Source organism: Hypomesus nipponensis, chromosome 22 (genome assembly GCF_054491055.1).
Source record: "Hypomesus nipponensis isolate SF chromosome 22, ASM5449105v1, whole genome shotgun sequence".
Taxonomy (NCBI): domain Eukaryota; kingdom Metazoa; phylum Chordata; class Actinopteri; order Osmeriformes; family Osmeridae; genus Hypomesus; species Hypomesus nipponensis.
In genome coordinates, this window is record NC_140382.1 from 9,562,501 (window position 1) to 9,668,820 (window position 106,320).

Genomic DNA, 106,320 nt, shown 5'->3' on the forward strand with positions numbered 1-106,320 from the left:
CAAACTCTGCAAACCGTAAGGTCATACATGCACATAGGTACAGCCACAAGTTTTAGCATCACTAACATTACGCTGGCAAGTACTTTCTGATTGGTGTAAGATCACTACATACGATTTCTCACATATTGAACAGCGCTCAGCCACAAACCAAAAACAATTGCATTTAGCTAAATACATTTATATAGAGAAAATTCCTCGTCATGGTGTTAGTACACAGGTAGAAGGCTAGCTACCTTAGCTAGCTAGTCAGCTACGTTGCCTGGCAGTTTTACTTCAGACATGAATCAAAATGATGAAGCGTGAAATATTGCAGAAGAAAATGCGATAACTGCACAGAACAACAACATCTTATTAATGCAGTTTCATTTGTTTGTCACTGTTATATGGAGATCATGCTTGCAATTCTTCAAAAGCTCTGCCTCTGACCTGGGTCCACGTGTTTATCAACTCTGTAGCCGGTGGCATGTAAACAAAGAAGTTTTGATAATTAAAACTGCCATCCAAACACTAAACCTAGCTCTTCATCCGTGATGATTGGTGAACTGAGGTTAACCATGCTAATAGTGTCAATGGACCAAAGACTCACCAAAATTACCCGAAATTGAGCAAATTTACAGATGCATGTTCTCTCTTCTCTCCCCTTGCTGCTCTCAGACCTCTTCCGGGGTTGTCAACGAGAAAAACGTTGGCCAACCATGTACTCAAAATAACTCCCTGGGATTTTGCTACCGGCTTCATGAAACTCATACTGTAAAAATGTTTCTAAAAATCGAAACAGTAATAACAATATTTAAGCATAATGCCTTTAAAGATATTGCAGCAATTGTTTATATTTAGACTGTTATGTAGATAGGGAGAACCTTTACTTTGTGTTTGCATAGATCACATCATATGACAGGCCACTGTATGACATGTAGAAATAAACTTTTGTGTGCTCTATGGTTTTTGATTGAGAATTTTACCGTTGTGGCATGGGCATATCTCACATACATTTCGTTGTTTTGTGAGAAAGGCCCAGACGTTTCCTTTTCAACCCTCTTGATCCGTCAATGAAGAGGATAATGAAAAAAAATTTATTGAAAAATACAAATTCAATGAAAAAAAAATTGAAAGGAAGATGCACAAAACCTGTCAAGAATATGTTAGAGGGCATGTTTAGGGTTATGTTAAATGCTATTTTATAGGTTTTTATACACTATGTTATAGTACTGTCATCCAATAGTACTGTCATCCATGGATAAAAATGAGAATATGATAGTAACATCTATCAACTCCTCTCCATTTGTGTTGATCCCTATAAATAGCTATAGTAGCACACACATTTACATCTTCTTGATTCGCCTGTTTCCTAACATCAGACTTTCTATCATGATAATTGTGAAAAAAAGTGTCAAATAGGTCCCTATGTCTGATGATACAAAATGGTGTGGTTGAATGCCATCTGATCCTGGCGGTGTCTCCATGCATGTCACACCCAGAAAAGGCCATCACAAACCTCTGATGGCTTCTTCTAAAGGTTACACTCTATACACAATCTATAACACCACAATTCCCTTCCCCAAATCCTCACATCCCACACAAAACCCAACCCTCTCCTACATCTGACTGTTACAGGAGAAGAAAAGAAGTCTATCTCTTCGTGTCTCTCTCTCCCGATTTCTCGACCGCTCTCTCTCTTTCCCTCCTTCCCTATCTAAACTAGATGCAAGTCAGATATGCCTGGCTGCTCCAGTGATGCTGCAGTCTGATGCCTGGCCCATCTATGTAAGCCTCCATTCCTCTTACTGTTTTAAAGAGCCAGGGCAGGGCATGGTGATGCTGAATGGGAACGTCTGGCCTCGTCGCATCTCTCGCCCCCGAGTCCAAACCATTGGTGTGTTGCAGATGGACTCACCACAACAACGAGGGTTCTAGACTTCCTTATTACTTTACCAATCACACAATCCCCAGCTGTCTGTTCTGCCTGACAACAGATCCTTATTGGGAAGAGGGAAGCATAAGAAGCATATTATTGTCATCACTTACTGTAATGGAGCCCAGACAAAGCCTGCTTACTTATTTATCCTGGCTCTATTCTGAGTGATAGGAATACTTCTGATAGGGATTTTGAACAGAGATCCTTAGGTCTCTAGGTAATGTGGGATGAATGATAGTCATCTTTGCAGATTGATACCCTCATCTTGAGTTTAAACATCCCTAACTGTTTCTCCAGAAGTGTTATGGCTCTGGCTCTGAATGTAATGCCTAGATAATGGCAGGCTAGTTGAACATAATGTCTAGATAATGGCAGGCTGGTGCAGATTGTTCTGCTAGGACTTTAGGGTAGGCTGGGTGTCACTAGTTCATACTAGGGTCTCCTGTTACAATACCAAAGTACATACTAGGGTGTCCTGTTACAATACCAAAGTACATACTAGGGTCTCCTGCTACCATACTATTGTATATACTCCCGCAGAGTGTCCTGCTACCATACAAAATAAACGAAGTTGTCCTGTGAGAGGAAGATCCATTTTATATCAACTGATTTCGGACATGAACTGATATCGGAAATCGAGAGCTGCGAAGTGTGCCGGAATTTAGTCTCAGATTCTTGAGTGGGAAAGAAAAGAGGAGTGTCGTGGCATTGTAACGGTGACTGAGAACTGATGTATGTGTGTAGAAAAAATCCTTGCATCTTTTCAGTCCAGGTTAGTGTCTATAGGGATTACATTTGGGAACAAGAGAAAGGACCCTAAACACACACACAGCAGCAGTTCCCAGTCACCTCACATAATGCCAAAGCACTTCTCTCCCTGTCGCGGGTATAAAACCCACATTGACGTGAGTCGTGTTCGCCCTTGTCCCATCGTCACGCTGAAATGTTTACCTTGACACACAAATGGCCCTGTGTCATGTTGTGTCACAAAACGTTTCATGGACAAATAACGTGACACACTTCTCAATTCGCTCCTATGTACCCCAGGACCCCACCACCCCATCCCCACTTTTCTTGCCTAAGGCAAGGTCCTGTGTACACAAGGCTTAAAAAACAGAATACCTTCCTGTCAAACACTACCTCCCAGATATAGAGTACAGGGTCACATTATGCTCTTTTTTTCTCATTCTTAAATGAAGTCCCATTTACAGTGCCACCATAATGCACAGCTAGTAAATGTGCAGTTCCAGTATATGCTTCAGATAACAGCAACGGAGGCTGTTCAATATGGTACACCATAATGCTCAAGCTAACCAAGTCAGAATGGAAGCAGCTAACACTAGTGTTGATGCCCCCCTGTGTGATGTGTGAAGTCACTGTAGCCTACACTCAAACACAAAACAGTGGTATTAAACTATAGAACAATGGAAGTACCTTTGAGAACACAAAGGCTCCATATTCACCTAGCCTACATTTAACTTACAATGTCTAAGCTCATGTCCAAATGTGCTTTGTGTTTCATGTGTGTAAAATGATACATATAGAAAAATAAAAACACGTGCATTTGGGTTTTTTCCACTAAAAAAATTGAGTTTTCCCTTTTTTATGTCTTTGCTATAAACGGCAATAGTTGGTTCAAAATAGGCTAATCCATAATAAGAGTCTCGTGCCTAATATTTCTACATAGTTTTACATTTTCCAACCTATTTATTATTGATTGCTATTGTTGGTATTGTTTTAACACATATATCCGATAACGACACGGAAAATGTAACCTTAATGACCTTAAGGTTTGTAACCATTCATGGCCGACAGTCAACTTTAACCTACACCTGTTTATCCCTGCAAGGCCTGCAGTCCAAAAGCTTTACATCAAAACTTGACGTTTGGGTGAAAGCCAAAAGGCTTTATACAAACAAAAGTGTATCTTCTCATTTTATTTGTTTACTCATTGTTCAATCGTCCCTTAGTTCTTGTGTCTCGCGCTCTTAATGCGATTTTTCCAGTTCCGCTCGGTCAGAGCGTGGGTCACGAAACCAATATCCCAACTCTCTTCGACTCCGCCTCATATTAATTACATTAATTAGCAGATAAATAGAAAGAAAACAAACAAATTATTATTATTGTCAACCAAGCTATGGCGAATTTACAAAGTGGGTTTTTAAGGAAACAGAAACACGTGAACTTTACTCAAAGACAGATCTGCAGATATGGGCCATCCTTTAACATTAACGTCAAGAAAAGCATTTAAATTTTATCAGACAAATATTTGATAATGTATCATTTGGCCTATAGCCTATTCTAGTAATCAACTGAGTTTAAATATTTTTTTTGCTCCTGATGTAAGTGAAGGATTTTTAAAGAACCATTTTATTTAACCTATAGCCTAATTGATTGACAGCATTGAACTGGATGAGAACAAATGCATAATACTAACTAGCCTATACATCAACGACAAGAAGAATACAACAGTAATCATTATCCTTCGTGACTCCTGCTAATAACAACAATAACAAACAAATAATAGCCTACAATAGTGTCAATAAATTAGGCTATAGCCTACGCAAAATTTGCTTCTTAGAAATGTACCATTTACAATAGGCCTAGGCCTACTAGAGATTTACTTTTTTAACCCTGTTTATAGAAGACAAAGCTCTAGGTTAATAGACTAATGCAATTAAATAGGCTAAATAACCGAATAAGTGCATGAATATGCAAATATAATGAGCTTAATTTATTTATGATGTTTCTCGAAGATCTGACTTTTAAGATTATTTTTATGTTTTGAACAAACCCTGCTGCTGAAATGTGGGTGCATTTACGATAGTTTTGCCCCAATTTAAAGGCTATCCCTCGAAATATTAGCAACAACAAAAAAACTGAAAATAAACCATGTCTCATTCATATTTATCAGTATGTATTTTTGCAAGATTTGGTCCCCACGTTCAATTATACAGCTATAGTTTCCATATGCAGAAGCAACTTATGTTCAAAAGCAGCTCCACGATGTGGCAAACTGCTAACATGTCAAAACTTCATATATTTAGTTCCATTATGACTTAACAATGTCCATGTTGAATGAATGACGAAAAACTGACATTATTTGTGTTATTATGTGTTTTTTGTTTTCAACGACCTCTGGTCGTGAGCGAAGGTCAGGGTCGTTGGGGAACAGCGCGAGACTACAAGCCGAGGAAAATGGGGTCTCTGTCTCGCGCTTTGTTCCGCACTCAATTGTCTAGATGTCGCGCGTGAACCCTGGGACCCGCCAGTCTTATGTTTTCCATTTCACCTCTCCCGCGCCATTCAGAGGCTGAGGTCTCTCCATAGCGCAAACTTTGGAGCCATATTGCGTCCTGGACAGTTTCTCTAGATATACCGATACATGGGGTCAATAGCATTAATTGCATTCGAATACATATTATATGAAAATCGATGCAATGTATGGCACTGAGCACTCAAGCGTCTCAAAACACAGCCATGCGTAAAGGGTGTCCGCGCGCGCAACAGGTGGATGAAGAAGTTGGAAAGCAGCCCTCGCAATGCAAACTTTGGGAGAAGTGTCTATGCAACCTCCTCGCTTCGCACACATACAGTTGGATATCTCTGTCCACATGAATCGTATGGTTTGTTGGAGGACGTTTGGATCTTAACAGCTTCAAACCATTAACCTACATGTTTCCATTGCTGTTCCATGTTCTGAATAGCACATGATGTTGCATGGATTGAGCTGATTGAAAATATTGCAGAGAGAGGGTGGAAAGAAAGAAAGTACGTGCGTGTGTGAAGAGAGGGGCAAAAGTTTGGTTAAGTGGAACTCTGCGACAGATGCGCGAGCAAGGACCGCGCCCCTGCAGGGGGTGGGTGGGGAGTCAAGTCTGTGTGTGTGTTTGTGTGTGTGTGTGCGTGTGCGTGCGTGAAGAAAAAAACAGCGGACATGAGCGCACATTGAGAGCGCGGCTCTTTTACCCGGCGTGATCATTTCACGCTTCCCCCGAAGCCCTTTTTCCACCTAAAGCGTTTAGTCGCAGCTCACTGAACACTTACAGTCACGCAATAGGGAGCGGAAGGGTCGAATTATTTCAACCTACAACTCTCCAAAAAGTACTGTAGGGAAAAGAAAAAGAGGGAGAAGAAGAAAAAAAAGTGTGTGTGGGAGTGAGGGTGAGGGGGGTTGAAAAAAGTTTTTGTTCTTTCCTTTTTTTTCTCTTCCATCCATCCCGTTCGCCAGCTCCTCCCAGGGCAGTATGGAGCAGGATAGTCCTTCACACACGCTGGGGAGAGCAGGTAGGGCCGCTGGCTCTCTTATTACATTTGCGGTTGAGGGGAGTTCTTTTAATATTAAAACACATGGCCGTCTTTGTGGTATCTGTTTTATTAGAGGTGGGGTTGTCTTCGTTTCTTCTAATCCTGGTGTTAATGTTTGGAAGTTATTTTAGGCTATTTAAGTTGGTTTGATATGTGGGTAGGCCTATGTGGGTATATAGTCAAGGTTTTGAAGGTCTTACTGCCTTTTCATGCATTTAGGCAATGACCTTTCTAAAGTCTGTCTTTCTGCTGTCTTGAACTAGCATCATTAGGAGACGTTATCGTAACGTTTATTATTCTTGTTTATTTGTAAAGGGACATGTTGGAATGGGAAGTAGATCCTGTGTTTGTATGTGAGTCTACAGTAGGCCTCAACATGACACACTAGGCCGCGCTATCGATCCCATCTGGACCGAGCTCAGGTAGCTTTTACAGTATAGCCATATTACGTATGGGACATGTGTCATACTCTATATATATCATATACGTCCACGGATATATAAAGTGTGTAGTTCATGGACAATGTTCTAAGGGGACTGTTTGATTATGGCCGTTAGCTTTTTGCTTCAGCTGTGCAATTGGTCACTAATTTGTGATCACTTAACTCAAGCTTGAAAACGCAGACGCACGTAGGTTTAGTACATGCACACAGACACACGAATACAAATGTATTTCATTCAATGGAACAGATGAGGATCTGAACTGTCTGATCTGTTCATCTGAAAAAGACCATGTCTCCTGTTTTGTTAAATTATTAGAATTAGAATTATCAATAGAATGAAAAACAGTTAGCCCACATGCAATATTTCTAATATTCTGTTTCAAAGATGTGATGTGCAGGCATGAAGCCTGTAGGCCTACTGTAGGCCTACTGTACAAGCGGCAGTGATCACGACTGTTAGTTTTCTTCTGTCCTTCACTTTTCTTTCCCTGTTGTGTACCCATGTGTTTGACTAAAGGATTAAAGACGCATAGCTGAGTGTCAGTGCTGCAGTCTCCATGTTTCTATGCAACAGGTCATCCCTTCTCTTTATGCTCGTATATTCATAAAAGCAGCGGGGTGTTTGTACAGAACTAGAGCAGCACATCGACCCTCCTATGGCACCCAACGGGCATCCAATCATTTCATACCGGTGCCCGCTGCGGCGCCATTGATAAAACGTCGTTTGTCATTTATAACCTGTGGGCATCCAAATTATTTCCCCAGCATTTTGACAAGTGTTGGATGTATTTGATTGGGCTGGATTATACTGTAGAAAAATGACAAATAGGATTATATGAGCAATGGCGTACCGAGTTCCTTAGGCTAGTTAACCTTCCATGTTCATATGTTGATAGACTACGTCATTCTGCAGGTTTACTATTGTTTAACACAGACTTGCTGCCTAAATTTAACATCGTACCCCATCAAGTTAGAAAGCAAAATCTAAAAACTAAACATTTGAATGGCTACACATGGCCTATTTCAACTTCCACAATATATGTGATTGGATGGAGGATGCTATAGACTACTTGTCGTGTCCTATCTTCTCCTGTCTAGCCCTGCGTTTCGGGAGTGCTGTTCAGCAGAGAGAACTAGGAAATAGCCAATTAAGGATTTGTCTCCGTGAGTGTTGAATGGTAGGCTATAACCTTTTGACCGGGCTGGACTGGAGATCAATAAACAACCTCCCTTGTTGTCGTTTCTATCTCATGGTTTTCCTTCAGACGATTTCCTCCTACTTTTAAATACGGACGTGTTCGGGATGCAAAGGAATACACTGCTCGAGAAAAAAGAGAAGAAACAGCTAGATCTAAATGGGACTTGTTTTTGTGTATAATTCCATAGTCATTGGCACTTCCGTTCACCACCAGCGTCCTCCGGGTGCGCTTTACGTCTCCTGAAGGTTGCAAGTTCCGGTTACATTTACAAGTTCAGAGGCCAAGTTGCGTACAGAAGCCACTGTCAGGCAAGGACTCCCCTGACCGCTCCAGTTCATTGATAGACAGGACCCCCTGGTAGTCGGTGCGCGCGTGTGCGTGATTATGCAGCTTGACAGGCCAGTTTCTGACCAGTGACTTTTTCATATAATTGTGTACTGCCCGTGCACGTTCATTCCTGATCGTTTTACGACGCCATCTCACTGATTTGAAGGGGACCCAGGTAGTCTCTCCGTTGGGGGCGGTGACCCGGATACACATCGTCAGATCGAGAGAAGTGTCGAGGATGCAGATTGTGAACCTCTTTTGCCGATATAAGCAAGAGTATAACCTATTGGCAAAGGGGGTCATGTCTGACGGTTGGGTATGGTCATGAGTAAGATAGCCCCACGTTTGGGGAGTCCCAAAGTGGATCCTTTTGGCCTAGTCGGGTGTTTTGGCCCTGCCTTTTGGTCCTAAAATGTCGCAGCTTGACGTTACTGATCAGCTTGAATTTAGCAAACCGACCAATTAAAATAAAGTAAGAAATTAGTTTGAATCTTGACCAGTTCTTTTTGTTTTATGTTACACTGTTCAGAGACTCGCTCTCCAGTCAATAGCTCACTTTATTTATTAGCTATGACTTTTTATTTCACAAACGAATGCCAACTTAAGAAGAGATGGGCCTTTCTCATTATGTGTACAGTCAACGGGCGTGTAATCAACGAGCTCGTGGAGTTATGTCGTGCGCTATTAATTTTTCATTGCTTTTTCGTTCGAGGCTCACGCACGCAAAAGCCTGCATATAAGAGAGGTAAAGGGAGGCAAGACCCAAACAACAACGTTGCCTCCAAATTTGCCTCCAAATGATTATCACGTCTCAACCAAATTCTGAGAAAATGCTTTTTATGCACTCCCCCCCCCCCACCACCACCACCCTTTCCGACACGCGGGAAACATTGCAGAGGTAATGAAATATGGTAATGGGTTAGAACCCCGGATTAAACTCGTCGCGCGCCCTGATGGAAGTTTTCTCCAAATTTCCAAGCCTAAAGCAACAACAATTTGTATACATGATTGATTGTGTTTGGCGTTTTTAATTGCTTATGCATTTAATTTGCTAATCGGCAAGAGCGGGATAAGGACGGTATTTTTTCTGGCAGAAGGAAGGCTATATCTTTAAAGCAACTTGGCAAAGCAGTGAAACCAACGATGAAAAAAAACGAACATTGATAGAATCCAATAAAAAGAAATTTATTTTGACTTCGAATTCATCCTGAACTATTTGGCCCTGTAATTTAAGTTATTATCAAAGCTGCTTAAATCTGAACATGCGAACCACAGTAGCCTAATAATGTTTTGAAATATAGGCCAAATTAAAATCATGACAGGATTAATCATGGGTTTTCCTTTGTTTATCATGATTTGCTATTTTTTTTTTTTTTTTCGTGTTCCTCTGTGGCCTATATCGTCAAACAAATAACCATATAAATCTCAATTTATAGCATCCAACTAAAACATTTCAAAAGAGGATTTCAGCCTACGTCCAGCCTATTGGACTGTAAAACTCTAGTTGCGTTAGTTCTATTTTCACTTTCGTCTACCTGTGGTTTCTCCCTATGTTCTCCTTTTGGCCTAGTTGTTTATTTGCAAAGCAATTCATGTCAATAAAACGTTTGAAATATGAATGAGGATTAGGGTGAATGCTTGAAATCTAGTGTTTGATCTCTGACAATCAGTGGATTATAAAGAAGTGTTGAATGTTGCAGAATGCAGCCGATTAACGTCATTAGCCTACTGATGTGTTTGCTACGTTATGTACAGTCGTTAAAAGGCCCACAACAAAAATATAATGTTTCTAAAATATGTTAAATAGGCTTATCCTATCAACAACTGACATGGTGTTGGTTCCTAGCCTTTGGCTTTTTAAAATATTGAAATCTATCAGAGAAAGACGCATCTTCAGTCGAATGCCGACTAATGTGGTCTGAGTATTGGACAAGTGTTTGTGTGCGTATCTATAGGTGTGCGTGCGTGAGTTGGACTTTCAAGGACCCCAAATGTGCTCGCCCTCTCGTGGTCCCCGCAGGAAACAGTCTTCAGAGCAGAGCCGATCCCAACACCAGTCAGCTTGGAGCCTGTAGACTTGTCCTGCATATAGTTAGATACTTTTGCGTGTTTTAAGCAGAATATTGAATATTCTCAGATCATGTTTGGTGACAACAAAAAATTGTGAACTAGGCTATTGTCATCTACATCAGTAAACCCTGTCAAAATAATAAATCCAGTGTTTTTTTGTATACAGGATGACAACATGTAACAAATGAAATTAATGTTATAGTCTTTAATTTAGGTTTATATATAGGCCTACTCGAAGATTATTTTAGATGTTTCTCCCCTAGTGTTTAGCGCTATAGCCAAACCTTTTTGTACAATCTTCGTCCGTTTCAGTTTGTAATAACCTAGCCTTGTTTAAAAACTGTTAACATAAATAACAGTTTTTGTTGGTCTGATGCATTGTATGTCTTAGTAACATATCGTCTGTTGATTGTACCAGTTTACAAAAACAGTTTTACAAGCCTAGTTGAATTTTCATCGGTGTCAAGATGGCATATTCGATTGTAGGGAGATTATTTTATGCATTAAACCTAAAACGTGTTGAAGGAAAAGCCTGTGCAGTCTGACGGATTCACATCACAGACAAAATGATTAAACGTCGAGAAGAGGAAGAGGGAAAAATAACACTATTTAATTTGGTTGACGCTGTAGGCTATTTGTGTAGTTAATATTTCAGAGGTGAAGCCGAGTTATGCCCTCCTAACTCACGTGGGACGAGTAAGTATTGAATCTCTCTCATTTTGGTGTGTTGAATATGATGCTGGCCAGTTGCATTTGATTAAAAACGGCACCGTTTGGGATACACAATCAATTAAGTAATGAGTGCAGATGCATGTTTCATAGCTATCTACCTCCGAGTTATAGGAATGATAATCCAGGATTGGATAAGATTTGCGCTCTCAAAAACACTGTTCTGGCTCCATGTCTGCGTGCTGTTGGTAGAATCCGTCCCAATCGAATGTTTCCCTTTTCAGTAGAAATAAATAAAACGTATACAAATCATTTATTGGGACGTTTAACTTATTGAAATGCAGTGACTTGATGTTTTTCGTTTTCATGTTCATTAGTCGTTAAGTGGAGTGGTCAGAGAGGGGACAGCTTTCAATTCTAGGACAAGGTTCAATTTTAAGGCCTAACTGCAACTAAGCCTCTTTTCAATAATTCTCAATTAATTAGCCGTTTAATATTGACATGAATAAATTGTGTGTAAATGGATATAAATGCAATAGGTGTTTTACCTTGGTAATTGAAATTAAACATACAATCATTGAGTCCCAAATCCAGTGTCGCCACACAAGCCATCCTATTTGTCAACTAGCAATTCGGACGGCGCGTCATTCGCCCGCAGGATTTGGACCAACCAATCACTTTCCTCCTCACCAGATGCGATCAGGGCTTGGTGGTGACGAATAGCAATGCTTGGGCCGTGATTGGCAGGCTTGGGTGTGAGTGACACCAGCGCGCGGGCGTGTGTAGTAGGTCCAAGGGGCTTGCGCGCGGGCGCTGTCCACACGAGAGCTGGTCCTGAAACGCGGCGTGCGCAACTGTGATCGCTCGCGCTGTGACTGGACCCACAGGGAGGCAGCGTCTTGCTGTAACTAAAGCTCTCACAGAGGGAGCGGTAACCTGAAGATACCGGTGCATGTAACGGGATTGTTTTTCTGTTTGTTACAAGGCATTCCTGTACTAACACGCATCTCTGGGATTCTATGTGGGTGTGTGCGTAAAGGGCAACCAACCTCTAACACACAAACCCAGATCTGCTCTTTTTCACAACGGGACAACAACTCTCAAGTTCCTCTGAAAACCTTAACATCAGGTTCCGTTTATCATTTATTTTTATTTTCTGTTGTTTGATAAACTTTCCGGTTTGAGCCCCTCAGATGTGCGCTCTCGTTTTGCTCCGATGCGCTCCTATGGAAGCCATGGCAACGTTGACGGAGTCTACCAGCAAGAGAGAGGACTGAGGACGCGTCTTTTTCTCCAGTGCCTGGAGTACCGAGAGAAATGTTCAACGCTGAATAAACTGGAAAACCGGACATCTTGGATTTGGAGCGAATATTTTACCCAAACAGACATATGGGGGATTTCAACGGCGCTTAGTTCATACCGGTCACGGTGTTAGAGTTTAAAGTCTACCAGTTAGGTGGATCAGGGGCAGGCACAGCTCCTGCCTTACCGGTTCAGTCACAGTTCAGGGGTCACACGGCCAACAGACCGAGAAGCAAGAGATTCCGTCACCAAGAGATTTAGGCTGCCCACGTTCCTAATTGATTCCGTTTTTGACCTCTTATTTTTTACATTTATTCTTAATTTTATTTTAGCTTTTTTTTTTTGAGAGAGAGATGAGTTCTCTTGATCCACTAAGTCAAGCCCGTTGATATTTATGCAAATTTCATATTTCTCCCCATCTTCCCAAGCTCGGTGACCTTAAAGTCTCAATGAAGAAATCGATTTAACGTTTGGTTGTTGTCTGTTCCACGTCCTTTCATTATCAGTCAAATGTGTTACCATTATTATTATTATTATTATTATTATTGTGTGTGCCTAGGGTTAACCCTAACCCGAGCTTTGTGACTAGTTAAATTTCCTGATTTTTTTACCCTTTCAAAGTTTTTACACTTTCATCAACTGAACAAAAATATTTCACAAAAGACAAAACTTCTTGGAAGGACCTTTTTAGTATTTTTGTAACTCTATTGCGTGCAAAATACGAGGACCCGGTAACCTCGTGAAGACGTACGTACCGTAGGGGCCTCCATCCCCCCACGCGAGACCTTACAGATGGAGATTCACTGTAAGCACGACCCGTTCGCGGCAATGCACAGTAAGTAACGTTTTCGGCAACCTACATGTCATCTCCAGACCTTTTTGTCAAGTTGCCTTAAGACTCTTAATACTTAAATACTTTCACACAAACTCTCAAAACATAACAGACTATGGTCTACATCGGCAATTCCAGAAACGTAAATCTTTTACGTTGCTTGGTTGAAGGAAATACAATTGCATGGTCATGTATCAGTGCTGCATAGGCCTAGTGGATTTGGTTTGGTGATAATATCTGGATATTAGTCTGCCGGGGCAAGCGATATCCCTGTTGTTTCTTTAGGGGAAATGAGGGGTGGGGGTGGAGGGATGGTGGGGATGGAAAGGTGAGGGAGCGAGCAAGCAGCCAGCGAGGTAACAAAGCATGACTAAAAGCTGAACTTGACCCATTGTTATGAAGCCTCAAACCCCTACCAATAAGGTTAACCTGGTTACACGGACACACAGGAACATTAGCGCTAGACCGGGGAAATGTGAAGGTGCTCATACGCGCTCATAAGGCATGTTTTGTCATGCACTGAAAAAAGAAGAAAATGAGAGAGAGAAAAGGACTGTAAAACACGGTCACTCAATCGTGACATGGCGGGCAACAGCGCATCAGGTCACGTTTTTTTCTCAAATCCCCGCCGCCCCCCCTCACTTGTCTCTCTCTCTGTCTCTCGCCCTTTCTGACCCTCATATTGCATGCCCTCTTGATAACTGAAAACCGATCTTCTTTTGAATTAATTTGCCTCATCTGCCCAAATATATAGCCTACCTATAGGTCCACCAGAGATACACAATTAAGATGAAAAATTGCTACATGTTCAGATTTGCCTTTTCAGTTCCAGTGTTAACGATGGTCATATTATTGATGATAGGCCTACTGACAACACGAATACGTTAATAATGTGCTGGATGACCATCAATATTTTGTAACTTCAGTAGTGAAATAGCCTAACTTATGCTAAATAAATAAATAAATAAAACAAATCGAATCCTTCCATGAAATCAGAATATGTAGACCATTAGTCATCTGTTAGCTTATTATTATTATTATTTAACAATAAAGCCTGGCTGCATAGCCTATCATGTCTAGCTATTGCCGTTACGCTAATACCAAATAATACCCGCGGGTATTGCAGCGTGATTACCAGGTTTACCGAGGGATCCCGGAGAAGACTTGTCCCCTCACACTCCGTTATGTGGAATGACAGTCATTCTCACGCCACGTTAAACGCTAGATTAAATGGACACATTTCAAAAGCTAGAACGAATCACGTTTCCTATCCATTCCGGCTTTTGAACCACCAGACCGTTTCTTTCCAGCCGCTAAATTATCTGGAGCTCGACAGTGGCGAGGCTAAAGATACTTCAGGGCCCGGGGATGCTTTGAAATGATTTCACACAAATGTCAAAGGTGGCGAGGGAGCGAGCGAATTTACTGTGAAGCTTAAACTTTATGGCTGTTAGTGTTGCCTACGTTTAAGGTCTATGCTTGTCTGAAAACTGATCTGTTTATCTGTGTGAGAGAAAATGTTTGTGTGTACGTTTTTCAAAGAATGCAAGATGTTGTTTGCAGGCTAGATTTAGACAATGTTCAAAGCACGTAGGCTAATACAATCAAATAAATGAGATCAGGCTATTGGATTTAATCGTTTATTTAGCCAATGATGGAATTTAATGAATTAACATCTATATCATGATGGTTGACTTTCACTCAAAATCATATAAATTGGATATGTTGGTCATTTTTGGAGCAGTAGGGCTATTTTAGTAGGCTATAAAAAGCCCACTTCCTAGATTTCAGAAATCGTAAAATGTGGTTGTAGCCTAATAACCCTGCCGGATTAAAAAAGTAAAACTGAAAAATCCAACGAGGAAGACATTGCTATTTATGTGAAAAACCTGTATGTATATTATCAAAAACACATTTAACACGTCTCATACACACCATTTTATTTGAATCACCTTAAACTTTTTTTAAGGCTGTTATTATTTCAGTAAAAAATAAGAGCAGGATCAAGTCTTCACACGTAGCCTCTGCTCTAGGCAAACCCAAGTATTTTCTACGACACAAAAGCTACATCAGAAATGGGACATTTAGAATAAAATATGAACTAGGCCTAATCAGAACGCAGCTGTTTTTTTGGTGGACAATCGCCTACTGGGTAGCCTACCATCGGCACATAACCCATTTCCTAACAAACACTGGGCACATCTTAGTGTGATTTTTTTTACGGTAATCAACATTCCAACCCTCTCACCAAGAGAATGCACAAGAGAGAGACACGTTTTTTATTTCTGTCGAATGAATCCAACTTTCAAAATGCCTGACAAGCGCATCTCAAAGATCTGTACATTGTTTACTCAAGCCGACCTGCCTCATCGGTATTCTCTCCGATAACTTTCCAAACGTTTTCCCCAAAAGGTAATTTCTGTATCCCGTAACTGCGCTCAAAGAGAGGGGTCGGGTAACGGTTGCTGCTAGTTTTCATTTGCCTTATTTTTGAATCGTTAGGCCGTGACGCGGCAGTAGATGTGCGATGGAGAGAGAGAGAGAGAGAGAGAGAGAGAGAGAGAGAGAGAGAGAGAGAGAGAGAGAGAGAGAGAGAGAGAGCTAATGGACCCTATTTTCTGGATGGTGGAGCATGAATACATTTCTCTTTATCTATTTTTCTCCCGGAGAGAACCACTGAATCAATCAAAGTTAAAGGAGAAGCTAGTCTTTTTAGTCATATCTAATAAATGAATAGCCTAAATAAAACCGAACAGAGGCAAACAGCACAGAGACAAATAATAGCCTCACTCCAGACAAATCTGACCCCTAGGATATAGTAGCTTCGCATACATTTGTAATACATTTTGTTTTCAGTTTTGAAAAGGAAGACAAGAAAGTGTTTTGATTACCCTAAAAAATGAATTACCTAGTTAAAGTTTGTAGTGAAAGCTTGATATGTCCTAAGCCAGCGTTTAATGTAGGCCCAAGCCTTCGATCAGCCTTCTTTAATAAATTGAGAAATTCTAAACGAATAATCCTTAGTCAACAATGACTGGGCTGTAGCGTTAAACAACTAATGCCAAAAGTAAATACACAGATAAGTGTATAAATAGTTATCTGCTGTTTTTTTTGTAGGTCACAAGTAAATTCTCTTCGTCTCTTTACAAAGCAAGGCGTATTTCAGGCGCTGGCCTAGATTGCAAGGGGTGAAAAGAACCATTCGATTTACTCTTATCTGTAAAGAGCGAGAGAGCGCCGTCCGCCTTTTCTCTATACTCGTATGGCGAGCACCACTCCGGTTGTATAAACGGTTCGACAACAAACAGTTTTTTATTCCACGGAGCAGGCAGGAAACGAAGTGAAGTAATAGTATAGGGGCAAGCATGCGCCGCTATATCTACAACTACAGAGAGATTGAGTAGAGAGAGAGAGAGAGAGAGAGAGGGAGGGAGGGAGGGAGAGAGAGAAAAGAGTTTAGGTTGCTCCAAGACAAACCTGTGGATGAAGGCTGTCTTCCTTTACAAGTGGGCATTGCAGTGGGAAATAATCAGTGTGTATGTGTGCATGTTGTGTGTGTGCATGTTCACACTTCAATTCAATATTTTATAAAGTAGAGAGAGTGAGACTTTTATCACAGATTATCTGTTGGTGAATATGTGTCTGTGTTGGGAACTGGTGATCTCACTGCCAAGTCCAACAGCCAGACCATCAGATGGGGGGACAGTTATGTTCTATCCCAGCATAGTCAGTACAGTCCTGGGTCTGTCAGCTAGAAGTCAACGGGTTGACAGTAATATGCCACATGGTTCATGTTTAGTGTTTTAATACACGGCATCCTTAGCAGTAAGGACATCCCTAGCATTGGTTAGGGTTAATCTTGCGTTATTCTTAAAGTTCCCCAACTCAGTTTAGCACTGTAACATCTTAATTTCCACAGCAATGTATTGATGTCCATTTTTGTTTTTGCTTGTGTGTGTACTTATGTGAGAGGATGTTTGTGTGCGTGTGTACATGTGTGAGAGTTTTTATTCACTTGTGTACTTGTGAGTGTGTGCTTGTGTGCATGTGTGAGAGTATGTGTTTGAACTGGAGGACAGGACATGGGGACAGGTTCAGGGGAGGATGTTGTGTTGTTAGATATATGTGTTTAAAATATATTACCCCCAGAGCTAGGATTAATCTCTCTCTCTCTTTTTGTGTTTGTGTTGCGCGTCATGCCCCTACAGACACAATCACCATGTTAATAAAAAAGCCTGTGGGTAAAGAGAATATTGTGGCTGATTCACCCTTCTGTCAGGGAGAGGGTAAGGAGATACACACACAGAGAGAGAGACAGAGAGAGAATAGAGAGAAAGAGAAACAGACAAATTAGAAATAGAGAGGTGTGAATGCTTAATTGAATATGGTGTGACAGGGTAAAGACAAGCCAGTCTTGACGTACAGTGTATGGGTGTGTGCCTGAGTGTGTAGTAACCACTAGAGGCAAAGCTTCCTCTAGGAGTGTGGTGAGGAAATATTCATTAACTCAGGTCAAATACCATGGTCAGACTTAAATAAATGTGTGTGTGTGTTTGAGAGAGAGAGAGAGAATCAGAGGCAGGCGTATGGATGCATAACCAAACCAGCATCTGTGAGAGGTCCCAGTCTCTCTAAAGCCATGTATGAAGAGATGTTCCAAGAAGAGACGTTCTAAGAGGGATAGGGTTGGGTGGGATTGTTCAAGGAGGAGTTGGGCTAGGAGGTGGTGTTCAAGGAGGGTTAAGGTGAAGAGGAGGCGTTGAAGGAAGGGTGGAGTCAGGAGGAGGTGTTCAAGGAAGGGTAGGGTGTAGAGGAGGTGTTGAAGGAGGGGTAGAGTTAGGAGCAAGGTTCTGAGAGGCAACGGGAGTCTTCAGCTTTGCTTTGGTGGAACTCTGACGTACAATCCATTTCAACTGTCCAAAATCCCCCTCTCATAACATCTCTTTTTTCTAATCCCTCTCATTTAGGACATGGAGGTGTGAACCAGTTAGGGGGTGTGTTTGTGAATGGCAGGCCCCTCCCAGACGTGGTTCGCCAGCGAATTGTAGAGCTTGCTCACCAAGGGGTCCGCCCCTGCGACATTTCCCGCCAGCTACGAGTGAGTCACGGCTGTGTCAGCAAGATCTTGGGACGGTGAGACATGCACAGATGCATACACACTGACACAATCCTCGCACACAAGCAGAAAGCTCATTCTCGTAAGTGGATAGAGTTTTCGCTTTTCATTTCTACACACAGACTACAGTGTACAGCATCATTAGAGTTCAAAGCAGGTGTAACTGTATCACTGTGACACACACACTTACACACACACACACGCACACACACAATTCATCCATTTCCTCAGGAAGCACAAGATGTGCCCTCACATACCCCAAGATGTACCACTCTCTGTTTCACCATTCTCTCTCTCTCTTGCTCACTCTCTTACTTATGTTTTCTTTCTCTCCAACTCTCATTTTGTCTCTCTCTATGTTGGGAGTAAATCCCTGTTTGTTCCCTCCAAGGAGGAAAAGACACAAAGGGAAAAGATTCATCACCTCTAGAATTTGCATCAAAATGACAGTGGCACCATATTTTTGCACAAAAAAGACAGAAAGACAGAGAATTGTAGAAGAGAGAACCGGGACAGAATGTGGAAGGAGGAGGGAGAGAAGAGGAAGATAGAAAAGGAGAGAAAAAGCCATTTGAATGGGTTAGGGGAAAGGATTAACTGGTACGACCGTCAGCTATATAAAAAAATGTGTTGCTCATTGTTCTCTCTCTCTCGCTCTCTCTCCCCCCCTCCCCTCTCTCTCTCTCTCTCGCTCTCTCCCCCCCTCCCCTCTCTCTCTCTCTCTCTCTCTCTCTCTCTCTCTCTCTCTCTCTCTCTCTCTCTCTCTCTCTTTCCTCTCTCTCTCTCTCTCTCTCTCTTACTCCCTCCCTCTCTCTTCCTGGTCGTTCAACTCACTCAAGCGTTACCTTGAGGGGGCTGGGGGCATTGGGGGTGGGGGTGGAGGAGAGTAGAAGAGATGGTGGGATGGGGGGTGGTTTTATCCTCTCCTCTCTCTCTCTGGTGCCAGCAGAACAAAAACACCAACTCTACCACCCTGTTTGTGCCTGTATGAGTTTGTGTGTGTGTATGTATGTGTGTGCAGGATATCAATACCCATGCTCGTTTACTCACCAATGATTCTGCTGTGAATAATTTAAATAGTTTTTCATTTGAAAATAGATTGTTTTCCTTTTACTATGTTTGTACTCCAGCTGTGTATGGTGTGTCACACACACATGCACATTTGTGAGTGTGCGCGTGCCCGACTTTAGCAATGGTAAGATTGACTGACAGCCTGCACCCTCCTCAACCACCTCCCTCTGCCACAAGCTGTATACTGTCCTGTATGTCTCCCCTCTGCCCTTCTACATGCAAATGCATTCATAGAATAGCCATCGGCCTCAGTGTGTGTAGGTGTGTGTGTGTTAGAATGCGTGAGTGTGCACGTATGTATGTGTGTATGTGTAAGGCTGTCATCCTCTCTCTAACATAGTGGTGTTTGCCCTAAAGCGGGCTTGCACCATCACAAGGTTCAGGATTCTTCAACTTCAGCTGTGACCAGTCAGTGTGTCCCTTCAACTTGACTGAAGGACACGCCAGCACTGTTTTAACCCATAAACGTGCCACAGGTCTTTGAAGACTCAGTCCTGGCTCTCTCTTCAACCAACGGTGTATCCCCATGGCTTGATTGACAGGTACTACGAGACAGGCAGTATCCGCCCGGGGGTGATTGGGGGATCCAAACCAAAGGTTGCTACACCCAAAGTGGTCGACAAGATCGCCGATTACAAACGCCAAAACCCCACCATGTTTGCCTGGGAGATTCGGGACCGGCTGCTGGCCGACCGCGTGTGTGACAACGACAGCGTGCCCAGTGTCAGCTCCATCAACAGGTGAGAAGAGAGAGAGAGTGTGTGTGTGTGTGTGGGGGGGGGGAAGCATATGTGTGAGAGACAGTAACTCTGAGTGGGTGTGTCTGTTTGTGTGCGCGTGCGAGGATGTGTGTCTCCGAGATGTTGTGTCAGTATGTGTGTGCGTGTCTAGGAGAGAGAGTGTGTGTGTGTGTGAGAGAGAAAAAGGACGTAGTGGAGGCTAGTGAGGAGTAGAGAATAGCAACGAGGCCCCAGCCTCCATATTTATAAGAGGCTGCAGCTCAGTGGTTCAACACGATGGTACAATGACAACCCCTTCCCCTGAGCACAGGGAGGGGGAGGGAGCGAGGGAGGGGGAGGAAAAGGGAAGAGAGGGTGTGCTTGAGCAGCCAAGCAGGAAGTGTGGGGCCCCTCTGCCATGTCAACCTGCCTAGCCACTTCACACACACAGACACACACACACACACGTTCTGACGATGGTCATGTTTTCTCTGTCACTTGTTCGTCTCTCTCTCTCTTTCTCTTGCTATCTCTCTCTGTCACATACAAGCACACACACACACACTCATATACTTTGTTCTTCTCTCCTCCAGGATCATTCGGACTAAAGTCCAGCAGCCACCAGGCCAGACAGGTCCAATCTCTGCTCACAACCTAGGTAAGCCACTCTGTTACACTGTCACTGTTACATTGTCAGTAACATACCCTGGTAATGTTATATTGTCAGTAACATAGCCTGGGAATGTTACATTGTCAGTAACATAGCCTGGGAATGTTACATTGTCAGTAACAGCCTGGGAATGATACATTGTCAGTAACATAGCCTGGTAATGTTACATTGTCAGTAACATAGCCTGGGAATGTTACATTATCAGTAACAGCCTGGGAATGATACATTGTCAGTAACATAGCCTGGTAATGTTACATTGTCAGTAACATACCCTGGTATTGTGTAAAACTGCTCAAGGAGTACACTCGTCCTCCCTCTCTCCCCCCTCCCTCCCTCCCTCCCTCCCTCCCTCCCTCCCTCCCTCCCTCCCTCCCTCCCTCCCTCCCTCCCTCCCTCCCTCCCTCCCTCCCTCCCTCCCTCCCTCCCTCCCTCCCTCCCTCCCTCCCTCCCTCCCTCCCTCCCTCTCCCTCTCTCTCTTCCCCTCCCTCCCTCCCTCCCTCCCTCCCTCCCTCCCTCCCTCCCTCCCTCCCTCCCTCCCTCCCTCCCTCCCTCCCTCCCTCCCTCCCTCCCTCCCTCCCTCCCTCCCTCTTCCTCTCCATCTCTCTCCAGTCGATTGTGTTTCGGTGTCTGTCAGATCTTCATAATCACATTTCTTCACTTAATCTAAATTAATTTCACACACACTGCTCCCCAACACCCCCCCCCCCCCCCCACACACACACACACGCACTTCACTAAGATTACACAGATAAAAGGATCCAACTCTCAGGCGGAAAATTGAACATTCGGATTTAGAGAGCAAAAGAGAGAAAGAGAAAGAAAATCTGATAATTGAGGTTCAAAATGAAGGGGTCGAAAAAGGAGGTATATGCATCCATTACATCCTCCATGTCGTTAGCGAATGAGAGAAGGCAGCGCAGGACTTTTATCTGACGCTCAGTGGTTTGTCAGTCTTTTTTCTCCACTCTTTCTTTCCTTTCCCGTCTTGTCGTGTTTGGTGTCTGCGGGGATAGGGGATTAGGACGTCTCCACACCTTTCTGGCCCTCCAGGGACACCATCCTGTCACTCACACCCAGCTCCACTGACAGGAGGACTGATAGGAGATCGGGAGGGTTACAGTGTGTGTGTGTGTGTGTGTGTGTGTGAGAGAGTGTGTGTGTGTGTGTGAGAGAGTGTGTGTGTGGGTGAGAGAGTGTGTGTGTGTGTGTGTGTGAGAGAGTGTGTGTGTGTGTGTGTGTGTGAGAGAGAGAGTGTGTGTGTGTGAGAGTAGGTGTGTGTGAGACAGGTATGTGGCTTGCTCCCTCGAGGGGCAGATCAGACAGATAGATGAGAAGAGAGAGCAGAGTGCCACGAGTGTTTCTAAAGTCATAGATCTACACACTCTGTGTACTGTAGAGATGACTAATCCCACAAACTCTCCGTGTGATACCTAACCCTAATCCGGCAGCCTTAACAAGTCCTTCCTAATCACATTAAAAGACTAATCTGACCTTTGACCTCTGTTACCAGCCTCCTCCGTCGCGGCAACACAGGTCTCCGCAGTAACCAGCGACTCAGCTGGCTCCTCCTACTCCATCAGCGGCATTCTGGGAATAAGCTCAGCTGCCGACGCTGGCAAGAGGAAAAGAGATGATGGTAAGGGTGTGTGTGTGTGTGTGTGTGGGGGGGGGGGGTTGTTACGCTCCCCTTACACTCCCCGTCGGGTGGACGGTTTTCATTCTCTCTCTCTCTCTCTCTGTCTCTCTCTCTCTCTCTCTCTCTTTCACACACACACACACAGGACTATTTTTGGGCCCCCTCTTTTCCAGACCATAGTGAGAAAAGCACAGATGGAAGAAGCCTAAGACATCAGGATTGTTGATTTATGTGTGTGTATGTGTGTATGTATGTGTGTGCGTGTGTGTGCGTGTGTGTGTGAACGTTTGCAGCTTGGAAGTATAGATAAAATATCTTATTTCAGTTCAATATTTCTATTTATTTTTTTGTTTGTCTTATTTGGCAGTAAAGCACATTACAGAAAATAATTGGATATGGGTTTTCTTAATTCAGTGTTTCAATACATCATTAGTACCTATGTGAATTTATTCACATAGGTTTGCGCATTCGTGTGTCTGCATGTATGTATGAGTGAGTGAGTGGGTGAATGTATGTGTGCGCGTGTGTATGTGAGACTGTGTCGTGACATTAAAAAGCCATCACAGACAGTCAGACTCCTTCGGTAAATGAGACAACGTTTGAGTGTGTGTGTGAGGCCATCACAGAGATAGTCTCCTATGGTAAATGACACAGGACCAGATGTTAGAGCTAAGGGGGGTTGACAGAACGCTGCTGGGCCCACCCGTAACACACACACACACACACTATTGCATTTCCCCATTTTCTTTAACGTTTCAGTGAATTTTGTTTGGATTCGACCTGCTTCCCGTCATCACGGCAATAGGACCTCAGATGTCTAGTGACTATCTAGTCAGTGTATATCTATGGCAGGACAGGAGAGTGGGGATCCAATCAGCGTATTTTTATGACAGGACAGGAGAGTGGATATCTAGACGATGGCTCTGTGATGTGTTTGATTGTGTCATTAACAGCAATGTTAATGACAATGTCTATTACCATGGCTCCCTGCTGTGTGTCTGTGTGTGTGTCTGTGTGTGTGGATACAGCAGCTGTGCACAGGGGAACAGGGGAAGGCATGACCGGTAGTTGGGGGGTGGAGGGTGGGAGGTGTGTCAGGGGTGTGGGGGGCAGGAGTGTGTGTGGGTAAAGCTCTGTGGTGACCTCTGACCTCCCCCAGAGGAAGGGGAAGTGGGGGGGCGGGGGCGTGAATGGGAGAACTTGACTTGTGAGACCGAAAGGCCCATTATATCCAAGACCTCTACTCTTTAGGGAGATTTCAGGGAGGTCGTAAGAGTTTGTGTGTGAGTGAGGGTTTGGGCGCTGCTACATCCAAACTTCATATGCAAGAGTATAACTAGTGACTGTCCCCCTTGGTTTCTGTGTTTTGGACAAATTTGCGTCGTCATAACCACCATGACTTTTCCCAGAACAGCAGGTTGACCTTTCACCTCTCTGTGCATCCAGCGTGACACCGAACGGCTTACCAAAGAAAAGCGCTGAGAGAAAGAGAGAAAGAAAGGGGGAGAGAGGAGGGAGGGAGGAAGGAGAGGGGGGAGGAAGAGGGTGGAGGAACTTTTAACCCACAGTGTTCTTCTCTTTGCCCCGCCCTTTGATCAGTGGAGTTTAGGGTGCACACACACCCACACACACACACACATACACACACACACGTGCACGCACACACACACAAGCACACACACACAGGGTTTAGTCTATGGGGTCAGAGTTACGACCCTCATCCCATCAGTATGATAATCTATGTCAAGTGCAAAGAGATTCACGCCAGCAGTGTCCCACCCCCATGGGCACACACACACACACACACACACATGCACACACACACAAACGCACACACACACACAGTCTCACTCACACTCAGATAGGAGACAGACACAAACAAATACACTGTCTGACTATGATTCACCTCTTGTTTGCTTTCTGATGAGGAAAGAGAGACAGTGTGATAGAAAGAGAGAGAAGAAGAGGATGACTAAGTGAGGAAGGAAGAGAGGGAAGAAGAGGATGACTAAGTGAGGAAGGAAGAGAGGGAAGAAGAGGATGACTAAGTGAGGAAGGAAGAGAGGGAAGAAGAGGATGACTAAGTGAGGTAGGAAGAGAGGGAAGAAGAGGATGACTAAGTGAGGAAGGAAGAGAGGGAAGAAGAGGATGACTAAGTGAGGAAGGAAGAGAGAGAAGAAGAGGATGACTAAGTGAGGTAGGAAGAGAGGGAAGAAGAGGATGACTAAGTGAGGTAGGAAGAGAGGGAAGAAGAGGATGACTAAGTGAGGAAGGAAGAGAGGGAAGAAGAGGATGACTAAGTGAGGAAGGAAGAGAGGGAAGAAGAGGATGACTAAGTGAGGAAGGAAGAGAGGGAAGAAGAGGATGACTAAGTGAGGAAGGAAGAGAGGGAAGAAGAGGATGACTAAGTGAGGAAGGAAGAGAGGGAAGAAGAGGATGACTAAGTGAGGTAGGAAGAGAGGGAAGAAGAGGATGACTAAGTGAGGAAGGAAGAGAGAGAAGAAGAGGATGACTAAGTGAGGAAGGAAGAGAGGGAAGAAGAGGATGACTAAGTGAGGTAGGAAGAGAGGGAAGAAGAGGATGACTAAGTGAGGTAGGAAGAGAGGGAAGAAGGGAAGAAAAGAGAGGAAAATAAGTGTTCATTGTTGGTTTTGTTCTCTTCTGAAAAAGAGGGAAGAGAAGAGTTTTCCTTCTCAGAAGGCCGTTACAAGATTGAAGCAGCCTTGTGTGTATGTGTGTATGTGCGTGCGTGCGTGTGTGTCCAACAGTGAATAGGATTTAACCCGTCACGGCAATGAGTTTCTTTACCACTGGCCATGGACACAATGAGACCAGCCGGATATCAAACCATTCAGCCACACACACACACACACATGTTTCTTAATGCATTGTCATATTGCGTCAGTAATTATGATGAATGGATGATGTTTATACTGTCATTACAGAAAATATATTATCTCTGTCTCTCTTTCTCCACTTCTTCTGTCTCTCTTTCTCCACTTCTTCTGTCTCTCTCGTGCTATCTCTCTCATCCCTCGATCAGTCTTTTGTGTGTGTTCTGTTCTAGAAAGCTAGAGTCAGTCTTTGAAAATGACGACGTGTGAGTGTGTGTGTGTGTGTGTGTGTGTGAGTGTGTGTGTGTGTCTGTTGGAGAGACAAGGACAGAGAGAAAGCAATAAGCTGGTTGAAATGGTGCCATCAGAGCTACATGATTGATCAATTGAATTCCATCAGAAGGCCTGGCCAGTGGGATTAGGAGGGTCGCCTTGGGATGGCAAGCTAAAGCATCATAGACATCATACTGACTTTATCTCCCAGAGGAGGTTCCTGTCACTAGACACCCAGATCATACACTCCCTGACTGTGTGTGTGTGTGTGTGTTTGTGTGAAGGACACTTTATAATCAAAGTAAGAAAACATAAGAAATGGTTTGTCTGTAGGCTTTAAGGTGAGCGGTGATGTATGAGTGTGTCTGTCCCATTGACTGCATCATTGAAGAGTACTACTAGAGTAAGAGTAATACTGTGCAGTAGATTCAATAGAAATTCAATATTGTCTAAATATTTCTCCTGCCTCATCCTCCTAATTTACTGTCTTCTCTTTCTGAGGATCCTACTTCTCTCTTTCACTTTCTCTCTGTCTCTCTCTCTGTCTGTCTCTCTGTAGGTCTCTCTGTCTGTCTCTCTACGTGTCTTTCTGCCCCCCACCCCTTTCCCTCTCTCACTTGAGCCTGGCTAAAATGGATCTATGTCTTTGCCCCAAATGAAAGATTTTTTTTGAGACCCTCCACCTCTCCCCCATAACCCTCTCTGTCTGTCTGTCATTTCTCTTTCTCCTCACAAAAATACACGCACACACACAGAGAGAGAGAGAGAGAGACAGAGAGACACAGAGAGAGAGAGAACGATGAATTGGGTCTATAGCTGGGATTTTCACCCTCATCCCCTTTTTCTCTTTATCTTTCTCTTCGTTCCCTCTTTCTAATCATTTGTGGGCTGCGACTCTTCAGAGTTCTTATAATTGTCTTGTTCAGCCCCCAGTGCTCCAATAACAGACCAGCGCTCAGTCACACAACCCCACTGACACAGGCAGACATACACTCCGTCCAAGAGAGGAGAGCGGGAGTCATATGGCGAGAGAGTGCGTGTGTCAGTGTGTGTGAGAAAGAGACATAATGGATTGCATTTATATGGCACTCGATCCTAGAACTCTTTTTATCCTCTCTCTCTATCCTTGTGTTGAGCTCGTAAATCGTTTTCTAGCTATATTTTCATCCCTTATTTCTCTCTCCTGTCCCTCTCTCTGTCACAGCAGTAGTATTCAGCAGTGGTCTTTTTTCACACTGTAAGATAAGATGACACTTTTTAAGCAAAGCACGTCAGCTCCTTTTGATCATTACATTCTTATTCCTTGGGTTTGTACTCCCTCTTTTTCCTCTCCCTCCCTTAATAATTTTGGCGTTTTATTTCTCTCTGACATCCTGTCTTTCTCTCCCTCCACAGGCATCCAGGACTCTCCGCTGGCCAATGGTCATGGTGGGCGGGACTTCCTCAGGAAGCAGATGAGAGGGGAGCTCTTCTCGCAACAGCAGATCGAGGTATTGGACCGCCTGTCTGACAGACAACTTTCCTGGCCAATCCCCTGCAGCCCTGACCTCTCCCTGACCCCTGACCCTGGCAAGGTAAGGGGCGTGGCATAGCAACAGGATCCAGGTTGAATACTTGAGGGGCACTTGATGTATGTCAGTCTCACAAAGACTAAGCAAATCGGAGATGTAAATCAAGCATACCTCACTGGATGCTGACGTTATGTGTGATGGAAACACCTGAAGCTTGCTTATGCTCCGTCTGTTGCGCTTCCACGCCCTGCCTTGCCCTGCCCTGCCTTGCCCTGCCTCGCCCCTGCCTTCCCCCTCCCCTACCTTGCTCTACCATGTCCTGCCTTGTTCCGCCCTACACTACCCTGCCCTGTCCTGTCCTGCCATATCAAACCGCTTTACTTCTATTATTTCTATTTCTAGAATATAATTCAATAGAGCTGTACAACAGCAAATAAAGACAAGGTGCATGTCAGCGGATAATAACGTCAGAAGGCTGTGGGTCTCAGGACCATCCATCGACACCAGATTGTGTAGTTGATTGCCGCTCAAGCTGGGACACTATTGACTTCTCCGTCATCTTCTCCCACACTGCCAGGTAATGAGTGGTGCAGGGGTTTGGACCTGTCCGTCAATATGACCTCCCTCCCTACTGCTCAGGGATGTCAATAGAACACTCGGCGGGCGGTATGCTGATGTATCGTGGGAATAAAGGGAGGGGCTTATGGGAAGCAACCAATCCTAACCGAGTTTTGTGTTAACAATCATGATGACGCTGGGTTTCGGTGGTCGTTTGTTCCAGGGCTTTCTATACAGCCTATTTTAGAACACTGAATGTTTTAAGCGGGAAACAGAAGTTCACGGCCTCACAGGAAACTGAGGAGATGAGACCCTTGACAAGGAAGGTGCTTAGCAGAGGCTCTTTTCTGCTCGATCAGCAGCGCTCTCTAGACTGAGAGGTTAGAGGTTGTACCAGGACAGGACCTGGTCTGACCAGGGCAGGGTGAAGCTTTGGCCAGTCCAAGACCCAGACTGACATCTGGACTGACAGCCATTCTCCTCCAGCTGACCCACACACACTGTCTAGTGTTTGGGGCCGAGAGGTCGATGGGGATTGGCTATCGAGGCTCTATAGCCTACGAGAGAAGACTATAATACCCATAATGCTGAGGTCAGGCCCCAAGTCAGGCCCTGGGGTCAGAGGTCAGGGGTGAGGGGTAGGGGTGTTAACCTCCACATCACATAGACTCTGTAAGACACAGTGGGGTCAGACACACATACTTGCATGTGGACAACAGACACACAGTCCCACTCCTGCACCTGCATAAACACAATGTCTCTTTCACAAACACACACTTTGCTGCCTGTACTTATGATGGGCACAAATACACGCTTGTGCACATCCAGACACATCATAGTGTCACATGCAAACGCTTTCATAATTTCAGACACATTTAAACACAAGGCAAAGCCTCTAATGGCAGTAGCACCCTTGTACTTTCTCTCTCCTCTCTTCGCATCTCCCCCTCTCCTCCTGTCAGACTCTCCCCAACACTCCTCTCCTCCTGTCACCCCTCTCCTCCTCTCCCCTCCCCTTCCCCCCGTCTCCCACTGCAGCCTGAAAACTTTTAGTTCCCAAACAGAATGATTGACAGACACACACTGAACACTGGTGACTGGCAAGTCACAGGTCTTGGAGAAAGGGGAGGTGGGGGGTGTAAGGGGGGGGGGGGTAGAGAGGGAGGGGTTGGACGGGGGGGTCATGGGGGCATGTTTTAAGAGACTGCTGGTGGACTTGGACCTGGCCTGCTGTGGTGTGCGTGAGCGAGCGTGTGTGTCTGTGTTCCCGTATCAAGAACACAGACTGTGGTAGCAAAGGGCTCTGTGGGAGTGTTGCCTAGTCTCTGATCTCTCCTCTCTGTTGGCCGGCCTTCTCTCTCACACACAGTCTCTGTGGTCTATTAAGTCACAGTATTAATTAGTGTGTGTGTGCGTGTGAGCCTGTCAGGCGTAGTGATTTTGAATTTCCCTTTAATCACTTCCTATTACCCAGGTGATACATCACAGATCCGATCGTCCCTCCAGACCCCCAGGGTCCTAGTGTCCAACTGGGGGAGGGGCAAGAGGAGAACTGGGAAGGGAGGTGTGACAGCTGGACAGGGAGGGACAGAGCTGCCACTCCTCCCCTCCCTCATTCATCCTCCATCCCTCCCTTCCTTCCTTCCTTCCTTCCTTCCTTCCTTCCTTCCTTCCTTCCTACCTTCCTTCCTTCCTTCCTCCCTTGTTTCCTTCCTTCCTTCCTTTCTTGTAATCTAGTCTGTCTGTTGTATTCAGCATGTGTCATTGCTATTGAGGAGGAAACTGAAGTGTGAGCGCTGCTGAAAATCTTCCCTCCACTGCCAGTCTCAGTCTGTGCATTGATAAATATCTTCCCGCCAGTCTAGGTTCTATTTTGTGGTTTGTGGTTCACTGTGAGACCTGTATTTGTTTTTAGGTCTTTTCCATCAGGACTAGAGAGAGATAGGGAGATAGACAGACAGAGAGAGAGAGAGAGGGAGAGAGAGAGAGAGAGAGAGAGGGGAGAGAGTGATGGCACTGTGAATGGAATGGGGGATGGAAAAGGTAGGAAATACCATTATGCAAATAACTTGTAGCGGCAGGGCCAAGATAGAATGAGTGTGTGTGCGGGTGTGTGTGTGTGTTGTGTGAGCCAGTTGGCCGATTAAGCCTCATCTGTTATTGATGTGAGATCTGGACCAAACCAATACAGCCTTGAACCTTGTCTGTACTATCTGACCTGTGTGTGTGAGTGCGTGTGTGTGTGTGTGCGTGTGTTTGTGTGTGTGTGTGTAAGGGTGTGTGTGTTTTTGATATGAAAATTGATATTTTTGTGTGTGTTTGTGTGAGGTAAGGTAACATTGTTATACAATCTCCCCTGTTGATATTGTAAAATCAATATCAGGGTAAAACTGTCCAAGTTTTGTAAGCTTGTTATTTCACACAAGCTTACTTGATTTCCATGCCCGGTTGAATACAGCAAACTCTCACTTTCATCCTCCTGCCTCCCTACCATTTCTCTCTTCCTACCATGCTAAACGTTACCCCCTTCCTCCTCTCTCCTTCTTCTCTCCTCCTTTCAACTCTCTTCCTCTCCTCTCTCTTCTCCTTTCTGTCCCAGCTGGGCCTTTCCTCTCGTCCCTGATCAAGGCTGATGGCACTATGAGAGCTGGAATTGACAACATTTACAGGCCACAATGAGAATGATCCATCTTCCTTAGCAACCTGTCATCGTCGCCGGCCAAACTTCATCATCGCCAATTACCTTCTAGTCGACCAGCCCCTTTTTCTAACCTCCTTCCTCCCTCCATCTCTCCCCCCTCTCTGCCTCTCCCCGCCCTTCACTGACACACACACACATCTTACATGGACATATTAGGAGACTACATGACAATAGGCGGTTGAGCAATGAGGGGGAAAGTTGTTTAAACTGAAAGAGAGTAGGAGAGAGACAGGAGTGAGATATTGAGAGATAGAGAGAAGAGGGAGAGAGAGTGGAAGGGAGAAGGTAGAGAGAGGAATTGAAAGAGAAAGAAACAGAGATAGAGCAAGAGAAGGGGGAGAGGAGGGAGAGAGAGAAAGAAAGAAAGAAAGACAGTTAGTGTAAGCCCTTATTGGGCAGGTCACAGTCCAGTGGTTGTGTTGAGTACAAGCACAAGGGTGTTTAAGAGGTCAGTGAGCACACATGAAGGCACACCTAAGCACACACATATTAAAGTAACACCCACACAATGACACACACAGGGCTATTTAAGGGCTCAGTGTGTAATTCTAAGTGCATCAACCAAAGGAGTTCTGATTGCTGTCATTGGTACACAGAGAGGGAGAGGGACAGAGAGGGAGAGAGAGAGAGAAAGAGAGAGAGAGAGAGAGAGAGAGAGAGAGAGAGAGAGAGAGAGAGAGATAGATAGACAAGAGGGAGAGAGAGAAAGAGAGAGAGAGCAGTCAATTACTACGTATCATGAGGGGAAATCCATAGTCCAATACATTCCATCTATAGTTGCTCATCACTGTCATCCTGATGACCACAATCACTCTAAACCATTTATACCTCTGGTACACCTAGATAGACCCAGTGAGCCAGCACCTGATGAGGAGGGATGAGTGTGTGTGTGTGTGTGTGTGTGTGTGTGTGGGGGGGGGGGGGGGTCAGACACAGGTGAGGGACACTTTCTATCCATCAGGTTTGTGCATGTCATGATGAGAGGAAAGGAGATAGACAAAATACAGGAAGACAGAATGAAAATAAATGGCAACAAATTCGCAGGACCTTTGCTGAGTCTGTTTGATAGTATATTTGATTATATAATTATACAGTTCTTTTGAAATTATTAAATACTTCTGGTACCTGACGTCCTGCCTTCTTCTCAGTCTTTGTCTCCTCTCATCCATCTCTCATTCTCTTCCCCGATCTCTTCATTTCTTACATGTATAGGAAAGGGTCTGTGGATAGGTTTTCTGCCAGACTCTTATCTGTCTGTGTGTGTGTGCGTGTGTGTTTGTGTGTCTCAATGATCACAGGTCTTATTGTTGTCGTACAGGAAGGCAGGAGGCTTTGTGTTATCTTTACTGTACCTAGGAGATCAGTGTGTGTGTGTGTGTGTGTGTGTGTGTGTGTGTGCGTGTGTGTGTGGGTGTAGAGAATCCTGATCCTGTGGTTATAGACTCTGGCCTGGATGTACAGTAAATCCCTGTCTTTGTCAACAGATCAATAACCTCTCCACTGGAAGGGTGTGAATGTGTATGTGTGTGTGTATGTGTGTGTGTGTGTGTGTGTGTATGTGTGTGTTTGTGTGTGTATGTGTGTGTTTGTGTGTGTTTGTGTGTGTGTTTACTGCACATCCTGTAACTCTGTATTGACACGTTGAAATATGATAAGGGTCCATATGGGATTTATAGCAGAATATTAGAGGTTTAAGACGTGCTGGTGGAACACTCCCCTCCTCCACCTCAACCGCATTACTTAAGTAAACTCACTGTCTCTCTGTCTCTGTCTCTGTCTCTCTCTCTCTCTCTCTCTCTCTCTCTCTCTCTCTCTCTCTCCCTCTCCCTCTCCCTCTCCCTCTCCCTCTCCCTCTCCCTCTGCCTCTGCCTCTGCCTCTGCCTCTGCCTCTCCCTCTCCCTCTCCCTCTCCCTCTCCCTCTCCCTCTCTCTCTCTCTCTCTCTCTCTCTCTCTCTCTCTCTCTCTCTCTCTCTCTCTGTCTCTCTCTGTCTCTCCCTCTCTCTCTCTCTCTCTCTCTCTCTCTGTCTTTCTGTCTCTCTGTCTCTCTGTCTCTCTCTCTCTCTCTCTCTTTGTCTCTCTGTAGTCATCAGATTACTCCATGGCCTCTCTAGCAGGGGGATTGGAGGAGATGAAGAGCAGTTTGACCAATACTGCAACAGGGGCGGAGTTAGGAGCCAGTGTTGCAGGTCCCCAGTCCTATCCGCTGGTACCAGGTAAGATACGACCACAAAATACAAAGACACACCCATGTTTGACACAACCACAAAAGGCATGCCCACTTGGTAGAGAACCTACATTCCCTCCTCTCCCTAGAACATACCTCCTGATCCTCATGCCCTACTCCCTATGTCCTACTCCCTACATCCTACTCCCTATGTCCTACTCCCTACACCCTCCTCCCTATGTCCTTCTCCCTACACCTTACACCCTACACCCTACACCCTACACCCTACACCCTACACCCTATGTCCTACTCCCTTCTCCCTATGTCCTTCTCCCTACACCTTAAACCCTACACCCTACACCCTATGTCCTACTCCCTTCTCCCCATGTCCTTCTCCCTACACCCTATGTCCTACACCTTACACCATACTTTCTATATCCCACAGTCTGAACATCTAGTATTATGAATCAGTCTGAATGACTCCGGGTCCAGCTATTCCCAAAAGAAGAGCCGAGCGGCTATCTTTTCATCCCCTCTCTCCATCCTGGCCTCATCCCCTCTCTTCATCCTGGCCTCATCCCCTCTCTCCATCCTGGCCTCATCCCCTCTCTCCATCCTGGCCTCATCCCCTCTCTCCATCCTGGCCTCATCCCCTCTCTCCAACCTGGCCTCATCCCCTCTCTCCATCCTGGCCTCATCCCCTCTCTCCATCCTGGCCTCATCCCCTCTCTCCATCCTGGCCTAATTTCTCTCTCCATCCTGGCCTCATCCCCTCTCTCCATCCTGGCCTCATCCCCTCTCTCCATCCTGGCCTCATTTCTCTCTCGCTCTGCTTTCTTGGGTGTTTCGAGGCGCTGGGAGAGGTGTGGGTTAATTAAGGGAGCTCAGGGAGTGTTCGGACAAGGCCTCCATGTTCCAACCTCTAATGACACAATCATAGCCCTGGGAACGTGGGAACCTGGGAATGAGGTTTTTGCTTGTTACCTCGAAGGAATATTACCTGGCCACACCGAGAGAAAAATAGGGATATTTCCATTTTCTCTTATGTATGCACACGCACACACACATGCGCACACACACACACACACACACACACATACCTTTATATGTATGAATATCATTTGCATATTTATTCTCTGCCAGTCTCACTCTAAAGAGTCTGTGTAGCTTAATTATGTCTGAGTAGTGCCCTCTAGAGGGTGGAAGCACATATACACACACACACACACCCACACACACATCCATACTCCACAAAACTCATGTTTCACAAATCCAATCTGCACGTTACTGTGTGTCAGAGAGGGATAGAGATAGTGAGAAAGAGGGAAGAAGAGATAAAAAAAGAGAGGGATTGAGAGAGAGAAAAACACTTGAAAAGGCTATGGTGAACAGATACATGAACACACACACACACACACACACACACACACACACACACACTCGCACCTCAGAGGATCTGGCCCCGTCTGCCCCCTCTAAGTTAGGTTGTAGAGACTCCATCTCTCCCTGTCCTCCCTCCCTCGCTCCCTCTCTCCTCTCCTCCCCCTTCCTGTGCCCTGCTCCTTGACCCAGAGAGGATGAGTAGCCCGTCTGGACTAATGCCTCAGTGTTGCATCCAACACAGAGAAAAACTTAAGAGTGGAGGTGGGTGGAGGGAAAAAGAGGTGCAGGGTGAGAGGGAAGAGGCCTAGTGGATGGAGTGAGGGAAGGAGGAAAAGGCGGGGGTGTGAGGGAGGTGGATAGGAGGAAGAAACAGCGCCCTGTGCTGTTCACCCTGCATTGCCAATGCTGTTCATATCAACACAGTCCAGAGCTCTCCTCTTCTCTGCCTTCTACCCCTCTCCTCCTGTCCCCTCTCCCCTCCCTCCCCTCCCCTCAGCTCTGCCTCTCTCCTCCCTCTCTCCTCCCTCTCTTCTCAGTCAGTTAGTGCTAGCTAAGTGGAGGGGAAATGAGTGGGATTGATGGTGTTAGTGAACGAGTCCTTTATGATGATGATAAATGTGTGCGCGCGTAAGCGTGTGTGTGGGTGTGTGTGTGTGTGTACGTAAGTGATGATGATGATGAATGGACGGGTCTCTCTTCTCGTCTCCGACTGTCGAGTGCTGCAAACACAGAGAAATGATTTTGGCTGACACACTGTCATGTCGTCTAATGCAGTTATAAATCCTAGCAACACACTGACAGAGAAAACGAAGGAGAGAGGGAGACAGGGAGCAGAAGTAATGAGAAAGGAGAGAAGGAGGAGTGTATTGAGAGGTATGAGAGGAAATGGGGAGATAAAAACATATCTGCTAACCTGTGGTTATTATGTGTGTGTGTGTGTGTGTGTGTGTGCAGGTCGGGACCTGGCCAGTACCACTCTACCGGGATACCCCCCACATGTTCCTCCAACAGGACAGGGCAGCTACTCTACCCCCTCACTAACAAGTATGGTACCTGGTGAGTATCCACACAAACACATCCCCACACCCACACACCCACACACACTCTGTGAGATTTCTTACTTTGTCGACCTCGATTTATTTTCCTTTTGTGTGTGTACAGTATGTGTGTGTTAGGGGGCTGCACTTGTCTTTGCCACTTCCTTTTCCCCCCTGTCTGCTAGGCTGACAGCACTCCCAGGGGGTGTGTGTGTGTGTTTGTGTATGTGTGTGTGTGTGTGTGTGTGTATAATTAGAGCCCAGTCACAGTATCACAGCTGTCCCTTCTCAACATTAGTAATTTGTTTTTAATGAGAATCACCAGTGACCCACGACTAATTCATTCATTCCTTTCCACTCTGCTTTTTATACAGCTTTGTGTTTCAATCCTGGGGCACACACACACACACACACAGATACTTCAGGGAGATCTATAGTAGGGTGGTCAGTGGTCAGTATGGAGTGAAATAGTCAAAAATCAGACCCAAGCAGGAGGGAAGAAGAGAAGAGAAAGATTAATGCAGCCAGATAGTGTCTTCTCAGTCCCTTGCTGTCACATCCCCCCCCCCTCACACACACACACACACACCTCTCTGTGGACTTGTAGGAACAGCTCGTCTAAAGATGGGTAACCCTGTCCCCTTGCTCTCACCCCAGCCTGTACCCCGGTTTGACAGCATGTTTGGGTGTGTGTGTGTGTGTGTACTGTGCGTGTGCCTGTGTGCTTGACTGCTTAACAGCATGTGTGTTTTTCAAAGTATACGTGTGTGTGTTGTGTGCATTTGACAGTGTGTGCGACCTTGACATAGAGCTCCGCACGGGGGGACCCCCCCCCCCTCCTCTCCTTCCCCCCTCGTCTCCTAAACAACCTGACACACTGCCGTCACCGCGGCAATGACAAGGGGAGGATGTTAGCACCCTGGGACGCCATGGAAACCGCCTCCCGACCCCACCTGACAGACGCACTCTGAACACACAAACATACACACACACGCACACACACACAAACATACACACACACTGAATTAAGACAATGCAGACAACAGTGTTGAACATGAACAGGACACACTGAAACGTAAAAACAAACAAAAACAAACATCGACACACGTCACAAACAATAACACACAACTTAAACAATGCCACACAGCCCCCACACTGTCTAACTAACACGCCTAGCTAGATCAGCTTCTTCCACATATCACATTTCAACTGAAAGTTTGAATGTCTTTCCCCTGTGTGGACGTATACATTCATAGTGTCTAGTTACTGTGTGGACATGTACAGCCATACTGTCTACTTATGAATCTCATGAATATGAGACCACATGCACTCCTAGGGTCTCTTATGGTGTGTCTTAGGTCTGTTCCAGCAAATAATCCTCTTTTCTTCTGTTCTCTCTAATATCATCCTTTCATCAAGCAAGCAAACTCTTCTGCTGCTCTATCTTTCTTCTTCACCTTTCTGTCTCCCCCCCTCCCCCCTCCTTTGTCTCCAGCAGGGGGCTGACACTCAGAGGGGGTGTAGAGAATCAGTGAGGCAGAACCGACAGAACAAGAGAGAGACAGAGAGAGGGAGGGAGAGCGAGAGAGAGAGAAGAAAGAGAGACAGAGGGAAGGAGAGAGAGAGAAAGAGAAGAGAGAGAGAAACAGAGGGAGGGAGGAATGGCGGGGGGAGGGCGTCAGGGTCTGTGACTGAGAGGCATCCCGAGGGGAGAGTAAAGGTTCAGAAGAAAAGAAAGGGAGACACAGAGAGAGAGAGAGAGAGAGAGAGAGAGAGAGAGAGAGAGAGAGAGAGAGAGAGAGAGAGAGACGGCGAGAGAGAGAGAGAGAGAGAGAGAGAGAGAGAGAGAGAGAGAGAGAGAGAGAGAGAGAGAGAGAGAGAGAGAGAGAGAGAGAGAGAGAGAGAGAGAGAGAGAGAGAGAGACGGCGAGAGAGAGAGAGAGAGAGAGAGAGAGAGAGAGAGAGAGAGAGAGAGAGAGAGAGACGGCGAGAGAGAGAGAGAGAGAGAGAGAGAGAGAGAGAGAGAGAGAGAGAGAGAGAGAGAGAGAGAGAGAGAAAGAGAGAGAGAGAGAGAGAGAGAGAAGAGAGAGAGAGAGAGAGAGAGAGAGAGAGAGAGAGAGAGACGGCGAGAGAGAGAGAGAGAGAGAGAGAGAGAGAGAGAGAGAGAGAGAGAGAGAGAGAGAGAGAGAGAGAGAGAGAGAGAGAGAGAGAGAGAGAGAGAGAGAGAGAGAGAGAGAGAGAGCGAGAGAGAGAGAGAGAGAGACGGCGAGAGAGAGAGAGAGAGAGAGAGAGAGACGGCGAGAGAGAGAGAGAGAGAGAGAGAGAGAGAGAGAGAGAGAGAGAGAGAGAGAGAGAGAGAGAGAGGAAATGAAAAGAAGAAAAAGAAGAATGTTGTTTTGACATAAGAGGCTATGGGAGGGGTATACTACAGAACCTGAAAATCAGAGGAAGAGAGGAGAGCTCAATACTGTACCAATAAAATGTTGTACACAAGCTTCAGTTAAACCAATTAAAATATCCAACTCTCTGAAACAAGTTCCAGGTACTACAGGCAAGGTACTTTGCAGTAGTGAAATAGTATATCAGATTGTTTTTTTATTCCCTCATAACGCACAGCTTCTTGGGCTCTTCTAAAGTTGCTAAATCAACAGATGTGTTTGGAGACATAAAAATCTCTGAGGAATCTCTGTGGTCCAGTTATGCAATCATCTCCACGTGTTGACCCTTTCCTTGCTGTTTCTGTGTCTTTCAGGTGGAGATTTTTCTGGAAGTCCGTATTCCCACCCTCAGTATTCCACATACAATGACTCCTGGAGATTCCCCAATCCCAGCCTGTTAGGTAACCATGTCTATCTCTCATATCCCCTCACCCCTGATCCTTAGAGGCTTCTGAACATCCTCTCACTCATCGCATATACTGTCATCATCATTCTCTGTTAAACATTAAACAGGGGCAACAAGTTGACAGATCTAGGATCATATCCTGACAATCCAAACAGATCTTACTTCTTTTTTTTCCTCCAAGATATTGTCATTGTTCAGTTTCAGTGTGATAGTGACAGGAAATGTAGGGAAGAGAAAGAAGGGAGGACATGCAGGAAATGACCTGGACTGGAATCAAACCTGGGCCACTGTGGTAAGGCCTTAGCCTCCGTGGTAACGCTCTACCCAGTGAGCCACAAAATGCCCCTATCCTAACCATATCTTATTCTGAAAAGTAGCAAGTCATGGCCAGGCCTCAAAGTTCAGAGGCTCCCTCGAACTGTACTGTGCTGTGCCCCCAGTATTCCAGCAGGACTATGGGTGGGCAGGGTCAATGCCAGAGGTCAGAGGTCAGATTCTCTAACTGTCCTGTGTTGTGTTCCAGTGTTCCAGCAGGATTATGGGTCTCTCCTGGGGACAGAGATCGGCTGCTCCTCCAGCATTTTCACCAGCCAGGCAGGACAGATGCAAGGTAGGTCTGATAGACAGGCAAGAGGATGGGCTCCCAAACAGACGAGATGGGTGGAAAGAGAAAAAGAGCAAGAGAGAGAGAGAGAGAGAGACAGAGACAGAGAGAGAGAGAAGTGAGCCTGTCTGTCAGAGAACGGGGGTCTGTCAGTGGTATGTCAGAGATCTTTAGCTGTGGTGTCTTTATCCTGCCAGTCGTGAGGATTAGCTGAGGAGGGCACCACAGACCTGTCACACACACACACACTCGCACACACACAGGTTAATGGATGGATGTGACACGGACAGGTACTGGAGAAAGAGAGTGTGTGGGTGTGTATGAGTGTTCATCAGTGTGGGGGGGGGGAGGACAAGGTTACAGTATTGAGTTGACCTCCTCTTGGGGAGAATAGACCTGTGGGATCAGTACCAGTAGAGCTGTTCTGTCTGTAAGCTTACAGTATCACTGCCCCTTCCACTGTGTGTGTGTGTGTGTGTGTGTGTTTGTGTGTGTGTGTGTGCGTGTGTGTGTGTGTGTGTGTGTGTGAGGTAGTCAGCTCAGGCTGTCAGCACGAATACTGATATACATAGGCGAGGAGGGTCACAAAAGTAGGTCTTTCCTAAGTGAGTTTGACTTTCTGTCTGTATTTAAGTGTTTCTGTCTGTATACGTTTTATTTGTATTTATTTAATGTTTATTTTGGGCGCAATGGCCCATACACAAATACATTACATACAAGAGACATGAATCTACTTATCTAAAAATGCTTAATTAAAAACAACACATGGCCTATGTACAGTGTAGCAGTAGTGTTGTTTCTGTCTGTCTTTAAGTGTTTCTGTTTGTAAGTGTTGTTTCTGTCTGTCTTTAAGTGTTTCTGTCTGTAAGTGTTGTTTCTGTCTGTCTTTAAGTGTTTCTGTCTGTAAGTGTTGTTTCTGTCTGTCTTTAAGTGTTTCTTCTGTATAAGTGTTGTTTCTGTCTGTCTTTAAGTGTTTCTGTCTGTAAGTGTTGTTTCTGTCTGTCTTTAAGTGTGTCTGTCTGTAAGTGTTGTTTCTATTCCACCCTCTTTTCATTTTATTGTTCATCTATCGTCCTACTCTTGATTTCATCCCTTCATTATCATGACTTCTTCACATCTCTTGTCTTGAGATCTTATATCATGGGCGTGGTGTGTGTTAATCTGAGTTTCCTGTGTTGCTCCAGGGTCGCCATATTACTACAGTGCCGCGTCCCGGGGGGCGGGGCCTGCTGCCACGGCAACAGCCTCTGCCTACGACCGCCACTGACCCCCCCTCCCCGAGAGAAAGGGTGGATGAGGGAGGGAAGGAGAGATAGCACCAGCACTGTCCAATACTAGCCTGCCTACCGACAAGAGGAAGAGGAGGAAGAGGACGAGGAAGATGATGAAGAGGAGTTGACTACCATCTGCTTTTTGTCAGTAAAGTTTCAACTTTTCTTTGATTGACACTCAACCCAACCAATCCCAGCCTTGCTGAGACACACAGCAGGAAATCCATTATCCTGCTATTCCACCTTCTTGTCCAACTGCTAGGATTCCTTATGAAGCTGTTACAAATCTTTATGAACAACTTTATGACAGGCTGAGAACCATCATAGCTGGAGTTGAATCATGGGGTCCTGGGCACTCTCCACCAAAACAGCGCACCCTGTTAAGGCTCAGACGTTTAAGGTTCACTTCCCCACAACTCATTACATTACTGTTGCTCTTTCACCCATGTGTGTTAGTGTTCTACGAACCTTCATAATAACAACAGTGCTGTGACTGTGTGGTGTCTACCTTCTTTAGTATGTTACTGTGTTTATGGCCAAATCCCTCTTTACAATCACTCCCAGCGCTTCCTTATCAATCTTTATGTACATTCCACCATTTCCTTCTCCGACCTGAGATTTTGTGATGTTTGATCTCTGTTTTGAAGTCTTGTATATGCAGTCAGTCAACTGAGGGTGTAAAGACAATCTGATACTAATCGCTCGGGGGAGAACCAATCATACCACTACGATCTGTCATTGTGATGACATCACATAATTGTGACATCACTGGAATGTCAAAAACATGCAAGAACACCAATTCCAAATGGAAGTACGTAATCATTAGGATGCCCTGCTTTATGATGCGGCCAGATATTGTCGCTGTGTGAAGACTTCCTGGTGGAGTGCCCAGCCTCATCATTCTAACCGCAGATTGGCTAGGTGGTACACAACACCTGGCCCAAGTTACTCTGTGTCCCACCACACACCGGCATGCCTGGTGGTATGGACACAGTTCCAGACAGTTCCGTTCAGTAAAGCCCACTCCTCACTGCCTGTATCAATAGTCAAGAGACAGATTCTGCTCTCAACATGTGCCAGGCCTGACTGTTGTTGTATAGGGAAGTGCTAAAAGAGCTATTTATAAAAAGGAGAAGAGACAGAGTAATATATTTGAAAAAATATTTTTTTCTTTTGCTGTGTTTAGAGGAAGATGTTGGTAACAATGACAATGATGGTGGTGAAGATGGAGTGGACGCTTGTTACAGCGTCTCCTTGTCACACTCTTATAGTCAAGCAGAGTTGAAGCAGTAGTAGAATTATGTAAAATTCAACTTCAACATTTCCGAATGAATTTTTGTTTTGTATGATGCAAAATTATTGCGGTATTCTGTGTCGTTTTTGTAGCGTGAATATAGACTGCCAATGCTAATGAAGCAACAGGAAGTAGCTCTGGTGCCCTCTCACTCTCAAAACTCCCCAAAGATGGCCCCATAGTGGACCGGCTGACCAACGACAAAAGCACAATGAGACTCAATCACCTTCTACAGGACTTTAATTTTGAAGAAAAACTAAACAAAAACACAAACCTTTTTTCTCCCTTTTCTAGTGCTTTTCCTTGTAGTGTTTAGAGATAGATGATTATCTCCCTTCACACTTCACAAAAAAGAAAAAAATACATGTTTTGTTCTCCGTTATGTTCTGCGCTGTGACAATGCATGACACCAGGGTCGAGGCCTTACCCATAACTACATAGAAAGGAGGGGGGAGGTTGGCCTTAAACTCTGATCTAAGGTCAGTTCTATATTTCCCTCCAAACTGTTAATATTAGAATTGGTGTAAGGAGATCCTACCCAGAGGATAACTTTTCTTCCAAACCTCCTGCCTAAATAGCCACTTCCTGTCTTACTTCCCGTTGACATTTGTATAGTATTCTCCATTATGAGGAAGGAAAAGTCTTGATATCAAATACCCCATTTCCCAATTATTTAATATTTGAATTTAGATTTTTAGCATCAAAGTATATAAAAAGAAAAAAAAGAAAATGGTGTGATGTTTTAGCGAAGAGTGTTTCTCTTTTTTTTTTTGTCTGTTATGTTTGATACCATGTGTGGCTGACTGTAGAAGGCTCTTTCTACGGTTTCTAGTTTCAAGCTAACAGGTTGGGGGGCACCAAAACGTCGATGCGAGATACAAATACATATAAATATATTAACATATAGCCTACTATGACTACTTAACAAAGCTGTTAGTTTTTTCAAATCTTTGTTTGTTGTTCTGGGTTGTAATATAGTAATAGAATGGATCCTTTAACATTTTTAGACCTTAAAAGTTGTGTGTGTGCAACTCTAAAAGAACATTTTTAACAAGGTTCTCTCCCCGAGAGGAGCCCTTATTTCTCTCTCCTTCTCTCCTTGTCTTTCCTTTCTCTTTTTTTCTTTGTCTCTCACTCCATCTCTCTTTCTCACTCCCTCTCTTTCTCACTCTCTCTCTCTCTTTCCAACTCCCTTTCTCCCTTTCTCCCTTTCTCCCTTTCTCCCTTTCTATGTCTCTCTCTCTCCCTCTTTCTCTCTCTCTCTCTCTCTCTCTCTCTCTCTCTCTCTCTCTCTCTCTCTCTCTCAATTTTGAGGCATTAAATGAGCTGACCCTCACCAGCAGATAAATAAGGACAGTGCCTTTAGTTTTATATAAAAAAGCCCTCTGACAGCATATCACAAAAACAAGGTGTTCCCACCGGCCCCCACTCACACAGCCCCACCAAACCCCTACTACGGCCACCATAGGGTCAAGGGTTAAGACGATCATGTCAAGAACCAATGGACTCTATCTAACAAATGAGCCAGGAAAGCTAAACATGGACTCTTGACTAAAATACTGAAAGCAACAAACTTTGTAAATGTAAAAGTATCTACACACATAGAGTGGAGGAGTCAGTGTGACAGCTAAATCAATCATCCAAAACTAACACAGCCAAGGATCCTGTTGGGTGAATTACTGAATTTAAAAATATGAACTCAACTTTCCTTACTTTTGAAAAAGTGTGCATGTCTTGATATGCAATATTTTTTAGATATTCCTTGCCAGAGTTTTCTTTTGTTTTTGCTTTAGTCCCTTGCATTAGTCCCTTACGGTAGTTAAAACACGATTAGTCCCCGCCTTGAGGCAGTACCATCCTCCTATGCATTCATGTGTCAAACAGCTTGCCTTTCCATGGCTTCAACCTTATTGGTTGATAGGGAGAGAACAAGGATTCCCATTGGCTGAAAGACATTCTGATTGACAGCCGTGACATTGAGCACAGCAAAAGGGATGGCTGTCATTGTGGGTGGTACTGTAGCTCAGTGGGTAGGGGCCACACACACACACATGCACACGCGTACCCACCCACACACACACATACAAACATCCTCCCTTTGTCCTCTGTGGAGCGGTACACCCCCGTTCCCCTGGGAAGGACAGACCTGCTGTGCCATCAAAACCTTACTGGGCTTTTTCTCCCCCTCCCCCCTCCCTCTCCCTACTCCCTCATCCCTAATCTCATCATATCTCACAGTCGTCTTTTCCCTGGTTCCCCCTCTCCTCTCCTCTCAGATCCACAACCTCTGGATTCGAGATGCAAACACTGCTCAATTGATCCCAGTCCTGTGACCTTCAAAAAAGTCCTGTCTTTCTGGTGGTTTCCCATTCAGGTGTATTCATCCTTTTCTCTTTTTCTCTCTCTTTACCTTTCTCTCTCAGTCATTTTGCCATTCAGACATTATGTTCAAACGTAATTCAGAAATTGTGCAGAGGTAGGAATAAAATTTTGTAGCAGACCGCTTTGAGATATGATGGGAGGTCATTTCAATGGCAAGATGGCTCAGTCTTTTTGCCAAGCAGTTCATATTCATACTGGTCTGATTACATTCAACCAGGTCTTTTAGAACACTTCAAGTAATCACCACCACACTGTCAGTATTTTACAGCGCTACAGGAATCTGTACGTCTGTAAATGTCAAATTGAATTGTGTGTTTTGTAGTCTCTAACTGACTGCCCACTGTCCATGTTACTGAATCAATACATGTTCAGGAATAATTAAACTCTTAAATACACCAGTAGCGATTTGTATTACAATACATCTTCCACTACAAATAGGAAACCAATGAAAATCCATGTTACCAAAATCTAAGAAAATCTATATTATTGTTGGTTACACCATCTTTTATGCCTTGTGTGGCTGTATTTCAGATGTGTGTCATCTGAACACAGTAACCACTGCAGTATACAGAGGAGACATTACAATAACAGTTGATTTAATCAGTGAAGGGGGTGGGGGAGGGGTACATGATTTACCCAACTTTCTCGTCAAAATAAATCAATCAAAGTGGAGGACATAATTTTCACCTAACTGTGGCCTTTAGTGTTCAATCTTCAGCTCCTGTGTCTGTCAACCTCTTACAGTTGTTATTGTTTCTACTCCTGCTCTGGCCTGTTAATAGCAAGTTATATATCAGAAGACTGCTGAGACAAATGCAAATATAAAATCGGGTTTCAAATATTGGACTACTTTTTCTTCTGTCGAAGAGAAAATCCCAGAAATCGTATATAAAAAAAAACATCAGTTCAAACATTCACCAAAGGTCTGTTTCAATTATACAAACCTACAAAAGAGGAAAATACTGACAAATAACTTCAGAAATGACAGACAATAAGAAATGCCTTCAACCTTCAGGAAGGTGGGACTTACAACAAGAGAAATTAAATAAATGGTTCTTTAAAGAAAATGTGTATGTTTTTTATTAAATTTTCTAGTAGTTGCAAACAAACTTGGTGTTTTTCTCTGTGCGAGTTGTGTGTTGTCTTAATATTTGAATGTATTTTACTGCAGTGCAAATTTGCCAAAGATATCATATCACTTGATTTCCCTTTCGTTTTTTTTCTTTTGTTTGTTCAAAATTGTGACAAAAAAGTTTGTTTATGAGAACTGGAAATTAACAGTGACTTTGATATGGTTATTTTTATACTTATGTTATTGCTGTTAATATTATAATTCATTTTCCTTTCTGGGTTTACTGTGAAAAATGAAATTGCAGTTTATTGGAAGCCTCTCCATGCTCCGTGTGTGTTCCCTCAGTCCTCCAGGGTGAGTGTTGTTGGTGAATTATTATGTATGTACTTGTAATGTGAAGCTAACAAGTCATTATTTGTAAATACTGGCCATAATTTTATTGGTTCTTCAGAATAAAAGTAATTTTTTTGAAGTTCAAAGGTTCTGTGTCCGTACTTGCATCTTATGCACGCACACTCCTCTGCACACACACACTTTATGCAGTACGCTATGTAGATTTGAGTAAGTTTGTAGTTTCATATTGTAGCACAAGTGGTTGTCTAATGTAGTATGTAATGATCTATCATGTAGTTTGTAGGGCTCTAACATATATGTCAGGGTCGGGTGTGTAGGTCTCGATATTGTAGTATATATACATTGAGTCTATAGGGCTCTATAATGTAACATGTTGGTCTACACAGTTAACTACAGAATTATTGGCACCCCTGGCAAATGTGTGTTAATAAAGTGTATCACCTTTTAGGAATTCAGCTTAATGTCACATTGAAAAATATGAGAACAATCCAACCTTAAATTAAAGTAAATGTATTTACTTTAAAAAAAAATCTGTCATCAATAAATATATTTATATTTGAATTAAACCATGTGTGTCACAATTATTGGCACCTCTACATCTAATGCAGGAGAGCATTCCACAAACTCTTTGAGTTTGTGTCCAGTATTAATTTGGATGTGTTTAGGATACATGTTGATGTATGAATGAAGGGAATATTGCCTGTGTCACCTCATCTATATATGCCTGTAAAACAGGAAGTCATGGATTACTGTTTATAAGTTCCTAAACACTTAAAGTCTAATATTAATGGATAAATGCTTCAGTTATGTACTGTTCATAAGAATTTCAAAGGTTGCCAATAATTGTGGCACACACAATTAGATGATTTTTAACCTTTTAAACCATTTGTATTCATCTTAGCCAGGGGTACTAATAACTCCAGAGTTGACTGAGGGTCTCTTGTATGTAAGGCACTCCAATGTATTATGTTGGTTTCTAGTGTATAGGGCTCTATAATGTAGTATTTAGGGCTCTAGTATGTAGGGCTTTAGTATGTAGGGCTCTAGTATGTAGGGCTCTAGTATGTAGGACTCTAGTATGTAGGGCTCTAGTATGTAGGGCTCTAGTATGTAGGGCTGTAGTATGTAGGACTCTAGTATGTAGGGCTCTAGTATGAAGGGCTTTAGTATATAGGGTACTAGTATGTAGGGCATTAGTATGTAGGACTCTAGTATGTAGGGCTCTAGTATGTAGGGTACTAGTATGTAAGGCTCTATAATGTTGTTCACAATCAGCAGACACATACCCTCCATATCCAGAGTAGCCTATCCAGACCCTCCAGAGAGAGCAGACACAGGTTTCAGCCCAGCCCCAGATCACTATCGCCCTCATGGGTGAAAACTCTCATCTGGTGGCCTGGAGCGGGCATCATCCCCCCCAGCCTGGGTGAATGGAGCATCACTGCCCCTCCCCCCTCCTCTTCCCCCTTCTCCCCTCTGACCTGGCTGAATGGAGTGTCCCAGCACAGCGCTCTTGGCTGGAGGCCCAGTCCAGGAGGGAGCAGAAACGGGGGAGGGTGATAATGGAACACAAGCACCGACAAGGATACGACATGCCACACACACGGAAAACAGCCAGCACCAAGCTTGAGACACAGACTGCTCCGGTCATGACTTGGGTGTGTGCCCAAGGCCACCCAGGACCGCATGGCAGGGCTGTGTGTGTGTGTATGTGTGTGTGTGTGTGTGTGTGTGTGTGTGAGTAAGTGTGTGTATATGTGTGTGCTATAATATTTGTGCTTCCCAAACTGGCTTGTCCCTAGTGTAGGCTTGTCGGTGAAAGACTCAGGTATTCAATACAGCACAGGGGAGTATCCAGATTGTTCTAGAACATTCCTCACCCTCCTGACCTCAGCAGATCATCCACAAGACTAAGGGGTCAAGTGTCAAAGTTACTCAGTGAACACAAGAGTTCTGTTTGACACCCGTTTGCCTTCTACCCTCCCTCTACACTCCTCATTCCGTCATTTACCATACACAACTGACTATCCCTCCGCTACCTCCTCCTCTACCGCTCCTTCTTTACTTCTCCTCCTGTGAGGTCTGGGCAGCGACAGACAACAGAGGTAGTTATGGAGGGCAAAAAGCCACACAAATTAACGTCATTCAGCACTGGAGCTTTTTGGCCCTCCAGAGCCCTGGTAGGGAGAGAGCTGCTGGGGATGCTGGGTAATTGGGCTGGCTGATTAGTGAAGAAGAGGAGGAGGAGGAAGAGAGATGAAGGAAAGGAGAAGAGACTAGAGAAAGTGATGTGAGAGCAAAAGATTATTTGAGGGTGGGAGAGAAGGAGAGAAGAGAGTGCGAAGAAGAGAGAGAGAACGAGAGAGAGAAAAAATCAAGGGAGTAGAAGAACAGTGTACACAGTAATTAGTTTGGTGAAGTAAGGAGGAAAGAGCAGCAGTGTAGTGGTGGTTATTGAGGCATCAAAGAAGGTTAAACTACTGGGATCCTTGGAGAGAGAAATGAGAGATGAAGAAAGGAGTGAATGAAGAGATCTTGTGACCTTTTCATCAGTGACCTTTGGTCCTTATAGACTGTATTAACATGCTTCCCAGTGCCCTTTACCACACACACACACACACTCATACACACAGTCTTTCACTACACTCCAATTCATACACTCTCTGTCTGACTCACTTCCTTTCATTGACACACACACACACACTGTTTCAGAGAAGCTCTGCTCAGTGACAGTGTACAGGAGTAATGATGAGAGACATGTGCAGAGAGTTTATATGCTGCGTTACACTCATTACAGCCCCTGGAAGCACATGAGGAGACGTGTGGTTCCACCGCGTTTTCCCCCTTTTCTCTCAGTCCGTCACTCAGATTCTCTCCCTCTCAGCCGTACTACATGTAACAAATGTCAAATGTCAGCATAGTGTGAGCGTGTGCGTGTGTCTGTGTTACACTACTGACAGCCATAGAAGCAGCTTGTTGAACTAATAGCCTAACTAATGTGTCTACATTTCCTCTCCTTTCTCCCTCCCTCCCTCCCCCCTCCTTCACTTGCTCCCTCCCTCTTCCATCCCACTTTGGTAAAACTGACATCCATGAGCCCAGAAGAAAAAGAGAGGGAGGAAAAAAGAGAAGGAGAGTGAGCTGACAGGCGGCAGGGCCTCTTGCCCTCCTGTTCGACTCCTTCTCTCCCTCGCTCAGTCTCTCCCTCGCTCCGTTTCTTCTTCTCTCCCAGAGGGTTTGTCTCCCCGGATCAGCTTATGATGAATGGGGCTGTCTGAGCTAACCTAGCAGAGGCCAATTAGAGGAGGGATGGAGTGAGAAAGAGAGAGAGAGAGAGAAAGAGAGAGGGGTGGAGGGAGAAAGAGAGAGAGAAAGAGAGATGGGTGGAGGGAGGGAGAGAGAGAGAGAGAGAGAGAGAGAGAGAGAGAGAGAGAGAGAGAGAGAGAGAGAGAGTGAAAGGGAGTTGGAGAGAGAAAGGGAGTTGGAGAGAGAGAATAATGGAAGAAAAATAAAGAAAAGAAAAGAAAAGGATAGGTAGCGATGATTGAGAGTTGGGCAGTTTATGTGTTCATGCATATTGAGGCCCTGGAAAAATGTCTGTGTGACTGTGCTGGGACTTGTGTGTCTGTTTGCAGGACTGTGTGTGTGATCTGTCAGTTCTGCGAGAGGAGCAGTGTAAGGAGGCCTAAACTCTTAACCTCGTCTGCTGCAGCACTGGAAGACATGACAGCACACACATAAACACAACTACCAGGATCCACCACAACATCAAGTCTCATCTTTCTCTTCCTTCTCCCTCTGTGCTCTCCTAAACATCAACTCTTTGTTCATTCCTTCACTCCTCCTCACCCCCTTGATTTCTCTCAACAACGGAAATACCTCTACATCCCATTTCATTGTACCCCTTGCCCCTGCATCCTTTTCTCCCTCTCGCTCTTTTCTCCAAGACCTGAAGACATTAAACATTCTGCTTGTCCTCAACAATTAAACAACATGAACTCATATGCTTCAACGCAGAGGGAGAGAGGGAGAGAGGGAGAGAGGAAGGATGACAGCACAATTAAGTTTTTTAATTCTCTGCTTGAGTGGGCTGGTCCGGTCTTTATGCTAATTAGGATGCCAAGACGATGTAATAAATCTCTATGATTCGCCTTCCTTCTCCCTCCATTACACACAGACACACGCACACACCATTTACTGCTGTCTTTACACATGAAAAGATCTTCCTTTCATACAATTTGTAGTTATCCTCAAACTAGAAACGTGTAATGGTTCCACTGCTCTAAATAGACACTGGTGACCAAGTTGGATGCCCCAGTGAAGGAGGGAAGTTTTGAAGCGTTATTAAGCAACGCACATCATTGTGTAGACCATGTCATTTGAGAAAAGACACTCAACATTTGACAATCAGTATGTATGCAAATGTATGTCTGTTAAATCTAACAAAACACAAACTACGTACTGTCTTTCTCTCCTTCCCTTCATCCTTACATGACAGACATCTCTAATGATAGCATCTGTAGTCATAGACAGAAAAACAAGAACAATCCACAGATAATTGGGATCCAGAGATGGTCTGTGTGTGTGTGTGTGTGTGTGTGTATGACAGAAGCAGGCTTTGTTCTCCAGGACAGTTTTTTCCCTCATTTAGGTTAGAGGGACATCTAGTAACAACCAGTTTAATCAACATTCGTGTTTCCAGTCAATGACTAATGTAACAGTGTTAGCAGCTCTGCTGAGCTCACATCTTGGGCTTGTTTCCACAACCAGCACTCAGTCCATTCTGTTCAATGAATAGACAGACGGCCTTTTACAAATGACTCTAAAGAGTTCTTGAAGAAATAATGTTTCAGTATCAGTTTTTACTGTTAAGATATAAACAGTGCTTTCCAGATGATGACAATTGATTTCTAAAGTTGTGCATGGGTGAACAGAAGTCCAGTAAAAAATGATTGACAAAAAATCTTTTAATGAGGACATGTAAAAATCAATTTGCCTGTGGATAGAACTTTGAGTCTGGTCAAGGACACACCCACTCCAAATGAAGGAGCGAACCATCAACCCTTTTCTGTTATTACTCACGAGATAAGGTCTCCAAGAAATTCAATTCAAACTGAAAAGTTAGGAATCTAATCATAGTTTGTAGTATAAAATAAGTACATAACAGAATACAATGAAATGCGATAAACCGAAGTTGTTAAATCAACAGGAAACGTTCATTTTTAAACCAAAACATTACTATTGATATGCAGCCTTCTAAGACATCATGTCTCCCAACCCCGATTTTGTCAGTTTCTCCTGGTGACTGACTTTCCCACCGGAGTTGGAAATGGGGTCAATTTTATGCAGAGTCAGAGCCAGTATGGTCACTGTTGCCACAACCAAGCCTAGATGAAGCAGGTAGAGAGCCACCTGCAGGCAAGATAGCACCCCAAGCAGACAAAACGTGGCGCTGGCCCAAGGAGCAGCCAGGAGAAGGAGCAGGGAGTAGTAAACAGAGCTGAGGAGTATGGCGGGGGCAGAGAGGAGGAGTCTGACCATGGTGGAGACCACCCAACTGTAGAGAGACACAGGGGAGAGCAGGAGGGAGGCGGTTTGCTGACTCACAAAGGGGACCTGGGGGGGTCAACGAGGGGCAAACAGGATGTTTGTCAGGTTTCTGCGCCACACATAACCACCATTTTAGTCTTGGTTAGGGTTAAAGGAAGGGTCTTACTTGGTCACAAGCAATTCCATCAACTTCAGATCTCTGTGCTTTGTGAAGCCCTGAGAGGCATACACACAGACACTCATGGTGACAAACACAGTTGATATTGACACACTAGTGACAGCTAAGTACGACTAACACACAAGTTATTATGGTGCACAAACTCTTCTATTGCTCTCAACTCACAGATGTAGAGGAGAACCAACATGACCACCAGAAAACGCCTCATCTTCCTCACGGCCTCACCCCTGGCAACACCGCTGGACACACTCCTGGACACACACCAACACACAACATGTTATATACACACTCATTCACCAATTGACTTCCTTGCCTTTCAATGGCCTACCCTGCAACCATGGTGAACAGAGAAGCTGAACTTCCTCCAAGTGTGGATTTCACCCAGGACAGACAATCACCTGGAGCAATAATTGTTCACAGGAATTTGCAAACAAGTTGATGGGACTCACTGTTGGCTGCAGCTACGCTGATTCTCTGTGGCAGAGAAGCTGACAATGGTGAAAGCTGACTATGCCTGGGTTGAGAGTCCACTGGAAATGTTCTCTGTTTTTCAATTTAGTTCATTAATCCTCTTATGGATGGAGGGCTGGGGTAAAGTACTAGCCTCTTGCTCTCAGTTTTAAAAGTGTATTGAGCTGTGGGTAGAGACAGTGCTACCCCCTGCTGGTTTGGAGTAAACACTTGACCACTTCAATCACAGCAACACTGAGCTACCGTCCTATTAACCCCTACTACCTGACAGTCTACTTCCTGGACACTAAGGGGGGTTGTTAGTGATGCAGTGTGGATCTACTAGCCTGAGGGCAGGCTGTTTATATCTTCACCTTGTACAAATACCCACATCTCCTCACATATTAAACCAGTGGTGAGGAAGAGAGAAAGTGAGAGACGGAGAGTCAGGATGGAGGAGAATGTTTCTTTCCCAAACGAGGCAGGTGACAAGTGGCGTCTGCTCCTGCTGCTGCCCCCTACCCCACCCTCAAACACACACATTCCCACATGCACACAGCAGTTTACCCTCCCCCCCCCCCCCCTTATCTACCCCCCATCTTTCTCCCTCCCCATCATTAAGGTTAAGCTCATATTATTGTCTCCCCCCCACCTATTACTCCCCCCCCCCACTAGGGAACCAAGGAGAATCTGACTCTCAAACACACCTGCCCACTCCCACCAGGCTCACTATTGTAGCTAGATGTCATTAGCATTTATGCTATTAGCTACAGTCATTATATAGACCTCACACAGAGCCAATTAGCATGATGTGCTAACTAGCCAGTTCACATCATAACAATCACTTTGTAATAGCCTTTCTACCATAACAATGATCACAGGTTCATAAAACATGTGTTTGGACCAAAAGAATCAAGTAAATAGAATGAAAATACTTATTTCAATTTTATTTCAATTTGACTTGCATGAAAATGTCAGTTCATGAAACCTATACATAGCTCAGTGGAAACTAAATTATTAATTTTCCTAAATGTACAATACATTATCAATAAAAAGATAAACCACAACAGACATAGAAACACTGTACATCCACACCACGTTAACATACATGATAGGAAAATATCACTTATGTACAAATAAAAAAAACATAAAAAGACAGTAAACAAGTCCTACTTTCTTTCCAATGTTAGTCATGTGAAGCAGGGGGGGGGGAATGTGGTTTGATTGGTATGTTTGTCTAGAGAACACTGATGCACATCCATGCATTTGAAAATGACACAAGAGCAGAAGCAGCTGGAGGCGAGCTCAGGTCAGATGCTGGAGCTGGACAGGATATCCTCCACCAGGTGCTTGTAGACCCAGGCGTCTCCCTTCAGCCTCTGGCGTCTGACGCCCACCACCTCAGGACGCTGCAGCAGACACACCTCCAGCTCAAACGCCATGGTAACCTTCCCAAAGTCCCCCTGGGTGCGGCACTTCAGAGTGTACCTGGGGCGGGGAGAGACGGTCAGTCAGTATTTCTCAAGATCCAAGAGATTTGTCAGGGAGAACATTCAAGAAATGACAGCTTTGAATCCAAGAGTGTGCATGGGTGTGTGAATGTGGGTCCATCTGTGATCAAGTGTGTGTGTCTCTCACCCTTTCTGGGTGAAGTCGACGTGTTTTTCAGGCAGGATGGTGAGGATGTTGTTGAGCACCTGGTCAGGGTTGGTTTGGCTGGTCAGGGTCACGTTGTACTGGGCCTGGGGGACAGATGGAGGTTCAGGCCCTGCGTCTGATCCTCACTTTGTGGTTGTGTTTAGATCGTCAAATCTCATCTTTGAGTTATCTTGTAGCATCTAAATATGGACGTGCATGTGCACCTTGATTTTGCGCGGGCCGTCGCGGAGCGCGCGTCTCTTGCTGGGCGTGAGCATGGTGATGACCTTGTCCAGACCTCTCTCCAGGCTGCCAAACACCCTCCCTCCCCGTCTCTTCTGACCGCTGTCCCCCTGGGACGCTGCCATGTCCAGGGACCGGGACCTATGGCGGGACACATGGACCTTTGACTTGCCTGACCAACTTACACCATCCGGTGTCACACTTGTAACTCGTCTTTCTTTGTCGTCCATGACACTCTTCCTTTCTCTCCATCCCCTCACCTGCGTTCAGGGCTGAAGACCAGGATTTCCAGGTCTCCTGGCTCCTTGGTCTCTTCTCCTCTCTTCCTGGACTGGTCCTTAGCATTGTCCCCTCCTGAAACACACACACACACACACAGTTTAGTGCAGAGAACACATGTCATTACACACCACACGGGACAGCGTGCAGGGAAAGAGACAGCTACACCTGTCACAGCACACGCCTAGGGAGTGTGTGTGTGTGTGTGGACAAGGCTGTCAAGCGGAGCCTGCCTGTATAGCTGTGTTACAGGGAGACCATAGTAGTGAAGCATGTTCTACAGAGAGAACGTTAGGAAAACAAAAGCATTACCAGCACAAGGCTGTTTCCACTTTCATGTTCAGCCTTATTACATGGACACATGTTTACCAATAGAGCTAATACTACTATTAGCATCTGTTCTTAACAAGTCATTGTAATCCCTCGAGCTTAATGCCAGAACTGTTAATAGGAAAACTCCATTGGTTTGACAATGTCAATTAGACATGCACACACACGCACCCAAAGTGGTGTAATGACAGCTGAATCAGAGAAATACGAGTGGCTTTGGGAGAGATCACACCCAGGCCAACACAGGTTATGACAGAATACTATTTACTTGCAAATGTGTGGCGTGTGGATATGCCATTTCTGATTATAAAAGTGCTGGAAAATGAGTGTGTGTGTTGGCTGGAGAGGGCAGTGGACTAATCTATAATGGAACAGGAGGAGGGTACTCAACAGAAAACATCCATATACAACTAGACAAGTCTGTGTGCCTATACCTTTGGGTGTGTCTACTGTGGTCTTCGCACCAATATTGTTGTTATTGGAAGTGGGCGTGTTCAGGATATTCTTATTGGGCCGCCCAATCTTCTTATTGGTCGCTGGTGTCCGCGGGGCGGGCTGTGCAAAAATGTCTGCATCCTTATTGGTAACCACAGCGACATTCTCTTTGTTTTCATTGGTCTGTTCCCGCCGGCGATGCGGCGTGATTTGAGCTTTCTCCGGGGTCCGTCCATGAGCCCGCCTCCTGTCCACTGCAGGAGAGACAGCTCTCTGTGAGGGCACAAACACACGCATGTGACAAGCTTGGATGGGAATTCATCATCCTGTCGTTCATGACACATTCAATCATGCACACATACACCAGAGATGCTTTTACATCGTCATCTATCAAGCCATGCTGACCATGTCCGGATTGTCGGTGTCTCGACCTCTGACCCCCTGGGGGTGTGACAGCCATCCAGGGACAGTCATCGTCATAGTAACAGTTGTCAATGAAGTCCACGGAGCCCTGGTCCTCATCCTCACTGAAGTGGAGCATATTCTGAGACTGGAGGGAGAGGGAGATCAGGAAGAAACAGATAGGATCAAAAGGATGTTAGGAAGAGAGAAATGGATAGACAGTGAGAAAGAGGCCCAGAGAGATCTAGCCAGCGTGCCATTCAGGCGGTAGGTGCGTGTGCCCGTGTGTGCTCCTACCTGCAGGCCTTGGGGCAGGGGGGAGCAGGAAGAGGCCTCGGTCAGAGGGGGTGAGGGCCGCAGGCGGATGGGCTTGCCTCTCTGCTTCTTAGACTGCAGCAGCAGGTAGGTGGCTGTGGTCTGGTCATATGCCCACTACCCCCACCACAACATCATCAATAAAAACAGTAGCTCAGCTACAACTTTGGGGGATTTTCCACAAGAAGATCACGTGTAGCCAGACAAACAGACCAAGAAGACACACACACACCTCTTTGACCAGCTTGGTGGTACTTTGTCTGGATCTCTTCATGTTGACAGCCATCTCAGTGATGCAGTCCTCGTCTATGTGACCCAGCTGGACCGAGACAAACCCAGAGCACTCATACATGGTGGCTTATACACGTGCATATATTATGATGTTCATATGCATGTGTGTGTGTGTATGTGTGTACCGGCAGCTTGCTGTGCCACTCTACAGGACTGCCATAGCCAGCCACCATCCAGGGATGATTCAGAAGCGCATGCACTGTCACACGCCTCCTGGGCTCCACCTAGTGGACAGACACAGCAGCAGCATGTTAGAAACCTCCAGCAACCCAGGAAAACCCAGAGAAAGCTTTACCATTAGAAACCAACTACTAGAAGAATGGGGACTGGTACATAAGAACAAGATGGAGAGGGGGGGATATTCAGGGAGAGAGGAGGAGAGGGGGGCAAACAGAAAGGTGGGATAAAGATGAGGAATGTACCTGCATCATCTGATTGAGTAACTGAATGCTGCCTGGTGACAGCCAATGAGGGTTGTCAAATTTACCTCTCTGCAAGAACCACAAGGGAAGTCAGGAGTATAGACACACACCTACATACAATAACACATATATGTAGTGGATGGGAGGAATAAAACCCACAGACTTACAGTGATTTTCCTGTAGAGGACCATGCAGTTGTCATCATCAAAAGGTAGGTAGCCACACAGCAGAGCAAACAGCAGGACCCCCATACTCCACACATCAGCCTGCACAGACCAGACATGAACTACATACACAGTATCACGCACGCGCGCACACACACACACACCACGTGCGCGCAGCACTCCCACAGAAGCGGGGCCTAACCTCTGAGCCGATGTAGGCCTTCCCCTGGATGAGCTCTGGGGCAGCGTAGGCTGGACTCCCACAGCACGTCATCAGCTCGTAGCCCAGGCCTCCCTAGCACACACACACAGCTCATTCAGTACACGAGACCCACTGAACGGAACCATACAATGAACTGTTATGATTTCATAACAATCAAACCAAAACACCCTAACACACAGCATACCTTAGGTTTGGCACAGAGTCCAAAGTCTATGAGTTTCAGGTTGTGGTTCTCATCTATCAGCAGGTTCTCCTGAAAATCAGGAAGAGAACCGTGTCAGAACACCACCCTTTTACCACTTTCCTCAAACTGAAACTGTCATAGATCAAACACAGACCGGTTTGAGGTCCCTGTGTGCGTAGCCCTGGCTGTGGACGTAGGCCAGCGCTGAGACAATCTGCCTGAAGAACACTCTGGTCTCGTCTTCTGACAAGCGGTCCTTAGCAATGATGTAGTCAAACAGCTCCCCTCCAGGACAGTACTGTAAGGACAGAGGGATGAGATGAAGGAATGGAGATAGGGATGAGGAGGGGGGTGGAGGGTAATGGCGATAGGGATGAGGAGGGGCATGGAGGGGAATGGAGATAGGGATGAGGAGGGGGACGGGAGGGAGGCATGGATGGAGAGCCCATTTTGAAAGTGTCGGAAACGCTTCATGAAAGATTATTTCACATGTTAATCAAATCAAATGTATGGCCCTTCTTTTTTTTTTTTTTTACAAGCAATGTCACAGAGGGCTTTACATACGCCCATAAAACTGCCCCTCAACCAACCTAAACCCTCAATGAAGACAAGGAGAAAAACTCCCAGATAAACTAATTTGAGAGAAAATGGAAGCAACCTTGGGAGGAAGAATTCAGTGAGCGATCCTCTCCTCACTATTACACATGGGTGTGTTTGGGTGTGTCTCACCTCGAGCACCATGTAGATCCTGGTGGAAGTCTCAATGACGTGGAAGAGACGGCAGACGTGCTGGTGACTGAGGTTCTTCATGGCCTCTATCTCCACCTTGACACGAGGGAGGTCCTCCTGAGCGGGAGGAGATCACATCACAAATATTCATCAAACCAATGACATTAAGAGCAGTCCAAAATCGTCCTCATCATCAGGATCACCAAGAAGACTCACCCCTAAGTCTTTTTTGTTCATGATCTTGATGGCCACTTTTTCCCCCGTCAAAATGTGACGGCCCAGTTTGACTTTAGCAAAGCCTCCTAGGGAAGACCGTTGGACAGCACAGATCAAATACAAACACACACTTCTGTGCCCATACGTGTTTTCCGTTTCTACATTATTTACACATAGACTAACACACACAGACTGACACACACACATCCATCCATACGTAGCCTAGGTATGTTAGCTAGCTACTGTACCTGAGCCGATAGTCTCGTACACCTCATAGTACTTGAGAAGCTCCGCTGCATTCTCTATGGTGGGCATCTCTCCGTCGACCTGAGTCAATAAACATAAGATACAGTTTAATCTACTTGCAAACTATCGTTTGCTGCATCAATACGTTTTTAATTGTCAATCTAAGTTTGATCGATGGTCGTAGATAATTACGTGCCATTGATTCGGTAAAAGGAAAAATCGCCCATTCTGTCATGAATGGCTACAGTAGCTTGTTGCTAGCCAACTAACGTGCTGGTATATATTTGATAAGTATAATGAATTGCATGGTAAACTATCACACAACGACACTATAACTTACCTTAATATTATCTTAAACTTCCGCGACAGGCGTTAGCAACAGGAGACATATGCTTCGTGAAACTAAAATAACTAAGACTGCTTGTTGCCAAAATTTGAATTTCCCACTTAGTGACGGAATTTCCTGCTTCCGGTTTCTGGGGGCGTTGTGTGCCACTTCTATAAATTTGCGGCATCGCTCACAATGGTGATTAAATAGAAATGTTGAAGTTAAACCCCGAGGGCATGCGCTGAAACTCAACAATTTACGCTCAGTAGTTGCCTTGTAGAAAACCAACATTTCTAGTTTGTTGTGATCTGATGCTCACTTTTTGAACTTTCAGATGTGGTGGCTCGTGGAGGAATGACCAGGGGTGTATGTTTTAGTGAAGGAGTGTGCGTCCTCATCTGCTTTAAGCCTGTCATTATGTATAAGGTCAGATGTCAGGGAAGGCAACTAGTAGTTTAGGACAAACCCAGGGCTCTCTTCATCACCTGACTATATAATCAAGAACTCTCTGTTACTGCTGGTGACTGAGGTTCTTCATGGCAGTTTATATTGTGTAAAAAAACCACAACTTTGGTTGTGTTTTTTTTACACAATATAAACTTGCTCCAGGCCATTCTCTTTGTCTTCTCGTTCTCTGATTCATCATCAATCATTGGTCAAACATCAGTAACTTATGTCGAAGAGGGATGAGAATAGAAGCTAACGTGCCATGGACCTTAAAGCATCGTCTCCTCTGTCATTGGAGGACATCACAAGAAAGAGAAAAAATACTTGACCAAAATAAAGTTGTCTAACCAATACAACCAAAAACAGAGAGGCCCAGTGGTTTAAAATGGTTCGTTGAGTGCATAATACGTATGTAACAATGTTTACATTCCACACACACTTCCTCAGGTATGCTTGATCAGTCAGCTTCTCTCAGTACTGCAGCTAACTGCCATTCTAGAACACTGTGCAAAGGTTCCAGAACGCTGCTATTGATTGATGGATCAAGTGTTTCTCTGGAGTTTCTCATGGTCGCTCGGGAAGCACTGTGTTGTTAGGGAAATAACTAGTCATTAAGGGAACTCCAGGTGTTGTCTTGGTGGCTGGACCCTTCAGTTAGTTGTAGGGGCAGCTGGCCTGGACGAGGCACATTGACATCAAACAGCCTTGCAGCTGGAGCACAGGACAGGGGGAGGAAGGGGTGAGAAGGAGAGAGGGAAGGAGGGGTGTGGAGGAGATGATAGGATGAGAAGGAGTGAAGGGGAATGGAACAAGAGCGAAAGGGAGGTCAGAGGAAGGGAGAGAGAGAAAAAAAAGTGAGAGTAACGGTGGTGTGTGCTCTACAGACAATGTGTGTTCCCTTCTTTAACATTCTATTCCACCCTCACCCCCCTTACCTGTACAACACGCCTCTCTCACACACTCCTCCTCTGTGCTGTGCATGTCTATCTCCTTCTCTCAGTCTCTCCATGGCTGGCTTGCGGCAGCAGCAGCCCATGCTCGCAGGGCTGGGTCTCCTCCAGCTCACCCTCTCAGTGTTCCTCCTCTTCCCTCCTTCGGAGGCTCTCCCTGGGGACAACAAGAGGAGCAGCTCTACTTCTGTGGAGGTAAGGAAGCCTCAGCTTCATTCAGGACCATCACAGCTACAGGTCTGTGGCTTCCCAGTGCCGTGTGTCGTAGAACATATATGACATGAATGTACAGTTAGTATATATCTGCAGGATGTGAGATACTGTACAATAAGGGCAAAATGTTCGAAATGATGTGTAGCTGTGACATTGTAGAGTGCTTTAGAAATGGATTGTATTAGATTGCTTTCATACTTTACATGGCATGTGGTCATTTGTGGCCCACATTGGAAAAATATATTAATTATATAGGATATTTTGACTGAAAATAGCAGTTAAGGTGCGGCAGAGAGTGTTGAAGTTGTTTCTGTACATCTCAGATCCTTATCACTGGGTCAGTAAAACACACAGAGGCAAGAGAAAGAAACACAGAAGAAAGAGAGGAGAAAGACAGAGAGAAGAAACGAATCAGCTGATTTACATAACACACATCGACCGAGCAACAAAAGAGAAAAACATTTACATTTTATATCCTATACTGTTAGCCTGAAGTTGAAGAAACCTAAGAGGAAAGAGGTCTTGTGAGTGTATGGAACGTGTGTGTTTAGGTAGTGAGAGGGCTCTTCTCCCGAGCCATCCTCAGTCTTGGTTACCACAAGATCCTGGAGATCCCTGTTGGAGCGCAGAACATCACCATACGAGAAACCATCAAGAGCAGGAACTATCTAGGTACCACACTCACACACACATACACACATAAGCACACACTTTTGTGATTGTTACGTGGGTGAACACTCACTGTATGTTGTCTCCCAGCTCTGGCGACTGGAAGCAGTGTTTCCATCATCAATGGTAACTGGGCAATCAACAAACCAGGTGTTTACCTTGCTGCGGGAACCAGGCTGACATATCGACGGCCAAATGAGGTTCGCTCCCGCACTGGCGAGTCCATTACTGCACCGGGACCAATAACAGAAGAGCTACATCTATATGTGAGACACACACACATGCATCTACATTTTGGCCATGGTGCAGATTGTGCTGTAGGACAGCTACTCTTATTAACTTATTGAAACTGCTGTCATTGTTTCAGGTAATATACCAGACGCCTGGCCCCAGTGTGTATTACGAATACAGTCTGCTGCTTCCCAATACACACACCAGTCCCCAGCCTGAGACACTTCCTGACATTGTTTCACTGGGTGAGTATACATATAAATATGCACTATTAATCATAATAAGTTGAATCAAGTTTTTAACCCTTCCACTTATTCACTCTCCTCTTTCCTCTGTATTTTGCTTTTGGATTCAATTATTTATACTCTCTGGCTCTGACATAACTTCACCTTTCTCTCATTTTTGGCCCCTGACACCCCTTCACCTCTATTGCCCCCAGTTGAGACTATTGGCCCCTCCCACAATAATACTTCTGGTCTCTCCCAACATTACACTAAAAGTCCCTCACATAATAGCACAGATAGCCTCTCCTACACTAGCACAGATAGCCCTTCCCATACAGACACTATTCCTTCCCACAATAACAATGAAAGCCTTTCCAATGTAAGCATTATCCCCTCCCACATATACACCGTTAGCCCCTCCCACACAGCCACAGTTAACCCCTCCCATACAGACACTGAAAGCCCCTCCCACACAGTACCTGTCAGCCCCTCCTATTCAGACACAGATAGCCCCTCCTACACTGCTAGCCCCTCCTATTCAGTCACAGATAGCCCCTCCTACACTGCTAGCCCCTCCTATTCAGACACAGATAGCCCCTCCTACACTGCTAGCCCCTCCTATTCAGATACAGATAGCCCCTCCTACACTGCTAGCCCGTCCTATTCAGATACAGATAGCCCCTCCTACACAGTCACTGCCAGTCCCTCCTATTCAGACACAGATAGCCCCTCCTACACAGTCACTGCTAGCCCCTCCTATTCAGACACAGATAGCCCCTCCTACACTGCTAGCCCCTCCTATTCAGATACAGATAGCCCCTCCTACACAGTCACTGCCAGTCCCTCCTATTCAGACACAGATAGCCCCTCCTACACAGTCACTGCCAGTCCCTCCTATTCAGACACAGATAGCCCCTCCTACACTGCCAGCCCCTCCTATTCAGACACAGATAGCCCCTCCTACACTGCCAGCCCCTCCTATTCAGACACAGATAGCCCCTCCTACACTGCTAGCCCGTCCTATTCAGACACAGATAGCCCCTCCTACACTGCTAGCCCGTCCTATTCAGACACAGATAGCCCCTCCTACACTGCTAGCCCCTCCTATTCAGACACAGATAGCCCCTCCTACACTGCCAGCCCCTCCTATTCAGACACAGATAGCCCCTCCTACATAGTCACTGCAAGCCCCTCCAATTCAGACACAGATAGCCCCTCCTACACTGCTAGCCCCTCCTATTCAGACACAGATAGCCCCTCCTACACTGCTAGCCCGTCCTATTCAGACACAGATAGCCCCTCCTACACTGCTAGCCCGTCCTATTCAGACACAGATAGCCCCTCCTACACTGCTAGCCCCTCCTATTCAGACACAGATAGCCCCTCCTACACTGCCAGCCCCTCCTATTCAGACACAGATAGCCCCTCCTACATAGTCACTGCAAGCCCCTCCAATTCAGACACAGATAGCCCCTCCTACACTGCTAGCCCCTCCTATTCAGACACAGATAGCCCCTCCTACACTGCTAGCCCCTCCTATTCAGACACAGATAGCCCCTCCTACACTGCTAGCCCCTCCTTTTCAGACACAGATAGCCCCTCCCACACATACACTGTTAGCTCCTCCCACACATACACTGATAGCCCCTCCTACCCAATCACTGCTAGCCCCTCCTACTCAGAGATAGATAGCCCCTCCCATACAGATATTGTTACCTCCTCCCACACAATCACTGATTTCTCCACTTACCCAGAAACTGTTAGTCCCCCCTACCCATACACTAGCCTCTTTCACGATTATAATTCTGGCCCCTCCTACACAGAGACTGTTAGCCCCTCCCACACAGACGCTGACTCATCTGCTTACCGAGACACTGATAGCCCCTCCCATACAGTTGTTCCTTCTAACAAGGACTCCATTGGACAGAACCTCATAGGGAATGACATTCTTAATGAGCAGGAACATACCAACCAGGTGCCCTCTCACCCCTTTGTGAGCCCTGACTCCTGGAGCAGCTACATCTGGACCAGCACCGGCCACACACCCTGCACCTCCACCTGTGGCACCGGTGAGCCTCTCTATAAATTCTTCCTCACACTCAAAGCTCCAACACACACATGAATGACAAAGTCAGGTGGCTGACCGGTTAGGGAATTGGTCTAGTAATCCGAAGGTTGCTGGTTCGATTCCTGGCCGGGTCAAATGACGTTGTGTCTTTGGGCAAGGCACTTCACCCTACTTGTCTCGGGGGAATGTCCCTGTACTTACTGTGTCGCTCTGGATAAGAGCGTCTGCTAAATGACTAAATGTAAATGACACACATGAATCCTTGGCATGCAATGAGTCCAGGTGAAGATGTTTAGAGGTATATGACTGGACACTGAAGGCATGTCCTCGATGTGTGTCAGGCAGGCGCCAGGCGTTGTGGAGGTGTACTGAGAGGAAGTCCCAGACCACAGTAGCAAGTGACCTCTGTGGCCCCGCCCTTCCTCCTCTAAACCACGAAGAGGACTGCAACACCCAACCCTGTCCGGCATTGTGAGAAACCACCCACACGCATGCACACACACACGTTTGTTTTACGAACCTAGTGAAGACCGACAATTTACCCCCTCTACAAATAGCACCAGTTGTGGGGCTCAAGAAGCTGGTCCCACAAGGTCTTCTTCTTAGATCCTTGTTAGATCCTTGTGGGGACTGCACACACACATACACAGTTAGATTTGAATCATATGTTGGTGTTAATCTCTGATAACATAGAAGAAGGTAAATTCTTGTAAAACCTATTTTTGTGATTTGATCAAAGCTGGGACTTGGGGGAGTGGTCAGAGTGCAGCAAGAGGTGTGGCCCAGGAGTCCAGCACCGGCAGGTCCACTGTCGCCAGGTGACCAATAACAACAGCAACAGAACGGTGAGAGTGGTTACCGTGGGAACGGACCTGTGCGAAGATGATGTCGCTGCTATGCCAGTGACATCACAGCCATGCCAACTGAAGGTCTGCAGCCAATGGCAGTTACGTTCTGATTGGAGTCCGGTGAGACTGACATACTGATAATACTACCATAGTATTACTGCAGTATCATTACTTTTACTCTGGTATCATACTTCATAACTTCTAATACAAAGTTAAAACAGTTATCTTTGGATAAAGAGAAAACTATGAATGCAACATTTTATGAGTACAAAACTCTCTCACTATCTGTAACAACTGTCCGTCCAGTGCTCTGTGCCGTGTGGGGTCGGGCAGCGCAGCAGGGAGGTGGTGTGTGTGGGCGGCACGGGACTCGTGGAGGAGGACCAGGACTGTAACCTGGCCCTGAAGCCAGACCACCTCCACAACTGTGACATGGGAGCCTGCACACGCAGCTGGTACACCTCGCTCTGGAGTCAGCGGGTAGGCTGGGTGGGATAGGCTGGGTGGGCGGGGTGGGGTAGGCTGGGTGGGATAGGCTGGGTGGGCGGGGTGGGGTAGGCTGGGTGGGATAGGCTGGGTGGGATAGGCTGGGTGGGATAGGCTGGGTGGGCGGGGTGGGGTAGGCTGGGTGGGATAGGCTGGGTGGGATAGGCTGGGTGGGCGGGGTGGGGTAGGCTGGGTGGGATAGGCTGGGTGGGATAGGCTGGGTGGGCGGGGTGGGGTAGGCTGGGTAGTAGTAGGAGGGTAGTTCATAGTTGTGTTATGTATTGTGTGTGTGCGCATGTGTACATGTAACATCTCTGTATCATCTCAGTGTTCTGCAGAGTGTGGCAAGGGAAAACGCACCCGAGCGTCCGTGTGTCTTGTCGATCACGTGACCAACCTCCGATTGGGTGGCTGTGAAGGGGAGCGACCACAGGAAGTGACATCATGTGATGCCGGGCCATGTCGCCAACAAGTGGAGTGGTACGCAGGACCCTGGGGACAGGTGTGCCACAGAACCCACCACATCCAACATGTCATATAACACACAGAACACGCAACATGTGATGCCTTGCCAGGTCTGTGTACTAAAGCTTAATTCATGCTGAATACATCACGTGATTACAAAAAGAGCAGTTCATTGTGTGTGTGTCCCAGTGTTCTGCAGAATGCGGAAATGGAACGCAGACCAGAGGCGTGGCATGTCTCCTTAGAGACGAGGGTCGCCTACAGGCTGTTGACCAATCCAAATGTTTCCATTTGCCTCAGCCAATCAGCTCACAGCCCTGCCAGCTGAAGCTGTGTGGCGTGCAGTGGTACATGACAGAATGGAGCGCGGTGAGAATGCATGCACATCATCTGAACAAGCCAAGGCCCTGTCCCATGCATGCATCTCTCATAACTCCTTCTGAGCATGCAGGCATGCATTTTTATATTGTCCCCCTGGCTCCCCCTAGTGTTCACGCTCCTGTGAGGGCGGTTACCGCGTGCGTGAGGTGCGCTGCCTTGCCGACAACATGGCCCCTAGCAACCTCTGTGACCCCAGCCTGACCCCTGAGAGCAGCGCGGAGTGCAACCCCCAACCCTGTGTAACAGACGCCAGTAAGACATCGCAACACATGTCAGGTAGTCAGACTGATATTCTAAATGAAACGCAATACTGAATTCCTTTTCCCCTTCCACATCCATTCTCTCTCTGCCGGTCTCCACTCATCTCCAGGCTTGTCGTGCCGGGACCAGTATGATAACTGTGTGGTGGTGGTGCAGGCCAGGCTGTGTGTGTACCCCTACTACAGGACTGCCTGCTGCACGTCCTGTTTGCGTGTGACAGACAAACAGCCCTACCCATACCTGAAGACTCACCGCCGCAGACACTCCAACACACACTTGAGAACTCCGCAGATGACGCCACTTCAGAATAGAGACACACCTTTGTGAATGTTCCTACAAAAGAGGAGTTCTGATAGGGAAAGTCTGCTTGTAACCCTGTTATCTGAATGCATGTACCATCTGTTACACACTGTTGTAACACTTATCTGAATGCATGTACCATCTGTTACACACTGTTGAAACGCTGGTATTCTTTGAAATTATTTTTTCTAAATAAAGGCATACAGGTTTAGGGGTATTTGTGGCGTTGCTTTTTATTAAAATAATGACAAAGCCGACACTAACTTGCAAGACAATACGTAGTGGCTGATTCAATTATACTTGGGTTAGTTCTGTCTCTCCTCTTCCCTCCCTCACTCAATATTTCATATCTAGACAGCAGTCCACACAGGTCTTTAATCAGGATAATAATACCTTTGTTTTAATGAACAGCCAGGCTGACAGCATGTAAAAAGGCCATTATTCAATCACGAGAACTTAAAGCACAAAAAGAAACCAACAAAAAAAAGAAGCACCAACTTCAACCTCACATAGCATTCTCCACTGTCCAGGAACGAGGAGGAAACAGCTCACCAGTGCCTCTGGGGCCTTCTCTACACACATTCTGTTTCTCCTTCCATCCCAAACCACGTTCCATAGGGGTGTCCTGGCGCTCTGGGCGTGTTTGTCTGAGAGCAAGGCTGGGGTGCTCGGACCCTGCCTGAAGGCTGTGCAGGCAAAAGGAAAAGTCTGGAGCATTTGGCATCAAGGGTTCACCAGGGTCACCCCAGGGTCACCCATGCACCGGTCAGGTATGAACCCCTGGGCCGCTGAACATTCATCTCCTCTGTCACTATTCTTCTAGCCCTTCCTTTTTCCCCTCTAGTTTGAAAAACAATCATGTGGAAAGACATCAGCCAGTCCACTGAATAATCCTGTATTCTTCCTCCTGTGATTGTGATTTGTAGGATGTCCAAAGATGAAACAGGCAATCTGGATATATAAGAGCTGATCCAGGCTTGGTGCCTAGAAACACCGCTCTCCTTCAAACATACATTGTCCTGGATTCAAGCCGCTGTTGTGACTCAGTTCTGAAAAAGACAACGGCAGGTCACATGTTCATAATCGTAATGGAAACGTCCAAACCCGTTTGTGTTTCACTCCATCTGATCTTCAGCTTATTGAATTAATTCAGGTTTGGTTTCCTAAACGTCGTACCAACATTCACTGATTTTTCAATACTGTTGAAGTTTTACAAATACATAAATATTATAGGATACAATATTACAGTATGCTGTATAAAATACAAAATAAAAATTGATATACTTAATTTAACTGATAATCACTGGAGGTAAGCAGAGAAAAATGATCTTTGACACTAGGTGAGAAAACTTGGCAACATAAACCCAAAACAATAAACATTGTATTTCTTACCCCCTGAGGTGTAATGTCAACGGTCAAGACTCCAAACAAACCCAGTTCTAAACCTAAGCCCATCTCAGTGAAAACCACTTCCCTCCATCCTTCCTCCTCATGTCTGCCAGGTAAAGGAAGCAGGCTGTAAGGCGTTTTAAGAGTACTAGAACGGGCCCCCCCAACATCAAGATAGTGCACTAGGTTTGAGTACATATGGAGAGGCACGTGGGACTCGGGGTCAAGGGTCGTGTACTAGGAGCTAGACGGAGACAGCACGGTGTACTATGCAGGTACACACGTTTGGGTCCAGTTGCTGCGTGGGCGGGAAGACTGCACCCCGGGCCGCTACAGGAAGGCACATCTGAGGCAGCGTGACTCGAGAGACTCAGCGCTGACGTGGCGTCAGGGGAACAGGACGAAAGACGAAAAGACAGAAAAGGAGCGTTGGTCCCGCTTCCACCTCCCCACGGCAGGTAACCCACCCCTAGTAACAGGCAACACGCGTCTGACTGGAACCCTGGCGTCTGTCGGACCCTGTAGAGCTGGATCAAACCTGGGTCAGACACACAGCAGCGGGTACCGTAATACGACAATGGCCGCGTTTCCCAGATTAGTTAAGAAGCTCTTAATGCTACCTCAACGCTAAGAGCTTCTTAGGAACGGTCTTAGAGCGCTCTACAACGCTCTTAGAATGTTCCTCAGAAGCTCTTAGCGTTAAGAGCTTCTTAACGAATCTGGGAAATGGCCAAATGTATTTTTCTTGACCAAAAATACAACATTTAAAGAACTCCTCTGGAATCGTTCGTCTAACCTTGTTCAGCGGACATGAACAAGAAGAGAGTGGATATGAGGAAGAGGCAGGATAACGGAGTTTAGGATATTTTCGACCAGGGTAACAGGCTCAGTATGGGTCTGACACAGGTTCAAAGCTAGGGCTTTAAATGATAAAACACTAGTTGTCAAAAGGGGGGTGTAAAGGTTTGTCTGAGGACGACAAGGCAGTGAATCAGGAAGTTTTAAGGCCAATATTTATGTAACCGTCCAATCAAGATGCCCGAACAGTTAAAATGATGCAAGACCTGACCAATCACACAGGTTTACAATTACATATTTAAATATTCATCCAAAGCATTCGCTCTCTTCTTCCTAAGAGTCTAGCTAGCCTACTATAGACTTTTCAAGGTTTAGTCACTTATATTAAAACAAGGCTTTTTTTTGTTTGTTTGTTGTTCTTTCAGTTTGATATTATGCACAATATATAAACGTATGTTACAAGAATATACACGGCTTTAGTCATAATATCTTAGTCAAGAGTACATCCAAGCATTCAGGGCTTTGGCTTTGTGAGGTTAGTCTACATATGCAGTTATGAAACGCACATACAAATGCACCATAGAAAAACTGAAGTACACAAGAAACAAGCAAGTCCAAACTTAACGGAGAGAAACCAGATATGAACTTGATATATCTAGATCTCCTGTCGTTGACACATGGAAACAACATACCGCCCCACCTTGACCTGCTATCGTTAACGTACACACACACACAGTCACACCTTCGGCTCCTGTTGTTCACACACAGACACACACACTCAGGAAAAATACAACTGAAGTATTCAAGTTTCACTTTTTGTCTCACGATCTCACACACATACACACACCATGCACAAAGGAAGGACACACAATCGACCAATACCAAGGGAACAGGAAAGTCAAAGGTGAAAGGTCGGGATTCTAGTTCAAGTTTGTCATTCCTCATGTGCGAGTCAATATAAAAATGCTACAACTTGTACGTGGCTGTCATGGGCAGACACGTCGCTCTCAGGGCACGGCCCACCTCTCTCTAGAGATGGGACATTTCAAAAATGGGAGTTGAAAATTGTCAGCACAACTCAATGAACGGATGCAGCTTCTCCACCTCCTCTTGGGATCCTCGAGGGAGTCTGCTACACCTCATGGAGGCCTCTTCAATCTACCCCTCCATCCTCTCGCCCCCCCCTCCCCATCCTCGACCAGCGTTCCTTCTCTTGTACGCTCCTCTGCTCCTCTTCCCAGTTTAGCCGGAGCCATTTGTACTCCTCTCCTCCCAATCCCTCCCTCCCTCCATCACTCGCTGTCTGTCTCCAGGTCAGAGTCGGACCACTGTACGGGGGACAGCTTCCCATTGCGCTGGGCATGCTCGATGACAGCGGTGTAGCAGAAGTAGTACTGGTCCCAGGTCTGGATGCTGAAGGCCCTCTGGCCCCGCATGCGGCGGACCGTCTGCCGCACGTCCACCGTCCCGATGTCCTCCAGCCTGGCCAGACAGATGTCCAGCGTGCAGAACGTACCTGGGCATCGGACGAGGGGGACGGACACAGGGAGAGAGTCAGTGGCAAACCCGTTTCCTGGTGTAGGTCTCCAAACTTCACAAAGACGTGGACGGCCACACAGGACAGAGACACGGGTAAACACAGGCAGACAGAGAGGACTGCCAGCCGGGTGAGAGAGGGCAGCGGTAGTTCTTCCTACCTGTGCGTCCGATGCCTGCGCTGCAGTGTACAACCAGAGGGGGCCCCCCTGGAGGCCCCGCCCACTGGGAGCCCAGGCTGTGGAGCGCCGCCTCCTGCTGCTGACGCACGTGCTCACGGAAGTCCAACATGGCCGACGCACACTTAGGCACTCCGAAATCTGGCCAGCTGACATAGAGGTAGTGGGACACCTCCCGTCTTTCCCCTGTCTGGAGAGCAGAGGAGAGAGGGGAAGGGAGGAGAGAGGAACAGGGAGAGAGAGGGGGATGGAGGAGAGGAGAGAGAGGGGAGAAGGGAGAGAGAGGGGTGGAGGAGAGGGGAGAAGGGAAGGGAGGGAGGAGAGAGAGAGTAATTTAAAGAAATATGGATAAGCTGAGCTTTCTAGTTAAGTATCGTGTGTGTGTGTGTGTGTGTGTACCTGGCTGTTATAGAGCTCCAGATGGGAAAGCTTGAAGTCGTGGAACACCTGGACATTTGTGTTCCTCACCAGGAAATAGCCATGCTGCTCAGTCCTCCCATCCTCTAGGGGCCAGTACTGACCACACTTCACACGCCCGCGCTCTACCACCCTGGATCGCAAGCACGCACACACACACACACACACACAGTCATGTCGTCAACCCTGTCCTAACAGAAAACACTTACACACCTGTCTCACAACCACTGAGCACACTCACCTGGTAGTCATGACAATGATAAGCACCATCTGTTCCCACACCATGCGCCAGAAATCACCGAAGGTTTTCGGCAATGGACCTGAATACCACAACGAGAACAACTGACATGACCACACACTCCACACCGAGTCTGCACGACTGAACCACAGTCGAAGACAAACTGGAAACCTTCTTCATGCTGTAGACTGCTGACCAACCAGATGCCAGTTTGAGGAAGCAGTGGGTAGACACCCAGGGAAGGCCCAGTCTCAGCTTGGTGCCCAGGTGCATGCTGGGACTCACCCTGAGTGGCGATGTAAGCGCTGTTCCTCTTGTACCCGTCCATGAAGCTGGCATTAATGTAGTCCGATGTCTGGGAACCACAGAGAGAGATCAGAGCCACAGAGAGATCAGAGCCACAGAGAGAGATCAGAGCCACAGAGAGAGATCAGAGCCACAGAGAGAGATCAGAGCCACAGAGAGATCAGAGCCACAAAGGGATCGGAACAGAGAGATCAAGACTTCCAAGAAGGTGGATCATTAAAACGCCAAGTCTCACTTACCTCATCCCTATCATCACCCAGCTGACACAGCCGCACTCGGGACTGGTCCAGACAGAGAACGTCGCTGTACCTGTTCTTTATCTGATTGGCTGGCTTCCTAGGGAAGGTGGGCGGGACAAACATCAACAGGTCAGAAAGAGTGAGGAGCCGCTTCTCCAGGGTCAGGGTTGCTTGTTTCTCCAGGGCATTGCTGGGTCTTACTTGGAGTAGTCGACAGGTCCCGGCGGGCGGCTCTTTGCGGATCTCCTCGTACTCCTGGTAGATCCCCTTCTTCTTCTGCTTCTTCACGTACTCCACCAGCTGCTGCACCGTCATGCCCCCGGATTCAGGCATGTGTATGGACACCTCAGCACACATGTCTTCCTCCTCCTCCTCCTCATCCTCAGGCCCCCACGAAGGAGGGCAGGGGAGGGCACGGGTGCTGAGGGGGCCGGGGGAGAGATTTCTGGGGCAGGGGAGGAACCCCTTCCCCTTCTTCATCACCATCCTCCTCCCCGTGATCCTCGTCCTCCACTTCCTGGTTGTCCACAACGTGGGTGGAGCCTGAGGGCTTGTCAACGAGCACAGCCTCACTTCCCTTCTGATGCGACGGTGTGTCCGGGGGGGTCTCGGACTGGGGAGGGGGCTGGCGGCCACGACCGTTAACATTAGCGTTGGGGGTGGTGCCGCTATTAACCCCTGACCCCGCCGTCACAGCAGAACCGTTCCAGTGTTGGTGGTTCCCATGTGGCCGGTTCTGACCCGAATGTGGGCTGTGCTGCTGCTGGGTCAGGGCCTGGCCAAGAGTCCTGCCATCCACACCGTCACAGTGGTTGTGTTGGTTAGCATTGCTATCGTCATAGCAGTTGGAGTTGGCTGTGGCTAGCTGGGAGGCTAACACCAACTGGGGGTTTGTGTGGGAGCCTATGGAGGTTTGAGCCGTGGTTAGCATAGCACCCGCGCTAGCGTTGTTGGGATCCAGGTAGTAGGAGCACAACAGGCTGCCCACACAGTCATGTGTGTCCTGTGTGAACATCTCTCCTGGGTTGGCGTGTGTGTGCGTGTTGACGCAGGACTGTATCCAGGCAACGTGGCTGTACTGAGAGGTCCCACCCAGGTGCTCTGGGAGCGAGGAGACTGGGATGTGATTGGCCAGCTCGTGAGCCTTCACCGTACACACCTGATAAGAGGGGACACAATTACACACGGAAAATATATAGAGAGCTTAGGCACACATGTAAAACAGTAATGGACACACACATACCCGCTCTCTGAGCTTCTCGCGGACAAAAAGGCGCAGGACGGCAAAAGGAGCTCGGAACCAGAGTGGTGAGGACACAATGAATACACACTTTAGACGAGCCGGAAATGCCCCCTGCAAAGACACACACATCTCACCGACTTGCCCTTCACGGGACCAATGGACCACAGGACACACGGAGCCTAGGACACACAGAGCCTAATAGCCTAGGGGTTGGAAATGAAGAGAGACCTGGACAGACTGTTGTACCTTCAGCAGGTTGAGGATTTTGACACAGAGCTCGTAGTCAAAGTTGGCGTAGCTGGAGTTGGTCATGTCATAGATGAATATGAGCCCTTCACGCTGGGTCTGAGCACTGGAGGGAGGGGGGTGAGAGAGGGAGGGAAGGAGGGGGGAGAGAGGATGGGGGGGAGAGAGGGAGGGGGGGGGGGAGAGGGAGGGGGGAAGAGAGGGAGGGGGGGGAGAGGGAGGGAAGGAGGGGGGAGAGAGGATGGGGGGGAGAGAGGGAGGGGGGAAGAGAGGGAGGGGGGGAAGAGGGGGAGGGGGGAGAGGGAGGGGGAGAGGGAGGGAGAGAGGGGGGGGGGAGAGGGAGGGAGGGGGGGGGGGGGGAGAGAGAGAGGGGGGGAAAGAGAGGGAGGGGTTAAGGGATAGAGGGGGCAGGAAGGGGTGACGAAGAAACCGTTGCAAATCTCGTCTTTGATTTGAACAATGCTTTCATAAGCAGTGCTGTGAAAGCTTTAGTTTTCTGGATGTGTCTCACCTCTCGATGGCTTTGTCCAGCTGGTAGATGATGGCCTGGAGCACGGCCTTGTGGGTGGTGACATCAGGTCGGTGAAGACGAGCAGTGAAGAGAGCAAGAGCAGCACCGTTTGCATCACGACCAGGCTGGAACACACACACACTCACAGGTTAAACACACACACACTAACAGGTTACACACACCAACACAAGATATATACACACACAGAATTTACATACCAAAACACACACATAGGTTAAACACACTCACTGGTTATACACACACAAAATATACACACTCACAGGTTACACACACAAACATAAGAAATATACACACAAAAAATATCTACACACACTCACCAGAACAGTAAATTTGCCACTCAACAGTTCCGAGCGCAGTGGCTCCTCTCCTGGATTGATATTGAAGATGCCCTCTTTTATCCTGGTGTTCTTGTTGGATAAACAAGACAGGATGACAAGGTGAAGAGGATTACAGATTGAAAGGGTGAGGCTGACTGTGTGCTTTGAGGCAGCAGAGTCATGGGCTTTACAGGACACCAGGCTTCAGAAGATAGGAATCCACTTCCTGGCAAGCAGACACTAACGGTAAATGATGAGTTGGTTCAGTGATTGAGTGACTAAGACAGGCAAGGCAGAGACAGACTCACTCAGTACCTACAGATGAGCGCACACACACACACACACACACACACACCTTGTATGCCTGGAAGAGGTCGATGGCTCTGGAGACGTCAAACTTGCGGGCCATGAGGAACTTAACTGCTGTTGTCTGGGAAACCAGAGCAGCACTCTGGGGCAGCTCTCTGCTGCGTACCTCACCCAGAAACTCCTCCACAGCCTGGAATAAGCAGGGGAGACAACTAACATCTGAACACACACAGCAGGCACTAAAGCATTATTAACATACTGTGGATTACAGAATGTTCATATGAATTCGTTATCTTTAGTACCATTCTATGTAATGCAACAGATTCCAAATCTGAATTAACATGGTTATGTGCACTCGCAAACATCTCAGGTTTCAGATTTAATCTACAGAGGCTAAATAGAAAGCGAACATAGTTGCCGTATGAAAGTGCTAGCCAGCTATAACTGGGTGGTGATGTCCCAAACCGTTTTTACATGGTCATCTGACGCTTTCTATCCAACGAAAAACACGCTCGCTGAAGCTGGGCGCAAGCAGGCAAGCTGTTCATGACAACAACAATGCTAGGAACTGGGAGACCAATTCTGTGAACTGTCTGCCGTAAACATGAGATGCAGCGTTCATGCTAACTGGAACGCTAAGACGAGGGCCAAGCCTTCGCAGAATTTGCTCGAGATTTGCTACCACACAGACAGTGTATCACACGCACACAAAACCACGATAATTTTGAACACTACCGTTTTACACGTTTTCCCCTCTTCCTATACCGTACACTAGTTTCCTGTCATCACGGATTGGCTCGCTAGCCAGCTAGCTACATGTGGTATCGTAGAGATGGAAACTAGCTTGCAAGCTGTTAAGAAGACTAGCTGTGCTACTTCGGCGAACAGCTGCATTAAAAACAAACATGACATGCGGCAAAAATTAAGGCTTGACGGTAGTAACCATTCGGTTCCACTTAACATATGGCATTTATTAAGACTTTCGATGAGTAGCCAGAAATACCACACATTGCTACGTACTAGCTATCCAGTCCCTCTTAGCCACTCAGCTAGCTGGGCTACCATCCTACCATGCTAACCAGCTACAGTTCTGAAGTCACACGGGATTCGGCCGTGACGGGATGGTGCGAAAGGGCCACGACTATTTATCACCCTCCTCGAAGGGTTCCAAAGAATTATTGCACAAAATATGTCCATAAATTGTGCATATTAAACAGGTAACAGGGCTGACAAAAATAATAATCAAAGTTTAAAGAGAAGCGGTATTAAAAACATTTACGGAGACTTACCAGCTCTTCTTGGGTTGTTAGGGCTTCCGCCATCTTGAAGCCTCCGCAACGTCACAACGGGCGCGCCCACTACTTGCTCGCTCACGCCAAGAGCGAAACAAGTGTGACAGGAGGATGGCGTCGCATTAGGGATCAGAGCTTCATAAACTAATGGTCAAATGTCATGATTTGTCATAATGGTTGGATATTTTTTGCTTGGTTTATTTCCAAGAGCAATGGATATGCCAACTTCTCTCTGAAAAGTTCACTAAACCTTCACAAATTTGGGGGTTTGGATGCGAAAACATCAGCACCAGAACTACAGACTGTTAATTGTGTCTGAGTCCTATAGCGCTGAAGTGATTTATACTGTCTGCCATGGTACCACTGGGGGTGTATTTAAACACTGGCTCGGTTCAGAGTTTCCCCCTAGGAAAATGTGGAGCACTAATCAATCTCTTCATTTAGTAAAAGAGCACCACTATCCCACTGTGGGTTTGGGAACATGGCCAGTTAATCACTTTGCCAATGCCTCCCCATAAGAATGTGTGTGTGTGTGTTAACATTTGTGTGTGGGCATTAGCAAAACAAATCATGAAAATTCATGGCAATGTAGCATAGGGAATTGAGTTGACCAATTGTCAGTAAAACACTATCCCAATCGTCTTTGGCTACCAGTAAAATAAGGTCAAATGTAAACTGCAATAGGCATATAATTTATCATCATAGGTTAATTTTATTGATGTGCATTTAAAAGGGGAACTTTGAATTTGCTTCAACACAGTTGCTGATTAGGCTTAAATAAATCTTCAGTGCAACTCAATAAAACAGGCCTACAGTTGCCTGCAGATGTTGTCAGGGTGACGCCCAGGTATAAAATAAAGAACCTGGCCCAGATAAACACAGTTCTCCTAATAAGAAGCGTTTATGGAGAAATCAGAACAGGGAATGATCAGAAAAGACTTAATAAAAACAATATTTTCATGATAGAGCAGACAAGAACAGAGTTTTAATATTTAATGAACAAGTATAGTTGAAGGTAATTCAGTTAAATCAAAGCTGTGTAATATGAGAGGGATGTCTGATTGGCCTCATACAGGAGGCAGCCTCCCAGAATGATCGGCTGGAGGAGAGACAAATACATTGATCTTCCTCTACCACTAAGGATACCTGGAGGTTCAAACCATAGGAGCCCAGGTAAATAGAAGATCTGTCTCCAATGCTCCGTAGAATAATAAAGAAACAGCACACCAACTGGTTCTTTACCATGTCCTGAAAACTCATTTTTATTGGACCATTGGTTGTCTGTCACAAGGATGAACATCATCACAGTCATATCACATGGTTTGTTTTAAATGCATTTTAACTTGATGCATCTTCTGACATTATTCACTGCACAAGTAGAGGACTAGATACATTTTCTGTGCAAAAGTCAGGTAAGGAGGAACAAAGCTGATTACTGTTTTAGTTTGCTCTCGCAACACTGTTTATCTGCCAGTTACATGTTCTGGCTACAAGCTAAGCTTCTTACCGACCCACAGTGCCTGACTTGTGTCATAACTGTTGGGGCGCTTCTGCCGGCTGCATCTCATTAATCGAAACGTTTGCTTTCTATGTGCCCCTTTAAAATCTAAAAAAGGCCTCCTTTCCGGAGCATTCTGGAACACGGGCCCTGTTCTTGAAATAAGGGAGTAGAAACAAAGACTCTCAGGCTGCTGAGATACACTGGGGTCAGTTATTAATAACCTTCTTGAGAGTTTGACAATAACAACAAAAACATACTATGAGAAACAATTAAAAAAAAGTATGGAACAAATAAATACACCCCTCTCCATTGACACTCATTGATACACAACTGAAGACTACAAAACAAAAAATTGATGATGGATTAAAACATACTGGAGTGTAATGATGACAAGGACTGACAGATGGTGGCTTCTGTTTAATGTCCAATAACCTCACACAGACAACACCCTGGTCAATCAGACAGTTTGGTTTCCCTTCTTTACTTTACAATAGTTCTTGCTGGTAGTCATACATACAGTGTTTCATCTTTCACGTGTGTGGGTTGACTTCTGAGACAAAAGATATGCTTAAAGGTTTCAGAGGCAGTAGACCACAAGGACTCATCAGAGCCATGTTCAACAAAACACAAGAAAGAATCTTTGGTGGTTCTGGACCTTTCTAGCGCCTCAGTCTTTTCCACTGGTTCATCGTGAAATGAGCAACACTGAATCGACCCGTTTCTTGAGGGGAGATGACCACACGGCATCCTTTTGAAGACAAGCGAATACCATGCAGCATTCAAACATTCATCCATTACAACCAACAGGAGCATAGTGATGACCAAGAAAGGCTGCTTTGATTGGATGACATGATTGGACATTACAATCCAGTTCCAAAGGATTTTCCAATGCTGGAATTCTCAATCACATCAATTAACATTTCTCTCTTTTGACTTCTCTGCTCTTTTCTCTACTTGTCTAGCTTCCAGAAACAAAAAATAGAAAACCCGGAGTGGTGTGTGTTTATATGTGCGTTTGTAAACAAGTTCTTTTTTCTTCTTCCATGTAACTTGCAGAATTATCATCACCAACACCAGAAGCTCGTTAATTAAGGCATCGGCACAAACTGAAAGAGAGAAACTATGTACACAGTCAAGTGCTACTCGCATGGCCTAGTGGTCCGCAGGAGAGAGGAGGGGGTACATCAGACGGGATCAGGAGGTTGGTACTGGGGGAAGGAGGATCAGACTTCTGAAGGTAGAGCTGTTATGAGGGGGTAAGAAGGGGGGAGGAGGAGGAGGTCAAGGCTTGCTTGCTTCCCCACACTGGCTGAAGCAGTATCGGACCGGCGGGCCGGGGAGGTCCTCGTCTCCGTCCGTGTCGGGGGCGAAGGACACGGTCAGGTCCACGTAGCGGCGCTCCGCCGCCGGCTTGATCAGCTTGTGCATCCTGCGGGGAGACACACAGGCCACGCCCATTCAGAACCATCCAGCGCGAAAGGAAGCAAGAGCTTGTTCTCAGTGATTCCACAGTGAGAGACTGTGGGGAGGGGAACACTGTTTTGGAGGAGAATGAATCATTGGAAAGTAAAGATGCTGTCGAATCTCGCTCTAGATAAGAGCGTCTGCTAAATGACTAAATGTAGTCTCACAGAGAGACCGACACCAATTCCTGGAATCATAGTTGGATTAACAGGAAAACAAGACAGGGCGGTGAACCAGCTATGTATGACTGAATGGAGCTTACGGGAGTTTGAGTGATTCAGGGAGTTTGAGAGTGATTCAGGGAGTTAGAGAGACCGAATGAAGCTTACGTGAGTTTGAGCCTCTTGTTGTGTCCAGGCATCACAGGTACATACAGCATCTTCACGCCATGGACAACCATGGTGGGCTCCAAGCCATATTTCTCCTGACATCACACACACACCATGCTCCATCAGCATTAGTCATCATTCACATTAAAAACATCCACACTATGCTGGGAGGATGGGTGTGTGTGTGTGTGTTCATACCTTTACGGCATGAATGAAGTCAGAGAGGGTGAAGTCTTCATGTCCACACACCATCCAGCGGTCCCAGATGGAGAAGGAGATGTCCTCCCTGAGAGAGAACCCACCAGCAGGGCTCAAAACAGGGCAGGGAGTCTTTGTGTGTGTGTGTGTGTGTGTGTGTGTGAGAGTGTCTACCTGATCTGAGTCCTCTTGACAGGGGCAGCCTCAGTGAAGACCACCACAGGTATGGCCAGGTTAAAGAAGCAGTTTTTGAATGACTCAAACCCATATCCTCCAACCACCTTAATGAGCTCTAGAGCCACCTGTAAACACACACTGTTAGGACCCTGTTACTGTGATACAGACCCTGTTAGGACCCTGTTACTGTGATACAGACCCTGTTACTGTGATACAGACCCTGTTAGGACCCTGTTACTGTGATACAGACCCTGTTAGGACCCTGTTACTGTGATACAGACCCTATTAGGACCCTGTTACTGTGATACAGTCCATGGTATGATCCTGCTACTGTAATACACACACACTGTTAGGACCCTGTTACTGTGATACAAACACATTGTTATGACGACTCAATGAGTTTCATAAACAGGGAACTCGTCAACCTGTTAGCTGTTTCCTTCCATCAGAGCCAACAAACACGTGCCGGTCCCTGCACTTTGAATCCAACCATGAGAAATCTGGTGTTTAGTTCTCACCAGCCCGGCGACGGCTGCCGTTGCCGTAGCGATGGCGGGGATGATCTTGCCGGCGATGCGCTTGGTCTTGAGGCGGTCGGCGGCCTCGATGGCGTACATCCTGGCACGCAGGCCGGACGCCGCCGCCACAAAGTCCATGTGCCCGTTACTGTCGTCATCCTTCTCAAACTGCAGGGGGGTCATCTGTAACCTCTCTGCACACGCACACACACACACACCAATGTGTGTTTGGAAGCAACAAGTATGTGTGTGTACCTGGTGTGATCTAGCAGCAGCAGGAGTGGTGTGTGTGTGTGAAACGGGTGGTGTTTACCAGGAGTGTGTACCTGGTGTGTGTGTGTGTGTACCTGGCGTGACGTTGTCAGCAGCGATGACCTCCTCCAGCTGAGCGATGGCCGCCCTCTCCTCCTCGCTGCTCAGAGACAGCTTCAGCTGGTCGGGCTTCTTAGCATTCTCGTCTGTCTCAATGCGCTGGACACAACAACCAAACAAGACGATTCAGCACCAACCAATGAGAAAACTGCACATTCAGGATGAACCAATAAGAATGAAGCACGTTCAGTACCAACCACTAAGAATATGGCACATCAACAATTCCTCAACCGACTGCAGGATAACCTGTAAAACAACGATCAGCATACATCCCTCCCCCTGTCACTACCTTCTCCGCAGGTCTGTATTCTGGAATATTGATGAGGGACAGGATTCTGGCCACAGCCTCCTGGGAGAGATCCTTCAAACACACACACCTGTATCACTCCTTATTCTACATGGTGCGTGTCTGTATGTATGTAAAATGTGTGCGCCAATGAGAGACAGCGTGAGTGTGCATTAGGGTGTGCATTTATGAGTGAACGAGTGTGTGTTCACCTTCTCCAAGTAGGAGATGTTGTAGATCCCGGCAAAGAGTCGAGCGCCGCTGACGACAAAACTGAAGTGCCTGATGGGAAAGAAAGGGAAACAGGATGAGAGGACTGTGGCCTTCTTCTCCTCAACCACTGGGAACAGGAGGCTCCACTCACAATGGGTCGTTCAAGTCAAACTGGATGGGCGACGGGGGTCTCTTAGGTGACTGCCAGAACAAACCTGAGGGGGAGGGACCACAGTAGGTCATCACGTCAACCTGATACATGCTGAGTGTATGTGTATGTGTGAGAGAGAGAGAGAGAGAGACTTACTGCCATCCTTTAACCGTGTGTCCAGAGGGAAGGAGTGCAGCAGTTGTAGCGCCTTCAATGGCACACATGCGTGAAACACGTGTGGGTGGGGGTGGGGGGGAAAACATGAAATCCACAACTCATAGTAAGAAGCCACTGCTACTCGGACAGACGCGTGTAAGCGAGTGTGTCTGCAGTGGTGGTACCGTTAGCCTACCTTTCTCTTGAAGTACTTGTCAAACTTGAGGCGGGCCAGAGTGACGCAGTGCTCCCATTGGCTGGGACGTCTGCTTAGCAGCTTGATCACTTGGAATGCCCCCTCCATGCTCTCTCTAGCCTGCATCCTCTAGACACACACACACGTCAGAACGGGCATGCATCAGCACATGGCAGGACACACCCATACAGAGACACACACACACACACACACATCACATCTACAGTCTATGCTTTTCTAGATGGATGTATGGTGGTGATTGTATGAATAATGTGTCTGAATCCTAAGTACCTGTATCACTGCTTCTGGTGAACAGTGAGTCTGCCAGAAAACATTATAGATAGAGGGCTTGTGGGCAAACGTACTCTCAAACTAGAGAAAGAGAGCGAGAGACAAAGAGATTAAAAGATGACAAGATTCCGGGCCCTTTTACCACAATTATTGAGAGATAACATTCTAGAAGCCCAAGTGAAGAGAGCTCACCTTGTCTCTGGCCCACTGGATGGTGTGTTCTATGACAGCAGGGAAAGACTTGAGAGTGCAGAACGGAATCTCCTCTTCAGGAGGGTCCCTCTGTCCCCACAAAGAAAAGATTGTCTGTTTCAAAACAAAGCTAGCAGATATGCATGGGAAAGAAAACAATGATTAAAAGACATCCCTCCAACTAAACACAAACGGTAACGGAAGCAGGCAGTTACATGGCTGTTGTAGGACTCGGTCAGGTTTGGCACAATGATCTCTGTGTGGCCTTTGGTTCCCATGGTCCCAGAGTCCAGGAGAGGTTTCTGATTGGATACGCTGCGGCTGTAAGTGGATCAAAAATGTCTGCATTGCATGACCTAAACACACCCCTCCATAGCAATCCCCCCAGTGTGAAGCAGTACACAGAGGAAGGAGTTCTCCTTCTGAGAGAACGTTCTGCAGCTAGCCCCCTCCCAGCCCGCTGACCTGTCGACGTATCGGCGGGCCTCCACGTTGTCGAGTGCCGTGACGACCAGGTGGAGGCGGGAGAAGAAGGCATCGTTGTACATGTTCTCACTGGCGGGGCACACCTTGTTGAGGTGGGCGTCGATCTGCAGCTCAGGGTTGATGTCCAGAGTGGCGGCCGCTGCCATGGTGCTCTTAGGTTTCTGGGGGGGAGGGAGGGAAGGGGGAGAGATGGAAGACCAAGGGGGGAGGAAGGAAGAAGGAAGGAGGGGAGCGAGCGATCGTGAGAGGTTGCCACCTCTTTATGTGGACGATGATGATGCATAGGGGTCACCTCTATGTGGCGTCAGCTCACCTGTATGTGGCGTGGTCTGAAGAGGAACTGTCTGTTGAGGTTAGACTTCTCGATCAGGTCGGGGTCTGTGATGCACACCTGGAGAGGTCCCAGCACACACACACTGTTCACCCTTCCATGGGATCATTCTTCTCTCCATCCTCCTGCTCATCCCTCTGTCCATCTATCCGTTCATCCATACCTCCCTCCTCCTCCCTTCTCCATCAATCCAACAGAGACCTACCTCTCCGCAACTCTTGGTCAATCCAACCCCCAGCAGGGCAAAGTTCTTCAGCATCTCACAGCCGATGGCCCCACAACCCACCTGGGGGGACAGAAAGACCAAACCATGAACTCCTGCTCTGTGTCTGGGGAGAAGGGGAACCCTTCTGGCTTCCATGTCGAACACGTGCGTCTGTGAGGAGAAGGCAGAGGGGACTCACCATGAAGACTCTCAGCTTGTGAAGCTCCAGGGACATGGACTGTCCTATGCAGGCGCGCAGCCCGTCGTAGCGGTCCCCCCTGCGGGGCACGCACACGCCATCATCAGCCTTTGAGACAGATGTGTGCATGTGTATATGTAAGTGTGTGTGCCTATGCATGTGTGTGTGTGTTACCTGGGAGAAAACTCCTCAGCAGATAAATGCTGCAGCTGCCTCACTACCTCTATGGCATCTAGATAGAACTGTGGACAAGAATGACAACAGACAGATCACAGAGAGAGAGAGAGAGATCCCAGGGAGGAAGGAGCAGAGAGAGGGAAAGAGAAGGACAACCCAATAAACAGACAGAATTCCAACGAGCAGCCAATCAGACATGGATCGACGGCATGTCCTGTTGCAGGGGTGTTCCTGGTGTTTCCTGGGAGGTGTTCCCGGTACCCACCCACTGCTGCAGGGGGGCGAACTTCCCCGTGAGGGCTTTGAGAACCTCCTGACTGGCCAGGCCTCCGGCTGCCGCAGCCAGAGGGGGGAGAGCGCCCCTCGCCGTCCTAGAGAGGCAGCGAACCAGCTCAGCATTGACTGGGGCCTGGAGACGGGAGAGATGGGAGGTGGTGGTGAAGGGGAGAGGGGAAAGAGGGGGGAAGATGATGAGAAAGGTGGGGAGGCAGGGTGGGGACGGAGAGGAAAAGGAAATTCTAGATATTTGTGGGTCGGATTTGCATGTACTCACTGTCTGTGTGTGTGTGCATGCGTGTGTGTGCGCGCGGGTGGAAACGCCTGGCTGACTCACTTTGTTTCGGAGCGTATTGTTGACTTCCTCTGTGAGCTTCACCAAAACCTCAGCATCCTGTAGGCACCTGAACACAAACAGCAGGAACACACATAGAACGGCCTCACGTCAGTGAACTAATGTGCTCGATTAAAAGCTGCACATTATTATGTGTCATCGCTGTTCTCTACACAGTATGAAGCTGGGTTACCCGATGCTGGGAAGTCGACCTTGCTGCTCCTGGAAGTTGTCCAAAGCCAACATGGCGGCGTGGATCTGAAGTGGAGCCTAAGGGACAGATTCAGAATAAAGCAAATAGGAAACTGTCAGACCCTGCTCACTCTGACAGAAGTTTAACTGAGGAATTCTGATCTCTCACCTCTGGTTTGCTGAAATCAGGGGTCAGAACCTGGGGTTCGCAAAGCTGTCTCTCCATCGTCTCCTGAAGATAGACACACACACACACACACACAGAAGAGGGAAGCATAGCTCCTCAATATACAGTCTTAGGCAGCAAGGGTGATTTAAAACACTGTAGGTCATGAAGAGAAAGATGGATGAAGTTGTGTGTTTCTCTGTGTGTGTGCGTGTATGTGTGAGAGAGAGCGTGTCCACGTGTATAACGCTTACAAATCTGTATGTTCTAGGCGTCTTCTCCAAGAGGAAGAATCCACCATGGGTGTATTGCTGCATGCGAGACGTGTCTCCTATGGCAAAACTGTGAGGGGAGAGGACTGGACCACACGCGCACACACACACAAACACCATTGACATACGGCAGTATTAAAACAGGAATCTTATACGAAGTAGGTAACACGTGGCAGGTGAGGGTTTGGCATGTGGCAGTACCTGTGATCTGGCGTGAGTGGCTGTTGATCTCCTCCATGCCGTTGACCTCCCTGAACAGAACGCTCTGGCCCGTCTGGAGCCCGTGGGTCCGGCTGTCCATACAGGTCACCACCCCCGGGTTGTCCTGGGGTCACAGGTCAAACGGGACGGGTCAGAACACACACACACATGCACGCACTTCCCTAAAACAGACACACACTTCCCGACACAGGAAGTGTTACCTGAGTGATGTGTTGGATGAATATCTCCTTAGGCTCCTCCCCCGTGGGGTCCGTCACCTCAAACTCCTCCCCAAAGTCACAGAACACCCGGACGCAGATCCCGTACGTGTCGCAGCCAATGAACTGCGGAAAAAAGCCGAAGCGTCAGCGCGCATCAGTAACAAAGGGCTAATGCCAGAAAGGATACTGGATACAAAAGACATTTACCGGTCTGAGAGGTCAATTTGATCCTTTGGCAACAGATATCCTACGTCACGGTCACATAACTCACCCTGATCGGGGGCCGCTGGGAGTGGCAGAACTGGTCAACCTTTTTCTGCAAGGTCAGTCTGGCCTCTGTTAGAATGACACACTGGAAGCCAGAACACAACCGGAGCGCGTTAGCCTCGACACATGGGACGGGTCAGAGGTGACAGTGGGAACCCCCCGGTGTCGGTGCCCGTCTCTGTCTCACCTGGTACCTCTTGAGGAAGTTGAGGTCCGTGGTGTCGTCCAGGGGGCAGGAGGATGTCTCCACGTGAACGTAGGGGTTCAGTTCTGCCACCCTGGGGTGCACCGCCTCCACCCTGATGGGCGCGCGAGACAGACGTGAGGGAGAGAGATCGGGAGCAGGGGGGGTGTGGAGAACAGGGGGAAGAGAGACAGGGGGGGGGAAGAGAGAGTAAAAGAGTGAATAAGTAGGAGACACAGTGACAGGTACTGTAGAGACATCATTAAGAGTGATGGTGTCCTACCTTCTCCTCTGGTTTACCACATCATCTTGGTGGATGAAGAAGTTGGAGCCGAGGTCCCAGGTCTCACACTGCCTGGTGTCATGGAGGGTCACAGCCTATGGATGAGGAACACACACACCCTTTGATAGTCTTCAGATATGTCACAAATGAGAAGAATAGGTTCCCAGTGACTTAACACTCACCTTCACACCTGCCAAGACTATGTTCTTAGCTGTGAAACAACAACCATTAACAGTAAGACACTTCTGTCCCACAACCATTGTGACTTTATCTTTTGCCATGCCATGCACATGATGTCATATCATGATAACATGCAGCACCTACCTATCTCCACTCCTAGACCTCCCAGTCCACTGATGAATACTGAGGACTGGGCCATCTGCTGCATCGCACTGTCCCCCAGCACATAGCGCTGACGGCTGGATGGAGAGAGAGAGAGATGGAGGGAAAAAGCAGAAAAAGATATAAGAGAGGGAGAGATGGTGAAAAAGGGTGAAGGCAAGAAGGAGTCAAAAGGAAAGATGGACAACAGATAGAAGAGACAGGGGTGATCAGTTGGCTTGTTGGTTTGCTTTCAGAGTGGGCTTACTACTATCCAGTACCTCCAGGTAACTAATGCCAGTAGGCTATGTACTAAGGAGACTAACCTGTAGAGTGAGTCATCGATCTCCATAGAGTCTGCAGCCATGATGGGAAGGGAGGAGGGGGGAAACTGACAGGTCCAACAAACTAGAGAGAAGAAGAGAGAGATAAATACATATGACATGAAGAACATTAATTAGGCTATTATGATATCAAGGATGAGTAGAGTTAAGCACAAGCTGAACCAGGAATGCAACTTATTACTCGTTAGGATGTCTATCTTGGCAGAGGCATTGAAGGTTGGTATGTTAGTGCACAACACCGGTGTAGGTTGTTTTAGCAAATAGGGTTAGCAGCAACGTTATATCCCCTGCCTAAGACGTATCGCAAGTTAACCTACTCGTGTCACCGTTAGTATTTTTTCTCTGGCTTATAAGACTAAAAAGCTACGCTGACTAATTATTGTATTTCGAAACTAGTAAATATTATGTTCATAAGAGTAGGCGTATGTTGTTACTATGTAGCTAGTTAATAATATAGGCACATTGATAGCGAACTATATATTCACTAATTGACTAAGTAATGCAGGCAATTTTGGGGTGGAAACAAAGTGTCTAGCTAAAAATATATCAGCTATGATTAGTTAGCTCCTAACGCAAGTTATACTGCTTACTCATTGGCCTGTGCTAGTGCTAGCTAGAAGAATAGCAACTAGCTAGCTAAGCTAGCTAGCTATAACGTAACTGGTAATATTGTTGGACTGGAGCCGGGTTTGTGCCGTGCATAACATAATAGCCCCCCCAAGATAAAGGCAATGACAATTCTAGAAGAAGTGCCATGGTTGGGCAGGTATGTGTGAATAGTGTCATTTATCCGAAATGTAAAATTCACCACTGTGTGTAAGCAGAAACAATGATAAAACAATTTCGGTTACCTGTCACTGTCAGTGTACGCGAAGTGTAGTGAATGAATGGCTTGCTCTTCCGGGTTACCATGGTCACGTGACTATATTCTAACGAGACTATTTTAGACAAAGTAGCGTACAAATGCATGGAAACCACAACGATATGAATTTAACAGCAGTGTCATATCGCAACAGTTAATGGTTTAATTTTAGGTAAATAAAATGCACTTGAGTAGTATTGGACAACGAGTTGCCTTACTGAATTATTTTCAATAAGACTAAAAACAACATGGAAATAATAAATAGGCTAGGCTACAATTTCCAAGGTCATTTAGAACTTTTTCGGCCCATTGCAACATTTATTTGGAAAGAAGTAAACCAACTTGTTTAAACAGACAAAGTTCGTCTACCCAGTAAACCATTTACCAAACAATTTCCCATTTAGGCCTACTAGGCCAAGGGGTGTCTGTCTAGCCTTGTTCATCCAATTAATTAAATAAACATGACTGAATCAAATAATTAGATCTGTGTGTACATGATGTGTGCATGATATGTTTGAATTGAATAATTGTTTAGGCTGATGTTGACATATTCTTCAGGAAATCCAGGTTTTATACTCAGACCTTTCAAACCTCCAATCATATTGACCAAATGACAACCCGCTGGAGACCTGCTGTACCTCCCCTCTAAGCGTTTGCCAAAAACAACCTGACTGACTCACAACGACACACAGACACTAGTCTACGCCAAAGTTCCGAAGTCCCTGTTTTGAACCGGTCTTCTAACTCTTCCACTTGTCTGCTCTGGACTTCTCCCCTCCACAGAGATGTGGTGTAGTCGCGTGGCTTTGCGTCGTCTACAGCGGATTGCCGTTACTCCATTAAATACAGCAGGGGGTCGAACTGGAGCAGTGCAGAGACAAATGTCAATGCTTCCGCGGGTGTATATCACCCGACAAATTCCCCCAGAGGGACTGAAGATCCTCCGGGAGTCTGGACAGTAAGTGTGTGACCACACAAAAACACAATGTTCAAATTGATGGACCTTGTTTATAGTTTATTATGTAGGCTAATTTGTACAATTGTTTTGGGGTTATTTAACTGAACATTGTGGGTGTAGGCTATAAAGCATCTGCCAAATGAATATATTACACAAATGTTACTTTTGTAAAATGCTAAGAGTTAGAAGTTGAAGTGAAAAAGTTCATCATTTACTTTGGGTAAACAGGTTTGCCAATATTTGCCCCACCGACCTGTTGGATAAGAAGGGTCCAGTCAGTTTGCTTACATAGGTTGTGAGTGTGTGTGTGTGTGTGAGTTTAAATACATAATGTCTAGTTGCTCTTTAAATGTACTCTAACTTGTATATCATTTATTTGTTTATTTATTAATCTCAACCTCTCATTTCATGCAGAGTGCAGTTTGACCTGTGGGACTCAGACGATGTCCCTGTGCCCAGATCGGAACTGCTCCAGAAGGTGAAAGGCATAGACGCTCTGCTCTGCGTTCTCACCGAGAAGATTGATACAGAGTTATTGGATGCCGCAGGTCAGGTGATTGTCTTTGTTGTCCATGTCAATGTCTTATCCCTGACACAATGTAAGGGGCCTCCTCTTATGTGTGTGCCGGCGTGTGTGCGTTCCTACAGGTCCAAACCTGAAAGTCATCAGCACTATGTCAGTGGGATTTGACCATTTGAATCTGGAGGAGCTGAAGAAGAGGTCAGTGACCTGACCAGATACACAGCAGGGACAGTCATGTGGCAATCCTTAATCCAATTCTGTGTATATACGTGTGTGCGTTTTCAGGGGGGTCCGTGTGGGCTACACTCCGGACGTTCTGACGGACTCTGTGGCAGAGCTCACCGTCGCTCTGCTGCTGACCACGTCCAGGAGATTGATCGAGGCCACGCATGAAGCCAAGACGTACTGTCCACACATACTCACACACTGATGCACACTCTCTCTGATGCACACACTGATGCACACTCTCTCTGACACACACACATATACTCTTTCTGTCTTACATACACACATGCTGCAACGTGTTTTCAAGTATGTCTAACCTCTCTCTCCCTCTGTTCTCCTACTCAGAGGGGGTTGGGGCACCTGGAGGACCTTGTGGCTGTGTGGCTACGAGCTAGCTAACAGCACGGTGGGCATCCTGGGTCTGGGGAGGATTGGTGAGCATGACAACACTCAACCTCCCACACCCACACCTCATTACAACATGCACACCTCACACTAAACACACATCATGACACTCTTCCATACAATCTCACACGAAACACATACCCTGACCCATGTACTTCAACACAACGTTACTGCAGACGTTAGCATATCAAGTTGTATAAATAGACGGATGCATTTGTCAAGCTGTAACTGTGTGTGTGACAGGGGTGGCCATCGCAGAGCGCCTGAAGCCCTTTAAGGTAAAGAAGTTCATCTACACAGACGTGGTACCCAGACCTGAACTGGCCAGCATGATCAATGCAGAGTACGGTGAGTAGCACCGGTCAACTCCCAGACCTCCATCTGAACAGCTAAGGATAGATGGATGGATGGATGAATGGATGAAGTGAGTGAATTGTGGTCTATGTTATGTATCTGTTGTGGTGTGTAACTCTGTGTGTCATGTCTCTGTCCTCCAGTCTTTCTGGATGAGCTGGCAAAGCAGTCAGACTTCCTGACAATCTGCTGCGCTCTCACGCCAGAGACCAAGGAGATCTGCAACAAGAGCCTTTTCTCCAAGATGAAGAACACCTCAATTTTTATCAACACCAGCAGGTGACGGAGACATAGACATGCACATGCAGACGCATGTCCTACGTTTTCTAAATGTGTACATCAAAAATGGAAACACACACAGATTTTCAGAGGTGTGTCTGTCTGGTGTTGTGTGTCAGGGGAGGGGTGGTGAACCAGCAGGACCTTTATGAGGCTCTGTCCATCGGTCAGATAGCCGGCGCCGGCCTGGACGTCACCGTCCCTGAGCCCCTCCCAACCAGCCACCCGCTTTTTACCCTCAAAAACTGTGGTGAGTCTGTCCTCTCCATCACTGTGGTGAGTCTGTCCTCTCCATCACTGTGGTGAGTCTGTCCTCTCCATCACTGTGGTGAGTCTGTCCTCTCCATCACTGTGGTGAGTCTGTCCTCTCCATCACTGTGGTGAGTCTGTCCTCTCCATCACTGTGGTGAGTCTGTCCTCTCCATCACTGTGGTGAGTCTGTCCTCTCCATCACTGTGGTGAGTCTGTCCTCTCCATCACTGTGGTGAGTCTGTCCTCTCCATCACTGTGGTGAGTCTGTCCTCTCCATCACTGTGGTGAGTCTGTCCTCTCCATCACTGTGGTGAGTCTGTCCTCTCCATCACTGTGGTGAGTCTGTCCTCTCCATCACTGTGGTGAGTCTGTCCTCTCCATCACTGTGGTGAGTCTGTCCTCTCCATCACTGTGGTGAGTCTCTCCTCTCCATCACTGTGGTGAGTCTGTCCTCTCCATCACTGTGGTGAGTCTGTCCTCTCCATCACTGTGGTGAGTCTGTCCTCTCCATCACTGTGGTGAGTCTGTCCTCTCCATCACTGTGGTGAGTCTGTCCTCTCCATCACTGTGGTGAGTCTGTCCTCTCCATCACTGTGGTGAGTCTGTCCTCTCCATCACTGTGGTGAGTCTGTCCTCTCCATCACTGTGGTGAGTCTGTCCTCTCCATCACTGTGGTGAGTCTGTCCTCTCCATTACTGCTTTCCTTGTTACTCAGTTATGTCCTCATGTCGTCACCTCCGGGGTTTTAATGCACAATTTAGATGATTCTAAGCCCATACAGAAGCCTAATATTACTATTAAAAAGTGTGGTTAAGTGTCTGAGGCTTTCACATGTATTTGTGACTTAGACATTTGTGCTAGCTGTATATGAAGAACAGAGCCTTACTGCACCTCTCTTCCTTTTCCCTCCATCCATCTTTACAGTAATTCTTCCTCACATCGCCAGTGCCTCCTACAGCACCCGAAATGCCATGTCTGCCCTAGCAGCGAATAACCTGCTGCTAGGCCTGACGGGCCAGCCAATGATCAAAGAGCTCAAGATTTAGGAGCCAATCACTTGCAACCAGGAAGGAAAGGGTCCCATCTTCAATGAGAAGAACTAAAGAAACCATTGTTTTGTTGTACTCATACTCTACATTCATACTCTATTTCATATGCTTAAAATAATTCTAATTCAGAATTTGTGGATGACACAAAGTTGAGACATTAAAATGTTTTTATTCAATCAATACAACTGAAAAGATAGGTTTTCTGTTATTTAGTTAGTTTATTTTTAACAAAGAAAAAGTACAACATTTAGTCTTCTCATGGTTACACTATGGTTACATGTAAAGAAAGAATATCAATGTCCTTCCCTTGTTACATTTAAATGAATTGCAGCTTTTCAAGCAACAGGGTATAAGGCAGTAACTTATGTTACTAATTAATCTTTTGATTTAGGCTTTTCAAATTGGTTTTGGCTTATCCACAAATGGGCTTATTGTATAAATATTTTTTACAGTGCAAATATATAGATAAAGAAACTGTTTACATAACTGCTACAATGGACACGCACCATGGAAACAAAGTCACAGTGAGAGAAATGGAAGTCATCTTAGATTTTTGTAACAGGATCTTCAACATCACTTCCCTAATGAGTACCCCAGTATTTCTACCTGACTAAAAATGAACCCATCATTTCATACAACCTTTAATACTGTAGGTTTTCAGAAGTTAGATATGAAGAGTAGTATGAATATAGCTTATGTTTACAGTCACAAAATCCTACGAAGTAAATAATTTGAGGTATGAAAAAAAAAAAAAAAAAAAAAAATACTCATGTTCATTTCATACAAAAAGGCAATTATTTTTTAACAGTGTAAAGACTCTACAATAAGGTGCCAACTAGGAAACAGAAGCAGTGGGTGACATAATCATTGTTTGACACTGGCAGAGTAGAAGACAAGCTACAACAAGACAAAAAGATACAGGACCTGTTCTAAAGAGACCCTAAACCTTTATATTCCGTAGCTAAGTAGCTTTAGCCTGTCGTCTAGGACTTGCTGGGTTTTGGAGTTCATCTAGGACTCACTAGGATCTAGGACTTGGCAGAAACATCAACACAGTCATACGTCCTACGTTCTGACGCATAGTTCACCAACATAACTTTACAGTGCTGAATCAATACTGCTCCAGACAGGGAAAAACAGACCCACATACATTAACCCTGCGATCAGGAGTCTGAGTCTGTTAGTTTCAGTTAGGTGGGGAAAAAATTTAAGAAAGCAGGGTTGCAAACTTAAAGTTTTTCAAATTTAAAGTTTCCAACTTGGAATATTAAAAAAAAATCCCCGGTTTAAAGGCAGGGTAGGCAATGTTGTTGAGAAGCATATTTGTCTTATTAGGTGTCATATTTGCTTAAATAAACTTCACATCCTGATAGCAACCAATTCATGTCAAGGTTTGACAGTAAAATTAAATCAATCTGATATCTGTGGGCGTCACAGGACTTATAGATTAAATTAAGGTTGAACCGGCCCTAATGATTGGACGGCATTCAGACCGAATGCAAAGACTGGATGGACTAGTGGTCTGTTTGTCTACCAACCTCCTGGCAGTAGTCAGGCAGCATGTTCATGTGTTCTGGAGGCGTGGCTTTTAAGGGAGGTGGTGGGATATTTTGGTTTGAATCCTTTCAAACTCAAGCAAAAATTAAGTTAAGATCATCCTTTATTAGTCCCACAGTGGGGACATTTGCAATTGCTAGGTTCACAAAACTTGCCTATCCTGCCTTTAACTTCCCAGAAAGTTTCGTAACGTTTTCCACGCATTGCAAAGGATTTGTCTAGTTTTACCTATGTTACAGTACAGCAAGCATTAGATGTACAAAAAATGCGATTCGATATGCAAATGCTTTACCAAACTGTTACACAACAACAAATTTGAGATTTTTTTGCTTAATTCTCTTTGTAATGGCAAGTGATTAAAGCCATTTTATGTGCAATATTTACATTTATAATGTTCTCAGCTTACAGAATATTCCTTCATAAGGCTATAGACTAGGACAAACGCTGTGCGTTTCAATACACTCACACACACAGGACAGGCCATGTGCAAATTAAAAAAGGATTCTCAAACAGAGAAACAAAAGGCCAACACACTGTGACATATTCCTTCAAGAACATAGCCTTCATCAGTGTTCATTTTCTAGTTAAAAGGTGCTCAGACTAAAAGCAACTTCAAAACATCCAAAAACCCTCCTTTGAACTTAATTGATGATAGGACAGAGGGGATTCAGCACCCTGTTGTGAGTTTCTTGAAGAATGTTAATTGAATTAGGCTTCAACAAGAACATCTGTCAGTATTAGAGTATACTCAGTAACACTCAGTTAGACAACATTGATATTCTGCAGGGGAATTTCTGACAATAAAACTGGGGACTAACAGTCTAAGCAACTAGAGTATGTTTAGGGAAAGGTGGCAATGTTGTGGAGGTCCTTATGGTTGATCTCTCCACTTTGTAACCCCTAAAACAATCTCCCTCAAACCCGCAAACAGTATGCTTCCGGGCTACAGCAGTGCTACACAGCAGGGTCCTCCCCAGGCAGAGAGCCTCACAGCATGCCGCCAGGCATGTTGCTGTTCTGCCACCTGAGGCAAGTGGTCTTGGAGTGTTTGTAGAGGTGGGAGGACTGGCTAAAGCGCTTGCCACACTTCAGGCAGGCATAGGGCTTCTCCCCCGTGTGGACGCGGATGTGCTTTTTGCAGTCTGTCAGCGTCAGGAAGGTCTTGCAGCAGATCTTGCAGGCGTATTTCCTGGCCCCCTCCACGACCAGGACGTTGTGCTCCGACAGCGCCTTTTTACACTTGGACAGGACGTCTGCCGAGGCCCTCGTCAGCTGGGGAGGGTGGGAGCTGTTAGGGGGGGCGCTTCCCGCCTCGTAGATCCCAGTCCCGTTGCGTAGCAGGGGACCCCCCAGGGAGGAGGAGGTGGAGGAGGCGTCCTGGATGAGAGAGCCTATTGGTCCTCCACCTACGCTTCCATCTCCTCCCAGGCCGGCAGACATCTTCGGAGCAATGCGTCGGTAGCCAGGGAAACCGAGTGAGGCCGCAGCAGCGCCAGCACTCCCTCTGCTGGCTCGGACCAGCGAGTGCAGCCCCAGACTGGAGCGCTGGTAGTCCAAAGCGAAGGGGTCTACGGCCCCACCCATGGGGCTTACACGCCCATCATGGAGGGGGCGGAGAAAGAGCGACTCAGCATCTGTAAAGGACCTGCAACTTTCGCCTCCAAGTAAGTGACTACTGGAAGAGGGCCGGAGCAGAGAGGAAGAGGCGGAGCCAGAGTTCCCGGTGGCTTCTGGGCCGAGCAGGAAGTGACGCGCAGCACCGTCGCTGGTCGTTGTTGTGTTTGGGAGGTCATCGTCCCCGGCAACCAGCCCAGCCCCTACCCCTCCGAACACCTTGGCACTGAGGAAGCTAGTGATGCTAAAGCCAGACTTCCCATCCAACCCATCACCACACCCAAACACCCCCCCACCTCCACCCCCACTGCCCCTGCCCAGGCCGGCCTTCAGCAGCTGCTGCTCTCTGGGCTGCAGCAGGACAGAGCTGGGCTGGGGGTCGGAGGTGGAGGTGAAGCTGCGGTCGCTGCTCTCTGGGCTTAGCTCCTCTTCTGCCTTCTCCTCGACCCGCCTCCTGGACTCTGGTTGGTCGCTGAGCCCACTGCCCTCCGCCTGAGAGGTCACATCGCTGGTCTCATCCACTGGCTCCGGGGAGCTCAGGGGCTCCTGCTTCACCACCACCTGAGGAACCAGAAGAACATGAGAGGGCTAAGAAGTATGTATGGATGCTTATATTGAATGTATATGTTTTTTTTTTACAGATGACGTTTAATACATTTAGTTTCAAACGACAGCCATCACACCAAATAGCATAGTTTCAAGAAAGACTTGGCTTTGTACCTTCTGTCGGCCGTCTTCCTCGTCTTCCTCCTCTGTCCCTTCTTTCACCTTCATCGGGCCATTCCCTCCATCCACGTACTCCTCTTTCCCCACCCCTCCCTGCAGCAGTCTAGGCACCTCGCCATTGCAGTGGCCTCCGTCTGATTGGCTTGGCATCTGTTGGTCATCTTGGGACACACCTCCTACAAGCCCGGCGATCGTCGCATCCAGGTTGGACTCCTCCGCCATCTTGTGGGAGTCAGGAGAGAGAATCCCAGCCTCCTCTCCTTCGCCACTCACCCCTCCCTCCACTGAGGGGCGTGGCCTTTGCCTGGGCCTTTCCTCTGATAGGCCCAAGGAAGGCTTCCGCTTGTGAAAGCGGCGAATGGGAAAGGAAGCCCTCTGCTCAACCGCACCACCTCCCACCCCATTCCCGACCCCATCCTCCTCCATCCCACCCAAGGCTGAGCTCACCAGGCTCAGTCCCAGCTGCTGCAGGAGGAACGAGCGCTGGAGTCTGGACTTAGCTGCATTAGCCGCTAAACTAGCAGAGTTAGCCGCCTGGTTGGAATTTCCATTTTGGTTAGCATTAGCTGCTAACTCTGCTACCTGCTGCTGCCTGTGCCTCTGCTGGTCTGTCTGGAGTTGGTGGTGGTGGGACGGCCTGTCAGAGGAGGCCGGGGGGGACATGGGAAGAGTTCGGGTGGTCAGGTAGTGCTTGCAGGCCTTGACCACACCATTGAGGTGCAGGTGGGAGGCGGCCAAAAGGATATCCATGACGTTACTCTCACCCAGCATTAGAGTGGAGGTGTACATCATGTCCACCAAGGCAGCAAAAGCCTCTGCCGTCACTACCTGGAGACAGATGAAGAGTTCGTATCAGTAGCACTCTGCAGTAATGACATCATTCATAATAACAGTGATGTATTCAAGGCTTCTTGTCATCATCCTCCTCACCTCGCTATCCAGCTGGATCATGTTCATGCTGGCGTCTCCCTCAGCAACGGTGAACAGGGCCCTGAAGTGGGTACTGCATGCTGCCAACACAGAGCGGTGGGCCTTGAAATGGCGGCTGCCCACCACGATGACACAGTCACACAGTTGGCCATGCACACGCTGGTAGTTGAGCTGCTGGAAGATCTGGTCGAAGTGGCCCGGGAAGTCCATGACTTGGGAGAAGAGGGATTTAGGCCACCTTAAAGGGTGAGGACAGGGGGACGGATGATAACCTGGGGGATAATGTGGACACGGAAAGATGTTAAGGAGAGGATTGAAGGGGAGAGAGAAGCTGGGAGGGAAAAAGTTGGCATGGGACACATGGGAGAAAGGCAAGTGGATAGAACTGTAAGAGATCAAGTTTAAGATACGGTTAAACTGGATGTTAACAATTTCGTATGAACTAATTCTGGTTGACTGGTTGTCCAGCAAGCACCACCATGCATGCATCTTACAGTTCCCTAATCTGCAAAGGCTATGTAGCATGCCATGTGTACCTACTTCCAAGACAAGCAAATCAGTCACTTTGAGATAATGTTATCTTTTGTACCGTTTAAAAGGCACAAAGGCACAACTACATAGCATCTTAGACGAACTTGCACGACGTGGGCGACAATTAGTGGCCAAAGCAAGTTTCCCATTGAAAGACTCGCTAGCTGGGCCGGCAGTAACGCCTTCAACTACAGTAGCTAGTTTGCTAGCTAGCTGGCTAATTAAATTACATTATACCACACATAAAGCTTGTCTTGGGCTATACAGTGAAACAGATAACGTGATACCAATAGCTAGGGTTCAAAAGATACGATTGTTACCTTACTGTTACTTTCTCTGAAACCCGGTCGCGTCCGTCAAGACAGTTTGCTAGCCAGCTAGCTAGCAACAGTACTGTAGCTAGACAACAGGAAGGGCCGCCGACTCCAGTCAGCCAGCTTGTTTTCCCAGCCCACGGGTCGAGTGGACAAGGTGACGTGCCAACGTGGAAAATGTTCAGTTAAATTTTGTATAGAGCTATATACTCAAGAACATTTTATATATTATCATGCTGGTTGTCCATCCATGTTGCTGACGCTATCTTCCCGGAGCGGCAGCGTATGTTCTGGGTTGGTGTTGCTTGGTCACTCCACCACGCTAGTACTAACAGTGTGCACGGACACAGAGGGGCGGAGGTTAGGTCTGGAGTTTGGGGACGGTTGCCTGGAGCAACCTATCCTAATGTGGTAGTGTGTGTGGCAGCAAAGTAGCTACAGATTTTCAAGCCAAACGTTTGTTACCAATCAAATGCACCAGAATTCTGACCTTTGTGGATATTATGTTTATTGCTTGTCAATCGGTGACAATTCTGAGCAGTAACATATTAACCAACGACCACTATAGACAATCTGACGATCATGATGACCTCAGTGTTATTATGTTTCATCTTGCAGACAGACTGGTGGCTGTTGTCTTTTCCAGACACAGTAGGTGGCGCTGTATTCGATTGTCCCCGCCGACGTGAGCGTTGCAATAACATTCCTCACCACAGGGCTACGCTGTGGGGATGTCAGGTATTTTCAGAAGTGTGGTGACAACAAACATGGACGCGAAGTGTTCACTCGTATGTTGCGAAGAGGAAAGAGAGGCAGATCAAGCAGTTATCGGTAACTATTTCTACGTGTCATTTTGTCTGTACTAATAAAATAAACGTGTACTATCGTAATATTGAAATTATGTACCCCTGGGCTAAGACGTTTCACTGTAAAATACCTATTTCCGTCCCACACGTGGGTGCCCCATCCTGAATGAAATGCAGTATTTTTGACCGTGACCAATTTGCTATATGTGCTCTTCAGTTCAGTTCTCTAATGGGACCTTGCAGAAAACAGATCAGCTAAACTTTACCTTTTACAAGAACGTCGATGAAAACCACCCGAGGAAGAAGAGCAGACGCTTGTTGGTAAGAGATCAGCGTCGTACTGCAAGAACAGCCTTTATATCCCATGATGAAAGGGTTGAACCATTCTCACATCTCCACTTTACAGGTTGCTGAATCAGACAGACTGTCCTACGTTGGGAATAACTTTGAAACAGGATCCTTAAAATGTAACAACCTTTGCAGGTAGGCATCATTCTTGGCCTACAGAATGACTCGCAGCCAACCCAGCTGTCTCACAAGCACCATCTGAGGGACCATTGTTTCCAAGAGGACAGAAGTATTCCAGTGTTAGAATAAACAGGTGTGTGGGATGTATAGTAACTATTTTTCAGTTGTTGTCGTAAACTGTTTACAGATACTATGTTGGAGTCCTAAACAAGGAGACCATGAAGATGGAGGTGCACAACGCTCTGCTCTTCAACATGCAGCCCGTCATCCCAGGTAACGAAAAAACGACCCCGATCATCATATAGTAGATGTAGTTTGAGTTGTAGAATGTTGCTTGTTCTCTGTCACTGTAGTGAGGATGGGAATGTGGTCCTCTCATTACAGGGGAGATCGCCCCTGAGGCTGACCCGTCTAGTAACAACCAAACATACAGAGACAAGGTAGATGCACACGCGCACGTAAACACTGTGCACTCTACCCTCTACATCAGAAAGGAATGAATACATAAACATAAAGAAACAATATATTCTGGCTTTCCCTGTTAACCCTTTCCTCTCTGGCCAGGTGGACTCTCTAATTGAGGCATTTGGCACCAACAAGCAAAAGCGAGCCCTGACCTCGCGCAGGCTGAACCAGGTGGGCAGTGAAACCCTGCAGCAGGCAGTGGCCAAGGCAGCCCAGAACGTCATCGATCGCAAGGGTCTGGAAGGTGAATGCAGGCCCATTTCCACACTACCACCTCACTACTGGACTAATGCGGCAAGCATGCAACAAACTGCTAATACTAAGATGAATTCCAAGCATGGGAGCACTGTCAGAAACGCACATCTATCTACTCTCACCTCCAGACCCTCGTCCCTGCCTCACCCTATGTTCTCTCTCTCCCTACCTCGTCCCGGCCTCACACTGTGTCCTCTCTCTCTCTACCTCGTCCCTGCCTCACCGTGTCCTCTCTGTCTCCCTACCTCATTCCTGCCTCACCCTGTGTTCTCTCTCTCTCTACCTCATCCCTGCCTCACCCTGTGTTCTCTCTCTCTCTACCTCATTCCTGCCTCACCCTGTGTCCTCTCTCTCTCCCTACCTCGTCCCTGCCTCACCCTGTGTCCTCTCTCTCTCCCTACCTCGTCCCTAGCCCTGCAGGACGAACTGTCCCAGGCACAGGCTCAGTCAGAGTTCGCTCCCTACCTGCCTCCATGCCACCCAGACGCCACCTCCCCCGACCAGGTCTACCTCTTTGATGACTGTATCCTTTCCCTGCTGTCCGGACATGTGTGACAGAGGGTGTGTTTGTGGAATAGAGTGTGTGAAGATGTGAGATTAGCATATATACATGTAGCCACTTTGTCCTGGATGTGTGTGTCTCCTTATCCACGTCCCAGTGCTAACCCCAGTAGAGTACAGTGCCCTCGAGGCGGCGGGATCCAAGATGGCCACCCTCTCCCCAGAGGAGTTACAGAAGATGAGAGACAGCGAAGGGTAGGGTATTCTTCTATAATAGCTAGGGTTGTGAAATTCTGGAATGTTTCCAAAGTTGGAAACTTTTCATGGGAATAAACTGGAAATGTTCAGGTAAATGTTGTAGGGAGGGAAAACACCTTGCAGCATAATCTTGGTTAAAAGAACCACATTTCATGTAAATTCTGTTGAATTTCACACATTACACTACTTACTTCTGGGCTCTTGGAGCCACACTACTGCATGCACTGTTCATTCCTCCATCACATGCACAGATCATTTCTACACTACAGCAGGACAACCTCTTTCTCCATCAGCTTGGTGTTGAATACAATGTGTTTGAGATAGCTATCGTTCAAACTGGGAAAACACTAATCTAAATCTATGACCTGGAGACCTGGTGTGTGCATTTGTGTGTGTGTTCTAGGAACCAGTGTGTGGTGCAGCAGCTGAGCCGCCTGCCCAGTGAGGGCCCTGCCAGGGACAGACATGCACGCTGTGCCTACTACCTGAGCTTGCTCCTAAAACTAGTCCACGTCAAGATGTTCACGCGCAGGTGTAAGTATCATGCTGTGTGTGTGTGTGTGTGGGGGGGGGACTGCAGGTTTGTGTGTGTTTGTGTTTATGTGTGACAGATGACCTATATGTGTTTGTCCAGTTGGGGAGGAGGAGGACTGTCCTCGTATCATCCAGAACAAGCTGATGAAGAGCTTCACAGTGGAGACCTTCAACAAGGGCAGGTAGGTCATCCAATGCCTTACCAACAGCAGGGGGAGCTGGTGATTGCAGTCGTTTTTATAAGACATTCAATAAGTGCTGTTTTGCGAGTCCAGGGTACAGAATATGGTGTCGACATCCATGCGTGTGAAGGTGGCTGCCTACTGCCTGGCCTTGTTGCTACACATGGGTCACATGACTGTTGACCTCACATTCCTTCACCGCGACCTAGGGATCACCGAGATTAAGTAGGAAGCCGAGCCTCTATTCACCCTCTCTCTCTCACACACACACACACACATGGGTGGACCTGGTGGTCATCAAATCTTAATTTACACGCAAGAGACATTGCTAAATGTATGTATGTGTGCATATACCTCTTCCACGTGTCTTCTGCAGGATGCAGGAGGTAGCCAAGTCCATGGGGCTGAAGTTGAGCAGGCCTCCCCATGGGAAGGCAAAAGAGACTGGGCTTGGGAACGAGCACAGGCTGGCCACTCTGGAGCTCCCTCTGGTCAAATACGAACCGCCCCTCGACAACAGGAAACGCAAGAGGATGCGTTAGAAAAGGGCATTACTAGACGAAGGGAGGGAAGAGGGAATTACTAGAGGGAGAAGTGAGATTAAGAGCTATACGAATAAACTTTAATTTGAAGAGCAAGAATGCTATTGATTCCTGCCCAGTGAGGATACTGTTAATGTCAAACTAATAAAAAAACGAAAAGAGAACCCTCCTTGTGATGAATCATTTCAAGCCATGCTGTAAGCTGGGGGTTAGCAGTAACTGGACACTTGACAAGTGACTGAAAACATCCATATTTATATTGTATAGCAAATTGTAGAGGCACATTTGTAGACGTTACATATTGCACATTTCAGATTAGATGAAAGCAGCGAGAAGCATGGTATGTCACCTGGTAACCCAACCTGGTCACTGTGCTCAGCTGAGGGGTAAGACTAGGCTGGTCTCCTATCACACATTATTCAGGGAAATCAGTTGATGATTTGGTAGATCGGTCACTGCTCATATACTCCTCCGTCCATCAAGGCACAGCATTGACATTGTAGCAGATGGATATGATCTTCAATTGACTTTCAACTGAAACTAAACTCAACACCCCAGTCAACTAAGCTATGTCTTCCGTATGATCCCTACACCTATATACTATGGTGAATTCATGTATTCTTTAAATTGATTAAATATGGATAAAAGCTTGACCTGTGCTTCAGCATTGGAATAGAAAGTGGTGCCCATGTATTCATGTGCTATAATCCTTAAGATAGCTTGTGTTTTTTGTCCTGACGGCAGTTTGATTACTAAATGTTGACATTGGTTTAATAGAAAAGTGGTGATAAAAGGTTTGGTATCTCTTTTCATCTTGTCTGTTAGCTTGTTAAGGATGTGTTCTAGAGCACAGTCACAGGCTTTTTTAGAAGTCTGTAAGGTGCCATGTTGTAACATCCCACATAACCATCTCATGTCTGTGGAGTGATGTCATTGCCCAGGTCAGACACTATAGGACGAGAGGGATCCGTCACAGGATGGAGCAGAAGACGCTGCCATTATTATGGCAACCACTCTCCACAGAGGCAGTGATCCTGGTGGTCATGGAGACGGCAAGGTGGGTGGGGTGTCGGGCAGAGGAGGTGGGGGGGCCTGAGGGGGCATCAACTACAGGTCGAGGGGGGGGGTTCTCCAGGGTCCAGGGAGGAGCGGAGGCACAAGTCCTAACAGGCGGAAGAAAAAAGGTAGTATTTCAACAGGCTAGCATGATGTCGAACAGCTACAGCGTTTCATGCAGACAGTACATACAACTTAGTCTGACAGACTTTCTCGCTTTCAATGGGACAGAATAATCCGTTTTTTTGCGGATTACAATTTTATAATGAGACAGACATCTAATTGGAGGGGTGTATGGAGGAACAGGTAGGTACGGTATGTTGCGTAGTTACCTGGTGCTATGCATCAGCAGACTGTTGTTAGGCAGCACACAGCTCTCGCTGCCAGGATCGCAGTGCAGCAGGGGTTTTGTGTTACCAGGATGACCTTGGTACAGCAGGTTGTCATGGACGATGCCCCTGGCCAGTCCCTGTACAGTGATGCCACACCCCTGAACTGGCTGAACACGGTTACGCAACACCTGAGGAAGACCACACACACAACCATGACAACTCTACCCCACAAACTCAACTCAACAAACTCAACCCTGAAGTGTGTGTGTTCTCTCTGTTCACCTTCACGTCCACACAGTCCATCACCCGTATCCCGTATCCACGGTTACCCACCACGTCGTTCTCCACAATTTGCCCATCACCATGGAAACTAACACCATGGCCGCCATTGTCATAGACACCGTTTCCTCGGAGCTCCACCCTACACTCCCTGTCCACTGTGATGCCGCCCCGGCTGTTGCCTTGGACACAATTGGCGACAAGTCGGGTCAGCTGGCTGCTCTGTAGCAAGGCAATACCGGCACCGCGGTTACCGTTGACAAGGTTTGCAACGACATTCAACGGCTCGCTGCTCTTCACATAGAGGCCGACCGCTGGGAAGAAGAAAGAGGAGGGAAAGAGACAGGAAGATGACCAGACAATAAAGTAAGGGTGCACCACAATGACAGAGCCCAGACAGCTGTGTTCCATACTGAGCCTTTACCTCCGTTGCGGCTCATGCAGTTGCTCTCAACCAGAGCTACGCTGATGGAGCGGCGGGAAGAGAAGCGCTCGTCCTCACTGTCCAGATCACTCTCCCACGCCAGCAGCTCTCCTTCCTCGTTAAAGTTCTCTTGTCCACCTCCACCTTCACCCCCTCCTACTCCTCCTCCTTCCCCCCACCCCCATCCTGGTATGTCTCCCGCTGCCCTGCGCCCTCGGGGTCTTTCCGGCAGAACACCGCCAGGCCGTACATGCGGTTATGGGTAATGTAGTTCCCCAGCAGCTGAGGGAGGCTGGAGGACATGACCCACACGCCACATCCTTTGTTACCTAGAGACAACAGGTGACAGAATCACTCACAGGGTCAACCATGTTCTCAGAAAATAAACAACAAACTGCAATGACATCACAGACAGAGGGAAGTGAGCTCACAGTAGATGTGGTTGCCCTCTATGAGCCCGCGGCCCCGCTCTCCAACCACCACCCCATCAGAGTAGCCATGACAGATGTGATTGTTCTTTAGCACCGGGTCACCCCCTCTCCGAATGTCCACTCCCCCCCACTGGTTCTCCCTGATCACGTTCTCTAACAGGGAGGGAAAGATGGAGGGACGGATGAGTGGGAGGGAGTGATGGATGGAGAGAAGGAGGGATTGGGGAAGGAACGAATGATGGGAGGGAGGGACGGATGGATGGATGAATTGCATTAAAGGGAAGGCGAATAGTTGTGTAGCTTTAAAATGATGTGTTTACAGGGAGTTTCTATGTTGCTCTGTGGGTGTTTGTTTTGACTGGCTCCACTGCATTTACATACCTAATATCATGCCCCTGCCACTCTCATTCACAGCTATTCCTGCAGCCTGGCCCTGGAAGATGTGATTCCCACTGGGTAAGAGGGAGACAGAGGGAGTGAGAAAGAGAGAGAAATAGAGAGGGAGCGAGAGAGAGAGAGATAGGAAGGCTGAGTGACAAAGCACAGTCAAAGAACATTTAAAAAAAGAAAAGAAGGGGTGATTCTCCATTTTGCTGTTTCCGGAATATTCCTGTTGCCCCACCTACCTGACCACAGGGTTGCCATTGAAAAGAACGTACACGCCCGCCTCCTTGTTGTTATAGATCTGGTTGCTGCGGATAGAACCCTTCCCGTTGCCCAGGACAACAATGCCGGAACGCATGCCACTGTGTATTCGGTTACACTGAGGGAGAGAAAAGTCAGAATATCAAGCAGAAAGGGAGGACAAGCAGCTCCCAGGCTTCTACAGCATGCATGGAGTTCACTTGGTACTGCCTATTTACAATCAGCTTTTTTAACAGAAACAATGGTAGAGTGACAGGAAAGGCAGGGAGAGAGAGAGGGGGAAGACATGCAGAAAATGGCCCTGGCCAGAATCAAACCAGCGGCCCTGCGTTAAAGCCTAAGCCCAAGCGGTACGCGCTCTGCCCGGTGAGACACTTTAGACTGCATTTCTATTTCAATACATGATGACAATCAACATTGGGTGTGGTATCACTTCAGATGAAGGCAGAACACCATTAGTGAAGTACAATATGAAAACACGGTCCAATTCAGCTTATAAATCATTGAGTACATGATGAACATATCTCTCTCTGCCTCCATCTTGTCTGACTCTGTTTCCGCAGGGAATTCCACAGTAACAAGCAGAGCAGTCAGAGATGTTCAATGCACCACGTGCAAGTGGATGCTTAAAGGTTTGGCCGAACTGTACTCTGACAGAGGGTGTGACGTTACCAGGATAATGGGGTTGGCTCCCTTGCGGATGTCTAGCCCTGCCTCTCCGTTGGAGTGGATGTTGTTGTCAGCGATGAGGCCCTGGGCGGAGAGACGAAGGAACACGCCAGACGCCCGGCAACCGCTCACCTCGTTACGCAGCATCACAACCTAGGGTTGGGAGTGGGAGTAGAACAGGAGGTCAGGTCGCTGGTTGATGATGGTATAAGTTGATGCTGGAGAGCCATGGAGACCGTTACCGTGGCGTTCTGGATGCAGCGCACCGCGTAGTTCAGCCCCCGGAACACGTTGCCCTCCAGGCGGGCGTTGCCGTGGTTACACACATGCACTCCGCCCTTGCCCTCGCGGAAGAGGCAGCGCTTCAGGACGCAGCCCTGGACTGCTGATGCCAGTGCCTGGGCCTCAGGATCCCTCTGGAGCTCCTGGGTCAGAGTGCGGAGGTCAGGTGTCACTGAGGGGGGGATGGGGTCCGAGGTTGGGGGCAGGGAACCGTCAGAGTTGGCCTTGAGGAGGTGGCTGAGGCTATGGTGGTCATGGGCCAGTTTGTAAACGGTTGGTTTGCTGATGATGTTGCCTGTGGTTAGGGAAGTAGTGGTGTGGGACTCAACCTCCTCCTCTTCCTCGCTGGGCTCGCTCTCAGTCCAGCTGTCCTCGATCACAGTGTCCTGACACAGCCCTTCCTCCACACCCTGGATCCCCGTCCCCCTCTCACCGTCTTGTTTGTTCCAGTCCTTCAGGCTGACGTTTGCCCCTAGGGACTGCAGGCCACTGTCCTTCCCAAACTGAGGGCCTCCCCCTGGGCTACCATTCCCAGGTGAGCCCCAGGATGTAATAGTCCGGGCCTGGACTGCCAGGTGCTTACAGGCCCAATTTTTCTCTGAAACTGGTGCTCCTTCCACCGTCACAGAGGCTGTGTCACTTCCCGCAAAATCGCAGCTTTCCAGTAGGCTGAGGGCAACGCCCAGGAAGTGAGCGGAGCTGCCCTGTGAGAAGGAGCAGAAGCGAGCCTGGCAGGTACCCGGACCGCGGATCTGCAGCTGGGCCCCCTCAAAGTTACAGTTGTCCAGCTGCACATGACCTGACGATGTCTGAGGGGAGGGAGTGACAGAGGAAGGGAGGAAGGGAGCGAGGGAGGTAGGCAGAGAGGGACGGAGGAAGAAAGATAGTGAGAGAGGGCGAGTGAGTGAATTCGAGAAGTAGAAAGAGGGAGAGAGGGAGAGAGAGAGTAGGGAAAAAAAGGGAGAGGGCAAGGGAGAAAGGGCGGAACCTTGTGAGAACTGAAAGTTAAAAGAACAGAGTAAATCTCCTTCCAACCCCTCATCCCCTCACCTTGTAGACAACAGTGGAGAACCAGGCGGGCATGAAGACCAGGTTACACAGCCTGGCTGTGGGGCACTGCTGCTCCACACACACTAGCAGCGCCACCTCCCCCAGCCTGCCGAGCCCCATCACCTCCACGGGCACCCTGAGCACCAGCTCAGCCTGCTCCTCGTAAACACCAGGGTGGAGCACCACCCGGTCATAAGGCCCCACCACCCCCAGCGCCCCCCGCAGCGTCTCAAACTCACACCCCGCCCCCACGTGCCACACCCGCCGGTCCTTTCTCCGGCGGAACAGATGCAGGCAGGCCGAGGGCTGAAGCTCCGGTCCGTTCTGGGTCCAGGTGCGGCTGGCCAAGGCGTGCTGCCGCAGGGCCTCCCTCCACGACGGGGGCTCCAGGTGGGGCCGGCTGGGCCAGTTGGGGTGCCGGCATTCGGGGCAGCCCAGACACAGCTGCCTCCAGCGGGTGTTGTCCAGGGAGAGGATGAGTTCCCTCCAGGCCCGACACACCAGGCAGCAGCGGCCCAGCTCAGGTAGGGGCAGGTAGGCCAGGATCACCCTCCACAGCTCCACTGGCAGGCTGCCCACCTCCATAACAGCTGGGACTAGGACTGCCTGGGGAAGAAGGGTGGGGAGGAGGGAATAGGGTGGGATGTGGGGGGGAGGGACAACACACCTGGGGAAGGGGGAGAAAGATGCAGCAGGGGTGGAGTAGATGAGAAAGTGTAGATGGGGCAGAAAAGGGGGAGGGAGGGGAGGGGTAGAGGAGGGGGAGGAATGAGAGGGGTGGAAGAGAGGGGCAAAGGACCACCTAGGGACTGTTGCCCAAACACACACAAAAAGCATATTTTAAGACTGATCGTTTAGATCCAGTATGACTGGGCAATACTAATCGATGTAATTATTAAGTGGATCTCTATACTGAAATATACATTTGCAATAATTATTTGGCCTCGAGTAAATGTGAGCGTTCGTCAAATTTGCAAGGCTTTCTACAAGAAATAAAGATTTTGCATGAAACTGGTCAACGTCACGAGAGCAAGACAAGCACCTATACCACACAGCAGTTAAACAGCTACATTCGTAACAAGCCTCACAGTTGTCGCAACTCATTTGAGACTAGTACACACACACACTCCTCAATGAAGGATACGTTTGAAAAACATGCGGGCATACGAGCGAGGCAATGTAGTTAGCAGGCAGGCTCTGTCGTAGACAAATATAATATACGTAACTAACAGATGGTGAATAAGGAACTCCTTACCGTGTTATCTCAGTTGGTTGGCCGAAAACCCGCACATCACCGTTTTTTTTTACCTGACAGGTAAATCTACGGGTGTGCCAACCATACTGACTTCAACGCCACATCATAACAATCCTCATCGCCCAAGATGAGACATCGGTGGAGAGTTCAGGCATTTGCTCTTACTTTACGGCAAGGCATGGAAACCGGGGACGTCCCCGCTTGGGCGGAGGTAGCGAGAGAAGAGGGAAGAAATAAAGACTTTGGTTGTATTATATATTGGTTGTGAAAGCCCACATTATGCATATTCTGTTAGATACCTTCATAATATAGAATCTGCACAAGTGGAAGATAGCAATGTTGTAAAGATGTAGACATACAGTGATATTTGTTGTGAATAGATAGTAATACCACCTTTTCACCACAAGAGGGCACGAAGACATCTGTTAATGAGCCTACCTTTGCGCAGGAAACGTCATTCTACATCCTCTGATCCAACAATTTGATGTTTGGCGCTTCTACACAGCTGTAAATGTAGTTGAGTCACATCTGTGTCTAGAGAGGATGTATTTGGCTATAAGGGCCAGAGATGGCACATCATCACTCAAGAATAATCTACAGTCACTGTTCCATGTATTTTGTGTTTTAAATAGAACACAAGGCAACTGCCAGAAATAGCTGGTTTAATAATAGTCATTGCATAGGCCTAGGCTACATCTGTTTCAGCCTCCTTCTTTCCCGTGCCAATGTTCCTTCTCTTATCTCTCATCTCTTTTTCTGCTTTATTTTCTCCACTACTCTCGAGCCTCCTTGCCAGCCACCCCTCCACCCCTCCACCCTTCCACCCTTCCACCCTTCCACCCCCTCTCTCTACTGACTGCAGACAGTGTTTCTTATTTATTTATTCATGGCAGATGTGAGTGCTTCAGTGGATGACAAGTCTCCGTGGCCACATTAACATAGACACCTGGACTTCTCATTTCCGGGTGTCTCACGCATGTCCCCTGGGTTTAGCCTTCTCAATTGCACGGAAATAAAACATGATGAAAAATAATCCTTAT

General features: G+C 46.8%; 10 protein-coding genes across 15 annotated transcripts in view; 4 read left to right on the forward strand and 6 right to left on the reverse strand.

Annotated features, from left to right (window-relative positions):
• zcchc7 (zinc finger, CCHC domain containing 7) overlaps window positions 1-707 on the reverse strand; it is a 29,247-nt gene extending 28,540 nt beyond the window's left edge. For 2 of the 3 annotated variants that reach the window (XM_084687116.1, XM_084687114.1), the window contains exon 1: window positions 587-707. The gene's annotated coding sequence lies outside the window, so the exon portion shown is untranslated. Of the gene's footprint in view, window positions 1-426; window positions 450-586 lie in introns of all 3 variants that reach the window. The other variant, XM_084687115.1, reaches the window with a different exon arrangement.
• A 12,317-nt stretch (window positions 708-13,024) lies between these two features.
• On the forward strand, window positions 13,025-39,451 carry pax5 (paired box 5). Its single transcript, XM_084686634.1, has 11 exons — window positions 13,025-13,067; window positions 18,032-18,197; window positions 19,794-19,991; window positions 20,564-20,628; window positions 22,151-22,276; window positions 26,779-26,957; window positions 32,237-32,366; window positions 34,655-34,756; window positions 37,489-37,575; window positions 38,104-38,190; window positions 39,369-39,451. The coding sequence occupies exons 1-11, from the start codon at window positions 13,025-13,027 to the stop codon at window positions 39,449-39,451; spliced, it is 1,266 nt and encodes a 421-aa protein (XP_084542760.1).
• A 12,222-nt stretch (window positions 39,452-51,673) lies between these two features.
• On the reverse strand, window positions 51,674-57,312 carry melk (maternal embryonic leucine zipper kinase). The gene is given in 19 exon segments (XM_084687092.1): window positions 51,674-52,223; window positions 52,374-52,477; window positions 52,598-52,757; window positions 52,877-52,970; window positions 53,660-53,933; window positions 54,066-54,108; window positions 54,110-54,210; window positions 54,360-54,494; window positions 54,610-54,696; window positions 54,794-54,892; window positions 55,091-55,159; window positions 55,258-55,356; window positions 55,457-55,549; window positions 55,662-55,730; window positions 55,816-55,959; window positions 56,391-56,507; window positions 56,607-56,692; window positions 56,855-56,933; window positions 57,193-57,312. Coding segments are annotated over 18 exon segments (2,019 nt in total). The 5' UTR covers window positions 56,922-56,933; window positions 57,193-57,312; the 3' UTR covers window positions 51,674-52,045.
• A 1,615-nt stretch (window positions 57,313-58,927) lies between these two features.
• Window positions 58,928-64,750, forward strand: adamtsl7 (ADAMTS-like 7). Its single transcript, XM_084687009.1, has 12 exons — window positions 58,928-58,945; window positions 59,342-59,462; window positions 59,550-59,725; window positions 59,827-59,939; window positions 61,796-61,983; window positions 62,324-62,453; window positions 62,722-62,950; window positions 63,137-63,310; window positions 63,645-63,818; window positions 63,971-64,150; window positions 64,270-64,414; window positions 64,533-64,750. The coding sequence occupies exons 1-12, from the start codon at window positions 58,928-58,930 to the stop codon at window positions 64,748-64,750; spliced, it is 1,866 nt and encodes a 621-aa protein (XP_084543135.1).
• A 346-nt stretch (window positions 64,751-65,096) lies between these two features.
• Window positions 65,097-73,839, reverse strand: ptpn9b (protein tyrosine phosphatase non-receptor type 9b). The gene is given in 15 exon segments (XM_084687419.1): window positions 65,097-68,426; window positions 68,608-68,815; window positions 69,025-69,175; window positions 69,284-69,362; window positions 69,566-69,635; window positions 69,826-69,922; window positions 70,027-70,040; window positions 70,042-70,221; window positions 70,223-70,984; window positions 71,069-71,179; window positions 71,315-71,420; window positions 71,826-71,950; window positions 72,164-72,253; window positions 72,519-72,662; window positions 73,762-73,839. Coding segments are annotated over 15 exon segments (2,394 nt in total). The 5' UTR covers window positions 73,795-73,839; the 3' UTR covers window positions 65,097-68,202.
• A 1,159-nt stretch (window positions 73,840-74,998) lies between these two features.
• uba6 (ubiquitin like modifier activating enzyme 6) lies at window positions 74,999-85,166 on the reverse strand. Of its 2 annotated transcripts, none has more exons than XM_084687386.1 (33): window positions 85,119-85,166; window positions 84,250-84,331; window positions 83,927-84,021; window positions 83,785-83,813; window positions 83,603-83,697; window positions 83,323-83,434; window positions 83,140-83,220; window positions 82,869-82,991; window positions 82,648-82,771; window positions 82,429-82,532; window positions 82,178-82,240; window positions 82,010-82,086; window positions 81,820-81,886; window positions 81,472-81,615; window positions 81,204-81,271; window positions 81,030-81,108; window positions 80,831-80,911; window positions 80,608-80,685; window positions 80,274-80,455; window positions 80,024-80,129; window positions 79,809-79,898; window positions 79,617-79,697; window positions 79,326-79,454; window positions 79,130-79,181; window positions 78,974-79,037; window positions 78,822-78,891; window positions 78,613-78,684; window positions 78,299-78,422; window positions 77,952-78,145; window positions 77,431-77,558; window positions 77,257-77,344; window positions 77,059-77,153; window positions 74,999-76,694 (listed from the first exon to the last, which is right to left on the reverse strand). In XM_084687386.1, the coding sequence occupies exons 2-33, from the start codon at window positions 84,288-84,290 to the stop codon at window positions 76,547-76,549; spliced, it is 3,084 nt and encodes a 1,027-aa protein (XP_084543512.1). In that variant the 5' UTR covers window positions 84,291-84,331; window positions 85,119-85,166; the 3' UTR covers window positions 74,999-76,546. The 2 variants fall into 2 exon arrangements, with proteins under 2 accessions (XP_084543512.1, XP_084543513.1); XM_084687387.1 differs by lacking the exon at window positions 85,119-85,166 and adding an exon at window positions 84,449-84,721.
• Window positions 85,167-85,827: 661 nt separating this feature from the next.
• grhprb (glyoxylate reductase/hydroxypyruvate reductase b) lies at window positions 85,828-89,359 on the forward strand. Its single transcript, XM_084686431.1, has 9 exons — window positions 85,828-86,087; window positions 86,502-86,635; window positions 86,736-86,808; window positions 86,896-87,012; window positions 87,181-87,269; window positions 87,484-87,588; window positions 87,738-87,873; window positions 87,993-88,123; window positions 89,050-89,359. The coding sequence occupies exons 1-9, from the start codon at window positions 85,915-85,917 to the stop codon at window positions 89,169-89,171; spliced, it is 1,080 nt and encodes a 359-aa protein (XP_084542557.1). The 5' UTR covers window positions 85,828-85,914; the 3' UTR covers window positions 89,172-89,359.
• On the reverse strand, window positions 89,324-95,168 carry zbtb5 (zinc finger and BTB domain containing 5). 3 transcript variants are annotated; one of them, XM_084686428.1, is made up of 4 exons: window positions 94,858-95,168; window positions 94,002-94,273; window positions 93,066-93,899; window positions 89,324-92,906 (listed from the first exon to the last, which is right to left on the reverse strand). In XM_084686428.1, exons 2-4 carry the CDS (start codon window positions 94,209-94,211, stop codon window positions 91,719-91,721), a joined length of 2,232 nt encoding a protein of 743 aa, XP_084542554.1. In that variant the 5' UTR covers window positions 94,212-94,273; window positions 94,858-95,168; the 3' UTR covers window positions 89,324-91,718. The 3 variants fall into 3 exon arrangements, with proteins under 3 accessions (XP_084542554.1, XP_084542553.1, XP_084542555.1); XM_084686427.1 differs by having other exon boundaries at window positions 94,853-95,168; XM_084686429.1 differs by lacking the exon at window positions 94,858-95,168 and having other exon boundaries at window positions 94,002-94,293.
• Window positions 95,169-95,526: 358 nt separating this feature from the next.
• On the forward strand, window positions 95,527-99,021 carry polr1e (RNA polymerase I subunit E). The gene is made up of 12 exons (XM_084686430.1): window positions 95,527-95,677; window positions 95,870-95,973; window positions 96,059-96,135; window positions 96,308-96,393; window positions 96,505-96,560; window positions 96,685-96,829; window positions 97,253-97,363; window positions 97,500-97,596; window positions 98,003-98,133; window positions 98,234-98,315; window positions 98,409-98,540; window positions 98,692-99,021. Exons 1-12 carry the CDS (start codon window positions 95,578-95,580, stop codon window positions 98,855-98,857), a joined length of 1,287 nt encoding a protein of 428 aa, XP_084542556.1. The 5' UTR covers window positions 95,527-95,577; the 3' UTR covers window positions 98,858-99,021.
• A 71-nt stretch (window positions 99,022-99,092) lies between these two features.
• fbxo10 (F-box protein 10) lies at window positions 99,093-105,460 on the reverse strand. The gene is given in 12 exon segments (XM_084686426.1): window positions 99,093-100,020; window positions 100,246-100,433; window positions 100,528-100,838; window positions 100,949-101,119; window positions 101,122-101,277; window positions 101,380-101,532; window positions 101,761-101,831; window positions 102,006-102,142; window positions 102,697-102,846; window positions 102,936-103,784; window positions 104,026-104,692; window positions 105,281-105,460. Coding segments are annotated over 11 exon segments (2,964 nt in total). The 5' UTR covers window positions 104,611-104,692; window positions 105,281-105,460; the 3' UTR covers window positions 99,093-99,827.
• Between the last annotated feature and the right edge of the window lie 860 nt (window positions 105,461-106,320).

Excerpts from the sequence above, each read along its gene's own strand:
- uba6 (XM_084687386.1), bottom strand. The coding sequence starts at position 84,290 with ATGGCTGCAGACTCTATGGAGATCGATGACTCACTCTACAG. Across the intron at positions 82,241-82,428 it reads CGCCTAGAACATACAGATTT|GAGACGATGGAGAGACAGCT; the intron begins GTAAGCGTTATA and ends GTCTATCTTCAG. Across the intron at positions 81,109-81,203 it reads GCTGAGGAGTTTTCTCCCAG|GGGGGACCGCTACGACGGGC; the intron begins GTAACACACACA and ends CGTGCCCCGCAG.
- pax5 (XM_084686634.1), top strand. The coding sequence starts at position 13,025 with ATGGAGATTCACTGTAAGCACGACCCGTTCGCGGCAATGCACA. Across the intron at positions 13,068-18,031 it reads CCCGTTCGCGGCAATGCACA|GACATGGAGGTGTGAACCAG; the intron begins GTAAGTAACGTT and ends CCTCTCATTTAG. Across the intron at positions 20,629-22,150 it reads AATCTCTGCTCACAACCTAG|CCTCCTCCGTCGCGGCAACA; the intron begins GTAAGCCACTCT and ends CTCTGTTACCAG.
- grhprb (XM_084686431.1), top strand. The coding sequence starts at position 85,915 with ATGTGGTGTAGTCGCGTGGCTTTGCGTCGTCTACAGCGGATTGCCGTT. Across the intron at positions 86,636-86,735 it reads AGAGTTATTGGATGCCGCAG|GTCCAAACCTGAAAGTCATC; the intron begins GTCAGGTGATTG and ends GCGTTCCTACAG. Across the intron at positions 86,809-86,895 it reads CTGGAGGAGCTGAAGAAGAG|GGGGGTCCGTGTGGGCTACA; the intron begins GTCAGTGACCTG and ends GTGCGTTTTCAG.
- adamtsl7 (XM_084687009.1), top strand. Across the intron at positions 59,726-59,826 it reads CAGAAGAGCTACATCTATAT|GTAATATACCAGACGCCTGG; the intron begins GTGAGACACACA and ends TCATTGTTTCAG. Across the intron at positions 64,415-64,532 it reads ACCCTGTGTAACAGACGCCA|GCTTGTCGTGCCGGGACCAG; the intron begins GTAAGACATCGC and ends ACTCATCTCCAG.
- zbtb5 (XM_084686428.1), bottom strand. The coding sequence starts at position 94,211 with ATGGACTTCCCGGGCCACTTCGACCAGATCTTCCAGCAGCTCAACTAC. Across the intron at positions 93,900-94,001 it reads TGATCCAGCTGGATAGCGAG|GTAGTGACGGCAGAGGCTTT; the intron begins GTGAGGAGGATG and ends ATCTGTCTCCAG. Across the intron at positions 92,907-93,065 it reads AGGAAGACGGCCGACAGAAG|GTGGTGGTGAAGCAGGAGCC; the intron begins GTACAAAGCCAA and ends CTGGTTCCTCAG.
- polr1e (XM_084686430.1), top strand. The coding sequence starts at position 95,578 with ATGTCAGGTATTTTCAGAAGTGTGGTGACAACAAACATGGACGCGAAG. Across the intron at positions 96,561-96,684 it reads ACCAAACATACAGAGACAAG|GTGGACTCTCTAATTGAGGC; the intron begins GTAGATGCACAC and ends CTCTCTGGCCAG. Across the intron at positions 98,134-98,233 it reads CAAGATGTTCACGCGCAGGT|TTGGGGAGGAGGAGGACTGT; the intron begins GTAAGTATCATG and ends GTGTTTGTCCAG.